This window comes from Oncorhynchus gorbuscha, linkage group LG09 (assembly GCF_021184085.1).
Source record: "Oncorhynchus gorbuscha isolate QuinsamMale2020 ecotype Even-year linkage group LG09, OgorEven_v1.0, whole genome shotgun sequence".
Lineage (NCBI taxonomy): Eukaryota > Metazoa > Chordata > Actinopteri > Salmoniformes > Salmonidae > Oncorhynchus > Oncorhynchus gorbuscha.
Genome location: NC_060181.1, coordinates 16,475,722 through 16,619,100, shown reverse-complemented (window position 1 = coordinate 16,619,100; position 143,379 = coordinate 16,475,722). Strand labels below are relative to the sequence as shown.

Genomic DNA, 143,379 nt, shown 5'->3' with positions numbered 1-143,379 from the left:
TGATACAGTATGTATTTTAACCAATTAATAACTGACCTGTTGCAAAAGAATACGAAATACACATATTAGATTCTTTGAGTAATTTGATTGGATGAGAGAAAATACGTGTTGTTTGTGCATTGCATCATCCATATCTTAATCAGTCATGTCATGTTTAGTGTGTGTGTGCACACGCATTTGTGTGTTATACAGGTGTGCTGAATGCTTCTCTGACACTGAGTGAGTGTAACTCCACAGGATGCAAATATAGAGAGAGAGGATGGAGGGAAGAGATGGAGAGAACAGCAGATGGTCTCATGCATCCTCCCTATGGAGCAATCACTCTCTCTGCCCCTCTCTATCCCTCTTTCTCTCTCCATCTCTCTATCTTCCTCCCCCTCTTTCTCTCCCCCTTTATCTCTTCATCTCTCTATCTTTCTCCCCCTCTCTCTCCCTCTTTCTCTCTACCTCTTTCTCTCTCCCTTTCTCTCTTCATCTCTCTATCTTTCTCCCCCTCTCTCTCCCTCTTTCTCTCTCCCTTTCTCTCTTCATCTCTCTATCTTTCTCCCCCTCTCTCTCCCTCTTTCTCTCTTCATCTCTATCTTTCTCCCCCTCTCTCTCCCGATCTTTCTCTCCCTCTTTCTCTCTCTCGTTATCTCACTATCTCACCATCTCTCTCTATTTTACTCCCCCTCTCTCTGCCTGTTCATTTGCACAAATCTGCACAGCACAGTGCATATGTAGGTGTGCTTACAGAGACTCACACACAGTGCATATGTAGGTGTGCTTACAGAGACTCACACACAGTGCATATGTAGGTGTACTTACAGAGACTCACACACAGTGCATATGTAGGTGTGCTTACAGACTCACACACAGTGCATATGTAGGTGTGCTTACAGAGACTCACACACAGTGCATATGTAGGTGTGCTTACATAGACTCACACACAGTGCATATGTAGGTGTGCTTACAGAGACTCACACACAGTGCATATGTAGGTGTGCTTACAGAGACTCACACACAGTGCATATGTAGGTGTGCTTACAGAGACTCGCACACAGTGCATATGTAGGTGTGCTTACAGAGACTCGCACACAGTGCATATGTAGGTGTGCTTACAGAGACTCGCACACAGTGCATATGTAGGTGTGCTTACAGAGACTCACACACAGTGCATATGTAGGTGTGCTTACAGAGACTCGCACACAGTGCATTCGGAAAGTATTCAGACCCCTTAAATTTTTCCACATTGTTAGTTTACAGCCTAATTCTAAAATTGATTAAATCTTTATTTTTTTCCTCATCAATCTAATCACAATATCCCATAATGACAAAGTCAAAACATATTTTTAGAAGAAAACCCCCCTGAAATAACTTATTAAGTATTCAGACCCTTTGCTATGAGACTCAGGAGCTCAGGTGCATCCTGTTTCCATTGATCATCCTTGAGATGTTTCTACAACTTGATTGGAGTCCACCTGTGGTATATTAAATTGATTGGACATGATTTGGAAAGACACACGCCTGTCTAAAGAACATCAGTTGACAGTGCATATCAGAGCAAAGACCAAGTCATGAGGTCAAATTATTTGTCTGTAGAGCTCCAAGACAGGATTGTGTCGAGGCATAGATCTGGGGAAGGGTACCAAGACATGTCTGCAGCATTGAAGGTCCCCCAAAACACAGTGGCCTCCATCATTCTTAAATGGAAGACGTTTGGAATCATCAAGACTCTTCCTAGATCTGGTCGCCCAGCCAAACAAGCAATCGGGGGAGAAGGGCCTTGGTCAGGGAGGTGACCCAATCCCATTTCCTCTGTGGAAATGGGAGAACCTTCCAGAAGGACATCCATCTCCGCAGCACTCCACCAATCAGGCGCTTATGGTAGAGTGGCCAGACTGAAGCCACTCCTCAGTAAGAGGCACATGACAGCCTGCTTGGAATTTGACAGATGGCATCTAAAGGACTCCCAGACCATGAGAAACAAGATTATCCGGTCTGATGAAACCACGATTGAACTATTTGGCCTTAATACCAAGAGCATCCCAGAGTCACCTCTTCACTATTGCCGTTGATACTGGTGTTTTGCAGGTACTATTTAATGAAGCTGCCAGTTGAGGACTTGTGAGGCGTCTGTTTCTCAAACTAAACACTCTAATGTACTTGTCCTCTTGCTCAGTTGTGCACCGGGGCCTCCCACTCCTCTTTCTATTCTGGTTAGAGCCAGTTTGCTCGGTTCTGTGAAGGGAGTAGTACACAGCGTTGTACAAGATATTCAGTTTCGTGGCAATTTCTCACATGGAATAGCCTTCATTTCTCAGAACAAGAATAGACTGACGAGTTTCAGTAGAAAGTGCTTTGTTTCTGGCCATTTTGAGCCTGTAATCGAACACACAGATGCTGATGCTCCAGACACTCAATTAGTTTTATTGCTTCTTTAATCATAATAACAGTTTTCAGCTGTGCTAACATAATTGCAAAGATGGTTTTCTAAGGATCAATTAGCCTTTTAAAATTATAAACTTGGATTAGCTAACCCAACGTGCCATTGGAACACAGGAGAAATGGTTGCTGATAATGGGCCTCTGTACGCCTATGTAGATATTCCATAAAAAATCAGCCATATCCAGCTACAATAATTATTTACAACATTAACAATATCGACACTGTATTTCTGATCGATTTGATGTTACTTTAATGGCCAAGAAATGTGCTTTTCTTTCAAAAACAAGGACATTTCTAAGTGACCACAAACTTCTGAACGGTAGTGTATGTAAATGTGATATTTCAGTTTTTGCTTTGTCATTATGGAGTATTGTGTGTAGATTGATGATTAATAAACAAATACAAATTAGAATAAGGCTGTAACGTAACCAAATGTGGAAAAAGTACATGGGTCTGAATACTTTCCGAAAGCATTGTATCTGTGGGTTGTGAAGAGCATTGTATCTGTGGGTTGTGAAGAGCATTGTATCTGTGGGTTGTGAAGAGCTAACAATCTGATCAGATTCACTCAGATTCACTTCTGTCGCTATTAGGAAAAAACCAAGGTGACAGTAATATTAAAAACCAAGATGACAGTAATATTAAAAACCAAGGTGACAGTAATATTAAAAACCAAGATGACAGTAATATTAAAAACCAAGGTGACAGTAATATTAAAAACCAAGATGACAGTAATATTAAAAACCAAGGTGACAGTAATATTAAAAACCAAGATGACAGTAATATTAAAAACCAAGGTGACAGTAATATTAAAAACCAAGATGACAGTAATATTAAAAACCAAGGTGACAGTAATATTAATTAAAAGTCAAGATGACACTAATATTAAAAACCAAGGTGACAGTAATATTAAAAACCAAGGTGACAGTAATATTAAAAACCAAGATGACAGTAATATTAAAAACCAAGGTGACAGTAATATTAAAAACCAAGATGATAGTAATATTAAAAACCAAGGTGACAGTAATATTAAAAACCAAGATGACAGTAATATTAAAAACCAAGGTGACAGTAATATTAAAAACCAAGATGACAGTAATATTAAAAACCAAGGTGACAGTAATATTAATTAAAAGTCAAGATGACACTAATATTAAAAACCAAGGTGACAGTAATATTAAAAACCAAGATGACAGTAATATTAATTAAAAGTCAAGGTGACAGTAATATTAATTAAAAGTCAAGGTGACAGTAATATTAAAAACCAAGGTGACTGTAATATTAATTAAAAGTCAAGGTGACAGTAATATTAAAAACCAAGATGACAGTAATATTAAAAACCATGGTGACAGTAATATTAAAAACCAAGGTGACAGTAATATTAAAAACCAAGATGACACTAATATTAAAAACAAGGTGACAGTAATATTAAAAACCATGGTGACAGTAATATTAATTAAAAGTCAAGGTGACAGTAATATTAAAAACCAAGATGACAGTAATATTAAAAACCAAGGTGACAGTAATATTAAAAACCAAGATGACAGTAATATTAAAAACCAAGATGACAGTAATATTAAAAACCAAGGTGACAGTAATATTAAAAACCAAGATGACAGTAATATTAAAAACCAAGATGACAGTAATATTAAAAACCAAGGTGACAGTAATATTAAAAACCAAGATGACAGTAATATTAAAAACCAAGATGACAGTAATATTAAAAACCAAGATGACAGTAATATTAAAAACCAAGATGACAGTAATATTAAAAACCAAGATGACAGTAATATTAAAAACCAAGATGACAGTAATATTAAAAACCAAGGTGACAGTAATATTAAAAACCAAGGTGACAGTAATATTAAAAACCAAGATGACAGTAATATTAAAAACCAAGATGACAGTAATATTAAAAACCAAGGTGACAGTAATATTAAAAACCAAGATGACAGTAATATTAAAAACCAAGATGACAGTAATATTAAAAACCAAGATGACAGTAATATTAAAAACCAAGATGACAGTAATATTAAAAACCAAGATGACAGTAATATTAAAAGTCAAGGTGACAGTAATATTAAAAACCAAGGTGACAGTAATATTAAAAACCAAGATGACAGTAATATTAAAAACCAAGGTGACAGTAATATTAAAAACCAAGATGACAGTAATATTAAAAACCAAGGTGACAGTAATATTAATTAAAAGTCAAGATGACACTAATATTAAAAACCAAGGTGACAGTAATATTAAAAACCAAGATGACAGTAATATTAATTAAAAGTCAAGGTGACAGTAATATTAATTAAAAGTCAAGGTGACAGTAATATTAAAAACCAAGGTGACTGTAATATTAATTAAAAGTCAAGGTGACAGTAATATTAAAAACCAAGATGACAGTAATATTAAAAACCATGGTGACAGTAATATTAAAAACCAAGGTGACAGTAATATTAAAAACCAAGATGACACTAATATTAAAAACAAGGTGACAGTAATATTAAAAACCAAGATGACAGTAATATTAAAAACCAAGGTGACAGTAATATTAAAAACCAAGATGACAGTAATATTAAAAACCAAGGTGACAGTAATATTAAAAACCAAGATGACAGTAATATTAATTAAAAGTCAAGGTGACAGTAATATTAATTAAAAGTCAAGGTGACAGTAATATTAAAAACCAAGGTGACTGTAATATTAATTAAAAGTCAAGGTGACAGTAATATTAAAAACCAATATGACAGTAATATTAAAAACCATGGTGACAGTAATATTAAAAACCAAGGTGACAGTAATATTAAAAACCATGGTGACAGTAATATTAAAAACCAAGGTGACAGTAATATTAAAAACCATGGTGACAGTAATATTAAAAACCAAGGTGACAGTAATATTAAAAACCAAGATGACAGTAATATTAAAAACCAAGATGACAGTAATATTAAAAACCAAGATGACAGTAATATTAAAAACCAAGATGACAGTAATATTAAAAACCAAGATGACAGTAATATTAAAAGTCAAGGTGACAGTAATATTAAAAACCAAGGTGACAGTAATATTAAAAACCAAGATGACAGTAATATTAAAAACCAAGGTGACAGTAATATTAAAAACCAAGATGACAGTAATATTAAAAACCAAGGTGACAGTAATATTAATTAAAAGTCAAGATGACACTAATATTAAAAACCAAGGTGACAGTAATATTAAAAACCAAGATGACAGTAATATTAATTAAAAGTCAAGGTGACAGTAATATTAATTAAAAGTCAAGGTGACAGTAATATTAAAAACCAAGGTGACTGTAATATTAATTAAAAGTCAAGGTGACAGTAATATTAAAAACCAAGATGACAGTAATATTAAAAACCATGGTGACAGTAATATTAAAAACCAAGGTGACAGTAATATTAAAAACCAAGATGACACTAATATTAAAAACAAGGTGACAGTAATATTAAAAACCAAGATGACAGTAATATTAAAAACCAAGGTGACAGTAATATTAAAAACCAAGATGACAGTAATATTAAAAACCAAGGTGACAGTAATATTAAAAACCAAGATGACAGTAATATTAATTAAAAGTCAAGGTGACAGTAATATTAATTAAAAGTCAAGGTGACAGTAATATTAAAAACCAAGGTGACTGTAATATTAATTAAAAGTCAAGGTGACAGTAATATTAAAAACCAATATGACAGTAATATTAAAAACCATGGTGACAGTAATATTAAAAACCAAGGTGACAGTAATATTAAAAACCATGGTGACAGTAATATTAAAAACCAAGGTGACAGTAATATTAAAAACCATGGTGACAGTAATATTAAAAACCAAGGTGACAGTAATATTAAAAACCAAGATGACAGTAATATTAAAAACCAAGATGACAGTAATATTAAAAACCAAGGTGACAGTAATATTAAAAACCATGGTGACAGTAATATTAAAAACCATGGTGACAGTAATATTAAAAACCAAGATGACAGTAATATTAAAAACCAAGATGACAGTAATATTAAAAACCAAGGTGACAGTAATATTAAAAACCATGGTGACAGTAATATTAAAAACCAAGGTGACAGTAATATTAAAAACCATGGTGACAGTAATATTAAAAACCAAGGTGACAGTAATATTAAAAACCATGGTGACAGTAATATTAAAAACCAAGGTGACAGTAATATTAAAAACCAAGATGACACTAATATTAAAAACAAGGTGACAGTAATATTAAAAACCAAGGTGACAGTAATATTAATTAAAAGTCAAGGTGACAGTAATATTAAAAACCAAGGTGACTGTAATATTAATTAAAAGTCAAGGTAACAGTAATATTAAAAACCAAGATGACAGTAATATTAAAAACCATGGTGACAGTAATATTAAAAACCAAGGTGACAGTAATATTAAAAACCAAGGTGACAGTAATATTAAAAACCAAGGTGACAGTAATATTAAAAACCAAGATGACAGTAATATTAAAAACCATGGTGACAGTAATATTAAAAACCAAGGTGACAGTAATATTAAAAACCAAGATGACACTAATATTAAAAACCAAGATGACAGTAATATTAAAAACCAAGGTGACAGTAATATTAAAAACCAAGATGACAGTAATATTAAAAACCATGGTGACAGTAATATTAAAAACCAAGGTGACAGTAATATTAAAAACCAAGATGACACTAATATTAAAAACAAGGTGACAGTAATATTAAAAACCAAGATGACAGTAATATTAAAAACCAAGGTGACAGTAATATTAATTAAAAGTCAAGATGACACTAATATTAAAAACCAAGGTGACAGTAATATTAAAAACCAAGATGACAGTAATATTAATTAAAAGTCAAGGTGACAGTAATATTAATTAAAAGTCAAGGTGACAGTAATATTAAAAACCAAGGTGACTGTAATATTAATTAAAAGTCAAGGTGACAGTAATATTAAAAACCAAGATGACAGTAATATTAAAAACCATGGTGACAGTAATATTAAAAACCAAGGTGACAGTAATATTAAAAACCATGGTGACAGTAATATTAAAAACCAAGGTGACAGTAATATTAAAAACCATGGTGACAGTAATATTAAAAACCAAGGTGACAGTAATATTAAAAACCAAGATGACAGTAATATTAAAAACCAAGATGACAGTAATATTAAAAACCAAGGTGACAGTAATATTAAAAACCATGGTGACAGTAATATTAAAAACCATGGTGACAGTAATATTAAAAACCAAGATGACAGTAATATTAAAAACCAAGATGACAGTAATATTAAAAGCCAAGGTGACAGTAATATTAAAAACCATGGTGACAGTAATATTAAAAACCAAGGTGACAGTAATATTAAAAACCATGGTGACAGTAATATTAAAAACCAAGGTGACAGTAATATTAAAAACCATGGTGACAGTAATATTAAAAACCAAGGTGACAGTAATATTAAAAACCAAGATGACACTAATATTAAAAACAAGGTGACAGTAATATTAAAAACCAAGGTGACAGTAATATTAATTAAAAGTCAAGGTGACAGTAATATTAAAAACCAAGGTGACTGTAATATTAATTAAAAGTCAAGGTGACAGTAATATTAAAAACCAAGATGACAGTAATATTAAAAACCATGGTGACAGTAATATTAAAAACCAAGGTGACAGTAATATTAAAAAACAAGGTGACAGTAATATTAAAAACCAAGGTGACAGTAATATTAAAAACCAAGATGACAGTAATATTAAAAACCATGGTGACAGTAATATTAAAAACCAAGGTGACAGTAATATTAAAAACCAAGATGACACTAATATTAAAAACAAGGTGACAGTAATATTAAAAACCAAGGTGACAGTAATATTAAAAACAAGGTGACAGTAATATTAAAAACCAAGGTGACAGTAATATTAATTAAAAGTCAAGGTGACAGTAATATTAAAAACCAAGGTGACAGTAATATTAAAAACCAAGATGACAGTAATATTAAAACCAAGGTGACAGTAATATTAAAAACCAAGGTGACAGTAATATTAAAAACCAAGATGACAGTAATATTAAAACCAAGATGACAGTAATATTAAAAGCCAAGGTGATAGTAATATTAAAAACCAAGATGACACTAATATTAAAAACCAAGATGACAGTAATATTAAAAGCCAAGGTGATAGTAATATTAAAAACCAAGATGACAGTAATATTAAAAACCAAGGCGACAGTAATATTACTTAAAAGTCAAGGTGACAGTAATATTAAAAACCAAGGTGACAGTAATATTTGTCTGTTTGCTTTTGGTGTGTTGGTATATGCAGCAGTGGTGGTTGGTTGAACTGCATGATGGTAGTATCCTTAAGACCTGAAGACTTGTTTTTGCTAACAGAGCTGAAGCCTAGTTGAAGCCCTATCATACTGGCTGAGGGGATCTATACACTCAATATGTTATCACACAGGCCCTAAGCTCATTTTAACGGTGTGTGAGTGTTTTGTGTGTTTGTGTGTGTGCATGCATACGTACGTGTACAGTGGGGCAAAAAAGTATTTAGTCAGCCACCAATTGTGCAAGGTCTCCCACTTAAAAATATGAGAGAGGCCTGTAATTTTCATCATAGGTACACTTCAACTATGACAGACAAAATGAGAAAATAAAATCCAGAAAATCACATTGTAGTATTTTTAATGAATTTATTTGCAAATTATGGTGGAAAATAAGTATTTGGTCAATAACAAAAGTTTATCTCAATAATTTGTTATATACCCTTTGTTGGCAATGACAGAGGTCAAACGTTTTCTGTAAGTCTTCACAAGGTTTTCACATGCAGATCTCCTCTAGAGCAGTGATGTTTTGGGGCTGTTGCTGGGCAACACAGACTTTCAACTCCCTCCAAAGATTTTCTATGGGGTTGAGATCTGGAGACTGGCTAGGCCACTCCAGGACCTTGAAATGCTTCTTACAAAGCCACTGCTTCGTTGCCCGGGCGTTGTGTTTGGGATCATTGTCATGCTGAAAGACCCAGCCACGTTTCATCTTCAATGCCCTTGCTGATGGAAGGAGGTTTTCACTCAAAATCCCACAATACATGGCCTCATTCATTCTTTCCTTTACACGGATCAGTCGTCCTGGTCCCTTTGCAGAAAAACAGCCCCAAAGCATGATATTTCCACCCCCATGCTTCACAGTAGGTATGGTGTTCTTTGGATGCAACTCAGCATTCTTTGTCCTCCAAACACGACGAGTTGAGTTTTTACCAAAAAGTTATATTTTGGTTTCATCTGACCATATGACATTCTCCCAATCTTCTTCTGGATCATCCAAATGCTCTCTAGCAAACTTCAGATGGGCCTGGATATGTACTGGCTTAAGCAGGGTGCACTGCAGGATTTGAGTCCCTGGCGGCGTAGTGTGTCACTGATGGTAGGCTTTGTTACTTTGGTCCCAGCTCTTTGCAGGTCATTCACTAGGTCCCCCCGTGTGGTTCTGGGATTTTTGCTCACCGTTCTTGTGATCATTTTGACCCCACGGGGTGAGATCTTGCGTGGAGCCCCAGATCGAGGGAGATTATCAGTGGTCTTGTATGTCTTCCATTTCCTAATAATTGCTCCCATAGTTGATTTCTTCAAACCAAGCTGCTTACCTATTGCAGATTCAGTCTTCCCAGCCTGGTGCAGGTCTACAATTTTGTTTCTGGTGTCCTTTGACAGCTCTTTGGTCTTGGCCATAGTGGAGTTTGGAGTGTGACTGTTTGAGGTTGTGGACAGGTGTCTTTTATACTGATAACAAGTTCAAACAGGTGCCATTAATACAGGTAATGAGTGGAGGACAGAGGAGCCTCTTAAAGAAGAAGTTACAAGTCTGTGAGAGCCAGAAATCTTGCATGTTTGTAGGTGACCAAATACTTATTTTCCACCATAATTTGCACATAAATTCATTTTAAAAAATCATACAATGTGATTTTCTGGATTTTTTTCTCTCATTTTGTCTGTCATAGTTGAAGTGTACCTATGATGAAAATTACAGGCCTCTCTCATCTTTTTAAGTGGGAGAACTTGCACAATTGGTGGCTGACTACATACTTTTTTGCCCCACTGTATATGCACGTTCATGTGTACTTGCATGCACTTGTAGGTGTGTGTATGTGCGTGTGCGTGTGCGTGTGCGTGTGCGTGTGCGTGTGCGTGTGCGTGTGGAACAACTTGCTGGTTTCGTCTGACTTCATCTCCCGACGTTATGTGACAAACGTTACATTTAGGCACACAGAATCAACTCTAAGCTAAGTTTAGACATTCATTCCAAATGGCTTAAGTTAAAGGGTTGGGATAGTGTTAAAACAGAAAACTAATTCCACGGTTAAGTTTAGGCATTGATTTTGACTGGGCTAAATAACTGTGGACAGATGGAGGAGTGGACTAAGATTAAGAAACAAGCTCCTGCTCTGTGGACTGCTGGTTCTCTCCCAGGCACTTTGTTGTTGCCTAAAGTTGCCAGTTTGGACGGCGTCTCTCGACGTCCTGGGGACCTGAACAAATGTGGAATTTGGCCTGGGATCTGGGGTGATCCCACTGGGTTTTAATGGGAAAATAATGTCAGAGCCAGTGGGACGTTTAATCCATCTGGGCTGATTCTGTTTCCATCACAGTTATTGATCACTAGTCAGGTGACAAATCAAACAGGACGTCGCTCTGCTCTGCTCGCTGGCAGGGTCTGGTGTGTGTGAGTGTGTGATTGAGTGTGTGAAAGAGTGTGTGTGGGGCATGTCAGACACAGCATGTTAGTGTGTCTCCATGCATTACAGCATCAATAACAACAGAAACAACTGCTGTTAGAAAGTGTTTTGGGACAGCATCAGGTTGGATAAAAGGCCTCTGTCAGTGATGCCTGGGACAGCATCAGGTTGGATAAAAGGCCTCTGTCAGTGATGCCTGGGACAGCATCAGGTTGGATAAAAGGCCTCTGTCAGTGATGCCAGGGACAGCATCAGGTTGGATAAAAGGCCTCTGTCAGTGATGCCAGGGACAGCATCAGGTTGGATAAAAGGCCTCTGTCAGTGATGCATGGGACAGCATCAGGTTGGATAAAAGGCCTCTGTCAGTGATGCCTGGGACAGCATCAGGTTGGATAAAAGGCCTCTGTCAGTGATGCCTGGGACAGCATCAGGTTGGATAAAAGGCCTCTGTCAGTGATGCCTGGTTACAAATAATTGTAGCAGTAGGTTGTCTACCTCTGATTCTATATTCATTGATAACAGTGAACTAATGCTTTAATGCAACCATCTTTCTCTGTGTTTAATCTCTGTATCTCCTCTCTAACCTTACCAATACCACCTCTATAACACTCCTTCTCCCCTCTCCTCCCCTCCTCACTCTTTCTTTCTCTCTCCATCTCCTCATCCCCCCTCTCCTACTCGCTTTCCCTCCCTCCCTCATCGCCTTCACTGTCAATGCTATTGGCTTTAAAGGGGCAGCAGATCAGCTGCTGATTAATGCTGCATTTTGGGGGCCATTTGTCTGCTCTGCTGCTCCTGTCTCTGATTACCCCTCCCACCACCTCACCCTTCGTCCCATCCTGCCCTCTGCTGCCCCTGTCTATGACAGCCCCCCACCACCACCTCAACGGAGATGAATGACCCGCCCTGTTGCTGGGGGATTAAAGTAGTCCTGGTTACCTGACTGGACAAAGTGGTTGTGATTGGTGACCAATGCACCTGAGAGCTGGGTGATCTCTCTCTCTCTCTCTCTCTCTCTCTCTCTCTCTCTCTCTCTCTCTCTCTCTCTCTCTCTCTCTCTCTCTCTCTCTCTCTCTCTCTCTCTCTCTCTCTCTCTCTCTCTCTCTCTCTCTCTCTCTCTCTCTCTCTCTCTCTCTCTCTCTGTGTGTGTGTGTGCTTTAAAAAAAGAGCAGGTTTTGTCAGTGTGTCAGCAGGTTATTTGTGTGTGTGTTTCTATCAGGGCAGTGTAAGGTCCCAGCTGTGTGACACTGATCATGGCAGACAGAGATTGGCGAGGGCCAAATAGGGAAGAGACTGGAGAAACCATTTACCGGCCACCGCTGGACACTGATGAATGGACACGGGCCGTTATCGAGCACTACCCTCATCAGCCCAACGATCCACTAGCAACAACATCAGTTTTGTCCCAGCTCATAAGGGGCGGGACATCAGCCACGTCAGGTCCCATTGGCCCAGCCCTCTGTCACTTGGAACAGACCATGATTAGGTACATTGCCCGATTATCAAATAGGAGCTTGGGGGGGGTTCAGGTATGGAGGAAGGGGTGTGTGTGTGTGGGGTTTGTTGTGGAGGCAGGGTTATGTGTGTATGGGGGGTGTTTATTAGTGATACATTGGGCATTATATGATTTTAAATCAGAAAAGTAAATCGTTTTAAGAATTAACAAAAATTCAGGAGAGGATCATAGCACTTTAACTAGTTGCAAGAGGCTTGAATGTATCTCACCAGAGAATGAATCCTAGCGAGCGAAACAGCACCCCTCTGTCTCTGTCTGTGTAGCCCATCTATATGATCCTGTCTGGTCCAAACGAGTATTACATTGTTGCCGCCCATAGGATTGAACGCAAGGAAAGCCAGCGAGCATTTGGCCTTTCTTGATAAAAATACAATAAAAAAATAATAGCCAATCAGCTTTGAGCTAAACTGAGTGAGCTCAACAATGAATGATCCTGGCGTACCAAAAAAAAAGTGTCAATAGGAGCCAGCTTGGATTTGGCTTCACTCCAATCACATCGCATTGAGAGCATACGTCATTGACAGAAACGCGTTTGCATCTCGTTGTATTGATGTCCTTAGATGGCTGGCTACCTAGCTAGCTAGCTCAAATTGGCCCTTTCCTAAATTAGCCAAGAATGGAGATAGGGATTTGGACTTGTGGTTGTACTGTCAAATGATTATGAAGGCGATTCTGATCCAACCATACATTCATACATTGTGCCCCTGGCCTGAGAGGATGGAAGTTCAATATGTAGCAGGCTAATTTTAAACTACCTAATGTTGCCCATGAATCAACAGCCTGATCAAATGGAGATGGCAGAATGAAGACAGCGGTGCAGAATGCCTGAAGATAAAAACAAAATATTAATTATCTGTAAATATGAATAAATATTAGCACTCCACATACTGGTGGGCAATACCATTCAATCTGGATAAAAACATATCATAAGGCTAGAGAAATGTATCAACCAATATTATCAACACAGTCAACACCAAAACTTGTCGGAGAGTAAGCTTGGAGAACCATCCCTCAAAGGAAAAGAGACTCCTCGACTGACACAGTCAACACCAAAACGTATCGGAGAGTAAGCTTGGAGAACCAATCCCTAAAAGGAAACGAGACTCCTCGACTGACACAGTCAACACCAAAACGTATCGGAGAGTAAGCTTGGAGAACCAATCCCTAAAAGGAAACGAGACTCCTCGACTGACACAGTCAACACCAAAACGTGTTGGAGAGTAAGCTTGGAGAACCAATCCCTAAAAGGAAACGAGACACCTCGACTGACACAGTCAACACCAAAACGTGTTGGAGAGTAAGCTTGGAGAACCAATCCCTAAAAGGAAACGAGACACCTCGACTGACACAGTCAACATCAAAACGTATCGGAGAGTAAGCTTGGAGAACCAATCCCTAAAAGGAAACGAGACTCCTCGACTGACACAGTCAACACCAAAACGTGTTGGAGAGTAAGCTTGGAGAACCAATCCCTAAAAGGAAACGAGACTCCTCGACTGACACAGTCAACACCAAAACGTGTCGGAGAGTAAGCTTGGAGAACCAATCCCTAAAAGAAAAAGAGACTCCTCGACTGACACAGTCGATTTATGCATTTCACCACCTGGAAAGGTAAGTGTAGAAACCGACTTGATAAATTATCAATTGTACATACTAGAACTAGGAGTGAAGGAAAAGAAGCCAACAAGTACTCAGCAAATGTTGTAACTCCTTCAAGACTGTTGGAAAAGCATTCCAGGTGAAGCTGGTTGAGAGAATGCCAAGAGTGTTCAAAGCTGTCATCAAGTCAAAGGTAGCTATTTGAAGAATCTCAAGTATGAAATATATTTTGATTTGTTTAACCCTTTTTTTGTTACTACATGATTCCATATAATGTTATTTCATAGTTTTGATATGTAGAAAATAGTAAAAATAAAGAAAAACCCTAGTAGGTGTTATTAGTAGGTGTTCTAAAATGTTTGACTGGTAGTGTAGGTATTACAGAATCGGTCAGGGAGAGATTGAAAACGTGAGTGAAGACACTTACCAGTTGGTGAGAGCATGCTCGGAGAACAAGTCCTGGTGATCCGTCTGGCCCCGCGGCCTTGTGAATGTTGACCTGTTTAAAGGTCTTGTTCACATCGGCTACGGAGAGCGTGATCACACAGTCGTCCTGAACAGCTGGTGCTCTCATGCATGCCTCATTGTCGCTTGCCTCGAAGCGAGCATAAAAGGCATTTAGCTCGTCCGGTAGGCTCGCGTCACTGGGCAGCTCGCGACTGGGTTTCCCTTTGTAGTCCATAATAGTTTACAAGCCCTGCCACATCCGACGAGAGTCAGAGCCGGTGTAGTAGGATTCCATCTTAGTGCTGTATTGACGCTTTGCCTGTTTGATGATTCGTCTGAGGGCATAGCGAGTTTTCTTATAAGCGTCCGGATTAGTGTCCCGCTCCTTAAAAGCGGCAGCTCTAGCCTTTAGTTCGGTGCCATGTAATCCATGGCTTCTGGTTGGGATATGTACTTGCGGTCACTGTGGGGACGACATCGTCCGATGCACTTATTGATGAGGCCGATGACTGAGCTGGTATACTCCTCAATGCCATTGGATGAATCCCGGAACATATTCTAGTCTGTGCTAGAAAAACTGTAGTGTAGCATCCCTATCATCTGACCCCTTCCGTATTAAGCGAGTCAATGGTACTTCCTGCTTTAGTTTTTGCTTGTAAGCAGGGATCAGGAGGATAGATTTATGGTCAGATTTGCCAAATGGATGGTGAGGGACAGCTTTGTATGCATCTCTGTATGTGGAGTAAAGGTGGTCTAGAGTTTTTTTCCCTCTGGTTGCACATGTGACATGCTGGTAGATATTAGGCAAGCTGATGGAAAAGATGATTGTCAATAGATTGTCCTATTTCCTGGAGCACAGAGGTTTATTGAGTCAATGTCAAAGTGGATTCTGTAAAGGTAGATCTACCTTGGATGCATTAGTAAAGGTGAGCAATGAAATGGAAAAAAATGGTAATGAAAGAAGTTATGACATAGAAAATGACTACGATACTATTGGGGCTTCCTTGTATGCTGACGATGGAGCGATTTGGAAGAGGGGAAGGAATGTCTCTCGTGATCAAATCTATTCCACAAGCTATATTGGCAGTTGAAAGATGGTCGACTGACTGTATGTTCTTCTCAAAGAAGAATGTTGCTGATAATAAGCAGTTTTGCATGGAAAGCATGTGGGTAGGGTTTCTATGTTCAAATATTTAAGTTTATGGTTCAATGAGAGATATAAATGGAAATATCATGTAATTAGAGTTGAAACAAAGTGTAACAAGGTGGTGAATCTCATGCTCGGTGGTTATGAATGGGGTGCTGACAGACAATCACTTATAGACAGCTATAGAGCTCTGATCAGAACAGCAATTGTTAATGGGCGAGAAGTTTATGGAACAGTTGCTTCAGAGGCTGGCCAGAATACAGTGTAGAGCTTTAAGGTTATGTATTTGTGCATTTAAATCAATACCTGTAAGTGTATTATTAGAAGAGGCAGGGGAGATGCCTTTGGACATTCACCAACAGAAATTGTTGTTAGCTTATTGTCTTAGACTGAAAAGTTGTGAGGCTGGTCATCCCACTGCTACTGTTCTAGATGACTGTCAGGAATATACTAGTAGACAAGGCAGTGGTTTTGGTTGGACAGTTGGAAAGCTTGCTGATGAGAGTGGTCTGACGGTGTTGGATGTTTACCCCTCTGTGGTGACGGGGGATGTTCCTCATTGGTTACTACCAGATCCTGTTGTTGATTTAACCTTGTTAGAGAAAATAAAAGATTGGTCAGAAGTGAGTGATATATATAGGGGAACTGGTTGACAATTATATTGGTAGAATCGAAAGATAGGGTGTAGTAGTGAGATTCCGCTGGGTCCCAGTGTGAATGAAATAGTAGATCAGGTGGCCAAAAGGCCTTTAAGACGAGATATCATTTATATTTGTGCTCCTTTGGGTAGAGGCGAGGCCAAATGTAAGATTAGAGCCATTATGATAGATGTTTGGCAGAAGATGTGGGACAGCGAACCCAAGGGCCGGCATTTGTAAGACATTGTACATTGAACTCGTCATTATATCTGGTTGGCAAGCATGTGAATGCTTTGTGTTCAGAGTGCATGGTTGATGAAACAGTGAAACATGTTGATGTATTGTTGTAAGTACCAGTATGTGGAAGAGTGGGAAAGATTGATGTGAATGGTTATTGAGGATGGACAGTGATGGACAGGGATGGGGGGGGGTGTGGGGGATGGGTGAGGGTTTGATAGTAGTTAGTAGGGCTTTTCTTATTAGTACAGGATTAGATAGGAGGGTTGAAAGTAACATATGGAATTGTAATAAAATGGTCATACATGGACCATTTAGCTATTTTATTTAGAATTTTAAAACCCCTTCAGGTATATATTTTTTTTATATTACTAGATGAAATATTGAATTTGGTTTTTACTACTAAAAGCCCATAGAAACACATTGAATAACATATTCATAAATGGAAAAAAAGACAGTCAAAAAATGTATCATAAGGAAGAAGGTTTGAAGTGTCTGTCCATTATCTAGGAGATCTAAGAAAACTCAGGAAATATTTGTGTTGGCACAAAAACACTTCCTCCATACTACCATTCGTTTGTATAGGCAACCTTCAGACCAGTCCTGGGACTCTTATCGGGGTTGGACGCTACAGATGTTTTTGGGATGTCCTTGTGGTCTGAAAAACATTGCTGTAGCTCCACCACCTTCCACCGCAGAGGCAGAAGGCCGACTGTCGCAGAGAGTAGGCCAGAAGGCTAAACTAAAAAAACGTAAATGGAATGTAGGCCTACTGAAACAAAATATCCGATGGCTGAGCCGCAAAAGCACATTTGTGCAGGGTGTTTACTTACATAGTGATTCCCCAAAAAACAGTACTGCCCCAAAAGTATAGACATAAATGACGGGGCCGGGTAGTGCTTCCTCGTCAATGTATCAATGGAAAAATCCCCCTTTTAGAACTGATAGAGGGGCTCCTTATGTATGGGGGAAGCGCCTCCCATCAGAACAATTCATCAAACTCATTATAGCACTTCATATAACACATTTACACAACCCCACCGCACCGACACACATTCACATGGACTTGCAATTCAGGACATGCACTACAAAGCCAGCCTGATTGCAGTAGCTCGGGTCCTTATTCTAGCATACCCGGATGCTACACAGACGGAGACAGAGGGACAGAAACAAACAGACAGAGAGTTCATCCAAAACATTGTACAATAAACGTCGCTTAAATTAAACATGAAAGCTTGTCTGCATATTCTTTATACCATACCAACCTGTTAATGAAGGTAGGAATGAATACTGTGTATGAGCTGAGATGGCGAGGTTAACTTGTGTCGTCCCACATTGCTAACGTAGCTGAACATGGAGCAAAGAGGGGTAGATGAGTGTGTGTGTGTGTGTGTGTGTGTGTGTGTGTGTGTGTGTGTGTGTGTGTGTGTGTGTGTGTGTGTGTGTGTGTGTGTGTGTGTGTGTGTGTGTGTGTGTGTGTGTGTGTGTGTGTGTGTGTGTGTGTTAGCGTACCAGATGCTGCTTGTGGCCAGTGACGGACTTCTCCGTCACACCGTCGTCGACTGATGCGGGGGATTGAGATGCAGCCCATGCAAAACAACTGATATCTCCAGTTTAAATTGATGGATTATGTTTGGGCTTTTTAAACTTATGTTACTTAGATTGACGCACGGGTACTTCAATAGACTTTTAAGGGATGACTATTTGCCTTGAAAGCAGCTCCTCAACAAGCATCAGCTGCTACTCAGAGGTGTAAAGTACATAAGTAAAAATACTTTAAAGCACTTTTTTTGTTATTTGTACTTTATTTAACTATTTATATTTTTGACTACTTTTACTCCACTACATTCCTATAGAAAATGTCATTTTTACTCCCATACATTTGACCTGACAACCAAAAGTACCTACATTTTGAATGCTCAGGAAGGACAGAATTCTGGTCCATGCCCCTATCAATACAACATGTTACCATCCCTACTGCCTCTGATTTGGCGGACTCGCTGGACACAAATACTGTGTTTGTAAATTATTACTGAGTGTTGGAGTGCGCCAGTTTATCCGTAATTATTATTATTTTAACTAGAAAATTGTGCCGTTTGGTTGGCTAAATATAAGGAATTTGATGTATAGCATTTACTTTAACTCAAGTATGACAATTGAGTACACTTTCCACCACTGTATGCAAGTACATTTAAAACCAGATACTTTTAGACTTTACTCAAGTAGTATTTTACTAGGTGAGTTTTACTTGAGTAATTTTCTATTGAAGTACCCTTACTTTTACTCAAATATGACAATTTAGTACTTTTTCCACCATTGCTGCTACTCAGTGCTAATCAGCGTCCAGACCTGTCCTCACTCCAAACCTGACCAAACAAACATACTTCCTCTTTGTTCTGCAGTGCATGTTGCATTGCACGTCACAGTGCGTTACTAGCCTTAAGTTTGCATCCCTCTGCCTCCTCTTCTATCTAGTATCTCTTAGGTTCTTCCAAGGATCTGTTGGGGGGGATTGCATTCACCACAGCAGCCTAACTCCCATGGCCTGAGGATGATGTCTACCAGCCTAACTCCCACAGCCTGAGGATGATGTCTACCAGCCTGAGGATGATGTCTACCAGCCTGAGGATGATGTCTACAAGCCTGAGGATGATGTCTACAATCCTAACTCCCACGGCCTGAGGATGATGTCTACCAGCCTGAGGATGATGTCTACCAGCCTGAGGATGATGTCTACCAGCCTGAGGATGATGTCTACAAACCTAACTCTATAGAGTCCACGCCCGGCATCCGGTTCACTCTCCTCTTCCTGAATCCTCATTCTCACGTTCCCTCAATAAATATTCTAAACCCATTTTAATGTCTGGTCCGTAAACTTGTGAAAAAATGAATATTGGGGATATTTGATATTCATAGTTGAACATTTCATTTCTGTAGGGTTCTCAACAGATTAGAATGGTTCAAAATGTAAAACAAGTTGTTTTGTCTCCCTCCATTACACACATACAGATGTAACACAGACACAGGGTACAGGACTCCCCCATCCGAACGTACAATATCAACTGTGAAATGCCAGTCACCTGCCCAGAGTCTTGACTGATAAACAATTAAATATCACACCAGCCTGGCAATTCGGGCGACGTAGTGCAACACATTCACAATTCACTAGACACCCTAATTGCTTTGTAGAACAATTGAACAAATAAATACAAGATTCTGTAGGAATATTTTAAACACTAATAGCATCAATCCAACAAAAATATATATTACAAATTCTTATTTTACATTGTGCAATAAAAACAATAACAAATTAAAGAACAAGTATCATATTGATTATCTTCAAATGGTTTGGAGTTTTGTGTTTTGGATGTAAGGAGTGCCTCGATGCACACTGAAAATTGAGTTATAAATTACTGTTTTTGAAATACTTACCATGAATACTCAATATCTGAACTGCGCACACACACACACACGGAAATAAACACACCCTTCCCTTGAGGACTTTGCAGCAGCATTTCATTTGATCAGAAAATGTACTATAAGCCCTGGAGGGGAAAAAAATCTGTTTGTGTGCGTCTGTGTGTTCCTGTGTGTGTGCAAACACTTGTGCATTTGCCCCTATTCAGATGTTACCCTGCATACTGTTGAGGGTGTCAACATTGATAAAGGTCAAACAAAACTGTACTAAGTTTGAATCACTCTTTCTGTACAAGTGTACATTGTATATTATTATTATATATTATTATTACATTGTGCATGTATGCACGTTTGCATGTGTGTGTGTGACAGAGCGAGTCCTATGAATATCAGTAGAGTAGTGGCTCCTCTGACAGTGTCATCACAGGTTATAGGCTTGAGGGAGGAGAGAGGAGACAGATACAGGCTGAGGGAGGAGAGAAGAGACAGATACAGGCTGAGGGAGGAGAGAGGAGACAGATACAGGCTGAGGGAGGAGAGAGGAGACAGATACAGGCTTGAGGGAGGAGAGAGGAGACAGATACAGGCTGAGGGAGGAGAGAGGAGACAGATACAGGCTGAGGGAGGAGAGAGGAGACAGATACAGGCTGAGGCTGAGGGGGAGGAGAGAGCTGAGGGAGGAGAGAGACAGATACAGGCTGAGGGAGGAGAGAGGAGACAGATACAGGCTGAGGGAGGAGAGAGGAGACAGATACAGGCTGAGGGAGGAGAGAGGAGACAGATACAGGCTGAGGGAGGAGAGAGGAGACAGATACAGGCTGAGGGAGGAGAGAGGAGACAGATACAGGCTGAGGGAGGAGAGAGGAGACAGATACAGGCTGAGGGAGGAGAGAGGAGACAGATACAGGCTGAGGGAGGAGAGAGGAGACAGATACAGGCTGAGGGAGGAGAGAGGAGACAGATACAGGCTGAGGGAGGAGAGAGGAGACAGATACAGGCTGAGGGAGGAGAGAGGAGACAGATACAGGCTGAGGGCGGAGAGAGGAGACAGATACAGGCTGAGGGAGGAGAGAGGAGACAGATACAGGCTGAGGGAGGAGAGAGGAGACAGATACAGGCTGAGGGAGGAGAGAGGAGACAGATACAGGCTGAGGGAGGAGAGAGGAGACAGATACAGGCTGAGGGAGGAGAGAGGAGACAGATACAGGCTGAGGGAGGAGAGAGGAGACAGATACAGGCTGAGGGAGGAGAGAGGAGACAGATACAGGCTGAGGGAGGAGAGAGGAGACAGATACAGGCTGAGGGAGGAGAGAGGAGACAGATACAGGCTGAGGGAGGAGAGAGGAGACAGATACAGGCTGAGGGAGGAGAGACAGATACAGGCTGAGGGACAGATACAGATGCACTATTGTAAAGTGACTGTTCCAGGCTGAGGGAGGAGAGAGGAGACAGATACAGGCTGAGGGAGGAGAGAGGAGACAGATACAGGCTGAGGGAGGAGAGAGGAGACAGATACAGGCTGAGGGAGGAGAGAGGAGACAGATACAGGCTGAGGGAGGAGAGAGGAGACAGATACAGGCAGATACAGGCTGAGGGAGGAGAGAGGAGACAGATACAGGCTGAGGGAGGAGAGAGGAGACAGATACAGGCTGAGGGAGGAGAGAGGAGACAGATACAGGCTGAGGGAGGAGAGAGGAGACAGATACAGGCTGAGGGAGGGAGAGAGACAGATACAGGCTGAGGGAGGAGAGAGGAGACAGATACAGGCTGAGGGGAGAGAGAGAGAGAGGAGAGACAGATACAGATACAGGCTGAGGGAGGAGAGAGGAGACAGATACAGGCTGAGGGAGGAGAGAGGAGACAGATACAGGCTGAGGGAGGAGAGAGGAGACAGATACAGGCTGAGGGAGGAGAGAGGAGACAGATACAGGCTGAGGGAGGAGAGAGGAGACAGATACAGGCTGAGGGAGGAGAGAGGAGACAGATACAGGCTGAGGGAGGAGAGAGGAGACAGATACAGGCTGAGGGAGGAGGAGAGGAGACAGATACAGGCTGAGGGAGGAGAGAGGAGACAGATACAGGCTGAGGGAGGAGAGAGGAGACAGATACAGGCTGAGGGAGGAGAGAGGAGACAGATACAGGCTGAGGGAGGAGAGAGGAGACAGATACAGGCTGAGGGAGGAGAGAGGAGACAGATACAGGCTGAGGGAGGAGAGAGGAGACAGATACAGGCTGAGGAGACAGATACAGGCTGAGGGCGGAGAGAGGAGACAGATACAGGCTGAGGGAGGAGAGAGGAGACAGATACAGGCTGAGGGAGGAGAGAGGAGACAGATACAGGCTTGAGGGAGGAGAGAGGAGACAGATACAGGCTGAGGGAGGAGAGAGGAGACAGATACAGGCTGAGGGAGGAGAGAGGAGACAGATACAGGCTTGAGGGAGGAGAGAGGAGACAGATACAGGCTGAGGGAGGAGAGAGGAGACAGATACAGGCTGAGGGAGGAGAGAGGAGACAGATACAGGCTGAGGGAGGAGAGAGGAGACAGATACAGGCTGAGGGAGGAGAGAGGAGACAGATACAGGCTGAGGGAGAGAGAGACAGAGACAGATACAGGCTGAGGGAGGAGAGAGGAGACAGATACAGGCTGAGGGCGGAGAGAGGAGACAGATACAGGCTGAGGGAGGAGAGAGGAGACAGATACAGGCTGAGGGAGGAGAGAGGAGACAGATACAGGCTGAGGGAGGAGAGAGGAGACAGATACAGGCTTGAGGGAGGAGAGAGGAGACAGATACAGGCTGAGGGCGCTGGCCAGGTTTTTGGTTAAAGTGGACAGCGTTGTCAGGACACAGGACAGGAGAAGAGGGAGGGTGACAGATGCCGTCTTATTTAATGAGCCTTCACCCGATTCCCCCACTTTCAATTTACGTGCTGTCCGATATTCCTACAATCCCCAAATAGATCCTCAAACACACATACAGAGGCGTGCACGCACACACACGTACGTCCCCCCTTCCCCCATGTCTTGCTGCTGGCAGGTTAATCCTTGGACCGTTTAATAATTAATTCATTAATGAATTTCCCTCCTTGAATTAGTACAGCTCGCCTGGTAGACCTGACGGGGTGCTGCTGTTGACCAGCTCTAGTACAGTAGAAAGAACACACACAGAGGTAGGTGTGTGTGTGTTTAGTCTGCTGGCCTGTCTTTGTGAGAGGGGAAGTGACATAAGCCAGCAGCCATGAAACACATCCTGTCAGCACGCCCCAATCACAGTACTGGGCTCTGCCAGACCTGACACACACACAACCACCCGGGAAGTCCACGCACACACCTTCCATAAGATAAGGAGACAACACACCCACACCACTCTGGTACATCCTCCCACCATATGTTGCCCCCTTCTCTGTATTTCTCCCCTGACAGAAGGCCTACATCTTACGAGTTCCATCCCAACTTTGCTATTTAGTGACTTCTCTCATGATGATCTTACCTTTTGTTGTGCAGAAAGTTCATAATATTATCTTGTGTATTTTATTCATCCTGTCCGTGTATTTTCTTCCTACTCTGCATAGTTGGGAAGGGCTCATAAGCAAGCATTCACATTAGTCTACACTCGTTGTATTCAGCGCATGTGAAAAATGCCATTTCATTTTGATTTGATCTCTATGCAACATGTGTGAGAGAACAAGATACAGCTAGAGGAGAACAGTCGGCAAGGAGATGTATTATAGAACACAATCCCTCCTTACCACAGCGGACCCAGGAAGAAAATCCCTAACACAGCGGACCCAGGAAGAAAATCCCTACCACAGCGGACCCAGGAAGAAAATCCCTAACACAGCGGACCCAGGAAGAAAATCCCTACCACAGCGGACCCCGGAAGAAAATCCCTAACACAGCGGACCCAGGAAGAAAATCCCTACCACAGCGGACCCCAGAAGCAGTCACCACCATAATACCAGTCACCCAGAAAACATCCGTCTATACAACATAGTTTCAGGATTCTTTTGAACTCACCATTAACAGATCAGACATTGTGAAGATGTAAAGGGGATGAATCCACTGAACTGGTTTAATCTCCTATGAAGTTCATTTTAGATGTTAAAATGCCCTCTACTGGGCTGATAACACAGTACATCTAGTGTGGCATCCAAAACCCAACTCGATATAACTACATACTCATACATACCTAAACACACACACGTATACATACACAATACCAGTCAAAAGTTTGGAGACACCTACTCATTCAATGTTTTTTTCCTTTATTTGGGACTATTTTCTACATTGTATAATAATAGTAAATACATCAAAGCTATGAAATAACACAGAATCACATAGTAACCAAAAACAAGTGTTAAACAACAACTGAAAGTAGCCACCCTTTGCCTTGAGGACAGCTTTGCACACTCGTAAAAGTTCACTTGTGGAATTTATTTCCTTATTGTGTTTGAGCCAATCAGTTGTGGTATACAGAAGATGGTATTTTACCAACTAGGGCTGAGTCCTAGTGGCAAGAATAGCTCAAACAAGCAAACAGAAACAACAGTCCATCATTACTTCAAGATATGGTCAATCCAGAAAATTAAGAACTTTGAAAGTTTCTTCAAGTGCAGTCGCAAAAACCATCAAACACTATGATGAAACTGGCTGTCATGAGGACCGCCACAGGAAATGGAAGACCCAGAGTTAGCTCTGCTGCAGAGGATAAGTTCATTAGTGTTAACAGCCTCAGAATTCCCAGCCCAAATAAATGCTTCACAGAGTTCAAGTAACAGACATCTCAACATCAACTGTTCAGAGGAGACTGTGAATCAGGCCTTCATGGTCGAATTTCTGCAAAGAAACCACTACTAAAAGGTCACCAACAAGAAGACGAGACTTTCTTGGGCCAAGAAATAAGAACAATGGACATTCAATCGGTGGATATCTGATGAGTCTAAATCTGAGATTTTTGGTTCCAACCACCGTGTCCTTGTGAGACACAGAGTAGGTGAACGGATGAGCTCTGCATGTGTGGTTCCCACCAGTGAAGCATGGAGGTGGTGGAGTGATTGTGCTTTGCTGGTGACACTGTCAGTGATTTATTTAGAATTCAAGGCACACTTAACCAGCATGGCTACCACAGCATTCTGCAGCGATACACCATCCCATCTGGTTGTACTTAGTGGGACTATTATTTGTTTTTCAACATGGCAATGACCCAACACACCTCCAGGCTGTGCAAGGGCTATATGACCAAGGAGAGTGGTGGAGTGCTGCATCAGATGACCTGGCCTCAATTCAATTCAAATCAAATTTATTTATTGAGATGGATATTGGGGATGAGCAAACAATGCAGGAGATTGTTAGGGATGAGTTGGACCGCAAAGTGAACGAAAAGCAGCCAACAAGTGCTCAGCATGTGGGAACTCATTTGAGACTGTTGGAAAAGCATTCCAGGTGAAGCTGGTTGAGAGAATACCAAGCGTGTGCAGAGCAGTCATCAAGGCAAAGGGTGGCTACTTTGAAGAATCCAAAATATATTTTGATTTGTTTAACTTTTTGGTTACTACGTGTCATTTCAGTTTGTCTTCACTACTATTCTACAATGTAGAAAATAATCAAAATTAAAATAAACTCCTTGAATGAGTAGGTGTATCCAAACTTTTGACTGGTACTGTATGATATACACACACATACACAGTATTTGGAAAGTATGGAGACCCCTTGACTATTTCCATATTTTGTTACATTACAGCTTTACTCTAAAATTAATGAAATCATTTTTTTACGCTCAATCTGCATACAATACCCCATAATGACAAAGCAAAAACAGGTTTTTAGAAATGTTTGCAAATGTATAAATAACAGAAATACCTTATTTACAGAAGTATTCAGATCCTACTGATGTAAATTAAATTGATTGGGCATGATTTGGAAAGGCACACCTGTCTATTTAAAAAGGTCCCACAGTTGCCAGTGTCAGACCAAAAACCAAGCCATGAGGTCGAAGGAATTGTCTGTATAGCCGAGACAGGATTGTACCGAGGAGTGGTAGGCCACACAAGCTCACAGAACTGGATCGCCGAGTGTTGAAGTGTGTAAAAACAGTCTGTCAGACAACATCTGCCCCAATGCATAGAACCACCTGTAAAGTTTGGTGGAGGAGGGATAGTGGTTGGGGCTAAGCCCGTTAGTTTCAGTGAAGAGAATTCTTAATGCTACAGCATTCAATCAAATTCTAGACGATACTGTGCAACCGTTTGGTGAACGCCCTTTCCTGTTTCAGCATGACAATGCTCCCGTGCACAAAACGAGGTCCATACAGAAGTGGTTTGTCGAGCTCAATGTGGAAGAACTTGACTGGCCTGCACAGAGCCCTGACCTCAACCACATCAAACACTTTAGGGATAAATTGTAACGCTGACTGCAAGCCAGGCCTAATCACCCAACATCAGTACCCGGCCTCACTAAGGCTCATGGCTAAATGGAAGCAAATCCCCGCAGCAATCTTCCAACTTCTAGTGGAAAGCCTTCCCAGAAGAGTGGAGGCTGTTTAGGCAACGAAGGGGGGGACCAACTCCATATTAATGCCCATGATTTTGTAATGAGATGTTTGACGAGCAGGTGTCCACATACCTTAGGTCATGTTGTGTATCTACAGAACTTAACATTGAAGGAAAGCCCATGGATCACTTGGCAGAGACAACAAAACAAAGCACATTTAAACAAAAATTACTTGCTGAACATTCCAGGATTTCACAAAGGACAGACGATGACACCGGCTCCAAAGTAAAACAATTATCAAGTTAGTTCTTCTTCAAAAAAAATATTTATTGATACTTGGAATACTCATTTAAAAATATTTTACATTTTTTTATTTTTTTATGAGCCTATACAACACAGTTTAATAGTGCAAATAAAACATTCATAATTTAAGAATCTTTCCCAGTATCATTGCAGGTTAAGTGATAGAAATCTCTCTTTTCCTCTTTTTTAGAAACAAGTTAGAGTTTAAGACTGAGATACTGCATTAAGACAATGCTACATTTTGGAGAAGAGACTTGCTCAAGTGCCTTGTTCACCAGCAACACCAGTCAGTCCACAATAGTGGGTGTATCAATATAATAACATATTCTTTAAGAAAATATATAGTTCAGACATTTTAAAAGACAGATAGGGAACACAGAATGCCAACGGAGAACCACGTAAAAAAAGGCCTTTCTACTCCGCCTCCTCATCTTCAGAGGTTTGAGAAGCACACCTGGAACAGCAGCAAACAGAGTCTTTGGGGCGGCTTCCCGGACAAAAACTACGCTTAGTCCTGAACTAAAAAGCACTTTCAATCATTTAGCATCATTTTGTGTGCAGGAGTAGGCTGAATATTTGTCTGGGAAACAGCCCCGTTGTGTATGTGTCAGGGCTCTGTGTGTTCCTGGTCACAAGAGGACTCTCTGCTGAAAAATCTTCTGTCCCTGATGGTTAGGCTTCCATCACAGTTTTCACAACTGCTGTCACAGGGTAGGGGGCTGGAGCTCTGGGGGACCCCAGTGTCATGGCTGTGGCCTAGACCTGATGATGTGGTGCTGGAGAGGCAGAGAGAATAGGATGAGAGCACTCAATGAGTAAAAGGTCAGAGGTCATGTGCCCATTTTGGCTTACACAATTTCTCCGTCAACAGTTCAGCAACGTTGTGCATTTATTCCATGGACAATCATCTCTGTTGTGAGTCAATCAACGGATGACATTGAAAAACCATCGCTCAATCCGTACATTTTCAACAAGAAATCACAACGTGCCTGTACGTTTACCTTTCACCGTTCGAGTCGCAGTAGTCCTTACGGCTCTTCTCTACGGGGAAGCGTGTGTGGTGGCAGTCACTACACATCTGGATGGCCTGGGCCACTGTGTAGCGTGTCTGGCCCGAGACACACGCCTCCATCTTGGTCACGCTGAGCTGGGATTGGAGGAAAAGGTGCACTCTGCTGTCAGACAGCAGCAGGGGGTCCTGGAGGACACTGATGAGAAAGATCTACCCAATTAATCATAAAGAACACAATAAAAACTATCAGTAGATACATACAACGATCGAGAACACCATATACAGTTAAAGTCAGAAGTTTACATACAGCTTAGCCAAATACATTTAATCCTAGTAAAAATGACCCGTCTTAGGATCACAAGTTTATTTTAAGAATGTGAAATGTCAGAATAATAGTAGAGAGAATTATTTATTTCATCACATTCTCAGTGGGTCAGAAGTTGCCATACACTCAATTAGTATTTGGTAGCATTGCCTTAAATTGTTTAACTTGGGTCAAACATTCAGGGAGCCTTGCACAAGCTTCCCACAATAAGTTGGGTGAATTTTGGCCCATTCCTCCCGACAGAGCTGGTGTAACTGGGTCAGGTTTGTAGGCCTCCTTGCTCGAACCTGCTTTTTCAGTTCTGCCCGCAAATGTTCTATAGGATTGAGGTCAGGGCTTTGTGATGGCCACTCCAATACCTTGACTTTGTCATCCTTAAGCCATTTTGCCACAACTTTGGAAGGATGCTTGGGGTCATTGTCCATCTGGAAGACCCATTTGCGACCAAGCTTTAACTTCCTGACTGATGTCTTGAGATGTTGCTTCAAAATATCCACAATTTTCCATCCACATGTAGCCATCTATTTTGTGAAGAGCACCAGTCCCTCCTACAGCAAAGCACCCACACAACATGCTGCCACCCTGTGCTTCATGATTGGTATGGTGTGCTTTGGCTTGCAAGCCTCCCACTTTTTCCTCCAAAACAAAATAATGGTCATTATGGCCAAACAGTTCTATTTTTCCAGAGGACATTTCTCCAAAAAGTTATATCCTTGTCCCCATGTGCAGTTGTGAACCGCAGTCTGGCTTTATTATGGCGGTTTTGGAGCAGTGGCTTCTTCCTTACTGAGCGGCGTTTCAGGTTATGTCGATATATGACCCGATTTACTGTGGATATAGATACCTTTGTACCTGTTTCTTCCAGCATCTTCACAAGGTCCTTTGCTGTTGTTCTGGGATTGATTTGCACTTTTCCCACCAAAGTATGTTCATCTCTAGGACACAGAACGAGTCACCTTCCTGAGCGGTATGATGGCTGCGTGGCCCCATGGTGTTATACTTGCGCACTATTGTTTGTACAGATAAACGTGGTACCTTCAGGCGTTTGGAAATTGCTCCCAAGGATGAACCAGACTTGTGGAGGTCTGAATCTTTTTTTCTGAAGTCTTGGCTGATTTCTTTATATTTTCCCATGATGTCAAGCAAAGAGGCACGGAGTTTGAAGGTAGGCCTTGAAATACATCCACAGGTACACCTCCAATTGACTGAAAATATGTAAATTAGCCTATCAGAAGCTTCTAAAGCCATGACATCATTTTCTGGAATTTTCCAAGCGGTGTAAAGGCACAGCCAACTTAGTGTATGTAAACTTCTGACCCACTGGAATTGTGATACAGTGAATGAATCTGTCTGCAAACAATTGTTAGACAAATTACAAAGTAGATGTCCTAACCAACTTGCCAAAACTATAGTTTGTTAACAAGAAATTTGTTGAGTGGTTGAAAAACGAGTTAATGACTCCATCCTAAGTGTATGTAACCTTCAACTGGAAGTCTTAGAGACATTACAACAGTGTGTGTTAGGAGGTTGAATTAATTGTTATTCTGAGCACTCTGGTACCCTATGCCAAAGCACTACAACAGGAGAATTTGATAAGGAGATTGTAGTCTTGTCATCTGATTGTCAGACAAAAGGGTTCCTGTAGGATACCCGCACACGACAGCGGATTGTCATTATCCCTACACTTACTTGTAGCCTGAAGTGATAAGTCTACTGGGGTCTGTGCGTGTCAGTCATCTCTGCCTTGGAGAAATGTCATTGTTTCTACCACAATGCCTTCAATAGCATATAAACCACCTGTTTAAGTCCATTTGTTTATAAGGCTGACTAGAAGAGTGTCTGCTAAATGACTTAAATGTAAATGTAAATGTAGAACTTGGCAATGTGGACAAAATTCCATATTGTGATAAATTGCCTGAATTGATGAAATAAATCAAATAGTACGTTTAAAATCCATTTTTATTCTAATTTAAAACTACTACTTTGGCAATTGTAGCCATCAATTGTCCCTTTAACCCATATCAGAAAATCTTCTAAATTTCAAACGTCACATTTCTCTAGTATAGGCTACTTATCGTAATGAAGGATATCAGCAAAATGCCGGCAATGAGTGGGTGGTCGGTATGGTCAGTGTCGATCATTTTGGGCTTATCGTTTCAGCTCTATGGCTGAGATGATAAATACCCACTGGTTGAACCAACGTGGAAGACAGTTGAACTGATGTTTGCGCCCAGTGGGTAATGTTGTAAAAGCCTACAGTTTTCTTGAAATGTTTTAATTACTGTGACAACGTATTGGACGGGCTTACTTTCACTCCTGGTCATCAGTACATAATGTTTTCTGTTTCAACGCGTTAAAAGTGTGGAGTGGAGGAAATTAACGAAGTAGCCACAAGATGGCGTTTGGTGCCATAAAACCATGGGTATAACTTTTATACAGGGCAAGTAGAGGGTATAACTTTTATACAGGGCAAGTAGAGGGTTTACAAAACAAAATGTCAAAATACCAACAACAATAAACTGAATTAATTAGCAGGTCTCAATTCCAAATAAATGGCTGCAGCAAATGTTTCCTAATGCACACCAGGGGATCTACATCACAGATTGATATGGACTGATACGGACTGATATGGACTGATTACTAGAGGTAGGAAAACATCTGGAAAACGGACTTTGGTTGCATCAGACCCACTGATGGTCTAGATTCTAACTCATCCCTTCAAGCCTTCTGAACATGCACAAACTGGTAGTCATTCACAAGGCTGAGGGTGAGAGGGGAACTGAGGAGAGGAATAGAAGAGGACACTAACGTCTCTAGAAACTCCTGTAGACCCTTCATCCGCTGGTTGACCTGATAGGAGTTGTTCAGACTGAAGAACGGATTCCAGGGAGGTAATTTGGGCAACTCTCTGGAAAGAGACAACACGTTGAACACCTTATTGGATGCACAAAACACTGTAAAAATAATAATAATAATAATAATGCTTTATAATAAACTCAAGTCATAAGTTTGGACTTCATACAGTGTGACTAGTCGACCCCTGGTAAGGATACAGTGCGACTAGTCGACCCCTGGTAAGGATACAGTGTGACTAGTCGACCCCTGGTAAGGATACAGTGCGACTAGTCGACCCCTGGTAAGGATACAGTGCGACTAGTCGACCCCTGGTAAGGATACAGTGCGACTAGTCGACCCCTGGTAAGGATACAGTGCGACTAGTCGACCCCTGGTAAGGATACAGTGCGACTAGTCGACCCCTGGTAAGGATACAGTGCGACTAGTCGACCCCTACAGGAGTACCCCAGTACAGTGCGACTAGTCGACCCCTGGTAAGGATACAGTGCGACTAGTCGACCCCTGGTAAGGATACAGTGCGACTAGTCGACCCCTGGTAAGGATACAGTGGGCCAGTGCCTACCCTGTGTATGAATCATTGCTTTAGGGGCGAACAAATGATGTGAAGAAGGCAATCAGTGAAGTATCCCAGGGTTATACGTACATGAGCATAGCGTTGTCCTGCAGACGCTGCCGGAGCCAAACAAACTCACTGTACTGCCTACGCACACAGGACGTCTTCTTCCTAAAACACATGCTATTGGTCTACACTCAGGAAGCAGGAAGAACAGACAGGAAGGAAGAGGTTGCCAGTAAATCTCCTCAGATTCCTCATTATATCAGAAGCTGAAGATAATGTTTAATGATGATAAGATGATCAAGCTGAGCGTGCCATGCAAGTACAGTACTCACATGTAAACAGATCTCGTAGTCGATGTGCGTGTGCCAGAAGTCATCTTTGTGGAACTGTGGATCCTGGACCCAAACACTGACAAACTCCTTCAAAAGCCCCCAAAACAAAGTGTTGTTCAGAGGTGAAGTGTGCTTCAGATAGAAACCACGCACATCCCTATCTATCTTTTTTTTTCATGAGGCCACAGGATAGGAAACCTTTCAGCAGAAATATCACCCAACCTCCTCAATCATCCACGAAAAAAACTAATATATAGGTCAAATTCACAAAATGAGATTGAGGCTTAATACGGAGAATGAATAAGATCACCAAAAGCTACAGCATGTGAAAGTTTTTGTTCCAGACCAGCATCAAAATACTAACCAAGAATATTAGCTCTGGTTAAATAACATAAGCTCTCCGGGAGCAGGATTAGTGACTACTGCTGTAATAGATTAATGACAGACGGATTGATCACGCACCTGTTTCATTAGACTGTCAATCCTGTCCATTGTAGAATGGAATCTGAGGGGGCAGAGACAATTGGGAAACAGTGAGGCAAGAATGAGATTATAACATGTTGTGTTTTTGTCTAGGAACCAGTGTCTCTATGCAGTTATACGAGTCAGTTATACGAGTCAGTTATATGACACGAAGGGGTTCTTTCTCACAGAAAAACAGATGCACTCAGCAATGTTTAGTCAAACAGTCAAAGTAGACTGTTCTCAACCCAAGATGCACAAAAGAGCACAGGGAGCATATTTTGGCAAAACAGCAAACCTCAACTGCTTAGAGAAGAACAACCTCAACTGCTTAGAGAAGAACAACCTCAACTGCTTAGAGAAGAACAACCTCAACTGCTTAGAGAAGAACAACCTCAACTGCTTAGAGAAGAACAACCTCAACTGCTTAGAGAAGAACAACCTCAACTGCTTAGAGAAGAACAACCTCAACTGCTTAGAGAGGAACAACCTCAACTGCGTGAGCGCTCTAACAACACAAGCCATTGTAAAAAAAAAAAGTAAAAATGTCCTAGGAAGTGGATTTGCTACGAGAAGAGAAATCTGCTTTATCCATAAACAGCTTACCCACTCCGTGATAAAACTGCACAACACAGCCCTGTACACAATACAAAGCCTAGGTAAACATGTGGCAAGCTGCAAAAGAGTAAAGCTACAAGGTATACAGGACTAGGGTAAACACCGACAAATTCCATTCATATAAGTTGAAATACTGGAGAGTCGAGCCCAAATCACGGGCGCTGGACAGAGTGGATTTCAGTTGTAACAAAAGGCACTTTTATTGAGTTAAAAGATATCTTGTCCCGCAGTTTTACGTGCACGGATCTAGTTCATATAACTCTGTAAGGAGTCAGGTGAAAAAGAGACTTAGACATTGGTCACAGCAGATTCTATGCATGGAATATGTAGGTGGAGTCTTGTTGTGTTGGTCTTCTGACTGGTCCCGAAAGGGTTGGAGGCGGACCTGCTCTTGCCAGAGCAGGAGCCTCATTGATGCACATCAGAGTCTTCTTGTTCTAAGCACCCGACCAGTAGAGGGGGGAGTAAGGTGTGTGTGTTCATTCAAGAAGTTATTTGTGTGTCAGGAAATCTGATACAGGAGAGCAGAGGGTGTCAGTTTTATGGCTGGGTGTATGTGTTCTTGCGATGGAAGATCTTTGTTTCCTGGGGTGGTGAGACAACAAAGCTGAGGGGATAGTGTTAGGGGGGTAGTTTTATTGCTGGCTGTGTGAGCTAGTTCCTGTTTTAGCAGGGGTATGTAAGAAGACTTGAGTCAGGCGGATTAGCTTAGCGCTGTATAATATATGAGCTATGTGTATGAATATTTATATAACATTAACTACAATAGGTGGCTAATAGGTTCATGTCAGCTAGCTAGTTACATATAAATATGATAGACAGGCATCCAATATTTGTTTTCAAACGTTAGCTTGATCTGCTAAAAACAATGTTAGCTACCTAGCTAGTGAACAGATTCAGTCCCAAAGAGAGAAATGGGATAATAAAAAAACACAACTGCAGCAGAATATCCAATGGTATACCACCTGAGTATAATGAAGTACGTCCTGGTCTAATTGAGAGGTTTCCTAACCTCGGTTACAGAGACCCGTGAAAGCTGTTACACTCTGTCCTGGAGAGACTAAAGGGTCGCTCTCCAATGGGTTATATATGCTATTGGTTTACTGTTACAGTTGGTTGTAGGACTACGAAAATACTGTTAAAAGTATCAATGCATAGACGTAGAAAATGCATGGCCAACCTTGCTCCCAGAGATCTAGCTGCTGGTTTCTGTTCCGGCCCAACCCTGACATTCTTCTTCTTATTTGTATTAGACACTATTCAATCATCTTGTTTTGGAATAAGATGAACGTCTAAACACACAAAACCATGACCTTTGTTGGGATAGGACAACAGTAGTTCATATCTCAGGGTGGGTGACATCACCCACACCATGGCTACTAGGGCTTGGCTTCACTTTGTCTATCCTTGACTGCTCACATCCTATCCGCCCACCTGTATTGGAGGAGAAGGTACAAGGTCCCTCCCCTCTGATCTTCTCCAATGGGTTTTTTAGAAGGAGAGGAAGGATGATTTGAGAAAGAGCCTAGCACTCACCTGTCAACTAGCTCACGTGCTACACATTCAGCCCTCTGCTAAACCCACTGACCTCCTCAGCAGCCAGCAGAGCCAACTGTGTGAACTAAGTCAATCTAGCACCCATATAATTCATTTTAAAAGGCATTCATTCTGCTAAACTGACTCGGATCACACCGTCGGCAGGTGAGTTCTACTGTCGGTGGCGTAGGAGGTGAAAGGGGTGTGACTGTAGCAGAGGTAAGCTGCAGCTGAGTTCTACTGTCGGTGGCGTAGGAGGTGAAAGGGGTGTGACTGTAGCAGAGGTAAGCTGCAGCTGAGTTCTACTGTCGGTGGCGTAGGAGGTGAAAGGGGTGTGACTGTAGCAGAGGTAAGCTGCAGGTGAGTTCTGCTGTCGGTGGCGTAGGAGGTGAAAGGGGTGTGACTGTAGCAGAGGTAAGCTGCAGCTGAGTTCTACTGTCGGTGGCGTAGGAGGTGAAAGGGGTGTGACTGTAGCAGAGGTAAGCTGCAGCTGAGTTCTACTGTCGGTGGCGTAGGAGGTGAAAGGGGTGTGACTGTAGCAGAGGTAAGCTGCAGCTGAGTTCTACTGTCGGTGGCGTAGGAGGTGAAAGGGGTGTGACTGTAGCAGAGGTAAGCTGCAGGTGAGTTCTACTGTCGGTGGCGTAGGAGGTGAAAGGGGTGTGACTGTAGCAGAGGTAAGCTGCAGGTGAGTTCTAGTAGCCTCCGATGTCATCCCCCCCGAGACTTAGTGTCTCCGGTCTGTCATGACCATCTACAGTATATTTGAATACCGTAAGCATCTCAGCTGCGGGAGGATCTCCTCCTGCGATTTTGTGCTTCAAAATTTGCTTCATTTTACAGTCTTACTTCTACAGTGGTTGGCATGGTAGCGACAAGTGTCATTGGATTAGGGTTTGCACCATACAGGGATGGAACACATACATTACAGGGCTACTCTGCAGTCCACGTAAAAGTGACACACCCTGGAGAGTGACCACAGTGACATCTCTCTCTTGCCTCCACTATCCGTGCTCTACCCTTTCAGTTACAGTGGATGCGAGAGGATTTATGGCATGCATGCCCAATTTAGACATACAGTATGATTGGATTATATTGGCCTAGTGGGCATGCCCAATTTAGACATACAGTATGATTGGATTAGCATTGGCCTAGTGGGCATGCCCAATTTAGACATACAGTATGATTGGATTAGCATTGGCCTAGTGGGCATGCCCAATTTAGACATACAGTATGATTGGATTAGCATTGGCCTAGTGGGCATGCCCAATTTAGACATACAGTATGATTGGATTAGCATTGGCCTAGTGGGCATGCCCAATTTAGACATACAGTATGATTGGATTAGTATTGGCCTAGTGGGCATGCCCAATTTAGACATACAGTATGATTGGATTAGTATTGGCCTAGTGGGCATGCCCAATTTAGACATACAGTATGATTGGATTAGTATTGGCCTAGTGGGCATGCCCAATGAATAGGGATGAAACTGTTATCGGTTTTACGATAAACCACAATAAAATTCCTGATGATTATTATTACCGTTTCAAATTATCATTAAAACTGTGTTTGATTACCACGGTTTGAAAAACTCACGGTAAATACTGTCCAGCATCAACCAAAGTTAGACTGTTGCTGACGCAGGCGCAGCATGCAATGTGGGTTTTGTTTTGGGTGAAAAAACATGGCGGAAGGCAGTGACAGCGCTCTGGAGATTTTTCGGCCTTCGAAGAGGACCACATTTGAAGTGTGGTCGTATTTTGGGTTTTACAAGAGTGCTGAGGGAAACGTAAATCGAAGATGGTCACCCTGTCTGCAGAATATGCTAAATAAAAATAAATAAAACATTTTATTTTTATTTTTGAATATTATTTAAATCGCTGCGAAAAGGGGCAAACCCTTCAAATCTCTTGAGTCATCTTCGTGACCACCACCCACTACTTTATAGCGTATGCAAGGGAAGTTAACTTTTAGCTCAATGCATGATGTGGGGACTTCGGAATGTGGGAAAATGTCATGGTTTGTCTAACTTGCTAATAGCTTGTCTATAATGTAAACTGAAGCTTTCAGTGTTACCTACTGTTGTAAAAACACAACATGTTGTTCTGCTGCTGTATGTGTCGTGTCTGCAGACTCGATTCACCCATTGCACACGATAACACGTTCTGTAGTTTACTCACACAACCAACATATATTGTTCAATTAAAATTCAGCCGATGTTGACTTGGTTGTAAAAGTGTTCCAACAGGAGACTCCTGTACAAGACTCCTATATTTATGTCAATTGTTGGGCTCATTGCAATTACTATCACTGTCTTCTTTAAGACACATTTGTAGTATTTATGTAAATTGTGCATGGGGTTATTGCATATACTCAAGTACAACACAGAACATAGACTGTGTGTGTGTGTGAATAATAATGTAACACTCAAAATAATAATACATTTACTATTCCCTTGTTTAGAATGGGAGTGCAGCAGGCAAACCTAGTGATGCTACTGGTCCCTTGTTTAGAATGGGATTGCAGCAGGCAAACCTAGTGATGCTACTGGTCCCTTGTTTAGAATGGGATTGCAGCAGGCAAACCTAGTGATGCTACTGGTCCCTTGTTTAGAATGGGATTGCAGCAGGCAAACCTAGTGATGCTACTGGTCCCTTGTTTAGAATGAGATTGCAGCAGGCAAACCTAGTGATGCTACTGGTCCCTTGTTTAGAATGGGATTGCAGCAGGCAAACCTAGTGATGCTACTGGTCCCTTGTTTAGAATGGAATTGCAGCAGGCAAACCTAGTGATGCTACTGGTCCCTTGTTTAGAATGAGAGTGCAGCAGGCAAACCTAGTCATGCTACTGGTCCCTCGTCATTGGACACTGTGCTATCTAACCTCCAAACGAGCTTCAATGCCATACAACACTCCTTCCGTGGCCTCCAACTGCTCTTAAACGCCAGTAAAACCAAAATGCATGCTTTTCAACCGTTCGCTGCCTGCCCCCGTCGCTGTTGCAAATGAGAACTTGATCTCAACTAGCCTACCTGGTTAAATAAAGGAGAAAAAAAAGAAAAAAAAATCTACAGTTGTGACATACGCTGAGCAAGCATTTAAAAGGCAGGCTGCTTACGCACGCACATCAAAACATGCTCAAGACCTCACTGTAGCCCTTTCCTATTACATTGCAAAATACATGATGCCATTTCATATTGTTGAGAGGCCTGGCTTTCTGAGGCTAATGAAGGTTGCCGTGCCTCACTACAAAGTGCCATCACAAACATTATTTTCCAAGACTGAAATCCCAAATCTGTACAACCAGGTTAAAGCTGATGTTGGAAAAAGTTTGGCTCAAAGCACATGGTTTGCTGCAACTACTGACCTCTGGAGTAGTCAACCCTACATCACCTTCATTATCCACTACCTCACCCCAGACTGGCAACTAGAATCAAACTGCCTGGAAACACAGTTCTTCCCAGAAGATCAGTCGGCTCACAACATCAGTTGTTTTGAGAATATGCTGGAAGAGTGGTGGTGGGGGGGGGGGTCGACAATGCAACAAACATGATCAAGGCTTTTGAAGGGTTCTGTGGCTTGGGTGCTTTGGCCGTAATTTTAAGCAGGCCATCTCAAGGGCTTTGAAAATTCAGAGAGTTGACACAGCAGTCAAGGCCTGCAATCATCTGGCCCAAGGCTTCTCGTGGAGCTGGAAGAGAAAGAGAGAATTGAGAGAAAAGCAAGCTGCCCTCAAGATGCCACAGAAGGCTCTGATCCATGATGATGTGGTAACCCGATGGGGATCTAAACACAAGAGTCTTGAGTGTTTCCTCAGCCAACAGCAGCCAGTCTGTGTGACACTGGCTGGAGAAAGAGAAACATGGCATCTGATGCCCAAGGATGCCGACATAAGTGTCATGGGAGCAACTGTGCCAGATCCTTGAATCTCTGAAGCAAGTGCATCTGCAAACTTTCTCAGAGACACGAGTGACACCGTCTGCCATCAAGCCTGTCCTGGACCACATCACCCATGCTGTTCTGGTGGAAAAGGATACGGAGCCATCCCTGACCAGGGAGATGATACAGAGCCATCCCTGACCAGGGAGAGGAAAAGGATACGGAGCCATCCCTGACCAGGGAGATGATACAGAGCCATCCCTGACCAGGGAGATGATACGGAGCCATCCCTGACCAGGGAGAGGATACGGAGCCATCCCTGACCAGGGAGAGGATACGGAGCCATCCCTGACCAGGGAGATGATACGGCGCCGTCCCTGACCAGGGAGATGATACGGAGCCATCCCTGACCAGGGAGAGGATACGGCGCCATCCCTGACCAGGGAGAGGATACGGCGCCATCCCTGACCAGGGAGAGGATACGGCGCCATCCCTGACCAGGGAGAGGATACGGCGCCGTCCCTGACCAGGGAGAGGATACGGCGCCGTCCCTGACCAGGGAGAGGATACGGCGCCGTCCCTGACCAGGGAGAGGATACGGCGCCGTCCCTGACCAGGGAGAGGATACGGAGCCGTCCCTGACCAGGGAGAGGATACGGAGCCGTCCCTGACCAGGGAGAGGAAAAGGATACGGAGCCACCCCTGACCAGAGAGAGGAAAAGGATACGGAGCCACCCCTGACCAGGGAGAGGAAAAGGATACGGAGCCACCCCTGACCAGGGAGATGATACGGAGCCATCCCTGACCAGGGAGTTGAAAAGGATACGGAGCCATCCCTGACCAGGGAGATGATATGGAGCCATCCCTGACCAGGGAGAGGAAAAGGATACGGAGCCATCCCTGACCAGGGAGATGATACGGAGCCATCCCTGACTAGGGAGAGGAAAAGGATACAGAGCCATCCCTGACCAGGGAGATGATACGGAGCCATCCCTGACCAGGTAGAGGAAAAGGATACGGAGCCATCCCTGACCAGGTAGATGATACGGAGCCATCCCTGACTAGGGAGATGAAAAGGATACGGAGCCATCCCTGACCAGGTAGATGATACGGAGCCATCCCTGACTAGGGAGATGAAAAGGATACGGAGCCATCCCTGACCAGGGAGAGGAAAAGGATACGGAGCCATCCCTGACCAGGGAGAGGAAAAGGATACGGATCCATCCCTGACCAGGGAGAGGAAAAGGATACGGAGCCATCCCTGACCAGGGAGAGGAAAAGGATACGGATCCATCCCTGACCAGGGAGAGGAAAAGGATACGGATCCATCCCTGACCAGGGAGAGGAAAAGGATACGGAGCCATCCCTGACCAGGGAGAGGAAAAGGATACGGAGCCATCCCTGACCAGGGAGAGGAAAAGGATACGGAGCCATCCCTGACCAGGGAGATGATACGGAGCCATCCCTGACTAGGGAGATGAAAAGGATATGGAGCCATCCCTGACCAGGGAGATGATACGGAGCCATCCCTGACTAGGGAGATGAAAAGGATATGGAGCCATCCCTGACCAGGGAGATGATACGGAGCCATCCCTGACTAGGGAGATGAAAAGGATATGGAGCCATCCCTGACTAGGGAGATGAAAAGGATATGGAGCCATCCCTGACCAGGGAGATGATACGGAGCCATCCCTGACTAGGGAGATGAAAAGGATAGGGAGCCATCCCTGACCAGGGAGAGGAAAAGGATATGGAGCCATCCCTGACCAGGGAGAGGAAAAGGATACGGAGCCACCCCTGACCAGGGAGAGGAAAAGGATATGGAGCCATCCCTGACCAGGGAGAGGAAAAGGATACGGAGCCATCCCTGACCAGGGAGAGGAAAAGGATATGGAGCCATCCCTGACCAGGGAGAGGAAAAGGATATGGAGCCATCCCTGACCAGGGAGAGGAAAAGGATACGGAGCCATCCCTGACCAGGGAGAGGAAAAGGATATGGAGCCATCCCTGACCAGGGAGAGGAAAAGGATATGGAGCCATCCCTGACCAGGGAGAGGAAAAGGATACGGAGCCACCCCTGACCAGGGAGAGGAAAAGTGTAATGAGAGAAGACCTTAACAACAGATACACAGAGAAAGCAAAGAGTCATGCACATGGCTTGTTTCATTGACCCCCGCTTCAAAAGGAGCTTTTTAGATGAGCCTGAGGCTGCAAAAGTTGACACTGACAGCTGTGTCCAGGAGGCCTTGAAGCTGACAGCTGTGTCCAGGAGGCCTTGAAGCTGACAGCTGTGTCCAGGAGGCCTTGAAGCTGACAGCTGTGTCCAGGAGGCCTTGAAGCTGACAGCTGTGTCCAGGAGGCCTTGAAGCTGACAGCTGTGTCCAGGAGGCCTTGAAGCTGACAGCTGTGTCCAGGAGGCCTTGAAGCTGACAGCTGTGTCCAGGAGGCCTTGAAGCTGACAGCTGTGTCCAAGAGGCCTTGAAGCTGACAGCTGTGTCCAGGAGGTCTTGAAGCTGACAGCTGTGTCCAGGAGGCCTTGAAGCTGACAGCTGTGTCCAGGAGGCCTTGAAGCTGGCAGCTGTGTCCAGGAGGCCTTGAAGCTGGCAGCTGTACAAGTCAGGGAAGAACCACAAAGCACCAGCAGCACCTCCACCACCAACACTCCCACAGCGGCATCGGAGGGGAAAGGCCTGGCTGGGTTGCTGAGAAAGATCACCTCTCTGCTGCCTTGTTGACAGAGTGAAAGAAGAGATCAAGGTCTACCTGTCTCTGCCACACATTCCAGCAGAACAGGATCCACTGGTGTGGTGGATGGGCCATGCATCAGAGCTGCCTCAGCAGTACAGGATCCACTGGTGTGGTGGATGGGCCATGCATCAGAGCTGCCTCAGCAGTACAGGATCCACTGGTGTGGTGGAGGGCCATGCATCAGAGCTGCCTCAGCAGTACAGGATCCACTGGTGTGGTGGATGGGCCATGCATCAGAGCTGCCTCAGCAGTACAGGATCCACTGGTGTGGTGGAGGGCCATGCATCAGAGCTGCCTCAGCTGAACAGGATCCACTGGTGTGGTGGAGGGGCCATGCATCAGAGCTGCCTCACCTTGCCAGGAAGCTTTGGTGTATCCTAGCAACCAGTGTGCCATCAGAGAGTGTTCAGTGCCAGCAGGCACATTGTCTCCCCACGCAGATCACTACTTAAACCGGACAAAGTAAATATGCTGACATTTTACATTTCAATCTCAAGTGAACAAAGACATTACAGATGGTTGTGTTGTTCTTACATGCACATGGGATGTGTTTACAGATGGTTGTATTGTTCTTACATGCACATGGGATGTGTTTACAGATGGTTGTATTGTTCTTACATGCACATGGGATGTGTTTACAGATGGTTGTATTGTTCTTACATGCACATGGGATGTGTTTACAGATGGTTGTGTTGTTCTTACATGCACATGGGATGTGTTTACAGATGGTTGTATTGTTCTTACATGCACATGGGATGTGTTTACAGATGGTTGTATTGTTCTTACATGCACATGGGATGTGTTTACAGATGGTTGTGTTGTTCTTACATGCACATGGGATGTGTTTACAGATGGTTGTATTGTTCTTACATGCACATGGGATGTGTTTACAGATGGTTGTATTGTTCTTACATGCACATGGGATGTGTTTACAGATGGTTGTATTGTTCTTACATGCACATGGGATGTGTTTACAGATGGTTGTATTGTTCTTACATGCACATGGGATGTGTTTACAGATGGTTGTGTTGTTCTTACATGCACATGGGATGTGTTTACAGATGGTTGTATTGTTCTTACATGCACATGGGATGTGTTTACAGATGGTTGTATTGTTCTTACATGCACATGGGATGTGTTTACAGATGGTTGTATTGTTCTTACATGCACATGGGATGTGTTTACAGATGGTTGTGTTGTTCTTACATGCACATGGGATGTGTTTACAGATGGTTGTATTGTTCTTACATGCACATGGGATGTGTTTACAGATGGTTGTATTGTTCTTACATGCACATGGGATGTGTTTACAGATGGTTGTATTGTTCTTACATGCACATGGGATGTGTTTACAGATGGTTGTATTGTTCTTACATGCACATGGGATGTGTTTACAGATGGTTGTATTGTTCTTACATTCACATTGCTTTACTTGTGTTGCTTTTATTTGCACATTTGATTTGCTTACTTACAGTTGTGTTCATTAAAACCTGCACTAGGGAAACATTTACCTCATGGCCACATGGTGCAATCTTTAACATTACTGTTATTATTTGAATGTTTATCCACACAAAAAGTGCATAGTGCTGCTAATTTTAGTTGTTTATTGGTTTCAATATAAAACTTGGTGAAATGGTTTCAGTTTAAAAAAAAAGTAAAATCCTGTCTCGGAGTTCTTCAGACAATTGCTTCGACATCATGGCTTGGTTTTCGCTCTGACATGCACTGTCGACTGTGGGACCTTCTATAGACAGGTTGTGTGCCTTTCCAAATCATGTCCAATCACTTGACTTGACCACAGATGGACTCCCGTCTCAAAGATGATCAACTGGAGGCACCTGAGCTAAATTTAGAGTGTCATAGCAAATGGTCTGAATATTTATGTACATTTTTAATACATTTGCAAAAATTTCTAAAACCTGTTTTTGCTTTGTCATTATTGAGTATTGTGTGTAGGTTGATATTTTTTTCTTCTATTTAATCCATTTTAGAATAAGGCTGTCACATAACAAAATGTGGAAAAAGGGAAGGTCTGAATACTCCAAGTGCACCGTATACACAAAAGTATGTGGACACCCCTTCGAATTAGTGGATTCGGCTATTTCAACCACTGTATAGTGTATCATAGAATGCCTCCTTTCCAACAAGGGAGTTTGTCAAATTTCTGCCCTGCTAGAGCTGCTCCGGTCAACTGTAAGTGTCGTTATTGTAAAGTGGAAACGTCTAGGAGCAACACCGGCTCAGCCGCGAAGTGGTAGGCCACACAAGCTCACAGAACAGGATCGCAGAGTGCTGAAGCACGTAAAAATCTGTCGAACGCCATCTGCCCCAATGCATTTTGCCAACTGTAAAGTTTGGTGGAGGAATAATGGTCTGGGGCTGTTATTCCATGTGAAGGGAATTCTTAACGCGATAGCATACAATGACATTCTAGACAATTCTGTGCTTCCAACTTTGTGGAAAGCCCTTTCCTGTTTCAGCATGACAATGTTCCCTTGCACAAAATGAAGTCCATACAGAAATGGTTTGTCGAGATCAGTGTGGAAGAACTTGACTGGCCTGCGCAAAGCACTGACCTCAACCCCAACGAACATTTGAATGAATTGGAACACAGACTACGAACCAGGCCTAATCTCCCAACCTCACGAATGCTCGTGGCTAAATGGAAGCAATTCCTGCAGCTAGCTGACTTATGTAAACAATGTGGCTGTCAAACATTGGAATCGTATGCTCGCTACATTTAGTTTAGTTATATTTTTGGCTGTCGTGTTAGAAATTCATCTAGCTGGCTAACAAGGTAAGCTGATTTCTCTCTACCTTTACATCATGCCAGCTAGCTCTGTGGTTACTTGCTGTGCTAGCCAAATGTAACACCACCAGAGCAAAGAGGATAATTAAACAGGAAATGAACTGTCTGATTATGTTGTTTAGTGGATCTGGTAGCAACAAGTCAATGTTTTTTTTATAACTATTTTCTTCTGTTTTAGTTTTTTGGGGATCAAGAAACACGAACTTGTGATTGCTAGCCAACTAGCTAGCTATAAGTGCTGGATGTGTACTGGTGAACCTCTTGGTTGCGTGTGTATTATAGAACGTGCTATTGTTTTGACAATTGAAAGGGTCTATTAAAGACAGACCATTGAAGTAGAACTGGGCAAAAGACATGCTACAATAGGCAAATGTTAATTGGACATCAATGGATATTGGTTTGTTGAGAAAATAAATCAAGAACTGCTAAAACATTTCCCACTTCTAATGAAATAACACTGAACATATGAATTAATAATGAGATTTATAGAACCTGGGAGACTATTTCTTTATCCATGTGGCCCCGGGCCCTAGGGGACATCTGTTTTTGGAGAGCCAATCTTTCAGGGTACAGTGGAGACTCATTTTTCCTTACAACAAGAGCTATTCACATTTCAGAGAGACTCATGTTTCCTCCACTCACTGCCACTTCCAAGAACTGAGGACAGGGATAATTAACCTACTCAAGCAGAGCCCTGTGCAGAGAGTCTAATGCCAACCTCTCACCAGAAAAGGCTATCAACTAACCCAATCCTACTAAACATCACATGATATTATTCGTGCCACTATTGGCCAGTTAACAGCACCACAGATCATCTAATTTACTGAGATTGAGTTAAACTCCCTATGCATGGCTAACTTTGCACAGCATGACTGACTGATAACATGTAGATATGCATCAACAAATCTGACAAATCAGTTATATGCCACAGAATTGAATACATTGCGTATAATTCTATGGTAACCTATTAATAATAATCCAATAGTCATTGTACCAGGAATGCAGAGCTGTGTCTGCAGTTTGAAGTGACTCAAATCAACAACAACAAAAATTGCATATACAATATTCATTTTCTTCCCCCTGCAGTCTGATATGCCAAGCCACATTTCAAACTCCCTTCGTTGGTGGTTTGAAGTCAGACAAATCTTATTCCTGCCCATGCGACTTGGTCAAATCTGATTGACTTGCCCTCAACTGTTTTTTAGACTTATTTGGCATATCTTGATAATTACTCTGTTGGCAGTTTTCCAAGAAAATGTGGTAGCTAACGCGCTTGTTATTTGTTTAAAAAACAAATTAGTGAATGTGCTAGAAAACTAAACAGCCATCTAGCTGCTGTGGCTAGCTAAAAAAAGGCCTTGTTTTGAAAGAAAGATCATCTCATCCTTTGAGGCTTTAAGTGTTCTTACACTTTGATTTTAAACATTCAAAGCCACTGGGAAATGTCCATGGCAGACTTTGTTGTCACCTTATCTTGCTACATATTTGAGTGATAGGCAGCATGAGCACCACCAATCCGGCTACACCACCGTGCACACACCTGTCGTTACTATGACAACTAGTGTAGCCATGTCAGCAAATGACTGCCATCTAAAAACACACACACACACACACACCCGATTTGGTTACTTGCTGTTTGGACAGTCAGTATTCCAAAACGGATTTTAAAAAACAAAACTGATTTGAGCATTAAGGCAGTGTGAACAATGCTTGATAGCATCAAGCAGCTTAGGGCTGTTTACAACCAGAGTTCAATCAAAATAGAAAAAATGTTTCTAGGATGTGCAAATTAAAGTATAAATTACGGGAAATCCACCATAACGGAATTACGACTCCGATTTTTCACTTTAAAATGTATGCCAACCAAAAAAACATTGATTTCAAAGTTTAACAATTCATGCAACTTTATGCACAATGACTGCTTTGAACAATTTACACAGTAAAAAAAAACGTACTGGAAAAAATACAGATGCAAAGTTTGGTAACAGAATTACGGTAAAAATCTCCCTCAATTCTCCCTGTATATGCAGTTCTTCCTGTAAATGTGTTTTTGTAAAAATGTCGCTAGACATTGTTAAAAGTAGTCTGATTTGTTCAACCTTGAAATTAATGGTTTTTGGAATTGCCCTTATACAACTACTTGAACAACATCCTAATGTTTGAAAAGAGACAGCCTTTCTTCATTATGTTGAGTTATATTTTACAGTTACAAAAATGTATTTGTTGCGAGTTTTAATAATGCGAGTTTGCTTGGAAGCAATTGGCGAAAGTGTGACAGACAGGTATGTTCGCCTGCAATAAGGTTCAATTCTGCACATAGATAGGCTAAGCAGCAATAACATAAATCATGCTGCAAATTCTGTTGAATTACAAAACAACTGAGAAATTGTGATTGCCTTCGAGGTAGCCTAAATTTGATTGGCATTTGAACCGTTGCAAACGCACGAGCCACACATTTGAAACACACCAATTGGATAACTTCTCACCAAATGAAAAGCATGCTTATCTCTGGTAATATAGCACTACGCTTCTTACCCTTTCTTCTTGCCCTTCAGCTGGCAATTCGTTCGATAGGACTTGGTGCCGCTGGGGCGGACTTGATTTATTCGCTGCTTGCTCTGTTCACGGTTAAACCGACTGTAGTTGTTGTCTGAAGAACTTGAGGATGACGCGCCCGCTCTGTTCCTTCATTTTGCTCGTGCACGTTCCTGGTCTGAAATCAGGGAGTATTTTAACCAAAACTTCAGTGCACAACAACGCATTTAAAAACAAATCAAACAATCCTTTGACTGAGCTACAGGAGAGGATACATCTCTCTTTGCTGAATAAGGCAGTACGTAGCCTCACACCGGAAATCCATCCAGCACATTGGGGGCGACGAAATAAGGGAGCCCATTCATTTTCAATGAAGGGAAACAAAGTTGGCTGGGAAGCAAAGTGGGCGGGGGCCGTGACCAGGTTAGGACCAACATTTGAAAGCCTAATTTTTGTTCAATACATACATCGTGTACTCCGCGACATCGCCGTGCTATTGCCGAATCGTAGCTCACTATAGCTTCCAGTCCCGCATTTAGCCGGCGGCAGGTAACCTAGTGGTCAGAGCTGTTGGACCAGTAAACGAAAGGTTTCTAGATCAAATCCCCGAGCTGACGAGGTACAAATCTGTTGTTCTGCCCCTGAACAAGGCAGTTAACCTACTGTTCCAGGGCCATCATTGTAAATAAGAATTTGTTCTTAACTGACTTGCCTGTTTAAATAAATAAAAAATAGACTCCTAGCACTATGTAGCCTGCTTCCTAGCACCAAGATGAGGGCAAAGCAAGCTTAGCTATCTGCATTGATTGAATTTGGCCTTTACTATTGTAGCACATAGAAACGCATTGAATAACACGTTCTGAAATGTAAAAAATAAATCATGAGGAATAAGGTTTTGAAGTGTCTGTCCTATATCTAGGATATATAAGAAAGTTCAGGAAATAAATATATTTTTTGGCACACAAATGGTCCTGGGTTACCTTCAGATGAGTGGGGTCGTAGAGCAGAACGGTGTGAGAGTGGGGTCATAGTTACTAGGCAAAAGCTTTCGGACGCTACGTAAGTTTTTGTGAGAAGACCGACGGGAATGCCGGCATCTGCGGATGTTCTGGATTGAGACGCAGCCCATGCAGACGTCTCTATTTTAAACTGACGGATTTTGATGGACATTTTTTGTATTATGTTCATTAGATTGACGCATGCGTGCATCAATAGACTCTTAAGTATTTTAAGGACAACTTCCTTATTATGATAATGACTTATCAACCATCATATGCAGAAACAAAGAAGAAGAAAATGGATGGATGGATGAGAGCAAATCCCTTAATATGCTTCTGTCATGTCTTTTCAGATCAGTGCAGTTGAAGAAAAGGAGTCAAGGAGAGGAGCCAGGAAGAGGAAGACACTTAAGTCTATAGAGGCTTCTTAGGACAACCACTGGACTTGGACATAACAGACCATGTTGATTCTTATCCATATAACTTCATCTATGGCTGTCCTTACAAACCTAGAAGAGTATGATGCACTAAATGTGATGGTAGAATACAAAGTGCTGCCAAAGACAATTACATTGATACAGCTGGGATTATCAATAAATCCTAAATATCCTGTGAGCAACCAGTTGGTCAAAAGTCAAAATATCCATGACACACAATCAGATTTAGGTTGTTATAGGAGTTTTTCAATCTTTATTTATACGTTTTCACCTTCATCGTGTTTTGTGGGTTAACCCTATAGCTGATCAAAGGTTGTGCAATAGATGTAGGTCAACATATAAGCATCTACTACTGTAGGATTTCTACATCTCTGGTTTGTCAGCTACTGTCTAGTTCTAGACCTAGGCTCTGTCCCAAATGGACCATATCCCCTATGAAGTGCACTACTTTTGACCTGGGCCCATAGTGCACATGGGCCTCTGTAAAATGTAGTGCATTATATAGGTAATAGGGTGAAATTTGGGATGAATCCCTAGTCTGTCCATCTACAAGTACTTAACTAGATTTGCCTGATGTGGAGCTGCTGCCAGGAAGCCTGGATGCCATTGTGATGCTGCAACACAATGTCAACATTCTAACCCTAGCCCAGACGGAATGCACTTATCCTGTCTAAACGTCTGCCTCTCATAACATTTAGAAAGTACTGTATGTTGTGGACGTATGCCTAACTTGTCGAACGTAAAAAATACATTTAAAAAAGTGCCCGTAAGGAATGTTCTTAATGATTTTAGTGAATCACTCTTTCCTTGTTTTCACTCAAGAGATTCACTAGTTTGAGGGATAGAATAACTCATTGCAAAATGGAATAGAATCAAATCAAATCAAGTTTGATTTGTCACATGCGCCAAATACAACAGTAAAATGCTTACTTACAAGCCCTTAACCAACGATGCAGTTTTAAGAAAAAAATACAAAAAAAAGTAACAAATAATAAACAGACAGAAGTACAATAACAATAGCAAGACTATATACAAGGGGTACCGGTACAGAGTCAATGTGGGGGGCACCGGTTAGTCGAGGTAATTGAGGTAATATGTACATGTACGTAGAGTTATTAAAGTGACTATGCATAGATAATAACAGAGTAGCAACAGCATAAATTATAAAATGACTAGCGTGGCTGGAGTCTTTGAGAATTTTCAGGGCCTTCCTCTGACACCGCCTGGTATAGAGGTCCTGGATGGCAGGAAGCTTGGCCCCAGTGATGTACTGGGCCTTACGCACTACCCTCTGTAGTGCCTTGCGGTGGGAGGCCGAGCAGTTGCCATACCAGGCAGTGATGGAACCAGTGCTCTCAATGGTGCAGCTGTAGAACCTTTTAAGGATCTGAGGACCCATGCCAAATCTTTTCAGTCTCCTGAGGGGGAATAGGTTTTGCCTTGCCCTCTTCACAACTGTCTTGGTGTGCTTGGACCATGTTAGTTTGTTGGTGATGTGGACACCAAGGAACTTGAAGCTCTCGACCTGCTCCACTACAGCCCCGTCGATGAGAATGGGGGCGTGCTCAGCCCTCCTTTTCCTGTAGTCTACGATCATCTCCGTTGTCTTGATCACGTTGATGGAGAGGTTGTTGTCCCGGCACCACACGGACATGTCTATGACCTCCACCCTATATGCTGTCTCGTCGTTGTTGGTGATCAGGCCTACCACTGTTGTGTCATCAGCAAACCTTCTGATGGTGTTGGAGTTGTACCTGGCCGTGAGTGAACAGAGAGTACAGGAGGGGGCTGAGCACGCACCCCTGAGGGAGCACCCCTTGAGCATGCCCCTGTGTTGAGGATCAGCGTGACGGATGTGTTGCTACCTATCCTCACCACCTGGGTGCGGCCCGTCAGGAAGTCCAGGATCCAGTTGCAGAGGGAGGTGTTTAGTCCCAGGGTCCTTAGTGATGAGCTTTGAGGGCACTATGGTGTTGAACGCTGAGCTGTAGTCAATGAAGAGCATTCTCACGTAGGTGTTCCTTTTCGCCAAGTGTGAAAGGGCAGTGTGGACTGAGAATCTAGAAAAGTCTTGTGTGGTTAACCTGTCAGATGTTAATACGTTCCCTATATGGGGGACTTTGAGCGGTTCTGGACCGGTTCCCGACTGACATTGTGGTGAACAAAGAGCTCTGTGAACACCATATGGTCCTGTGCCTTATAGTGGCAGACAGCTCCATCTGTTTTCTCTCTCCTAGGCTAGTGGCAACACTTCCACATTCATTACATATCCAGAGAAATTTGATGAACTGACTTGTTGGAAAGGTGGCATCCTATGACAGTGCCACGTTGAAAGTCACTGAGCTCTTCAGTAAGGCCATTCTACTGCCAATGTTTGTCTATGGAGATTGCATGACTGTGTGCTCGATTTTATACACCTGTCATCAACGGGTGTGACAGAAATAGCCGAATCCACTAATTGAAAGGGTGTCCACATACCTTTGTATATATGGTGCACAATGAAGCAACAAATTCCTACTTAATAAAAAAATATTATTTTTAAATTAAATCAAATAACCTTAAAAAAATTACATTCTGTAGGGCCTCTAGAGTGGCACAACAGTCTGAGGCACTGCATTGCAGTGCTTGAAGTGTCACTACAGACCTGGGTTTGATCTCAGGCTGTGTCACAGCTGACTGAGAGACCCATGGATCTCTAGCAACTCCTTGTATTGGGTCGGTCGCCAGCTGGAGGGTTTTTCTCTCTGACACATTGGTGTGGCTGGATTCCAGGTTAAGCGATCAGTGTGTCAAGAAGCAGTGCAGTTTGGCAGGGTCGTGTTTCGGAGGATGCGTGCCCCTCCCGAGTCCGTAGGGGAGTTGCACTGAGGAGACAAGACAGTAACTACCAATTGGGGAGAGAAAAGGGGTAGAAGTAGAAAAAATAATAATCATAATTTTTGCACACCCGCATGATAGTGCTATTTGCTAAAAAAAAATGTCCCTCTTGTGCATTTCATCATTAAGGCCTACCTTCGTTACAAGGGTAGGGCTTGCACTAATACAATTCATGACGGCATGTAGCTGTAGAAGTCAGATCTGGAATCCTTCAACATGGTTAGCTTCATTAACTGTATAATAAAAAGAGAAATCCACAAACTGATATTGCCACTATCAACCTTTTTATTTTCTTTCAATTTATTAGCAAATTATTACCACACGCAGGTTATCTCAGATGTGAGTGATTTTCCTATTTCTAATAGTATTGTGTATGTCATACAGCATCTTTGTTTAAATTTGAACACCCTAAAGGGCCTCTTGTTGGCCGTAGATGGCATTATGTCATTCATTATAGGGATATTGGGATTACAGTTTCCCAGCCCAATGCAGAGGTCTACAGTGCATTTTGGTCGCATATACTACTAAATATTACGCTATGCGACTTCAAATTTGAATGTGGCAGCACCAGTACGCCTAGAAAAAAATCACCGAGATAATAATTGTTGTAATTATTACTTCACTGTTCCACAGCCTCTGAGTGCCATAAGGAAGAAAATCACGCAAATTCGTGACGTCATGCGTTCACCATTACTACAGCGAAACGGCTTCCTTCTAGCCCAAACCGTTCACATCTTATGACCCACAATACCAGCACAGCGTTACTTTCTTCCTATCGCAGGTTGGTTTCTTCCTATCGCAGGCGTGTAGCGGGCCGTTCTTAAACTACTCACCAGCCGCTAACCATGTTCTGTCATGTTACAGCAATAGCTAGCGCAACCTGGTAACCACGGATGATAGTTATCATTATCTTTGTTGTAATTTTACCAGTAGTATGCATGCAACACTTGGTGGCATAGAAAGAAAGGGAGAGTTTCTTTGAGAGATGCATATAGGCCGAATGTAGGCTATATCTCAATCTTACAAATATTTTTTTCTGGTGCTCGTGAACCCTGTATATTGGAATTGCTGGCAATTCTTATATTTTATACCTCAAATATTTTTCATTGTGCTCCTTAGAAGAACATGTGCTCCTTGAAACAAATGTCAGCATAGAGCCCTGCATTGCATTAGTCCCCACAGCATGAGAGCTCATTCTTCACAAGCAGCCCAGGTGACAAGTGGGCTGGCCAGCCATGGGGTGGTAGCAAAATAGGTACATATGATAAGAGGGCAATGCACGCCAGCAATTTCCAGGTGGGATTTTAGCTGTTGAATGGCCTCCGGACATGTGGCAGTCCAGTGGAGGACTGATGGTGGAGTGGACCTATCGAGGACAGTTCTGGGAGATTCAGGATGGCATTGACATTAGAGGTGTGTTGGTTCAATGTGGTGAACACTTGCCTTATGATTTTGTCATCATCTGTAGTTGCATCCTCCCCACACAACAAGTCAACATGTACGGCAACTCCAGGGCAGACAGCCAGGATAATAAATACTCCTATTGATATTTCAGCCTATTGTATATCTGTGTTTACAGGTCCTTATTTACAGGAGGCATTAATATATCCCATTGCTGTTTGTTTGTGTATGTAGGGTAGGTAACTGACTACTAGTATTCTTGAATTCTAGCAATAGCAGAGCTTTGCAATAATGATTGTTTTATCTTTATTTAACTAGGAAAGTCAGTTAAGAATAAATTCTCATTTACAGCGATGGTTTACCCCGGCCAAACCCTAACCCGGACAACACTGAGCAAATTGTGCGCAACCCTATGGGACTCCCAATCATGGCCGGTTGTGATACAGCCTGGAATCAAACCAGGGTCTGTAGTGACGCCTTTAGCACTGAGATGTAGTGCCTTAGACCGCTGCGCCACTCAGGAGCCCAAGTTGCCAGTTGCCTGAGGGAAGCCACAGTTTTGACGAGCTGTCATTGTGGAAACATCCCAGAGGCCAGAGGATGTTGCTATGAAAACTCCTTGTATTGTATCATTGAGGTCTAAAGTCCATCTCTGGCCCCCTAATGCCAGTCATGGGACCTCTGTTCCCGCAGCTGCCATGCTATCCATGCCAGCTGGGCAGCAGAGACGTAACCCTAAGTTCCCCATTTATTTTGTCCAAACTGTCCCGAAGTTGTCTGTAAACACAGACCTAGGACCAGTGTCTAAAGGCAGCTTTCTACTCCTTCCAAATCCTGACTCCTAAGCAAAATAATAATGGTCTTTCCTGCAAAAAAGCCTCCCTGTGTTGCCTCCTCCAAAATACAAAAATGTAATTTGATGAAGGTAACCACTCAAACAAACTTTGTAAACTCTATGATCCATACCTCCCAGAGAGACAACTGGTTCCTGACCTTTGGGATCAGGTCATAGTGACATTATCAACATTAGTGATCAGTGGGAGCAGAAAGGGAAATGGAATTCTGTCAGTCTTTCATTCTTGTGGGACTTTCCCTATCTAATTTGACTTTGGGGTTCAATGAATTGTCATATCTGTCTGATCTTCTCTTCCAGGGAATTAGTGACTGCTGTCACTCACCGAAGACTATTAAGAAAGTCTGCGAAGAGTAGGCTGTCTTCCATGGCCTTTACAGATTCATTCAGTGTATTCTACTGTGTTCAAGGACTCAAATGCATTGCATTATGCAGAATAAAAGTGAATACAACAGCACAAAGCAGATGTTAAGCCTGATTTATGATGACCCTACTAAACATTCCTTAGAGGAAATAAGAATTATGGTGGGCCCATGATGTTTACATTTTTATTTGAGTATCGATAGTTAAAATAATGAGGTTTGATGAACCACAGAATGGAGTGGGTCTGAACAGATAAGGGAAACGACTTTTGTATGTCCACAGACAGATTTGACAAACATTTAATAATGTATATATTTATTTTGTCCTTTTTTGGGGTCTCTCAACTTACCGCTGAGAGTTGGAATAATAGAACACACAAGGTGCCATTCTGAAACTTGGTTGTGCATCAGCTGTCACTCAATTAGCCCATGTCAGCTGGACATACATTTGTAAAATTAGTAAACGTAAATTAGTCTTGTGGCCAGCTATCTAAACTTTGAGATAGAGCATTGTTCACCAGTTATCATATTAAAAACAGTAAACATTTGCCTCCATTCTATGGCAAAATGTGTAGAATTGCAGGAAATGAGCTGAAAAAATAGAGGCAGGTAAGGGTCATTTAAAGGTGTTTTTTCTCAGGTAAAGGTTAACCTCATCATTTAGGTGACAGTGTCAAAGGTCAACGTATATCAGCTACAGGTTAGTGGTTGTCCCAAACCATTGATCTAAGGTTGACATTTTCACATCCATTTTTATATAATGGTTTTAGGCTAGGATTGAGTTAGGGTAGGATAAGCTGATCCTACATCTGTAGTTGGGAGCTTGGTGTTACATCTAAACTCTAGTAATTGAGGAGATTTTCAGAATGTTTCTTTGTTTGAACAAATTAGAAATGCATTAACCAGTGTTGCAATCAGTAATCCTGTTTATTTCAGGAAAATTAGAGTCAACCTGGCTGGAAAATGCTGCATAGTCAGAAGTTTGGCACATCTGAGAAATGTGACTAAAACATGTGCTTAGAGCGGGTGAGCTATTCAGTATTATAAACTGGGTGGTTCAGGCCCTGAATGCGGATTGGCTGACAGCCGTGTTATATCAGTGCTGATGATGATGTTGATGAAGATAATGATGTTTCTTACAGGGTGGTCGATGTAAGTCGCTCTAGATAAGAGCGTCTGCTAAATGACTTAAATGTAAAATGTAAATGTATCAATGGCCCACAGGGAGCCATTGGCAAGAAGGGAGAGAACGTGAGAGAAAAAAATAACTTCACCCTTGTATTTCACACTATGGTCTGTTTTCTGCTATTATTACAATTTATAAACTGGGTGGTTTGAGCCCTGAATGCTGATTGGCTGACAGCTGTGGTATATCAGACCATATACCACGGGTATGACAAATCTGTTATTTTTACTGCTCTAATTACTTTGGTAACCAGTTTATGATAGCAATAAGGCACCTCGGGGTTTGTGGTATATGGCCAATATACCACAGCTAAGGGCTGTGTCCAGGCATTGCGTTGTGCATAAGAACAGCCCTTAGATGTGGTATATTGGCCATATACTTGGGCCTTATTGCTTGAATGTAAAACTGTTTCCCCAAATGGTAGCTGCTGTCAAAAGACTGATAGCCGGCGTCTGCTGCATGTGTTTTGAATGTGATAGCAAACAAGCAAAACAGGACAGTAACATTCCCCACAGAACAATGAAAAGAGTGATTAAAACATGTGCTGTTAAATGGAAATGTTATAAACAAGAGAGCCCATTGTTTTTATCATTAGACATTGTTTTGATAAACATTCTGGAATATCCTCAGCCTCTACGAGCCGAAGGTATGTTGGCCCTTGCCAAACTGAAGAAACAAAATAGCAAGCATATTTCCCCATTCCAGGGAGGTACATCACATAACAGGATCACCAACTTAAATAGCTCAGTTTCCTGGATGTCACTAAGCCACCTTTGTCACATGTAGGCTACATTATAGATACAATTCATTACCTGCTTTTATACAATGGGAAATGGGGGTATAGGAAACACTGGAGATATTTGGCACACCATCACTATTAGGGACCAACATGTAAGTCTATTGTCTGGGTAGGTCAATAGTCTTTCAACAAATCACCTCAGTAATTCATAATTTCAGGTGTTCTGTAATTTTGCTATTCAGACTCGTCTATTTTTATGTAAACACCATCCAACAATAAAGACTTGAGGTCACTATTTCCTAAATCAGCTTCCCTGGTGTCAATGACAGACTGCCGTCACCTACTGGTAGAATTTTACAATGCACAAAACAGATAAGCAATTCACTGCCTCCTTTCGTGTCAGGGACTATGGGTCAGACAATGACGGGTTAAAGCAACAACAACAAATACTTTTTTTTAAATGAATTTTTATGTAGAAGGACCCCCCCCCATTATATTTTTGTTCCGTGTATTATTCACTCCAAACATTTGAATTTGTTTCTACGAAAAAGTATGTCATTGCCCTTTGAAGACGACGTTGCCACTTTAAGAGCTCTGTTGCTCTTGAAGATCAGGTTGTAAAACGATGCCATACGCGCAACTGAAGGAGTAGAGAAATAAACGTATTAGCCATGTAAAACTGGGAGCCCCCTCTTTAACAAAGGCGAAACTGCTTTCAAACGTGTTTTCCCGCGACTGCATTAAGAATTGTTGTGCGTTAACTGTTAACCTCCAATGGCTCTTGCAACTTGAATGCGTCCGAGAGGAATATTTATCTCGCATAGAACAAACAAGCCGACTATGTAAATGATTCCACTATGGGGTTGTCCGAGGATGTAACACGGATGTCACTTGTAACTTGGAAGTTTTTTCTTTTTGATTTATTTCACCTTTATTTAACCAGGTAGGCTAGTTGAGAACAAGTTCTCATTTGCAACTGCGACCTGGCCAAGATAAAGCATAGCAGTGTGAACAGACAACACAGAGTTACACATGGAGTAAACAATTAACAAGTCAATAACACAGTAGACAAAAAAGGGGAGTCTATATACATTGTGTGCAAAAGGCATGAGGAGGTAGGCGAATAATTACAATTTTGCAGATTAACACTGGAGTGATAAATGATCAGATGGTCATGTACAGGTAGAGATATTGGTGTGCAAAAGAGCAGAAAAGTAAATAAATAAAAACAGTATGGGGATGAGGTAGGTGAAAATGGGTGGGCTATTTACCAATAGACTATGTACAGCTGCAGCGATCGGTTAGCTGCTCAGATAGCAGATGTTTGAAGTTGGTGAGGGAGATAAAAGTCTCCAACTTCAGCGATTTTTGCAATTCGTTCCAGTCACAGGCAGCAGAGAACTTGAACGAAAGGTGACCAAATGAGGTGTTGGCTTTAGGGATGATCAGTGAGATACACCTGCTGGAGCGCGTGCTACGGATGGGTGTTGCCATCGTGACCAGTGAACTGAGATAAGGCAGAGCTTTACCTAGCATGGACTTGTAGATGACCTGGAGCCAGTGGGTCTGGCGACGAATAGGTAGCGAGGGCCAGCCGACTAGAGCATACAAGTCGCAGTGGTGGGTGGTATAAGGTGCTTTAGTCACAAAACGGATGGCACTGTGATAAACTGCATCCAGTTTGCTGAGTAGAGTGTTGGAAGCAATTTTGTAGATGACATCGCCGAAGTCGAGGATCTGTAGGATAGTCAGTTTTACTAGGGTAAGTTTGGCGGCGTGAGTGAAGGAGGCTTTGTTGCGGAATAGAAAGCCGACTCTTGATTTGATTTTCGATTGGAGATGTTTGATATGAGTCTGGAAGGAGAGTTTACAGTCTAGCCAAACACCTAGGTACTTATAGATGTCCACATATTTAAGGTCGGAACCATCCAGGGTGGTGATGATGGTCAGGCGTGCGGGTGCAGGCAGTGAACGGTTGAAAAGCATGCATTTGGTTTTACTAGCGTTTAAGAGCAGTTGGTGAACCAGGCAAGGCAGTCATCCGAAAAACCGAGGCTACTGAGTCTGCCGATAAGAATATGGTGATTGACAGAGTCGAAAGCCTTGGCAAGGTCGGTGAAGACGGCTGCACAGTACTGTCTTTTATCGATGGCGGTTATGATATCGTTTAGTACCTTGAGCGTGGCTGAGGTGCACCCGTGACCGGCTCGGAAACCAGATTGCACAGCGGAGAAGGTACGGTGGGATTCGAGATGGTCAGTGACCTGTTTGTTGACTTGGCTTTCAAAGACCTTAGATAGGCAGGGCAGGATGGATATAGGTCTGTAACACTTGGGTCCAGGGTGTCTCCCCCTTTGAAGAGGGGGATGACTGCGGCAGCTTTCCAATCCTTGGGGATCTCAGACGATATGAAAGAGAGGTTGAACAGGCTGGTAATAGGGGTTGCGACAATGGCGGCGGATAGTTTCAGAAATAGAGGGTCCAGATTGTCAAGCCCAGCTGATTTGTACGGGTCCAGGTTTTGCAGCTCTTTCAGAACATCTGCTATCTGGATTTGGGTAAAGGAGAACCTGGAGAGGCTTGGGCGAGTAGCTGTGGGGGGGGGGGGGGGGCGGAGCTGTTGGCCGAGGTTGGAGTAGCCAGGCGGAAGGCATGGCCAGCCGTTGAGAAATGCTTGTTGAAGTTTTCGATAATCATGGATTTATCGGTGGTGACTGTGTTACCTAGCCTCAGTGCAGTGGGCAGCTCCATGGACTTCACAGTGTCCCAGAACTTTTTGGAGTTGGAGCTACAGGATGCAAACTTCTGCCTGAAGAAGCTGGCCTTAGCTTTCCTGACTGACTGCGTGTATTGGTTCCTGACTTCCCTGAACAGTTGCATATCGCGGGGACTATTTGATGCTATTGCAGTCCTGAGTGGTACAGTACAGTCTTTGAATTATTTTGCCAGTAGCTAAAGTCTCCTCTGCTCTCATCCTTCTAGACCTATCGGCTGCCTTCGATACTGTGAACCATCAGATACTCCTCTCCACCCTCTCCGAGTTGGGCATCTCCGGCGTGGCCCACGCTTGGATTGCGTCCTACCTGACAGGTCGCTCCTACCAGGTGGCGTGGCGAGAATCTGTCTCCTCACCATGCGCTCTCACCACTGGTGTCCCCCAGGGCTCTGTTCTAGGCCCTCTCCTATTCTCGCTATACACCAAGTCACTTGGCTCTGTCATAACCTCACATGGTCTCTCCTATCATTGCTATGCAGACGACACACAATTAATCTTCTCCTTTCCCCCTTCTGATGACCAGGTGGCGAATCGCATCTCTGCATGTCTGGCAGGCATATCAGTGTGGATGACGGATCACCACCTCAAGCTGAAGTGACTGGCAAGACGGAGCTGCTCTTCCTCCCGGGGAAGGACTGCCCGTTCCATGATCTCGCCATCACGGTTGACAACTCCATTGTGTCCTCCTCCCAGAGCGCTAAGAACCTTGGCGTGATCCTGGACAACACCCTGTCGTTCTCAACTAACATCAAGGCGGTGGCCCGTTCCTGTAGGTTCATGCTCTACAACATCCGCAGAGTACGACCCTGCCTCACACAGGAAGCGGCACAGGTCCTAATCCAGGCACTTGTCATCTCCCGTCTGGATTACTGCAACTCGCTGTTGGCTGGGCTCCCTGCCTGTGCCATTAAACCCCTACAACTCATCCAGAACGCCGCAGCCCGTCTGGTGTTCAACCTTCCCAAGTTCTCTCACGTCACCCCGCTCCTCCGCTCTCTCCACTGGCTTCCAGTTGAAGCTCGCATCCGCTACAAGACCATGGTGCTTGCCTACGGAGCTGTGAACAAACGGCACCTCAGTACCTCCAGGCTCTGATCAGGCCCTACACCCAAATAAGGCACTACGTTCATCCACCTCTGGCCTGCTCGCCTCCCTACCATTGAGGAAGTACAGTTCCCGCTCAGCCCAGTCAAAACTGTTGCTGCTCTGGCTCCCCAATGGTGGAACAAACTCCCTCACGACGCCAGGACAGCGGAGTCAATCACCACCTTCCGGAGACACCTGAAACCCCACCTCTTTAAGGAATACCTAGGATAGGATAAAGTAATCCTTCTCACCCCCCTTAAAATATGTAGATGCACTATTGTAAAGTGGCTGTTCCACTGGATGTCATAAGGTGAATGCACCAATTTGTAAGTCGCTCTGGATAAGAGCGTCTGCTAAATGACTTAAATGTTAATGTTAAATGTTAAATGTTAAAGTAGCTGTATTTTATTTTTTAATTAACCTTTATATAACTAGGCAAGTCAGTTAAGAACAAATTGTTATTTACAATGACGGGCTACCAAAAGACAAAAGGCCTTGTGCGGGACGGGCCTGGGTCATAAAAAAATATATATACAGGTCAAAACACAGGTCACGACAAGAGAGAAAACACAACACTACACTACATAAAGAGAGACCTAAGATAACAACACAGCAAGGCAGCAACACAACATGGTAGCAGCACAAAACATAGTACAAACATTATTGGGCAAAGACAACAGCACAAAGGGCAAGAAGGTAGAAACAACAATACATCACACAAAGCAGATACAACTGTCAGTAAGTGTCCATGATTGAGATAAAACTGTCCAGTTTGAGTGTTTTATGCAGCTTGTTCCAGTCGCTAGCTGCAGTGAACTGAAAAGAGGAGCGACCCAGGGATGTGTGTGCTTTGGGAACCTGTAACAGCTTTAACAGAATGTGACTGGCAGAACGGGTGTTGAATGTGGAGGATGAGGGCTGCAGTAAATATCTAAGATAAGGGGGAGTGAGGCCTAAGAGGGTTTCATAAATAAGCATCAACCAGTGGGTCTTGCGACGGGTATACAGAGATGACCAGTTTACAGAGGAGTATAGAGTACAGTAATGTGTCCTATAAGGAGCATTGAGGGCAAATCTGATGGCCGAATGGTAAAGAACATCTAGCTGCTCGAGAGCACCCTTACCTGCCGATCTCAAAATTATGTCTCCGTAATCTAGCATGGGTAGGATGGTCATCTGAATCAGGGTTAGTTTGGCAACTGGGGTGAAAAAGGCGCGATTACAATATTTATTTAAAAAAATATATTTCACCTTTATTTAACCAGGTAGGCTAGTTGAGAACAAGTTCTCATTTGCAACTGCGACCTGGCCAAGATAAAGCAAAGCAGTTCAACACATACAACAACACAGAGTTACACATGGAACAAACAAAACATACAGTCAATAATACAGTAGAATACAAAGAAAACAAAAAGTCTATATACAGTGAGCGCAAATGAGGTAAGTTATGGAAATAAATAGGCCATGGTGGCGAAGTAATTACAATATAGCAATTAAACACTGGAATGGTAGATCGGCAGAAGATGAATGTGCAGGTAGAGATACTGGGGTGCAAAGGAGCAAAATAAATAAGTAAATAAATACCAGTATGGGGATGAGGTAGGTAGATAGATGGGCTGTTTACAGATAGGCTAAGTACAGGTGCAGTGATCTGTAAACTGCTCTGACAGCTGGTGCTTAAAGCTAGTGAGGGAGATTTTTGCAATTTGTTCCAGTCATGGGCAGCAGAGAGCTGGAAGGAAAGACAACCAAAGGAGGAATTGGCTTTGGGGGGTGACCAGTGAGATATACCTGCTGGAGCGCGTGCTACGAGTGGGTGCTGCTATGGTGACCAGTGAGCTGAGATAAGGCGGGGCTTTAGATAACCTGTAGCCATTGGGTTTGGCGACGAGTATGAAGCGAGGGCCAGCCAACGGGAGCGTACAGGTCGCAATGGTGGGTAGTGTATGGGGCTTTGGTGACAAAACGGATGGCACTGTGATAGACTGCATCCAGTTTTGTTGAGTAGAGTGTTGGAGGCTATTTTATAGATGACATCACCAAAGTCGAGGATCGGTAGGATGGTCAGTTTTACGAGGGTATGTTTGGCAGCATGAGTGAAGGAAGCTTTGTTGCGATATAGGAAGCCGATTCTAGATTTAATTTTGGATTGGAGATGCTTAATGTGAGTCTGGAAGGAGAGTTTGCAGTCTAACCAGACACCCAGGTATTTGTAGTTGTCCACGTATTCTAAGTCAGAGCCGTCCAGAGTAGTGATGCTGGACAAGCGGGCAGGTGCGGGCAGCGATCGATTGAAAAGCATGCATTTAGTTTTACTTGCGTTTAAGAGCAGTTGGAGGCCACGGAAGGAGAGTTATATGGCATTGAAGCTCGTCTGGAGGTTAGTTAACACAGTGTCCAAGGAGGGGCCAGAAGTATACAGAATGGTGTCGTCTGTGTAGAGGTGGATCAAAGAATCACCAGCAGCAAGACCAACCTCATTGATGTATGCAGAAAAGCGAGTCGGCCCAAGAATTGAACCCTGTGGCACTGTCAGAGGTCCAGACAATAGAGGAAACCAAGTCTAGATTTAATTTTAGGCTGCAGCTTTTATATGTGCTGAGAGAAGGACAGTGCACCGTCTAGCCATACTCCCAAGTACTTGCATGAGGTGACTACTTCAAGCTCTAAACCCTCAGAGGTGGTAATCATACCTGTGGGGAGAGGGGCATTATTCTTACCAAACCACTTGACCTTTGTTGAGAAAGCTTGTTGGACACTAAAAAATCTTTGTTGTAGAGCATTTAACACAAAATCCGGGGAGAGCCCAGCTGAGTGTAAGACTGTATCATCTGCATATAAATGGATGAGAAAGCTTCCTACTGCCTGAGCTATGTTGTTGATGTACATTGAGAAGCCTTGGGGTACTCCCTTGGTGACAGGCAGTGGCTGAGCAGATTTTCTGACTTTATACACTGCACTCTTTGAGAGAGGTAATTAGCTAACCAGGCCAAAGACACCAATACTCCTTAGCCAGTCCACAATAATGGAATGGTCTACTGTATCAAAAGCCTTGGCCAAGTCAATAGAAATAGCAGCGCAACATTGCTTAGAATCAAGGGCAATGGTGACATCATTGAGGACCTTTAAGGTTGCAGTGACACATCCATAACCTGAGTGGAAGCCAGATTGCATACCAGAGAGTACACTATAGGCATCAAGAAAGCCAGTCAAATGATTATCGACAAGTTTTTCCAACACTTTTGATAAACAGGGCAAAATAGAAATAGGCCTATAACAGTTAGGATCAGCTTGAACTCCCCTCTAAATAAAGGACCAACCTTGGCTGCCTTTCAAGCAATGGGAACATCCCCAGAAAGGAGAGACAGCTTGGCAATGATAGGGGCAGCAACCTTAAAGATGAAAGGGTCTAAACCATCTGACCCAGATGTTTTTTGGGGTCAAGTATAAGGAGCTCCTTTAGCACCTCGGACACTTTAAGCGGGGCAGGGGAAAAAGAGGGAGAAGCATCGGGGAGAGTCGCATTAGAAGGGGTGGGAGATGAGGAAATATTGGATGGGTAAGGAGGCATGGCTGAGTCAAATAGGAGTCCTGACTTAATGAAGTGGTGATTAAAGAGCTCAGCCATGTGCTTCTTGTCAGTAACAACCACATCAACATTAAGGGACATGAGCCGCTGTGAGGAGGATTTCATCTCCAGGTCTTTAACCATTTTCCAGAACTTCTCGAGGTTAGACCCACAGAGAGAGAACTGCTCCTTCAAGTAACTAATAAGTAACAGGATAGCCTGAGTGCACTTATTTCTCATTTTCCTGAACGAGAGCCAGTCAGCCTGAGTGTGAGTGTGCCGAGCCTTTCGCCAAATGCATTTATTGACGTGGAGTAACTCTGCAAGATCGCGGTCGAATCTCATTCTCATTTTCTTTATGGGGGCGGGTTAACAATACCACTGAAAATATCAAAAAATAAGTTCCAAGCGTCTTCGACAGAGGGGATCAAGCTTATTCTATACCATTTTACAGAGGGCAGTTCAATGAAGAATCATTCAAGTTTTTTTATCGAGCGACTATGACAAATCAGGACAGGTCGTTTCACTGTGCTGCGATTACGAACACAGGCTGTAAAACAATGATCAGTGAGGTCATTACAGAAAACACCAGACTGATACTAACAGTTGAAGACGGAAGTTTACATACACTTAGGTTGGTGTCATTAAAACTCATTTTTCAACCACTCCACAAATTTCTTGTTACAAACCATAGTTTTGGCAAGTCAGTTAGGACATCTACTTTGTGCATGAAACAAGTCATATTTCAACAATTGTTTACAGACAGATTATTTCACTTATCATTCACTATAACACAATTCCAGTGGGTCAGAAGTTTACAAACACTAAGTTGACTGTGCCTTTAAACAGCTTGGAACATTCCAGAGAATGATGTCATGGCTTTAGAAGCTTCTGATAGGCTATTTGACATAATTTGAGTCAATTTGAGGTGTACCTGTGGATGTATTTCAAGGCCTACCTTCAAACTCAGTGCCTCTTTGCTTGACATCATGGGAAAATCAAAAGAAATCAGCCAAGACCTCAGAATTTTTTTTGTAGACCTCCGCAAGTCTGGTTCAACCTTGGGAGCAATTTCCAAACCACGTTCATTACAGAAAACACCAGACTGATACTGACAGTTGAAGTCTGAAGTTTACATACACTTCGGTTGGAGTCATTAAAACTCGTTTTTCAACCACTCCACAAATTTCTTGTTAACAAACTATAGTTTTGGCAAGTCGGTTAGGACATCTACTTTGTGCATGACACAAATACTTTTCCAAACAATTGTTTACAGACCGATTATTTCACCTTTAAGTCACTGTATCACAATTCAGTCTGGTTCATCCTTGGGAGCAATTGCCAAACCACGTTCATCTGTACAAACATAGTATGCAAGTACAAACACTATGGAACCACCCAGCCGTCATACCGCTCAGGAAGGAGAAGCCTTCTCTGTCCTGGAGATGAACGTACTTTGGTGTGAAAAGTACAAATCAATCCCAGAACGACAGCAAAGGACCTGAAGATGCTGGAGGAAACAGGTACAAAAGTGTCTATATCCACAGTAAAATGAGTCCTATATTGACATAACCTGAAAGGCTGCTCAGCAAGGAAGAAGCCACTGCTCCAAAAGCACCATAAAAAATCCAGACTATGGTTTCCTACTGCACATGGGGACAAAGATCATACTTTTTGAGTGTATGTAAACTTCTGACCCACTGGGAATGTGATGAAAGAAATAAAAGCTGAAATAAATCATTCTCTCTACTATTATTCTGACATTTCATATTCTTAAAATAAAGTGGTGATCCTAACTGACCTAAACCATGGAAGTTTTACTAAGATTAAATATCAGGACTTGTGAAAAACTGAGTTTAAATGTATTTGGCTGAGGTGTATGTAAACTTCCGACTTCAACTGTATAAGGATTATTTGTGAGGATAACAAAGAGAGTAGCCTTTTCTGGGTGTTTGGAGTCATACCTTGTGGGACTGGTAATAATCTGAGAAAGATTTAGGAAGTCCCATTGCTTTAGGACCTGGTCAGGTGGTTTAAGCATTTCCCAGTTTAGGTCACCGAGCAGGACAAATTCCTACTTAGTGTAAGGGGCCAGGAGAGAGTTTAGGGCAGGTAGGGTACAGGCCGGTGCTGATGGAGGACGATAGCACCCAGAAACAGTCAAAGAGCTATTTGAAAGTTTAAAGCTTAAAACCAGCAAATCAAATAGTTTGGGGACAGATTTGGAGACAATCGAGCAGTGAAGGTGATCCTTGGTAAAGATTGCCACTCCCCCACCTTTGGAAAATATGTCTTGCCGAAAAAGGTTATAACCAGAAAGGTTAATATCAGTATTCAAAACACTCTTCTTTAACCATATCTAAGTAATGCATGTCAGTTCAGTGCACACATCATAACAGAAAATTACAAATCTTTTTGTAGAACAGACACACGCCTGTCTGTATTGGCCTAAAGCCCTATTCACACAGAAGAAGTTTGGTTATGTATTTATTACCCAAGCATGCCCGTTTTCCCAGCGGACTATTTGGCCGGGGTTAGTTTTACCAAAACATAATTATTTTTTTCCCCCTCACTCAAAATGGACTGTTATGACGGAAGCCTGGAGGCTCTTCTAGGAGTGAAGATATTTAAAATGTCTAGGGAGAGAATAACATTGGCCGTCAGTTTGGAGAAAGTCAAAATAATGCATATCAACAAGACCCATGAACTGTAACCTGTGCAGACAATTAAATGACAGTATTTGGCAATTTATCAAGTCGTTGGCACAATATCGACCGTTTTCTCTTTTCAAAGAAATGTATGGCACTGGAAAGGTTGTTCTGTCATTTGCACAGATAAGTATTATCAGAGGACCTGGGAGTTCGAAAAACATGTTATTAAGGACTGGGATAATAAACTTGGCATGGCAGTCGAACAGGATTAAAATTGCAGATGTGATTTGTGATAATTTCCTTAACTCTGCCAGTGAAATTTCTCTCGCCCCAATAGGGCTAAAATATATATATATATATATATATATATATATATATATATATATATATATATTCAGTTGAAGTCCGGAAGTTTACATACATCTTAGCCAAATACATTTCAACTCAGTTTTTCACAATTCCTGACATTTAATCCTAGTAAAAATTCCTTGTTTTAGGTCAGGTAAGATCACTATTTTAAGAATGTGAAATGTCAGAATAAAATGAGAATTATTTATTTCAGATTTGATTTATTTCACATTCCCAGTGGGTCAGAAGTTTACATGCTACCAAATACTAATTGAGTGTATTGCCTTTAAAATGTTGAACTTGGGTCAAACGTTTCAGGGAGCCTTGTACACATCAAATCAAATCAAATGTATTTATATAGCCCTTCGTACATCAGCTGATATCTCAATGTGCTGTACAGAAACCCAGCCTAAAACCCCAAACAGCAAGCAATGCAGGTGTAGAAGCACGGTGGCTAGGAAAAACTCCCTAGAAAGGACAAAACCTAGGAAGAAACCTAGAGAGGAACCAGGCTATGTGGGGTGGCCAGTCCTCTTCTGGCTGTGCCGGGTGGAGATTATAACAGAACATGGCCAAGATGTTTAAATGTTCATAAATGACCAGCATGGTCGAATAATAAGGCAGAACAGTTGAAACTGGAGCAGCAGCACAGTCAGGTGGACGGACTGGGGACAGTAAGGAGTCATGTCAGGTCGTCCTGGGGCACGGTCCTTGGGCTCAGGTCCTCCGAGAGAGAATTAGAGAGAGCTTCCCCCAATAAGTTGGGTGAATTTTGGCCCATTCCTTCTGACAGAGCTGGTGTAACTGAGTCAGGTTTGTAGGCCGCCTTGCTCACACACTTTGAGTTCTGCCCACAAATTTTCTATAGGATTGAGGTCAGGGCTTTGTGTACCTTGACTTTGTTTTCCTTAAGCCATTTAGCCACATCTTTGGAAGTATACTTGGGGTCGCTGTCCATTTGGAAGACCCATTTGCGACCAAGCTTTAACTTCCTGATTGATGTCTTGAGATGTTGCTTCAATATATCCACAATTTTCCTACCTCATGATGCCATCCATTTTGTGAAGTGCACCAGTCCCTCCTGCAGCAAAGGACCCCCACAACACGCTGCCACCGTGCTTCACGGTTGGGATGGTGTTATTCAGCTTGCAAGCCTCCTTTCCTCCAAACATAATGGTCATTATGGCCAAACAGTTCTATTTTTGTTTCATCAGACCAGAGGACATTTAACCAAAAAGTACAATCTTTGTCCCCATGTGCAGTAGGAAACTGTAGTCTGGATTTTTTTTAAATGGTGCTTTTGGAGCAGTGTCTTCTTCCTTGCTGAGCAGCCTTTCAGGTTGTCAATATAGGACTCGTTTTACTGTGGATATAGATACTTTTGTACCCGTTTCCTCCAGCATCTTCAAGTCCTTTGCTGTCGTTCTGGGATTGATTTGTACTTTTCACACCAAAGTACATTCATCTCTAGGACACAGGCTTTTCCTTCTGGAGCGGTATGACATCTGCGTAGTCCCATGGTGTTTATACTTGAGTACTATTGTTTGTACAGATGAACGTGGTACCTTCAGGCATCTGGAAATTGGTCCCAAGAATTAACCAGACTTATGGTCTACACCCCCCCCCCCACGAGGTCTTGGCTGATTTTTGGTTTTCCCATGTCAAGCAAAGGGGCACGGAGTTTGAAGGTAGGCCTCAAAATACATCCACAGGTACACCTCCAATTGAGTCAATGTTAATTAGCCTATCGGAAGCTTCTAAAGCCACAACAATTTTCTGGAACTTTCCAAGCTGTTTTAAAAGGCAGTCAAATGAGTGTATGTTAACTTCTGACCCACTGGAATTGTGAATTTTAGTTGAGAGTTTGACTCCAACCGAAGGGTATGTAAAAACCAGCCTCCTGTCTTCCCTCTGGAAACTTCTATTGCTGATCTACACTGATTTCAAAAACTTCTCCAGAATCAGAATGGAAATCCGGCACTTTGACAGAACTTTAACCCCAGAACAATTATCTTCTGGCAGAGTTGTAGTCTATGGTTACTAGTCATGAGCCATAACAGTTACAACTACACTAGTGTTAGGTCATTGCTTTGTAACAAAACTCAGCCCAGGCAGAGGGGGTGGTAAAATGAAGCATATAAACCTTTATTGAACAGCTTCTTGAAAAAAATATTTACAAAGTGAATATACAGCAAAAGACATACTGTTCAAGGGATTCAAGTATGCAACCATGGGGGGGGGGGGGACTAGTTTCATGGGAGGGAGAAGAGGGGAAAGGGGCTAGACAGTGAACAGAACAGCCATGCACCACCTTGAAAATACATGTCTGACAAATGATTATATGGGTGGGGGGAGAAATAAATCAAGATTTCATATGATCCACGGTGTTAATTTTCAAACAACTATATATTGACTGAGGAACTAGTCCCTGACAGTTTTGGATGAGGAATAGGTCCATGAAAAGAGACAAATCACCCATCCCCTTATTTCCACATCCTACCCATTTCTCCACATCCTCCTCAGTCCCTTTCCCAGTAAACAATGTTGTCCTATCACTAAAATATGTACCAAAGCACAGGCTTTCACCTGACTGCTTTGCACTAAACACTATGGCTAAACATATTGTAAAAGTCAAAAAAAAATACAGAGGGGCGAGAGAAGAGACACAGAGAACAGTCCCGAGAGACAGGATCAGGGACAGGATGGAGGTCAAGGTCAGGGGGGCCCACAGGGGACATCAGCTGGGCAAGGAAGGGGTGCTACTGCGCCTCATCCTCAGGACAGGAGTGCCAGGTCAGCCTCTCCTCGTAGAAGGAGATGACCACCTGAGGGCAGCGAGTGTTGGCCTCCCGGGCCGGGACAAGGTCTGCCTCATCCGAGTCTTTCCTGAAGAGCCAAGGGACAGTGGTTGGTGTTTACTTGTGGCTACTGAGCCGAATAATAAGGTTGACCTATTCAGCTAGTAGCTCTATTCAGCATAATGAAGTGCAGGTGCACATGATAAAAATAGAATGTGAAGTTCCCAAAGGCAGTTATTTTAAGAGGTGAATATTGTTATACAGGAAAGATAAATTACATGAGGAATGGCTTAGGCTGTGCAACACTGAAAAGGGATTGATATTAAAGAGGAACAGCACAAGCTAGGAGGTCGTTTTACAATTTGAGACTCACCACTTCATCAAGAACATAAGTTCTCCACTACTGTCAGTTGCACCGATGATCCTCTCTGGGTCCAGGCTCCTGGCAAAGCCCCGTGGCTTGTCACTCTGAAACACACAGTACAGAAATAAACTACAGCTTCCATGCAACCCATCTGGCAAATCGGAACATACTGATACAATAACCATTGCACACAGACTAGCTGACAACACCAGCCTACATTGATTTTAAACACCCACCACATCCTTCTTCTTCTTGGCTTTGTTTTCCTCTGTCTCTGGCTCATCTGTTGAGGACTTCCTCTTGTTGGAGTCAGGCTTTTCTACCACGTTCTTCTGGGCTTCGAGGAAGGCCGAGATCAGCTCGGGACAGTCCAGGTTATCCTCTGGCTCCCAAGTGTTATCCGCTCTGAAAGGAAAGAGTACTTAGTGGATATTTCTACAAATGACCATCAGCATGCTGGTAAGAAGAGTAACACATGCTCTAGAAATGCAGCAGAGTATTAACATTTTTCACGTGAGCTATACCTGTAACTAAAATGGCAATCAAGTTCAATTCACAACTCAGATTATTTAAACAAGCTAGGTTCTGCAAGATAAGCATGCCACAGACAAGCATGACCCCATATCAGGGAAGCACTTCCAGACCTGGGTCCCCGGAACTGTGCACTCACTCTGTAAATCCTTTCCACTTGAGGAAAAATTCCACCTTCCCATTGACGATGCGCTGGTCCATCACCTTCTCCACAACATACTCCTCCGGCGGCTCTGTCTCCAGCACCTCCTTCTTGCCTTTGCCATTCTGCTTCTTACCCATGTTAGGCTGCGAAACAAGAGGGGAGGTTTTCATCTTTTTAAAGAGACGAATTTGGGTTTTAATAACATGAGATCACCTGACACAATGTTTACACAGGTTATTGTCCAGAACAGGGTTTCCTTAACTCAAACCCCCGTCCGTCCCCATGCATGCTTCGTTTTACCCTCTAGCACTACACCGCTGATTTAAATAGCCAACTCATTCAAGCTTTGATTTTAGTCAGCTGTGTAGTGTTGGGGCAAAAACCAAAATGTGCACTCAGGGGCCACCCCCAGGACTGAGTTTGGGACAGAATATCAATACAATAATTAAAAACACTTGTAGTTTGCTGTACGCACACAAACTGGCCAGTGAAAACCTCTAACTTAAAACTGGGGGGGGGGGGGGGGGGGGTTCAATTTATCATAGGAATGTGATACAAAATGAGGCAAGAGTGTGTCGGCTGTTGAGTGTTTACCCAACTGGATAATACACTACGTTCAAAAGTTTGGGGTCACTTAGAAATGTCCCTGTTTTTGAAAGAAATCTCTTTTTGTCCATAAAAAAAAGATTAATACTGTATTTCTGATCAGACACCATTTATGTTGTAAATGACTATTGTAGCTGGAAACGGCAGATTTTTTAAATGGAATGTCTACATAGGCCCATTTTCAGCAACCATCACTCCTGTGTTCCAATGGCATGTTGTGTTACCTAACCCAAGTTAATAATTCAAAAATAGCTAATTGATCATTAGAAAACCCCTTTGCAATTATGTTAGCGCATCTGAAAACTGTTGTTCTGATTAAATAAGCAATAAAAATGTCCTTCACTCGTTGAGTATCTGGAGCATCAGCATTTGTGGGTTCGATTACAGGCTCAAAATGGCCAGAAACAAAGATCTTTCTTCTGAAACTTGTCAGTCTATTCTTGTTCTGAGAAATTAAGGCTATTCAATGCACGAAATTGAAGATCTCATACAACGCAGTGCACTACACCCTTTACAGAACAGTGCATACAGGCTCAAACCAGAATAGAAAGAGGAGTGGGAGGCCCCAGTGCACAACTGAGCAAGAGGACAAGTACATTAGAGGGTCTAGTTTGAGAAACAGACGCCCCACATGTCCTCAACTGGCAGCTTCATTAAATAGTACCCGCAAGATACCAGTCTCAACATCAACAGTGCAGAGGTGACTGCGGGATGCTGGCCTTCTAGGCAGAGTTCCTCTGTCCCGCGTGATTTATTTGGGCTTTTTCTTTGCAACCCTTTTACTTCTTTGCTTATTTTAGCAGTTCTTGCCATAATACGGACTTGGTCTTCAACCAAATAGGGCTCTTTGTATTAGAGGTCGACCGATTGATCGGAATGGCCGATTATTCATAACAATCGGCATTTTTGGACGCCGATTACATTGCACTCCATGAGGAGACTGCGTGGCAGGCTGACTACCTATTATGCGAGTGCAGCAAGGAGCCATGGTAAGGTGCTAGCAAGCATTAAACTTATCTTATAAAAAACAATCACTACTTACCTACACATGGTTGATGACATTAGTTTATCTAGCTTGTCCTGAATTGCATATAATCGATGCGGTGCCTGTTCATTTATCATTGAATCATAGCCTAATTCGCCAAACGGGTGATTTAACAAGCGCATTTGCAAAAAAGCATAATCGTTGCGCGAATGTACCTAACCATAACCATCAACGCCTTAAAATCAATACACAGAAGTATATTTTTAAACAAGCATATTCATTTAAGAAATTCATGTTAGCAGACAATATTAAACTAGGGAAATTGTGGCTCGTTGGGAACTAATTTGCCAGAATTTTACGTAATTAGGACATTTAAGTTTGTGCAATGTAACAGGAATATCTAGACTTACGGAACAGTTTCGTAATTTCACTGAAAGAATAAACGTTTTATTTTCGAAATGATAGTTTCCGTATTTGATCATATTAATGACCTATGGCTCGTATTTCTGTGTGTTATAATTAAGTCTGATTAGATATGGCAGCAGCAGGCTCGTAAACATTCATTCAAACAGCACTTTCGTGCTATTGCCAGCAGCTCTTCGGAATGCCCCAAGCATTGCGCCGTTTATGACTTCAAGCCTATCAACTCTCGGGATTAGGCTGGTGTAAAAAGGCTAGCTAGTTAGCAGGGTGCGCGCTAATAGCGTTTCAAACTTCACTCGCTCTGAGACTTGGAGTAGTTGTTCCCCTTGCTCTGCAAGGGCCATGGCTTTTGTGGAGCATTGGGTAACGATGCTTCGAGGGTGGCTGTCGATGTGTTCCTGGTTCGAGCCCAGGTAGGGGCGAAGAAAGGGACGGAAGCTATACTCACACTCACAATACTAAAGTGCCTATAAGAACATCCAATAGTCAAAGGTATATGAAATACAAATGGTAGAGAAATAGTCCTATAATAACCTCAATCTAAAACTTCTTACCAGGGAATATTGAAGACTCATGTTAAAAGGAACCACCAGGTTTCATATGTTCTGAGCAAGGAACTTAACTTTTTATGGCTGTAGGGGCAGTATTGAGTAGCTTGGATGAAAAGGTAACCATTGTAAACGGCCAGCTCCTCAGTCTCAGTTGCTAATATATGCATACTATTATTAGTATTGGATAGAAAAATTAATGATGCCTGAGTATAACAGAACTCATATTGCAGGCAAAACCCTGAGAAGTTCCACTTCCTGTTTGTATTTTTTCTCGGGGTGGCAGATTTCAACCAAGCTCTCATTGAAATTACTGGGGGGGGGGGTAATGACACAAGGAACGTCACCACTGCCACGAGTTGACCATGCATTCACTATGCGCGTCCACAGGGGAAGGACCTGCGTTCCACCGGTCATCTGAAGTCATTCTAATTCTCTGGTTGGAACGTTATTCAAGATATGTAAACAACATTCTAAAGATTGATTCAGTACATCGTTTGACATGTTTCTACTGACTATTACGGAACTTTTGGACATTGTCACGTTATAGTGGACGCGCTTTGTGCCTTTGGAATTGTTTACCAAACGTGCTAACCAAAGTAGCCAAGTGGACATAACAGATATTTTCAAACAAATCAAGCATTTATTGTAGACCTGGGATTCCTAGGACTGCATTCTGATGAAGTTCAAAGGTTAGGAAACATTTATCATGTATCTTCTGGTTTCTGTTGACTCCAACATGGCGGCTAATTTGGCCACTGTTCTGAACTCAGTCTCAGATTATTGCATGGGTTGCTCATTCCGTAAACTAAAAAATACACAGCGGTTGCATTAACCTGTTGCGACTCTAGGGGCAGTATTTTCAATTTGAAAAAATAAAAACGATCCTGTTTTAAACAGGATATTTTGTCAGGAAAAGATGCTAGAATATGCATATAATTGACAGCTTTCGATAGAAAACAGTAACGTTTCCAAAACTGTAAAGATCTTGTCTATGAGTATAACAACTGATGTTGCAAGCGAAAGCCTGAGAAATCCAATCCGGAAGTGCCCCAGGTTTTGAAAGCGATGCGTTCCAATGACTCCCCATTTGGTTGTGAATGTACCATCAACGAGCTTACACTTTCTACGTATTCCCCAAGGTGTCTATAGCATTGTGACGTAGTTTTACCCATTCCTGTTGAAAAAATAGCCGTAGGCGAGCACATTGCGTAAGTGGTCACATGGTGGCTCCGAGAGAGATTCTCGCGTAAAGTACAGAGGTAGCCATTACTCCAATCGGCCCTAGAGAAAAACGAATGGTCCCGACGGATATATTATCGAATAGATATTAGAAAAACACAGCGAGGATGGATTCTAAACAACGTTTGCCGATATTATGGTGCCAATTTGGAATATATTTCGGTGTTGTGGTGACCGCAATTTCCGGGCGATTTCTCAACCAAACGTGAAGAACAAACTGAGCTGTTTCACCTACAAAAATTGTATTTGGGGAAAAAAATGAAGCTTGGCTATCTACCTGGGAGTCTCGTGAGTGAAAACATCCGAAGTTCAAAGGTAAACGATTTAATTTGATTGCTTTTCTGATTTCCGTGATAAGGTTGCCTGCTGCTAGCAAGGCATAATGCTATGCTATTATAAACGTACACAAATGCTTGTCTAGCGTTGGCTGTAAAGCATATTTTGAAAATCTGAGATGACAGGGTGATTAACAGAAGGCTAAGCTGTGTCTCAATATATTTAATTTGTGACTTTGATGAATAGGAACATTTTCTAGGGATATTTAAGTCCGCTGCGTTATGCTAATTAGTGTCAGGCGATGATTATGCTCCCGCATGCGGGTTTGGGAGTCACCAGAGGTTAATAGGGATAGGGGGCAGCATTTTCACTTTTGGATAAATAGCGTGCACAATTTCAACTTCCTGCTACTCATGCCAGGAATATATTATACGCCTATGATTAGTAGGTGTGGATAGAAAACACTGAAGTTTCTAAAACGGTTTCAATCATGTCTGACTATAACAGAACTTATGTAGCATCTGACCATTCCCTCAGTTGTCTTTGCCAAGGGATATTCGATAGCGACCATTTTACAGTTCCTACAATTTCCACGGGATGTCACCAGTCTTTGGAATTTGGTTGAAGTTAATCATTGGTGCAACAAAGAAGAAGCACATCCTGGAACAACGTTACACTGTTGAGAGTTACGCAAGATGAAAAAAGGTGCATGGTTTATTTAATTGCTCTATTGAATACAGATTGCCCCATCTACAATTTGATCGATTAATTAACGTTTAAAATACCTAAAGTTGTATTACAAAAGACGTTTTGAAATATTTTGACAAAGTTCATAGGCAACTTTGAAATGTTTTTAGTGACTGTGTTTTGGCAAGCTGTTTTTCCCAGATTAAACGTGCTTTATAAATGGACATTTTAGGTATACATGGATTGAATTAAATCGGGAAAAAAGGACCAATTGTGATGTTTATGGGACATATTGGAGTGCCAACAAAGAAGCTCGTCAAAGGTAATGCATGTTTTATATTTTATTCCATGAGCTCAGTCTCTCGCGCGCCTGTGCGAGTTCGTTGCGTTCCATTGCATTTCCAAAGGAATTCTCCGATTTAAACATGATTGAAGATATGTTAAAAACATCCTAAAGATTGATTCTATACATCGTTTGACATGTTTCTACGAACTGTAACGGAACTTTTTTGACTTTGTCTGGACCTAGTGCTCGCGCCTCATGAACTTGGATTTGTGAACTAAACAAGCAAACACAAGGGAGGTATTTGGACATAAATGGACTTTATCGAACAAAACAAACATTTATTGTGGAACTGGGATTCCTGGGAGTGCATTCTGATGAAGAGCAAAGTTAAGTGAATATTTATAATGCTATTTCTGACTTCTGTTGACTCCACAACATGGCACGTATCTGTATGGCTTGTTTTGGTGGCTGAGCACTGTACTCAGATTGCATGATGTGCTTTTTCCGTAAAGCTTTTTTGAAATCTGACACGGCAGTTGCATTGAGAAGTATATCTTTAACCTCTTCAACCTATGGGGGCACAATGTCATTATTGGATAAAAAGACGTGCCCGTTTTAAGCGCATTATTTTGTCACGAAAAGATGCTCGACTATGCATGGAAATGACAGCCTTGGAAAGACAAAACTCTGACGTTTCCAAAACGACAAAGATATTATCTGTGAGTGCCCCAGAACTAATGCTACAGGCGAAACCAAGATGAAACTTCAAACAGGAAATGAACAGGATTTTTGACGCTGTGTTTACTAACGTCTCCTTATATGGCTGTGAATATGCTGTGAACGAGCTTATGCGCTCTGCCGTTCATCCAAGATGTCTGCAGCATTGTGGCGTATTTGTAGGCATATCATTGGAAGATTGGCCATAAGAAACTACATTTGCCAGGGGGCCGTCCGGTGCCCTTTGTCTAAATCGGTGCGTAATTCCCAGTGGCAACCATTGTACCTTGCGTTACAGAAGGAGACTCATACTTCCAGGAACGATACATCATTGAAGAGATATGTGAAAAACACCTTGAGGACTGGTTCTAAACAACGTTTGCCATGTTTCAGTCGATATTATGGAGATAATTTGGGAAAAAGTTTGGCGTTTGGATAACTGATTATTATTTTTTTTTTGTAGCCAAACGTGACGCACCAAACGGACCGATTTCTCCGGCACAAAAAAAGTATTTCAGGAAAAACTGAACATTTGCTATCTAACAGAGTCTCCTCATTGAAAACATCTGTTGATGTTCCGGAGTTCTAAATTGAGCAGCTGCTGAAAAATGAGCTCCTGTATATATTGAGATTTAAATGTTTTTTTTAGAGTGAAGTACATCGAAAAAATCAAGAGAAAACTGCAAGACTCAATAGAAGACAAAACAAGGAACAAACCAAAAAAGACAGGCTTTTGAAAAATTAACTATTTTTCATAAAATTGTACAGTTATCTTAGCTAGCTGAATTGCTAGCAGAATTGTTTACTTGTTGCTAAGCAGTTGCTAGGGACTCTCCTGTTAGAAGCTAGCTAGCTTACAAAGAACAACAAAAAAAATCTAGTTAACAGAAGAAAGGAAGACAAAATAAGGACAAAAGGACAGAAGAAAAAGGAAAAGAAAGAGGACAACAAAGTGAAACAGTCAGCACTTCTATTGCAACTTCGTATTTCGTCGTCCTAACGTAGTCTACACTGCTATCTGCCCAGCAGCTAGCCAGCTAGCAAACGTCCACCGTTTACCGAATAGCAGCACTGTAGAAACTATTACACTCAACTGAACGACTTGATTAGTGTAGTGTTAGCTAGCTACATAGTTGTCTTTGCTGTCTTCGTATCCAAGATAATTGTGTAGTTTAGAGCGTGTAGTCTTAGAGTGATTATCTTAATTTACAGAGGTTAGCTAGCCAGCTATTTGTCGTCCTTAACGTAGGAGACTCTGCTAGCTAGCCAACAGCTAGCCAACGTCTACTGAATAGAACTTCCGCACTCAACAACCCGGTCGCATTCCGCTTCGCTCCACAGGTAGTATCACATTTTTCATTTCATTTCTTTACAGCACAACGGTTTGATTTGTTTGATCGTAGCTAGCTACATAGCTAGCTACACAGCCGTCTGTGTATCAAAGATAATTGTGTAGTCTAGAGCGATTTTCTAGGTTAGCTAGCCAGCTATTGTCGTTCTTTTAACGCAACGTAACGTAATCAACACTGCTAGCTAGCCAGCTAGCCCCCGAATAGCAGCACTGTAGAAACTATTACACTCAACGGAACGACTTGATTAGTGTAGTGTCAACAACGCAGCCACTGCCAGCTAGCCTATAAAGTCAACAACGCAGCCACTGCCAGCTAGCCTACTTCAGCAGTACTGTATCATTTTAATCATTTTAGTCAATAAGATTCTTGCTACGTAAGCTTAACTTTCTGAACATTCAAGACGTGTAGTCCACTTGTCATTCCAATCTCCTTGCATTAGCGTAGCCTCTTCTGTAGCCTGTCAACTATGTGTCTGTCTATCCCTGTTCTCTCCTCTCTGCAGACCATACAAACGCTCCACACCGCGTGGCCGCTGCCACCCTAATCTGGTGGTCCCAGCGCGCACGACCCACGTGGAGTTCCAGGTCTCCGGTAGCCTCTGGAACTGCCGATCTGCGGCCAACAAGGCAGAGTTCATCTCAGCCTATGCCTCCCTCCAGTCCCTCGACTTCTTGGCACTGACAGAAACATGGATCACCACAGACAACACTGCTACTCCTACTGCTCTCTCTTCGTCCGCCCACGTGTTCTCGCACACCCCGAGAGCTTCTGGTCAGCGGGGTGGTGGCATCGGGATCCTTATCTCTCCCAAGTGGTCATTCTCTCTTTCTCCCCTTACCTATCTGTCTATCGCCTCCTTTGAATTTCATGCTGTCACAGTTACCAGCCCTTTCAAGCTTAACATCCTTATAATTTATCGTCCTCCAGGTCCCCTCGGAGAGTTCATCAATGAGCTTGATGCATTGATAAGCTCCTTTCCTGAGGACGGCTCACCTCTCACAGTTCTGGGCGACTTTAACCTCCCCACGTCTACCTTTGACTCATTCCTCTCTGCCTCCTTTCCACTCCTCTCCTCTTTTGACCTCACCCTCTCACCTTCCCCCCCTACTCACAAGGCAGGCAATACGCTCGACCTCATCTTTACTAGATGCTGTTCTTCCACTAACCTCATTGCAACTCCCCTCCAAGTCTCCGACCACTACCTTGTATCCTTTTCCCTCTCTCTCTCATCCAACACTTCCCACACTGCCCCTACTCGGATGGTATCGCGCCGTCCCAACCTTCGCTCCCTCTCCCCCGCTACTCTCTCCTCTTCCATCCTATCATCTCTTCCCTCTGCTCAAACCTTCTCCAACCTATCTCCTGATTCTGCCTCCTCAACCCTCCTCTCCTCCCTTTCTGCATCCTTTGACTCTCTATGTCCCCTATCTTCCAGGCCGGCTCGGTCCTCCCCTCCCGCTCAGTGGCTTGACGACTCATTGAGAGCTCACAGAACAGGGCTCCGGGCAGCCGAGCGGAAATGAAGGAAAACTCGCCTCCCTGCGGACCTGGCATCCTTTCGCTCCCTCCTCTCTACATTTTCCTCCTCTGTCTCTGCTGCTAAAGCCACTTTCTACCACTCTAAATTACAAGCATCTGCCTCTAACCCTAGGAAGCTCTTTGCCACCTTCTCCTCCCTCCTGAATCCTCCTCCCCCTCCCTGCAGATGACTTCGTCAACCATTTTGAAAAGGTCGACGACATCCGATCCTCGTTTGGTAAGTCAAACGACACCGCTGGTTCTGCTCACACTGCCCTACCCTGTGCTCTGACCTCTTTCTCCTCTCTCTCTCCAGATGAAATCTCGCGTCTTGTGACGGCCGGCCGCCCAACAACCTGCCCGCTTGACCCTATCCCCTCCTCTCTTCTCCAGGCCATTTCCGGAGACCTTCTCCCTTACCTCACCTCGCTCATCAACTTATCCCTGACCGCTGGCTACGTCCCTTCCGTCTTCAAGAGAGCGAGAGTTGCACCCCTTCTGAAAAAACCTACACTCGATCCCTCCGATGTCAACAACTACAGACTAGTATCCCTTCTTTCTTTTCTCTCCAAAACTCTTGAACGTGCCGTCCTTGGTCAGCTCTCCCGCCATCTCTCTCAGAATGACCTTCTTGATCCAAATCAGCCAGGTTTCAAGACTAGTCATTCAACTGAGACTGCTCTTCTCTGTATCACGGAGGCGCTCCGCACCGCTAAAGCTAACTCTCTCTCCTCTGCTCTCATCCTTCTAGACCTATCGGCTGCCTTCGATACTGTGAACCATCAGATCCTCCTCTCCACCCTCTCCGAGTTGGGCATCTCCGGCGCGGCCCACGCTTGGATTGCGTCCTACCTGACAGGTCGCTCCTACCAGGTGGCGTGGCGAGAATCTGTCTCCTCACCACGCGCTCTCACCACTGGTGTCCCCCAGGGCTCTGTTCTAGGCCCTCCTATTCTCGCTATACACCAAGTCACTTGGCTCTGTCATAACCTCACATGGTCTCTCCTATCATTGCTATGCAGACGACACACAATTAATCTTCTCCTTTCCCCCTTCTGATGACCAGGTGGCGAATCGCATCTCTGCATGTCTGGCAGACATATCAGTGTGGATGACGGATCACCACCTCAAGCTGAACTTCGGCAAGACGGAGCTGCTCTTCCTCCCGTTCCATGATCTCGCCATCACGGTTGACAACTCCATTGTGTCCTCCTCCCAGAGCGCTAAGAACCTTGGCGTGATCCTGGACAACACCCTGTCGTTCTCAACTAACATCAAGGCGGTGGCCCGTTCCTGTAGGTTCATGCTCTACAACATCCGCAGAGTAAGACCCTGCCTCACACAGGAAGCGGCGCAGGTCCTAATCCAGGCACTTGTCATCTCCCGTCTGGATTACTGCAACTCGCTGTTGGCTGGGCTCCCTGCCTGTGCCATTAAACCCCTACAACTCATCCAGAACGCCGCAGCCCGTCTAGTGTTCAACCTTCCCAAGTTCTCACGTCACCCCGCTCCTCCGCTCTCTCCACTGGCTTCCAGTTGAAGCTCGCATCCGCTACAAGACCATGGTGCTTGCCTACGGAGCTGTGAGGGGAACGGCACCTCAGTACCTCCAGGCTCTGATCAGGCCCTACACCCAAATAAGGGCACTGCGTTCATCCACCTCTGGCCTGCTCGCCTCCCTACCACTGAGGAAGTACAGTTCCCGCTCAGCTCAGTCAAAACTGTTCGCTGCTCTGGCTCCCCAATGGTGGAACAAACTCCCTCACGATGCCAGGACAGCGGAGTCAATCACCACCTTCCGGAGACACCTGAAACCCCACCTCTTTAAGGAATACTTAGGATAGGATAAAGTAATCCTTCTCACCCCCCCCCCTTAAAAGATTTAGATGCACTATTGTAAAGTGGCTGTTCCACTGGATGTCATAAGGTGAATGCACCAATTTGTAAGTCGCTCTGGATAAGAGCGTCTGCTAAATGACTTAAATGTAAATGTATCTGAAGTTCTTCAAAGGTAAATGATTTATTGAATGTTTTTGCGAAAATGTGGCCTGCTAATGCTAACGCTAAATGCTAGTTTGCTATGGTAGAGAAGCATATTTTTGAAAATCTGGCTCGGCGCAAGAAGTTAATTCCATGCATAACACTTGTATTTAACAACATTTATGATGCTTATTTCTTTAAATTGATGTAGCTCTGCAAAATCACTGGATGTTTTGGTAGCAAAACATTACTGAACATAATGCCAATGTAAACAGACTTTTGGATACAAATATGAACGTTAACAAAATATACATAGTGTATCATGAAGTCCTATGAGTGTCATCTGAAGATCAAAGGTTGGTGATTAATTCTCTCTATTTCCGCTTTTTGTGACTCCTGTCTTTGGCTGGAAAAATGGCTGTGTTTTTCTGTGACTAGGTAACCTAACAATCATATGGTGTGCTTTCGCAGTAAAGCCTTTTTGAAATCGGACACTGTGGTGGGATTAACAAGTTTCTTTAAAGCTGGTTGAGAGAATTCCAAGACTGTGCAAAGCGGTCAAGACCAAAGGGTGGCTACATAATCTCAACTATATCTATTTGTTCAACACTTTGTTACTACATGTTTCCGAATGTGTAATTTCTTAGTTGACATCTTCACTATTATTCTACAATATAGAACATAATATAAATTAAGAACCCTTGAGTAGGTGCCCAAACTTTTACTGGCCTACATATTGACCCCCCCCCAACCAAACTTGCCTAAATTGGAGAAAAACTACCTAAAACGTGAAAAAAATGTTTGCTATTTCCCCAGAGGATGTCCAATAAGATGTGCAATTACATTACAGTACCACACCATGCTGTCGGGGTACTCACAAACCATTCCAACACAGAAAAGCTGCTTTAAAAAAAATAATGGTTAAGTAATTACCATATTTTGGAGGGGGAAAAAGAGACTTCGCTCGTACCACAAATTACTGGTAATATTTCATAGAAATCTGGAAACACTGGACAGTTACTAAAAGTAGTAATACCTCTGTCCCAAATATTGCATTTCCCATCGTTCTGTTATCCTCCTTATTGAGCTTTGAACACGGTCTCTTCAAGTCGGTAGTTGCCAAGCAACATTAGATCGTTCGATCAAAATGCTGAAAGTGGAGGGAATCACAGAGCTCGTGCGTCTTGCACTTCACCAATATCCTCGCTAACAAACTAACTACTAGCTAAACAAAGGGCACACAGGTTGTCATTTTATTATCGCTAACGTTTGCTAGCTATATGAAATTATAGGACGTTGAAGCGCACAAAAGTTAACGTTATGCACAATCCGTTGAGCCCCCCTCCCCCAAAGCCATTTTACAGGCCTAGTCTAATGCCTGTATTGATTTTGCTAGCAAAGTTAAATAGCTACTCAATTTAATATGGATGTTAAACTAACTTTCACTAGAAAATAAACGTTACTTTCTAAGCCATATTGTAGCGATTGGCTAAACTCTTAATTTTACTCATTACGATCTATCCAGATGCCTAGTCACTTTACCATGCCTTCACATACACCTCAAAAACCTAGTACCTCTGCACATTGATTTGGTACCCCTGTATATACAGTAATACATTATTGTATTGTATTCCTCGTGTTACCATTCATATTTTGCATTGTAGGGAAGAGCAAGAATTTCACCGTAATTCGACACCAGCGCATGTGACCAAATTTGATACGAAACAACCGGCGGGAGCTTAGCCAACTAGGTAGTGTGCCAACAATAACTAGCTAAATAAACGTGTGTTATCCAGTTATGGTAGATTGCTAGTTAAGTGGAATTTAACCATGTTCCCTACAAGCTTCCAGGGGCTTATCAGACGTTAGGTTAACAAAGGCCGGGCAAATTGTGATTGCCAGGCCCAAAACCTGCAACGTGAATTTAGTTACACTAAAGTTACCTGGTTGATTGGTCAGTGAGAATTAGACCTTCCTTTCCTAAAATGGCAGCTAGCTGACAAGTTACATAAGCTTCCTAGCAAACACAATGGAATCACTTTGTCAGTGTAGCTAGCTAAACTGTAGCAAGTTGGCTACTGGTGGCTAGCATGACCGTGCGCTAAAGCAAAAATAAAGACGACACATATGCATCACATCAATTATAAATGTACAGCCTATAATTTACATAATCATTTGACGTTGGATCTTGAGGGACTCACCTTGAAAATCAAGAAAAAGCTGATGCAGAATGTACGACGGAAAAAGAACAAGCGGCTTCGTCCTTACCCGCGTGCGGTGCAGAATATAAGTTGCTGCTGCGCGCGCGCCAAAAATAAACCTCCCTTTTCTACGGGTGCCGCAAGGGTAACTAACCTTCCTTATGTGGTTTCAAAATAAATGTTCATGGATGGATCCAAACCCCAGAACGGAGCTTTAAATCCACAGTGTGTAAAATGCACCCTCGGGAAACGTAATGCGATTACAACGTAATCGTTTTACCTTTAAGTCAAATAATCTAAATCAATCAAATGTTATTAATCACATACACATGTTTAGCAGATGTTATTGTGTAGCGAAATGCTTGGGGTTTCTAGCTCCAACAGTGCAGTAATATCTAACAAGTAATATCTAACAATTTCACAACAATACCATTTGTTCTGGACCTGGTTTCCCAAAAGCATCTTAAAAAAACTCCACCCCAAAACTGTCTTTTGGTATTTATTTCATTACTCCATTGTTGACATAGTCCCAAAACGTTTTATTTGTCAGCAATCAAGTTTTCAAACTACACTACAGTGCATTCGGAAAGTATTCAGACACCTTTATCTTTTCCAAATTTTGTTACAATACAAGCCTTACTAGTTAAATATATACATTAAAAAAAATCATTCTAAAATTTAGTAAATAGAGTAAATAAAAGTAATATTTAGTCATAAATACAATACCCCAATCAAATTGAAGAAACATCTCAAGGATGATCAATGGAAACAGGATACACCTGAGCTCAATTTCAAGTCTCATAGCAAAGGGTCTGAATGCTTATACTTAAGTTATTATTTTTTATTCTAAAAACCTGTTTTTCGCTTGGTCATTATGGGGTGTGTGTAGATGAATTTCATGAATAATTTTTACTCAATTTTAAAATAAGGCTGTAACATAACAAAATGTGGAAAAAGGGAAGGGAACTAAATACTTTCTGATTGAAATGTATATATACACAAAAGTATGTGGACACCCTTTCAAATTAGTGGATTCGGCTCTTTCAGCCACACCGTTGCTGACAGGTGTATAAAGTCAAGCATTCAGCCATGAAATCGCCATAGACAAACATTTTCGCAGTAGAATGGTCTTACTGAAGAGCTCAGTGACTTTCAATGTGGCACTGTCATTGGATACCACCTTTCCAACAAGTCAGTTTGTCAAATCTCCAGAGTAGTGCAGCGGTCTAAGGCAGTGCATCGCAGTGCTAGAGGCGTCACTACAGACCCTGGTTCGATTCCAGGCTGTATCACAACCAACCGTGATCGGGAGTCCCATAGGGAGGCGCACAATTAGCCCAGAGTCGTCTGGGCTGGGTTTGGCCGGGGTAGGCCGTCATTGTAAAAAAAAGGATTTGTTCTTAACTGACTTGCCTAGTTAAATAAGGTTAAATTAAAAAGAGTAGGCCACACAAGCTCACAGAATGGGACCGCCAAGTGCTGAAGTGCATAGCGTGTAAAAATGGTCTGTCCTCGGTTGCAACACTCACTGAGTTCCAAACTGCCGCTGGAAGCAACGTCAACACAAGAAATGCTAGTTGGAAGTTTCATGGGTCTCCAGGGCCGAGCAGCCGCACACAAGCCTAAGACCACCAAGCGCAATGGCACGCGTCGACTGGAGTGGTGTAAAGCTCACCGCCATTGGACTCTGGAGCAGTGAAACGTGTTCTGTGGAGTGATAAATCACTTTTCACCATCTGGCAGTCTGACGGACGAATCTGGATTTGGCGGATGCCAGAAGAACGCTACCTGCCAATATGGAAGTGCCAACTAAAGTTTAGTGGAGGTGGAATAATGGTCTGGGGCTGTTTTATAAGGATAGGGCCCCTTAGTTCCAGTGAACTGTCATTGTTTAACGCAACAGCATACAATGACATTCTAGACAATTCTGCTTCCAACTTTGTGGCAACAGTCTTGGTAAGGCCCTTTCTCGTTTCAGCATGAAAATGCCCCCGTGCACAAAGCGAGGTCTGTACAGAAGTGGTTTGTCGAGATCTGTGTGGAAGAACTTGACTGGCCTGCACAGAGCCCTGACCTCAATCGCATTGAACACCTTTGGGAGGAATTGAAACGCTGACTGTGGGCCAGGCCTAATCACCTAACATCAGTGCCCAACCTCACGAATGCTCGTGGCTGAGTGGAATCAATGTTCCAACATCTACTGGAAAGCATTCCCAGAAGAGTGGAGGCTGTTTAAAGTGGTAAAGGGGTCCCCATGATTGCCCATGATTTTGGAATGAGACTTTCGACGATTAATTGTCCACATACTTTGTCATGTAGTATTTGTAACTTTCAAAATCATCCCTGTATGATGCATTTTCCATCATATGATGCAATATGTATCATACAGAGATTATTTCTGTATTTTGAGAGTTACATATCTTTTAAACTTGATTGCTGACAAGCAAAACATTTTGGGACCATGTCAGCATTGGAATAATGAACCAAATACCAAAAGATAGTTTTTCGGTGCAGTTTTCCTTTAAGGTTAAGTTCTTCAATAGAACCATGAAACCAGGCCCTGCCCCAGTAGAGTATATTGAGAGTGAGTCTTGAGGTGGGCTAAACATGCTGTCGATAGGATTCCACGTAGAAGTGTTCAGACCAAAGATAGACAACTTAGTTTTGTTAAACATTTAATTGTTTTTCTTAGGAAAGAACCATATCACCAAGAACATCATTAGTGCTCTTAGAAAAAGGAGATGAGTCACGAACTGAGTTAACATCCTGCCCTGTACAGCTTTAACACAAATCAATCCCAGTCGAGCAAAGCCATGTTTATATATAAAACAAGAAAAAAAACTTAATGGATTTGTAAAAAATAATTCAGCCTTATTTACTCAAACACACATGGCGATCAGAAAACACACAAAACTAAAAAAGTGCCAAAAAAAAATAAAAAATACAATTCGAAAATTAAAAGATCTGTTCAACCTGGGAATCGGATTGGTTTTGTCCAAGGCAAAACTAACTTCTGAGACGTAAAGACATTTTTCAATATTTATTGAAATAAAGACCACATTTTCACTTGCTTGATGTAGGTAATATACAGCCTACCTCAGACTTTCTTGTATAACTCTGCACAGTATACTTTTTTCTGGTTTTATCTCTCAGTACACATTTTCTTCAATCTCTGTGAGCATTTCTCAAATAATACACACACACACACACACACACACACACACACACACACACACACACACACACACACACACACACACACACACACTTTACTTCGGAACACAACAGTGGGTGAAGGCATTGTTTCAAGAAGTTAAGGAGGGTTAGGTCAGTTGTATCACAAACCTTGACCTACAGTGAAGCATTTGCAGTGACTTGAGTGCACTTGTGTTCCCCAAACAACCCATCTCCCCATAGAATAAAAAAATGGCCTCCCAAAATCAGCCCAAACCATCCATATAAATCCATTGTAGTTGTGAGGTAGAATGAAAACCATCAAACTCAAAGCCCTGTTTCAAAATATCAGAGGGAGGAAACATACAGTGCTTAAAAATACAAATGGAATAAAAACGTAGAAAAAGTGATCATACATAAAGCAATATGTACATCTATGCATCACTTTTTTATTTTATTTTTAAATGTAATGTCTCAAATGTCATATTTCAAATGACATGTCTAACATATCACCAGTTAGATTCAGTTTTGAAAGAATTTCAACTTAAAACTCCAGAACTAGGATCTATGGAGGAACATTGGTCTTTAGAACTTTTCAGAACGTTAGAAATCTTTATCAATAGATGCCAAAAAACTACTATCAATTTCCAGTTGAGGTTAAAGGCCCAGTGCAGTCAACATTCTGTTTTTTCAACACTATAAAAGGGTGAAAAAATGTGATCAGTTTTATTTTCTCATAGATGCTGGTTGAAAATCTACACAGGACCTTCTACATCAGCAGGTTTTTGCATGGGTGGAGTTTCAACTTGCCTGGTGATATCACCAGGTGTTAAATTAGTTAATAGACCAACAAATTGAGTTCCAAACCGCTCTGCCAATAACAGCTAGTTTTCAGCCCCCCCCCCCACTCAGACCACACCCAGATTCTTGCCAGCATTTTAATGGAAAACTATTACAGTAAGGTACTTCATTGTCACGCAGAAATTATTTGATATGAAAAAAAGGTCTGCATTAAGCCTTTAAGCTATATAATTGAAATTCCCTTTTGTTTTAAATAGCCTAAAATTTATTTAGTTGGAAATATTACAATTCTCCTTGTAAGAAATGCTTTAAAATGATACAACCCTTTCATTTATATAGCAAGAAACCATTAGAGTCCAGTGTTTGAGCTACGTTACTTTTTCCAGAAAAAAATCTCCATCACACGTTGTAACATTTGTATTTACATGCAAGTTTTTGGGTTTACATTTTTTCTGCGTTTCTGTCCTTTTAGGCTCCCAAGGTCAGAGAGTCCAGACAAGAAGGAAGAGAAAGATCCAGAAACACAGTCACATGACCAGAATCTGGCCCATAAGTTCAAAGAAAACAATAGCACATCCTTAAAACTTCAAGTCCCAGCATCAAGGCTTCTTCTCCTTCTTCCTCTTGTCCGTTTTACCTCCAGCTGTCGTCGAGGAAACACCAGGTCGCCTGATCTGCTGCACCACGACCCTCCCATTGGCCCCACACTGCAGGGTGTATCTCTCTGGGGTCAGGGGTCTTCCGGAGTCGTCCCTCAGCCTGGAAAGGACATCCCTGGAGAGGTGCTCCATGCGATGGCCTGCAGCTCCCAGAGCCTTGGCCGTGTGCTGCCTCTCCCTGAGCAGCCGGTTCCTCTGGGCCTGCAGCCTCTCCACCTCCTCCTGGAGCCCTGTGATGGCATCCAGCTTGCGCTTACGGCAGTTTTGTGCCGCCAGCTTGTTCTTCCCTCGCCTCCGGATATCCCTCAGGAGGGTGACCTGGGCTGCAGATAGGCCACGCCCCTCCAGCAGTTCCAGGAATTCCTCCACAGGCATGCTGACGATCTCCGTTGCCGAGAGCGGGACTTGTAACGCCCGGGCGCGGAGTTCGTCGCGGCCAAGCTCTCGATCTTCGTAATCTTCCAGGTCATCGTCTTCGTCGCTGAAAGGCTCCTGTTTGATGGTTTTGTGGGGGAATGTGGTGGCTGATGGGTGGGAGAAGGCTGGGGTGGAGTAGCTGTGGTCGTGCCACACACTCTCACTGAGGTCCACAGGTGACCATGTTGTGTCGTAGTCGGAAATGTCCTTGGAGGGGAGGGAGTCCGCCTCGCTGCTGTAGCCCGTAGCTCCGCCCTCGTCCTCACAGAACGAACTGGAAGACGCTGACGACACCTCCGACGCACCTGGGAGTCAAATGTACATAGGAATATGTAAGCTACTTTAGAATGGAGATGTAGTATGCTTAACTAGCTATTCAGAAGTGTGCAATGTTTAGAATGCAGACAAATAATACATACACATATACAGTTCCAGTCAAAAGTTGATACTATTTTCTACAATGTAGAATAATAGTGAAGACAAACTATGAAATAACACATAAGAAATCATGTAGTAACCAAAAAAAGCGTAAAACAAATCAAAATATGACATTCTTCAATGTGGCAACCATTTGCCTTGATGACAGCTTTGCACACCCTTGACATTCTCTCAACTAGCTCTTCCAACAGTCTTGAAGGAGTACCCACATTAGATTTGGGGGTCATTTTAGGTGAAAATTGAAGGAAAAAAAAGTTTGGATCCTTCGCCTTGATAGCAGTTTTTCACACGCTTGGCATTCTCTCATCCAGCTCCACCTGGGATATTTTTCCAACAGTCTTGAAGGAGTTCCCACATATGCACTTGTTGGCTGCTTTTCCTTCACTATGCGGTCCAACTCATCCCAAACCATCTCAATTTGGTTGAGGTAGGGTGATTTGAGGACAGGTCATCTTATACAGTACTCCATCTCTCCATTATTGGTCAAATATCCCATAGACAGCCAGGAGGCATGTTTGGGTCATTGTCCTGTTGAAAAACAAATGATAGCGGGACTAAGTGCAAACCAGATGGGATGGCGTATCACTGTAGAATGCTGTGGTAGCCATGCTAGCTAGATAAGTGTGCCTTGAATTCTAAATAAATCAGCGCCACCAGCAAAGCAACCCCACACCTCATCCTCCATGCTTCACAGTGGGAACTACACATGCTAATATTTTAGTTGAAATCTTTATTTAACTTGGCAAGTCAGTAAAGAACAAATTCTTATTTACAATGGCGGCTTACCCCGGCCGAACCCTAAACCTGATGATGCTGGGCCAATTGTGTGCCGTCCTATGGGACTGCCAATCACGGCCAGTTGTGATACAGCCTGGAATCAAACCAGGGTCTGTAGTGACGCCTCTAGTACTGAGATGCACCGCCTTAGACCGCTGCGCCACTCGGGAGCCATCATCTGTTCAGCTATTCTGTGTCTCACAAAAACACTGCGGTTGGAACCAAAAATCTCAAATTTGGACTCTGACCAAAAGGACAAATTTCCACCTGTCTAAGTGTCCATTGCTCATATTTCTTGGCCCAAGCAAGTCTCTTCTTCTTATTGTGTCCTTTAGTAGTGGTTTCTTTGCAGCATTTCGACCATGAAGGTCTGATTCACGCAGTCTCCTCTGAACAGTTTATGTTGAGATGTTTCTTACTTGAACTCTGAAGCATTTATTTTTGGCTGCAATTTCTGAGGCTGGTAACTCTAACAAACTTATCCTCTGCAGCAGAGGTAACTCAAGGTCTTCATTTCCTGTGGCGGTCCTCATGAGAGCCAGTTTTGCAACTGCGCTTGAAGAAACTTTCAGTTCTTGAAATTTTCCAGATTGACTGACCTTCATGTCTTAAATTAATGACGGACTGTAATTTCTCTTTGCTTATTTGAGCTGTTCTTGCCATAATATTTTGGTCTTTTACCAAATAGGGCCATCTTCTGTATACCACCACTACCTTGTCACAACACAACTGATTGGCTCAAACACATTGAGGAAAGAAATTCCACAAATTAACTTTGAACAAGGCACACCTGTTAATTTAAATGCATTCCAGGTGACTACCTCATGAAGCTGATTGAGAAAATGCCTACAATGCGCAAAGCTGTCATATCAAGGCAAAGGGTGGCTACTTTGAAGAATCTAAAATATATTTTAATTTGTTTAACACTTTTTAAGTTACTACATGATTCCACATGTGTTATTTCACAGTTTTGATTTCTACACTATTATTCTACAATGTAGAAAATAGTAAAAATAAAGAAAAACCCTCGTATGAGTCCAAACTTTTGACTGGTAATGTATGTGGGTAATCTATAGTCTAAGGTTGAGGAGATTCCTTCTCTTCCAAATCAGAGGATCATCATGTCCCCTGTCTGAACATTGCACCTTTCTAAAGCAGCCCCAGAAGTCTTCCAACTCACCTGGGGAGGTCGGCCCTCGAGAGCTGCTCTCCAGAGAGAGGCCGGAGTCTGAGTCAAGGTCCTCCAGGATCTGAGGGTCGATGCCCTCTTGATTCCCCAGCAGCTGGGCATCCATATTGTCCAGGCAGCCCTCCAGCCCCAGTAGGTTGATCTGGTCAAACACTGCCTCATCCAGACAGCCACCTAGTGCACCATGGGACAACGTCCCGTTACTCGTTCCGTTGACCACCGTGGTGAACGGTAGTGCGGCCAGCCCCGTGGTCGTCCCTGGTGATGAGTCAGAGGAGTTTGTGGACTCTAGTTGGAAAAGGGGCCCTCTTGGTTGCCGGGCGACCAGGGTCCTGACTCCACCCCTTGGTGGGATCATATCATAGGTGGAACCTGTTACCATGGCGTCACGGAGACTGACGTCCTGGCTGATGGCGCTGGAGATGTCGGCGTCGAGGTCAGACAGCTGCTGAGGAACCAGTGGGTCTAAATCCTGGATAACACAACACACACATATTATAAAAAGCACAGACATACACACCCCGACGGGCCTGAAATACAAAGAGCAGAACACACCATCTCCCAGGTAAGTCACACCCTCTCCCAGGTAAGTCACACCCTCTCCCAGGTAAGTCACACCCTCTCCCAGGTAAGTCACACCCTCTCCCAGGTAAGTCACACCCTCTCCCAGGTAAGTCACACCCTCTCCCAGGTAAGTCACACCCTCTCCCAGGTAAGTCACACCCTCTCCCAGGTAAGTCACACCCTCTCCCAGGTAAGTCACACCCTCTCCCAGGTAAGTCACACCATCTCCCAGGTCAGTCACAGCAACTCCCAGGTCAGTCACAGCAACTCCCAGGTCAGTCACAGCAACTCCCAGGTCAGTCACAGCAACTCCCAGGTCAATCACAGCAACTCCCAGGTCAATCACAGCAACTCCCAGGTCAATCACAGCAACTCCCAGGTCAATCACAGCAACTCCCAGGTCAATCACAGCAACTCCCAGGTAAATCACAGCAACTCCCAGGTAAATCACAGCAACTCCCAGGTAAATCACAGCAACTCCCAGGTAAATCACAGCAACTCCCAGGTAAATCACAGCAACTCCCAGGTAAATCACAGCAACTCCTAGGTAAAAACCTAACATATTTGGGGTATGAAACAGTAATGACTATAACTACAGTTCCCTGAAGGAGGAAAATTAGGTACAACATACTATGGGGGAGTCTCACGACTTCAGTTGAAGGGATTGTAGATCCACCTGAAAAGGCCAATAAAATCAGACCTCGCTGGAGGCCCGGCCTTCCACAGGTGATAAGCTCGAGGTTCGAAATCATTCCTTCGATTTAATACCACTCTTCACCGTGTCCAGGAACAGGCAGTACGGAGACAAATAGGTGTTGTACCTTGTTTCCCTCCTTTAGGGAACAGTAGTAATAGTGATAATATTGAGAGCAGTGACTATATACAGGGAGCAGTAACATCCAAGCAATAAAACCTCCCAAAAGTGTATGGTGATCCACTGACTCCAGAGCCTCCATAAGGGGGCCTCACACAGTGCCTCAAAAACCATTGCCAAGGTTTAGAGACCGGTCTAAGATTGACGTACACCTTTCACAAAATGCACTACTAGGGGATGAGCCCCTGCTGTGGTTCCGTCAATTCCCACATGACACGCTGAGACCGCTTTTACATTACATTTTTTAACACTGGTCCAATTGTGTGCCGCCCTGTGGGACTCCCAATCACGGCCGGATGTGATGCAGCCTGGATGCGAACCAGGGACCGCAGTGACGCCTCTTGCACTGAGATGCAGTGCTTTGGGCTCCCGAGTGGCGCAGCGGTCTAAGTGGAGAATGCTTGAAAAGCTCCTGTAAGAACATAATTATGTCCCTCACAGAGCACTGAAAAGTCCTTTATATTGGGACCAGAGCTCAAACGCTTTCCACTTCTACACATACAGCCCTTGCAGACAATGGTACAAATAACTTTTAGAGGTAAACCTCTAACCATCAGATCAGCCCTCTCAGGGGCCAAACCAGTGGGAAACCAAATCTCTGGCCTCGATTGCCGAACCTGCCTGTGTGCCAAGGACAACAGGAGTTTCCACAGATCCCTGCCTAAAGGGCGAATGATCTCCGCGAACCAAGGCTGCCTGGGCCAATGGGGAGCCACAAGACTCAATGGTAAACCCTAGCTGCATACCCCCTCCAACGTGGGCTGAATTAGAACCACTGGCGGAAACGTGGAAAGGAGGGTCTGAGGGGCCCTCAACGTGCAATCTCGTCTTGAGTCCGACCCATACTTTTTGGATCCGATACCTATTCTGATTTTAGAGTGGAATATTAACCTATAACATATCTGCCAATATTTTTATAGTTGGAGTGGAAAAATATATATTTTTCTGTAGGGATTGTGCTTAATTCCTTAGAGTCTAAGACGTTGGGGGGGTGCTAATGTGACATCTGGAATTGTTTTAAGATAGTAGTAATGGTATGACCAAAGCCCATAGAAACAAATTGAATAACACACACGGCAAACAGAAACAAGGTTGAATTATCTGTCCTATTTCTAGGAGATACAAAAAACAACTCAGGAAATATATATACTTCCTGAGTTTATATATACAGTACCAGTCACAAGTCTGAACACACCGACTAAATCAAGGGTTTTTCTTTATTTGGACTATTTTTGACATTATAGAGTAATAGCGAAGACATCAAAACTATGAAATAACACATATGGAATTGTGTAGTAACCAAATAGCATTAAAGAAATCAAAATAGTTTCTTCAAAGTAGCCTCCCTTTGCCTTGATGACAGCTTTGCACAAAAGTTATTTTGTGGACTTTCTTCACTTTGGGTTACTACATAATTCCATGTGTTATTTCATAGTTTGATGTCACTATTATCCTACAATGTAGAAAATAGTAAAAATAAATAAAAACCCTTGAATGAGTAGGTGCGTACAAACTTTTGACTGGTACTGCATAAATACATCGTACGTGTGTGTGTGTAATATATACACACACATAGTTGAAGTCGGAAGTTTACATACACCTCAGCCAAATACATTTAAACTCAGTTTCTCACAATTCCTGACATTTAATCCTAGTAAAAAGTCCCTGTCTTAGGTCAGTTAGGATCACTGTTTAATTAAGAAAATGAAATGTCAGAATAATAGTTGAGAGAATGATTTATTTCAGCTTTTATTTATTTCATCACATTCCCAGTGGGTCAGAAGTTTACATACACTCAATTAGTATTTGGTAGCACTGTCTTTAAATGGTTTAACTTGAGTCAAATTTTTCAGGTAGCCTTCCACAAGATAATTTGGGTGAATTTTGGCCCATTCCTCCTGACAGAACTGGTGTAACTGGTGTAACTGGTTTGTAGGTCTCCTGGCCCACGCATGCGTTTTCAGTTCTGCCCACAAATTTTCTATGGGATTGAGGTCAGAGCTTTGTGATGGCCACTCCAATACCTTGACTTTGTTGTCCTTAAGCCATTTTGCCACAACTTTGGAAGTATACTTGGGGTCATTGTCCATTTGGAAGACCCATTTGTGACCAAGCTTTAACTTCCTGACTGATGTCTTGAGATGTTGCTTCAATATATTTACAGAATTTTCCATCCTCATAATGCCATCTATTTTGTGAAGTGCACCAGTCCCTCCTGCAGCAAAGCACCCACACAACATGATGCTGCCACCCCCGTGCTTCACGGTTGGGATGGTGTTCTTCAGTTTGCAAGCATCCCCCTTTTTCCTCCAAACAGTTCTATTTTTTTCTCCTCAGACCAGAGGACATTTCTCCAAAAAGTATGATCTTTGTCCCCATGTGCAGTTGCAAACCGTAGTCTGGATTTTTTTATGGCAGTTTTGGAGCATTGGCTTCTTCCTTGCTGAGCTGCAGGTTAATAATATAATAATATATGCCATTTAGCAGACGCTTTTATCCAAAGCGACTTACAGTCATGTGTGCATACATTTTATGTCGATATAGGACTCGTTTTACTGTGGATATAGATACTTTTGTACCCATTCCCTCCAGCAACTTCACAAGGTCCTTCGCTGTTGTTCTGGGATTGATTTGCACTTTTCCCACCAAAGTATGTTAATCTCTAGGAGACAGTATGCGCCTTCTTCCTGGGCTGTATGACAGCTGCGTGGTCCTATGGGGTTTATACTTGCCTACTATTGTTGGTACAGATGAATGTGGTACATTTAGGCATTTGGAAATTGCTCCCAAGGATGAACCAGACTTGGAGGTCTACAATTTTTTTTCAGTGGTCTTGGCTGATTTCCTTTGATTTCCCATGATGTCAAGAAAAAGAGGCACTGAGATTGAAGTTAGGCCTTGAAATACATCCACAGGTACACCTCAAATTGACTCAAATGATGTCAATTAACCTATCAAATCAAATTTATTTGTCACATACACATGGTTAGCAGATGTTAATGCGAGTGTAGCGAAATGCCTGTGCTTCTAGTTCCGACCATGCAGTAATATCTAACAAGTAATATAACCTAACAATTTCACAACAACTACCTTACACACACACACAAGTGTAAAGGAATGAATACGAATATGTACATAAAAATATCAGTGATGCCCGAATGGCATAGGCAAGACGCAGTAGATTGTATAGAGTACAGTATATACATATGAGATGAGTAATGTAGGGTATGAAAACATTATATAAAGTGGCAAAGCTTCTAAAGCCATGACATCATTCTCTAGGAATGTTCCAAGCTGTTTAAAGGCACAGTCAACTTAGTGTTTGTAAACTTCTGACCCACTGGAATTGTGATACAGGTGAAATAATCTGTCTGTAAACAACTGTTGGGAAAATGACTTGGGTCATGCACAAAGTAGATGTCCTTACCGACTTCCCAAAACTATATTTTATTGACAAGAAATTTGTGGAGTGGTTGAAAAACAAGTTTTAATGAGTCCAACCTAAGTGTATGTAAACTTCCGACTTCAACTGTGTGTGTATATTAACATATACATATATATTTTTTTACCCATATTTAACCCCTTTTTCTGGGTAGGCACAAAACTACCTTAATACTTCAGTTTTTTAAAAACTGGTACTGGTTACCTTCAGACAAGTACCGTGACACTGGTGGATGAGCAAAACAGAACACCATCATGTCCATGAGGGTTCATAGGTCAAACCTTTCAGATGCTACAGATGTTTTCACGAGCAGACCAATTTTCAGAATGTGTCATGGTCTGACAAACATGGCTCCAGCTCTGCCACCTTTCAGATGGGGAAATACGCCAACGGTGGATTGAGATGCATCCAATGCAACAAAAAACATCCCTAGCTAAACTGAATGACTTCCATCACAGAAGGCATCGTCCCCAGTAGGCATAGGCACTGGCGAAAACACAGTGACCCCGCTGAAATTTGGTTAAGCAGAGCCGGAACTCCCTTAAAACTGTTGCTGAGGCCTGGGGAACAGTCGACGTGATGATACTGCAGAAGTGTGGGGTATGCACAACAAATTGTAACCTATACCCTGACGTCACTGGTCACATGATCCAGGGCAACACTTCGCATGCGAGCCATTGGACAGAGCATCTGAGCAGAGTTGGGCAGTGGGAAATCCCGCTCATGGAGCGAAGCTTGGCGCTCCACGTCCTTTCCAAATAAAAATAGTGCCGCTACAAATTCGCTCCATTAATTGAAAAATTGATCACAATTGAACAAACATTGATCTATTTGTGTGACTATCTGGACCTTCCATTTGGTTGAAAACAAATCATATGATTTGAATGAAAAGTATTACAAACAAACTAGAAGAAGCGCTCACCATTTGAAATAGGCTACATGTCGTATTTTATGGAATATAGACACTAAATTGTTCAGGAGCCAGACAGGTAGCCGAAGGAACAAACATTTAATTATTTAGGCTATGATTTAAATTATTTCAAGGTTATAGCCTACAAAGAAATACATTGTGAAGCATCTGCGAGTTCGACACTAGGCTGGCATATTACAAAGAGCTCAGCATTTAACATTTTTGTTGTAATAAATCATTATAGTCAATCAATTTCGCATATAGGCTGTGACTTAGAATGAAATACAAATGAAATTAAACAATTCAGTGCCTTTGAATTAATTTTTAGAAAAAGGAGTTTGGCTAGAGTGTGGCTTCAGGCTCGTGCGATAGTGCCTGGAGAGCCAGCCAGCATCTGAGAATATCCTTTCAGCGCTTGCATCCCACTGGGGATGTTAAACAGCCTTCAGCCCACCAGTCAGGCTGTTTGTTGTTTAAAACAAATGTTCTATAGGTAGGCCTAAAGGTTTAGGGTCATTTTGAGATATATATATATATATATATATCAGGCCTATTGGGCCAAAATCAATTATAGCCTATTGAATACATTTACATTACATTTAAGTCTTATCCAGAGCGACTTACATAGATAATAACTTAAGAGATCTGATTCTTAGTTTATAAATACTTTGCTACAATGACACACTCAGCTATCTACCCACCTCGTTCCTTTCTGTTAGCATGTGCACGTACTAGTAAGTACCCCATCATGCTTTCAGGATAGGTGTCTTTTCAGATTCCACAATGATTCATTAGTTGTGGACACTACATCACAGCACTCCCCGTCTTCCTCTTGGTCCTCCTCATCTTCGTAAGTCACCTTGATTTTGCACCTTTTAAAAAATCCGTTTCATTATAAAAATATTTAGTGAATCCATGACAGTAGTTAAACGCTCCGCTCATCACTCACAAACTCCGGTTGGAGCACACAACGAGACTCCCATGAAGTGTCCTCTGACGGGGCGGGACCTTGTGGACTGGGAAAGATTGGTTGTTCATCCATTTCCACCACTCTTGACAACCGTGTATCTGAACATAGAGAAGGAACACTTCATCGAACTCGCATACGGGAGACAACGATTATCACCCGTGAACACTGTGGAACTTGGTTGAAAAAAAAAAATGTGCCAAGATTTGCCTAAAGCCTGGCCCACTCTGGGTACACGGGCTCCGGCGATCAGTGATGTGCCCCGATTGGCCGTGCCACCTGGGGGTACTGTTGTCACAATGAGCTTCACTCGGTTTAGACGGTAAGATGAGGTCTGGTAACTTGTCTGGCACCCATCTCTGGACCACACGCATTAAATATAAACCCAAAGAAAAAGTATTTTATCATGAAGGTTACCCGACCGACCAGTCATAGGTACTGGCGACAAAGCGTGTCGTAACCTAGCTGGGAATGGGACCGACAGCTCAGAAAAACTGACCCCTTCTGTTGTAACAGACAGGGACGATTCTAAAATGGATCTAATTACTAGGAGTGTGGGATAATAGCGGGCACCTGTAGAGCCCATAAACTGTATCCCTAGACACCTCATAGGGACGGCAGGTTGCCTAGTGATTAGAGCGTTGGGCCAATAACCGAAAAGGTTGCTGGATCGAATCCCAAAGCCGACAAGGAAAAAAAATCTGTCGTTCTGCCCCTGGACAAGGCAGTTAACCCACTGTTCCCCAGCAGGCTGTCATTGTAAATAAGAATTTGTTCTTAAACTGACTGACCTAGTTAAATATTTTGTTTTACAAAATAAAAACTAGTGAGCTATATGTAAGAATCAGCAAGGAATCCCAGTAATGAGCCAATTATGGGAGAGGGGCGCCCCATTGTGGACGGTGACCCAACTCATCACTCATAGTGGGGAGATTGATATAGACCTTGAACCCTGTGAACACCGTGGAACACGGGATAACAGAGGGGACAGCATTAAACATGGACAAGCTTCCAACATACGTTGTGCTTCCGTGAGACAGTATAGCCTGCATGAAGCCTGGCCCCTTTAAGTGCTCAGGGGGCTCTGGCAATTGCTGACGTAGTACCCATTGTAGTACCCAATTGTGGGGGCACAGTTGTCACAGTAATGTTTTTTATGGAGGGGCACACTGGTCACTCAGACCCGTGCCAAAGCCCCTCGCTTCAGGGGGCTGCTTCTTCATCTGAGGTGCACGCAAACCCTGAAAATAGGAATGTGGTTGCCATAACGCTGAAGGAGAGCAAGTAAGTTACACTCGCCAGAAGCATGCTAGCTGACACTAGCCAGGAGACTTTTTAGCATAAGCTAGGCTCACTAGCCTGACTGCAGCATGGTCCATTTAGAATGTCCAAGTGACATAACGCTACACATACTAAACAAGAGAGCTGCCCCAGCAACTCTACTATGAGGAGGCAGGAATAGATAGTAATACAGTAGCTAGCTCACCTCTGCGAGTTAGCCAACCTGGCTAGCACGCTACGCAGCGCTCGTTTAGCTAGCCTGATCTCGAAAGTCCACGGACGACCGGATCACTGAAGTGGGACTGGACCCTTCATCAACAAGTCTGAGAAGAGGGGCAAGTGGTGTTTGACCGAGGCAGACACAGGTGGCGGGGGTAACCACGGAACCTGGCCACCCTCTTTCTTTGAGTAGCCTCCCGTAATTGGTGACAACCCAGGAGCTGGGTTGGGCCCAGGCAGCCACCGCATTACCCAGGCAGCCACCGCATTACCCAGGCAGCCACCGCATTACCCAGGCAGCCACCGCATTACCCAGGCAGCCACCGCATTACCCAGGCAGCCAGCATTACCCAGGCAGCCACAGCATTACCCAGGCAGCCACCGCATAACCCAGGCAGCCACCGCATAACCCAGGCAGCCACCGCATAACCCAGGCAGCCACCGCATAACCCAGGCAGCCACCGCATAACCCAGGCAGCCACCGCATAACCCAGGCAGCCACCGCATAACCCAGGCAGCCACAGCATAACCCAGGCAGCCACAGCATAACCCAGGCAGCCACAGCATAACCCAGGCAGCCACAGCATAACCCAGGCAGCCACAGCATAACCCAGGCAGCCACAGCATATGCTCTGACCACCCTATCCTTTTCTGCTTCCTGCTTGTCGGTCACAGCCGAGGTACCAGCATCCAAGAAAGGAAAGCAGCAAGCTTCCTCAAGAAGGCTACATGTGTTTCCGGAGAGTTTGTACGCAGTGTGTGACAATGCACACATGGACTGTTTTGAGCGAGGGCTGCCTGAGCGTGCTCTAAGCCGAGACAAACTACACAGAGCGTAAATACCTTTCAGAGAAATGCTATAACCGCCTGACTGGGCCATGATCTCCACCCAGATTCCAGCGTAGCCATCGTTGTCTCAGTTGTTTTCTTAGCCATCTTACTCAGTGCGCCAGGAAATTAATGAATAACTCATTGTTTGTGATTCGAAAACATATGATAACAACTACAACATTCCGCACACAACTCCCAGGGCGTGAGCACGCTCTACTATGGGACAGTTTAGTTGGCGCAACGCAAGACAGTCTCGTTTTCCAATTGTTTGTTTTAGTAGCGTGAATCATTCCTGTTCACACGAGGTGAAGAGCAGAATAATTCAAAAAATGAATCCGAGCCTCACGTTTATCATCTGTGGAAGAAGGTGGGGCTTCCAGCGAGACGTGAGCTGAATTTCATTGGCCTTGTCAGGCATGACTGTAGATCCCTCAAAACGGAGTCGTAAGAATGCGACTCCCCCGTAGTATGTACCGAAAACTGACTGACAAAGGGAACCATATTACCTGACTAACACATTTCAAATGGCCTTCTCTATTGCCAAATATCACAATGACATCATCAAGGTAACCACTTACGTCAAATTCAGAGACTGGTAGAGACAGGAAGTGGCTCCAGTGCTGGTGGATGTCGATGGCAGGGGGACGGGGGTCCTCAGGACAAGCGAGAGAAGCTCCACTAGTGAACAAACCCTGGAATCAACAACACACAGTCAACAAACACAGTAAAATCTGTGATGAAAAACATGCAACATGCACACAACGAAAACATGGGACAAGGCAAGCAAAGGACATACTGCACACACACAAAACATGAGGGTCATCACAGACTGAGCTAATAGTATGATAAATGAAGACATGCCTACCTGTTCTCTAGCTAGCCTACATTCCAAGACACATTTATTTTAATTCTGTCTCGTCGCTGTATGTACCTCTTGTTCTAGTGCTGAACTGAGAGCCAGCTGAGTCATGGAAACCAGTTCCTCTCTGGCTTCATCACCATCGATCTGCCCATTCAGTAACTCAACCTCCTGATAACATGAAAAGAAAGATGGGAAAGGAACCAGCAGAATAAATTGAGGAAGTGAGAAGTAGAGAGAAAGATGTGGGGTGGATACTGAGAGTACAGAGGAAAATGGAAGAAAGAGGACAGACGGTGGTGGGAGAAAGAGACCAGGACAAAGAAAGACATTTGTTAGCCATTCGTGTTGCACGGTAGATACCGAAACTTCTGATATTCCGATACTAGAACATGAAAAACAGTTTGGTACTAGAATTGGTTACTTTCGGTGCTTCTGTTAAATGTGTCTTACGTCATACAAGGACTGAGAGGATCGAGTCTGACAGAAGTAATCTCCTCAAGGGGGCAGTAACGAGGCAGGCTGCACTTGTGCATGCAGCAGACACAGTGCGAGCCACTTTTGAGAAGCAAGCGAGAGAGAAAATGCCGACAGCATGGCTTCTTCTAACTCCACACCTGCAGCTTGTTGACAAAACTGGCTGTGGAAGCAAACTATGGGAACACCGATTACCGAGCAGACGAGGGCCAGCCCACCGAAACAACTAAGCAAAATATGTTACAAAGCAGTGCAGCCAAGGGAGGTTTAATAACAAAATGTCCAAATATTTTGCACTTCTTCATTTTTTGTGTTACATTTCCATTGTAACGTTGTCGTTATTCTACTGATTATACAAAACAGTAAAGATGCACTATGCAAAAATTTCCTGGTGGCTAAAATTCAAACAATCCTCCTCTTTTCAGGTCCCTGTCTTTCAAAGATAATTCGTAAAAATCCAAATAACTTCACAAATCTTAATTATAAAGGGTTTAAACACTGTTTCCCATGCTTGTTCAATGAACCATAAACAATTAAGGAACATGCATTTGTGGAACAGTCGTTAACTTCTTTGGGGTACCTCCCTTCTCAATTTCCGCCTGAAGACATACCCTAATCTAACTGCCTGTAGCTCAGGCCCAGAGGCAAGGATATGCATATTCTTGGTATCATTTGAAAGGAAACACTCTGAATTTTGTGGAAATGTGAATTGAATGTAGGAGAATATAACACAATAGATCTGGTAGAAGAAAATACAAGGAAATAAACATTCGTTTTCTGTTTTTTATTGTTGCTGCATCATCTTTCAAATGACCAAGAACAGCCAAACATACAGATAGGATGCTGTGGATCATTTGAATGAAGAACATAAGATGGCAACAATAGCTGAGCAAAATTTTGGACAGATAACTTCAAAAATGAGCGAGCTACATGACATTGAGCATGAAGTCACCCAGGTGTCCCACACAAATGTACCCAAGTGGCCGAATTGATAAAGTGATACATTTTGAAGGAAAGAGCAATATTTAACCCCCCCAAAAAAATAATAATATATAAATAAAATAAATAATAAAACAAACAATTAACAAGGGTAACTATTAACATATTTTATATTTACAATATTGTGAAGATCCTCAGTCCTCTACACAATATTGTGCTGCTGGTGCCATGGCCCATAGCAGTCTCTTTCTGCTGTAAAGCAGAGGCTTACTGAACAGGTGGTGCAGGTGATGGGGAATTTCCTGTGACAAAGGGCACAACGACATCTCCCTACTGTGCCCCTTTTGCCCTGAGGCACATTCATGCCTGACCGGCAAAAAGTGCTCTTCCCTAACGAGTCGTGGTTTTGTCTCAGAGGTGATGGTCAGATACGCGTTTAATCGCCAAAGGAATGAGCGTTACACTGAGGCCTGGAGGGTCCGTCATGGTCTGGGGCTGTGTGTCACACCATCATCGGACTGAGCTTGTTGACATTGCAGGCAATCTCAACACTGGGTTACAGGGAAGACATCCTCCTCCCTCATGTGGTACCCTTCTTGCAGGCTCATCCTGACATGATCCTCCAGCATGACAATTCCACCAGCCACACTCCTCATTCTGTGCGTGATTTCCTGCAAGACAGGAATGTCAGTGTTCTGCCATGGCCAGCAAAGAGCCCAGATCTCAATTCCATTGAGCATGTCTGGGATCTGTTGGATCGGATGGTGAGGGCTAGGGCCTTTCCCCCCAGAAATATCCTGGAACTTGCAGGTGCCTTGGTGGAAGAGTGGGGTAACATCGCACAGCAAGAACTGGCAAATATAGTGCAGTCCATGAGGAGATGCACTGCAGTACTTAATGCATCTGGCGGCCACACCAGATACTGACTGTTACTTTTGACTTTGACCCCCCCTTTGTTCAGGGACATATTATTCATTTTGTTAGTCACATGTCTGTGGAACTTGTTCAGTTTATGTATCAGTTGTTGAATCTTATGTTCATACAAATACTTACACGTTAAGTTTGCTGAAAATAAACACAGTTGACAGTGAGTTTAGAATATAATGTCAGTACGTTACAGACCCAACAGCATATTGTAGTATGCCCTTCTCCTAACCATGTTTTCCAGTGACAGTCTCTTCCCATTCAAATATTTTTGTTCAAAACACAGTTCAGTAATAGACCCATGTAATTCTAGTTCATATTGAGATGGTTGTTTTGTTTGAAATGTGCTGTCAGTGTGTCTGTATATTGTCTATAAAAGTGGATTGTCCTTCCTTTTAAGACCACATAGGCCTAATAAAATAGTTCAAATGGTAGTAGGCTAACCGCAGAGTCAGGGTCTACCTCATCGCAGCTTGTTTGCTTGCACTTGCTTATACTTCAAGCTAAGTGTTAATTATATAAGAACAAACATGAATTTACTGAACATAAATGTAATGTTTGTGTATGGTTCAAAACTCGTCGACATTCATTATTATTCAAGGCGGTTCTTATCGAGTTACACAAATCCACAAGGAGTCAGCAGAAACCACATTTATTTAAGCAAGTCAGACATAAGCTCCACTCTTGGGACAGCTTGGTGTAGACCAAAAGTGTGTGGGCAGCGTTTATCGCTGTTACAGTTCATGTAATGTTTAGAGTGTCGCGGCTTCGCTCACATGCATCTAAAAACAGATGGGTTGTTGGCCAAGATTGACATGTTCAAATCGCCACGGATAATAACAGGAGGATAATTTACAAGGTTGATGCTAGGCTTCGATGGTACACTGTATACCGGGGATATTTGGAAATAGCCAAGGATGGTTTTCAATACTGTTTTAAACTATTTATTTGACCTTTTTCAATAAATATTATGTGTAGCTCCTGCCTGCAGTCAACTGTACAATACATTAGGAGATAAGGCAGATTGCGTACCTCATTTCACCAGTCACATTATGAAGCTTACAGTAGCTCCCCAGAACATTTGAGCCAGTCATGAGTGTTTGTAAATAGCACAATGGGAGAGAGCGGGAGCAGGTGAGTACAGCTGTGTACTGACAGGGGTCGCGTTTTTATCAGTGACGTGCAAATACAGTTTTCCTTAACAGAAAATACATTAGTGCAACATATTCAGAAGAAGATGGCTTCATTTTCATCAGATGACAGGATATGTGCAATGCTATTTGGCCGGCAGCCACACAAGTAAATGAGCTACAATGAAAAAGCTAAGTAAAAACGATGCATGGCCATAATATTTCCAATGTTTAGCATAGAAAGAATGTTGCCAGCTACATTTCCTAGGGTTTTGCTTAAATCTTGTGGAGAACGTTCTGCTGCCTGCAACATCCTTGTGGGTAGCCTAAACTAGTAATATCAACCATGTGTAGTTAACTAGTGATTATGATTGATTGTTTTATGGAAGATAAGTTTAATGCTAGCTAGCAACTTACATGGAGTGCAACGAGAGGCAGGTGGTCATAGCATTGGACCAGTTAACTGTAAGGCTGCAAGATTGAATCCTGCTGACAAGGTGAAAATCTGTCGTTCTGCCCCTGAACGAGGCAGTTAAACCCACTGTTGTCATCATGTTTGACAGTCTCCTGGAGGGGAAAGAGTCTCTCAAAAAAATGGCCATATCACAGTCTGCCGATATGGACAGCCCCATCAAGAGGATCCTCCTAGATGTATTTTGGGAGGGAGTAGTAAGCAGCCTGAAACCAAAAGTAGTAGCCATTGCACGGATTGGTGGAAACAATGCCATCCTGTCTGATGTTCAGACTCTGCTTGCAGAAGTAAGAGAAGATATCCGTACTGCCCTGCCCACTTCACTGTTGCTCCAAGCAGAAGAAACTACAGTTCTGAAATACATCAAAAAGCGCAAAGACTTATGCCTAAAGCCCAAACACACCGCAGCGTACATGTTGGACCCCCAGTATGCTGGCAAGAGCATCCTGTCAGATGCAGAGATCAACCAGGCCTATGGTGTCATCACTACCGTGTCTCACCACCTTGGCCTGGATGAGGGCAAGGTTCTTGGCAGTCTGGAACAGTACACTTCCAAGCAAGGGCTTTGGGATGGAGATGCAGTATGGCAATTGTGCCAACATATCTCATCAGCCACCTGGTGGAAAGGACTTTGTGGATCTGAGGTTCTTTCCCCCTGTTGCCTCCATCATACTCCAAATCCCACCAACATCAGCCATCTCAGAGCGCAATTGGTCCTTGTTTGGGAACACACACACGCGTGCAAGCAACAGGCTGACCAATACAAGGGTTGAAAAATTGGTGGCTATCCGGGCAAATTTGAGGCTTTTGAGCCTGAGAATGAGCCATCCTCAATTAGGTTGGAAAGTGACGATGAAGCCACAGAGTCTGATGTTCAAGAGGTGGACATTGAGGAGGTCCAGGGAGAAGACATGGAAGACAACCAAAGCTTTTTCTCCCCCGATTGCTGAGGTTGGCCGGGCAGCCAGATCTAAGTAGAGCCTTGGTGGTTACAAACTTCTTCCATTTAAAAATGGAGGCCACCGTGTTCTTGGGGACCTTCAATGCTGGAGACATTTTTTGGTACCTTTCCCCAGATCTGTGCCTCCACACAATCCTGTCTAGGAGCTCTACAAACAATTCCATCGACCTCCTGGCTTAGTTTTTGCTCTGACATGCACTGTCAACTGTAGGACCTTATATAGACAGGTGTGTGCCTTTCCAAAACATGTGCAATCAATTGAATTTACCACAGGTGGACTCCAAGTTGTAGAAACATGTCAAAGATGATAAATGGAAACAGGATGCCCCGGAGCTCAATTTCGAGTCTCATAGCAAAGGTCTGAATAGTTATGTAAATAAATTTGCAAAAAATTCTAAAAACCTGTTTTTGCTTTGTCATTATGGGGTATTATGCATAGATTGATGAGGGGGGGAAATGTAAATGGACAGTACTTTCTAAGGAATATCCCTGTCATGCTCCTCAAACATTAACTTTTGTTACAACGCTCACTGTGTGTTATGTAGCCTAAGCATAGGTCTATATAAAAATGGGGTGTTACTAGGTTTGTTATTACAGCCACACTGGCCATCATGAGTCTTGACCGCAGTAAACATGCTATTGATGATCAGGTCCTAATGGCCTGGTACTCAGGGCTCCATTTTCCCTCTAACCACTGACAGTGCAAATGCAATCCAAAGAACACATCATCAAAACAGTATCCTGATTTTAAAATTCACCTCACTGTGATGATCAATTTGAAGGAAGTTGAACAGCAGGTCTAAACAGTGTAAAACATGGTCGCTGTGGATGTTGTTTCAAAGCCTAACACAGCCAAATGGACAGCGCTTTCTAAGGTGATGATTCATTGAAAACACCATTTGGTTCATTGATTGTGCAGGGTGGCTTACAGGTAGCCTACAATTATAGTACATTTGTATTTGATTTTGAATAGGCTAGTAACAGGGAATTGTTTGTATTTTCACAATTAATTGGGTGACACATTACCTTTAGCTATAGAGAATATCTCCTGCTGCCTCTCCTTTATGCCCTTCTCCAGCATGCAGAGGGGCTGTCAACAGTTTAGTGAAATATGTTTTGTTGCGAAAACATGTTACTATCAATGTTACTGAACAGATTTCACTTGTTTTCCCAAAATAAGCACTGGGAAACAGCAGATGAACAGGGTTGAAGAGCCCATGGCATGCAGAGTTTGGGGAGAATATCACATGTCACGCAGTGAGAGCATGCGCCTCAAACAGTGGTTGATACTGTAGTAAAAGAAATCAGCCAAGACCTCAAAGAAATGTGTAGACCTCCACAAGTCTGGTTCATCCTTGGGAGCAATTTGCAAACACCTGAAGGTACCACATTCATCTGTACAAACAATAGTACACAAGTATAAACACCATGGGACCACCATGGGACCACCATGGGACCATGCAGCAGTCATACAGAGACTCATTTTGTCTCCTAGAGATGAACGTACTTTGCTGCGGAAAGTGCAAATCAATCCCAGAACAACAGTAAAGGACCTTGTGAAGATGCTGGAGGAAACAGGCACAAAAGTATCTATATTCACAGTAAAACGAGTCCTATATCGACACAACCAGAAAGACTGCTCAGCAAAGAAGAAGCCCCTGCTCCAAAACAACCATAAAAAGCCAGACTACGGTTTGCAACTGCACATGGGGACAGAGATCATACTTTTTGGAGAAATGTCCTCTGGTCTGATGAAACAAAAAAATAACTGTTTGGCCATAATGACCATCGCTATGTTTGGAGGAAAGAAGGGGGATGCTTGCAAGCCGAAGAACACCATCCCAACCTTGAAGCACGAGGGTGGCAGAATCATGTTTTGTGGGTGCTTTACTACAGGAGGGGCACTTCACAAAATAGATGGCATCATGAGGAAAGGAAATTATATGGATATATTGAAACAGCATCTCAAGACATCAGTCAGGAAGTTAAAGATTGGTTGCAAATGAGTCTTCCAAATGGACAATGACCCCAAGCATCCTTCCACTGCTGTAGCAAAGGCTTAAGAACAACAAAGTCAAGGTATTGGAGTGCCTATCAAAGCCCTGACCTCAATCCCATAGAAATTGTGTGGGCAGAACTGAAAAATCATGTGTGAGCAAGGAGGCCTACAAACCTGACTCAGTTACTCCAGCTATGTCAGGAGGAATGGTCCAAAATTCACCCAACTGTGGGAAGCTTGTGGAAGGCTACCTGAAACATTTGACCCAAGTTAAATAATTTAAAGGCAATGCTAGTAGTCTGGTCCTTCTGTAGCTCAGTTGGTAGAGCATGGCGCTTGTAACGCCAGGGTAGTGGGTTCGATTCCCGGGACCACCCATACGTAGAATGTATGCACACATGACTGTAAGTCGCTTTGGATAAAAGCGTCTGCTAAATGGCATATATTATTATTATTATTATTAGTAATTGAGTATACAGTGGGACAAAAAAGTATTTAGTCAGCCACCAATTGTGCAAGTTCTGATGAGAGAGGCCTGTAATTTTCATCATAGGTACACTTCAACTATGACAGACAAAATGAGAAAAAAAAAGAAATCCAGAAAATCACATAGTAGGATTTTGAATGAATTGATTTGCAAATTATGGTGGAAAATAAGTATTTGGTCAATAGCAAACGTTTCTCAAAACTTTGTTATATACCCTTTGTTGGCAATGACAGAGGTCAAACGTTTTCTGTAAGTCTTCACAAGGTTTTCACACACTGTTGCTGGTATTTTGGACAATTCCTCCATGCAGATCTCCTCTAGAGCAGTGATGTTTTGGGGCTGTTGCTGGGCAACACGGACTTTCAACTCTCTCCAAAGATTTTCTATGGGGTTGAGATCTGGAGACTGGCTCGGCCACTCCAGTACCTTGAAATGCTTCTTACGGAGCCACTCCTTCCTTGCCCGGGCGGTGTGTTTGGGATCATTGTCATACTGAAAGACGCAGCCACGTTTCATCTTCAATGCATCTTCAATGCCCTTCCTGATGGGAGGTTTTCACTCAAAATCTCACGATACATGGCCCCATTCATTCTTTCCTTTACACGGATCAGTCGTCCTGGTCCCTTTGCAGAAAAACAGCCCCAAAGCATGATGTTTCCACCCCCATGCTTCACAGTAGGTATGGTGTTCTTTGGATGCAACTCAGCATTCTTTGTCCTCCAAACACAATGAGTTGAGTTTTTACCAAAAAGTTATATTTTGGTTTGATCTGACCATATGACATTCTCCCAATCTTCTTCTGGATCATCCAAATGCTCTCTAGCAAACTTCAGACGGGCCTGGACATGTACTGGCTTAAGCAGGGGGACACGTCTGGCACTGCAGGATTTGAGTCCCTGGCGGCATAGTGTGTCACTGATGGTGAGCTTTGTTACTTTGGTCCCAGCTCTCTGCAGGTCATTCACTAGGTCCCCCCGTGTGGTTCTGGGATTTTTGCTCACCGTTCTTGTGATCATTTTGACCCCACGGGGTGAGATCTTGCGTGGAGCCCCAGATCGAGGGAGATTATCAGTGGTCATGTATGTCTTCCATTTCCTAATAATTGCTACCACGGTTGATTTCTTCAAACCAAGCTGCTTACCTATTGCAGATTCAGTCTTCCCAGCCTGGTGCAGATCTACAATTTTGTTTCTGGTGTCCTTTGACAGCTTTTTGGTCTTGGCCATAGTGGAGTTTGGAGTGTGACTGTTTGAGGTTGTGGACAGGTGTCTTTTATACTGATAACAAGTTCAAACAGGTGCCATTAATACAGGTAACGAGTGGAGGACAGAGGAGCCTCTTACAGGTCTGTGAGAGCCAGAAATCTTGCTTGTTTGTAGGTGACCAAATACTTATTTTCCACCATAATTTGCAAATAAACTCATTTAAAATCCTTGTGTGATTTTCTGGATTTTTTTTCTCATTTTGTCTGTCATAGTTGAAGTGTACCTATGATTAAAATTACAGGCCTCATCTTTTTAAGTGGGAGAACTTGCACAATTGGTGGCTGACTAAATACTTTTTTGCCTCACTGTATGTAAACTTCTGACCCACTGGGAATGTGATGAAAGTAATAAGAGCTGAAATAAATAATTCTCTCTACTATTATTCTGACATTTCACATTCTTAAAATAAAGTGGTGATCCTAACTGACCTAAAACAGGACACTTTTACTTAGATTAAATGCCAGGAATTGTGAAAAACTGAGTTTAAATGTAATTGGCTAAGGTGTATGTAAACTTCTGACTTCAACTAAGTTTTCTTATGCTTATTTCTCAGCTGCTCATATTAAGTACAGCTCCGCTGTAAAAACGAAGTAGTCTACCAGGCTTCGTTGAAAAATGGGACTGGCAAGAAAGTGTGCTGCCTCCATTCGCTCTTCCTGCCCATTGGATAATGGTCCATTTAAATTTAAACTAATTTTACATATAAAGACAAGATTCAATTTTGAATAGTCTGATGTGTGAAAATACTTGCTGAGAGAACAGCTGTGCAGCCTGAGGAAAGGAACATTACACAAGCTTTTTTTACTACTTTCTCAAATCAATAGTCTATAGTCACATCATGCAGCCCATATTACGCATTCATTTCTAAGACATTAAGGTTTGTATCATTCACAACTAAAGTTGCCAAACAACTCTAAATCTAGCATATAGGACCCATTTCAAATTATCCCTTTAACGATCAACGTGGCAACCTCACTAGGCACACCCGCTCTGGAAAGGGAAAAATATCCTTTCTATTTTAGTCAATTATATTCAAAGGTTAAATTATATTCTTCATACTGTAAAATCATATAAAATAATGGAATGGGACTTAAGCATATCTGGCCTTCTAAATGAACCAGCCTACAGCCTATGACATGTAGCATAGCCAGGACAACTCATTCTGTTCTTAGGACTCAACTCACATAAATAATGGACTTATTGTGATGTACAGTATATTAAATTGATTTATTATACTTTTTAAATGTAAATGTTCCGAAGGCGGGCATCAGTAGCTTGTATGCATGGAAATGCTAAATGTTAATTAACAGTCAATTACTGTGACATCAGCATGCTTTTGCATGACATTAACCGGCTGACAAAATGTCATGACCGCCACAGACCTAGGTTACACAATACAAATCTCCTAACAGCTGCAAGTGAAGTCGTGGGGGATAAGATAACCCCGGTCTTTGACATTGGACACTCCCAAGCCACAGCAGTGTTTTTCACTAAAGTGAGTGTGGGCCTTTGTCCCTACAAAAACACACACCCAAGGCCCAAAGAGTGTGTAACCCTATGGGTGGAGAGAATAAGTCATTCAAACCCACAAATGACATAACAGGGTTCATCATGTTTTACCACAGGGCTGGATGAGAACACAGCAAGAGTAGAGCATTTGCATATATGTTAATGCCAGAGGCAAAGGGGATGACTAACATTGAACTGAATCCCAGTCCTCTTCTGACTAGCTCTGTCTGGACTTGTAGATTGTGAAAGTGGAACTTCTTTAACTATAAGAAACAAGGTTCTGTAGCCTAAATCCATCTGTCATTGTTGTAAGAATGTAGAACTTCCTTCACCTTCTTTGGAAAGTATTAGTGCGTGATCTTCTGAACAGAAAAAGTGAAACCTAAAACAAGGTTAGTAGTAAATTAAATTCCCAGACAAAAAAAAAATCAAAGTAAATTGATGTCATCCAAATCATCTTAAAGAGTTGTCTTGGGCCTGCTGTATTTGAGGACAAATGCTTTTACAAAGAGGGGGTAGGTACTAGGCCCTTACTTCTCCGCCTAGTCTCCTCACCCACAGCTGGTGAACAAGGGTAAAGTGCAAAGAAATAACAGATTCAACAACTAACTAGCCTCAGGGAATCACATCCATTGATCCAGCATCTGTTCTGTCTCACTCCTCCTCAACCATAAAAACTGCAACCCTGGAGATTAATTAAGAGTGATGGGAAACAGGCTCTCTCAAACATTTGGGTCCTTCACCAACATTTTCCCGAAAATGTCATTACGTTAAGGTTAAGTAAAGATAAGGGGAAAATGAACTTGTTGTTTTATGCAACAGGGCCCTGGCCCTTTAATTGCGCATCTAGCACGTGATGAATGTGCCAGTCCAGCAATGGTTCTGCACTGCTGCTGCCCATTTCCATGTCAATGTTTGAAAATAACAAATATATACAAATTATATACTTCTGCCAGATTAGCCTACTTTGCTGTTAACATTTAATTGACAAGGGTTTGGGGAAAGTATTTCTGTCAACCCACAAGATGATTACTGGCCACACACGGGAGTGATAGATGAAGAACAGGGAAAGACGAAAATGTGAAAAAAATAATTGGAAATTAATTGGCAGACAGTGTTAGGTTTGAGTATGTAAGCCAATAGTGGCTAACCAGGGGTGTGATAATGTCAATTTTGATTAGATAGTAGCTTTTGTTCGTGGCTGTTTGCGGTGGAACACTTAAATTGCATGTGCTTTCAGAATTGTTTGGTGGGCTGCGCTGGTAGCTCGCTACCGACCTATTTGTTACGTTGTGCTTAGTCAGGAGATACCACTCAAGGTAATCTAGCTTTAAAAAAACATTCAAAGTGAAAGTGAATGTAAAAGTTCAGCATGCCATGTGCATAGAACCTTATCAGTTGGTGTCATAACAGCAAGTTAGCAACGTTATTGGCCTAACGTTGGCTGTTTAGCTGGCTATCACAATACACTTGTCATTCCCATTGTCAGCTACAGCTAAAGGCCTAGTTCGCATTTCATCACAATAACTTCATGGGCGACACATTAGAGTAGATGAAGTTTGAAACCAGATAGCTAGCTGGCTGCAGTACTCGCCTGTTTGGGTATCTCGCAGGCTCCGGTGCTGGGATAAGGCCCCGGCTCAGTGCTTAGTTGGGTGGCAGTCTGGCACTCCTCCTGCCGGCCTCTCAACCTAGCGCTAACAGTAGAACAGCTCTCGTCCTCGGCGAGAAGGTCAGAGTCGTTGGTCTCTTCCCCGGTGCTGTCTGACGACAGCCCCGCGTTACCATTACTGCTACCCGTGCTGTTCGGTGGCTCTCCGAATTCCGATCTGTCAGGTACTTGGTGCACGAGCCACGCGCTCAACTGCGTAGGGAACCGGGCGGGCGACCCAAGCGCCCTCACCTCGTCCAGAAGCCGACGGCTGGCGAAGAAATAGTCCAACTCCGGACATTTGGGGTGCACGCTGTACCCGTCCCAATTGTCCCTCAAACTGTGAAACGGTGTCTGGATAAAGGCTGAGCTGGGACCATCGTTAATCTCTAGCGGTGAGTAGTAGCCGTTCCAATAGCTGTCGACATCCACGCGAACTCCGATCAAACTGAGTAAGATCGTAAACTGGATTAGTCCCTCTGTGAAGTATTTCTTCACGTTTTGCATCTTTTTATTTTTGGGGGGAGAACGTCAATAAAGAGAAACGCTGGTCCCAGAGTTCCCTTTAGCCAACTAAACAAAGACAATGCAAAACAAAAGAGCACGAGTTCCTTTCCCCTGTCAGACAAAGAGGTCCGCCCGTCCCCGGCGAAAATGTTAGCTAGCTACTGCACTACCGGCTTCTGATAACTTCCTGACAGAAACATGCTCTTAAACGAACAACTGTACCACGATCACATATAATTAACAATTTAATCATAGATGAAACTATAATTCACTGGAATATCCCTTGTTTATTTGTCTTCCTTGTTTTAATCTAATTATAATATAAAATACATATTCCGAATCGGTTCCCTCATGGGTTTAATGTGTATGGCTCTCAGTCCCTACCGGCCGCGTGGAGGAGTCTTGGGGAAGGATTTGCATAATTTACACAAACTAGGCCCATAACTCATCGCAACAGGCTTCGATTGGCTGAAAATATATTCTGTCATATAGTGAGCCAATTGTAGCATCCCAACGCTCTTAGTTAAATTAAAAAATAACGCCCCCTTCGTTGGATTTCTGGCCCAAACAAGACATACAGCCTTATGAACATACATTTATACTTAGCAATGTGTTTGAAAGTATTTTTGATTTAATCTTGCAATATCTGAAACGGTTTACAATGTGTATCACAAAAACATTACCGTTATTTTGGAATGCTACTTTGCCCTTTAGTGTCAGGGGCGGGACCTCGACAGTACTTCCGGTGACATTTTCTTTACGACGTTTGGCCCACTGACCTGCTTTCAACACTACACAATATGTTCACAACCATGTACCAACAGGTCATGTTGTTCTTGAGAACTCAGCAATTAATTCAAACATGTTTCTATAAAGTCTTTAGTTATGAATGATAGTTACTTAATCCTCTTCTTACCTATATGAAACATAAGGCTTCCACGAGAGAGTGCTGCTGTTGCCAATCTATTGCCTGTCTGGAGATTGTGTTCCATGACAGAACACAGTCCTTCATCTCCTTCTCCCACCCTCAATAATGTCATATATTGGTACATTTGATTTGTATTTTCTCTCATACAATAAAAACTATTGATGCCTAGAAAAATAAAAATGTAAAGACACAAATGGTTAGACTTCTATAAAATGTTGAACAAGTGCATGACACTTTCTTCAGTAGAGGTAGAGCTAGTGGCCCTAACTAAGTAGAATGATCAAATGTTTGATTTGAAAGTACAACACTGCCATCCTCTCTTGCTTGGCCAGCCAGACCCTGACAACAGATGATCAAATGGCGATGCATGTTCTGTGAACTTTTGGGAAACCATAACGCCCCCTAGAGGCATAGTTGAAACAAAGCGCGTAATACAAATGCCACTTCAGCAAAACGATGACCATATTCTGTGAATGTTGTAGGGGATTAATGTAGTATTTATCCGGCTATGTTTGTGTCACAGAACATATAACTGACTTCCTTTCCATTCCTCCATGACCACAGATGGAGAGAACAGTGTCAGGCAACACTTACTCCCACTAGGAGTAACGATAGTTCAACCCTCCAAATACTTTTAAATTCATGGGTGTGAAGGAGCACAATAAGGAAGGGAATCTTTACTACAGCATTGGACCAGAGAGCACCATTCAAATCATGATGAATCAGTGAGTTGTAATGTGCACTTTTATCTAATTCACATGCAATGTAGACCTACTCTGTAACCATATAGGACTTGGGACAAAAAGTGGTTTGTATGATTAGACATAGGCTTGTTATAAGTTATCAATGAAACAAAGGCCAACTATCCGCTGTGGTGGGGTGTGAGGTATGTGGTGGTGGTGGTGGATGGTGGTACTGGTGATAATGATAATGATTCAGAAAAAAAGCAGTAGGGTACTTTTGGTCAAATATGGCTCCTATACACCCCCTGCTGGTGGTTAATGGAACATTCTATGGAAATCAGACATTGGAAGTGCCTTGCATGGGGGTTTGCACCAGCCATTACCTACTGTATGTATACAGGTGAACAACATGCTTATTTGCAGCACATTATGATACAGCATTATTTCCTCACAAAAAAATACCCCACTTTTCCATTCAATGCAGCAAGTATTTCTACAGGCCTACTCTGTTTATCACCTCTTTTGATTCCATTGATTTCATTTTGTGCCATTGATAAATGTAGCTGTTTACTAATTGCTCCAATGGTCTATTTCACCCTTTAGTCATTAGGATGAGCTTCTTCAGTTTGGTCTTCCTTAGAATACATTTTCCTTTTCTAATGTAGTTTACAATAGTTCAATTTGAATTGCTCATCACTTTTACATTTATCTAGTAAGCACAATATAATTCACTTCCTGTCTCACAGGCATAGCAGGTGTAAATATGGTAGCTTTTATAATGTTACCTCATTAGCAGAGCAGGTATTTATATGGTAGCATAGGGCAATCTGTCATCAGCATCTGTCTGGAACTATCATGGTCCACACACATCAACACAAGTCATGAAGAGGGTATGATGCCTCTTCCCCATTTACATTACATTTAAGTCATTTAGCAGACGCTCTTATCCAGAGCGACTTACAAATTGGTGCATTCACCCTATGACACCCTTAGGAGGCTGTAAAGATTCGGCATGGACCCTCAGATCCTCTAAAGGTTCTACAGCTGCACTATTGAGAGCAACTTGACTGGTTGCATCACTGCTTAGTATGGCATCTGTTTGGCATCTGACCGCAAGGCACTACAGAGGGTAGTGCGTATGGCCCAGTACATTACTGGAGCTGAGCTCCCTGCCATCCAGGACCTTTATACCAGGCGGTGACAGAGGAAGGCCCTAAAAATGGTCAAAGACTCCAGCCACCTAAGTCATAGACTGTTCTCACTCTCTGCTACCACACGACAAGTTGTACCGATGCACCAAGTCTGGAACCAACAGAACCCTGAACAGCTATAAGACTGCTAAATAGTTAGTTAAATAGTTGACCAATAACTACCCAGAATACCCTTTTTGCACTAATCTCTTTTGACTCATCACATTTGCTGCTGTTACTGTTTATTATCTATCCGGTTGCCTTGTCACTTTATCCCTACCTATATGTACATATCTACCTCATATACCTTGTACCCCTGCTCATCAACTTGGTACTGGTACCCCATGTACAGTGCCTTTAGAAACTATTTATACCCCTTGACTTATTCTGACATTTGTTGTGTTACAGTGTGAATTCAAAATGGATTAAAACATGTTTTTCTCACCCATCTACACACACCATAATGACACAGTGAAAACATGTTTTTAGATTTTTTTCCTAATAAAAAAAAAATGAAATACAGAAATATCTCATTTACGTAAGTATTAACACCCCTCACTCAATACTTTGAAGAAGCACCTTTGGCGTCGATTACAGCTGTGAGTCTTTCTGGGTAAGTCTATAAGAGCTTTATACACCTGAAATGTGCAACATTTTCCCATTATTCTTTTCAAAATTCTTCAAGCTCTCTCAAACTGGTAGCAGATCATTGCTATACAACCACTTTCAGACCTTGCCGTAGATTTTCATATAGATTTAAGTCAAAACTGTAACTCGGCCACTCAGGAACGTGCACTGCCTTCTTGGTAAGCAACTCCAGTTTAGATTTGGCATTGTATTTTAGGTTATTGTCCTGCTGAAAGGTGAATTCATCTACTAGTGTCTGGTGGAAAGCATTCTAAACCAGGGTTTCCTCTAAGAAATTGCCTGTGCTTAGCTCCATTCCGTTTATTTTTTATCCTGAAAAACACCCCGGTCGTTAATGATTACAGGCATACCCATAACATGATGCAGCCACCACTATGCTAAATATGGAAAGTGCTACTCAGTAATGTGTTGTGTTGAATTTGCCCCAAACATAACACTTTGTATTCAGAGCAAAAAGTGAATTTCTTTACCAACTGTTTTGCAGTTTTACTTTAGTGCCTTGTTGCAGACAGAATGTATGTTTTGGAATATTTTTTATATTTGATCCATCCTCAATTTTTATCATGGTTGTTAAACTCTGTAACTGTTTTAAAGTCACCATTGGCCTCATGGTGAAATCCCTGAACAGTTTCCTTCCTCACCAGCAACGACGTTAGAAAAGACGCCTGTATCTTTGTAATGCATGGGTGTATTGATACACCATCCAAAGTGTAATAAATAACTTCTCCATGCTCAAAGGGATATTCAATGTCTGATATTCCATTTTAAATGTAGGCTTCACTGTTAGTCTACACCTGTCCTCAAGGATCATTCCTTGGAGATGAGGCCTACCCCAAACTATTCAATAAAATTCCATGTTCTATTCTGTCTCTGTTGTCATTCAGTTAAGACTGTACTTGATTGAACTCATTTAGCTTATTTTATGGGGTTTATAAAAAAATATTATTCAAGCATTTCGTAATCAATTTGCAATCATATATAGTGAAATTTGATTGGCTATTGATTTGGAGCCACGTTGTAGAAGACTTCTCAACATTTATCTGAAATTATGCATTTCTGTCTCTAGAATAATCACTTATCATTTCAAGTAATTGATCAATATAAAGATATAAATAACATTTCATTTGGCAATAATTATCTGTATATGTTTATTGCATAAAACCATAGGATCATAAAGATTCCAAGACATTCCTTCAAATCACTAACGTTATGTAGAAAAATGACATGCCTTTTTCATGACGGCAGTATTTGAGGCAGAGATGACCAAATAGGGCAGGAGAGCGCGTCCCCAGTATGCTTCTTCGATTTTTCATTGGGTCAATTTAGTTCTGACCTCGACCAGGGGTTGGAGAATATTATTAAAACCACTCCCACATCTCCCTCTGATTGGCTTAACTGTGTACTAGGAACGCCCAGCTGTTGAATACTACGTTACCTACTTAACCGCTTCGACGCTGGCGTCATCATGTCCAACAATTCATAAAGCACATGAATTCGCATATTTCCGTTCGTTAGCTCAATATTAAATACATTTAGTTGCATGTGCAATTACAATTTTATTTCCTGAAAAGGTCTACAATTTATTTCTGATGTTTTTGTAGCCTAGACATATACTACACAGCACTATTTTTTTTATAGCAGAATTATATACCAAAAATGTTCAGGCAAAAATGCATGCGTAAAAAAATGCAATATTATTACACATTAATTTCTACACAATACAGACTACACGTTTGTAAAATTGTATTTTTTAGCCCATGTCTGGTACTAAAAATGTTTTCAAAGTGTAAAAGTGATTATAAGACAATGGTGGCCTACACTTTTAATAAAGCATGCAGCGCAAGCTATATGCCTAAATTGACCTTATTTTATAAGAATTACCTGGAATTAAATTACTTTTAGTCCTAAGACTATTAATCAAATCGAAGCAAATAATTTTGTAACTTTTTTTATGAACACTTTAATTTGATTAATCTGTTAGAATTGACTTCAGGGCGACTGGATAACCAACACAAATAAAACAAGAATGCATTCAGCATTTTAAGTTTGATAGTGAAGAAAACGAATTCTTTAGACTCAAACTACTTCAATGAGTTGCCCTGGTATAATAACTCAACTACAACAGTTTGGCAAAGCAGGGTGGCATTTAAGATCTGTCGATAGAGAACATGCCAGCTTTTCAGATCCACTGGTTAGTGACGGTGCGACAATCCCAAATGCATGAGGGCACGATCAAGTTTGAAGTCCTCAAGTTGTGGTGTTTAGCTTTGATATCCATAAATAATGATCAAGCTCGTTGATCTAACGCCAGCATCCACGGCTTGATTAATCCACAAGTATTTTCATAACGAGGTGGAACACAGTTAAATCAACTTTGAGACGTTCTGGACAGATTTATTGTGGAAAGCTCTTAAATCACAGGGTGAGCTGCTGTAGAGAGAAGGGGATTGGACGGAAAGCAAGTGACGTCTTGAAGAGTGACATGAAACCAGAGAGATTGCGCAGAAGTTGTATATTGCCGCAAGGAATCCTGGGATCTCAAGGGTAACAAATTGTAGAGAGGAAGAATTCGCTGCTCCTTTGCACTTCTCTTCGGCTATTCAATGAACTTCCCAAATGTTTTTATACCAAATGTTGGACACTGAGCTGTAAAAATACACTTTTTTGTAAAATTCTGGAATAAAAGACTGAGGCTGTCTTGATTTGCTCATACATCAGTTCTAATAGGGTAATAGCTAGGTCTATAATACTTCTTGGCTTATTTCAGTTGGAGGGAATAATGAATGCTCAAATACCCATGACAGTGAGAGAAACATAAATCATGAATAGACTATAAAATATTATGAAAGTATAGAAAAGTGAAAAAAAAGTGAAACAGCAAAACTTAGACATTTTACCACTTTATAATAGCCTACTAATTATTTAAGCTCATTGCCCAAATAAAGTAACCTATTATACTAAACAAGTCATGTAGCCTATGCTGATTGTGATGACAATGTGATGATTTTATGATAACATAAACTAAAAAAGTTGTATTAAATTACATATACGTTGCATTAATTCCAATAAATATGAATAAGTATCGTGATTTATTTAATTTGTTTCCAAAATCTATTTCAGATTGTATTTGATCCCAATATGTAAAAACAATGGATTTTAGGCTATAGGTTCTCTCTCATGGACATGATTTTACTTTTTGTGATAATTTTAGTTTAAATAGACCAGTGGCAAATATTCGTGTCATCATTTGGCGCAATTGTATTTATTTCTAACTAATCAATTAACTAAGTTTAGATCAATATAAAATGTTAATAAGTAGCAACCCTTGTCTATTAAATATTAATTAAAGTGTATGCATGCAGCTTCAAATATGGTTAATGAACAACAATTAAACAAAAATTCATAACTAATCTATTCTTGATGTTATTTGTATCCCATACAACGTAAGTTCTCCCATTGCTCTGCAGTGCTCAGAGCTCCGTCGCCCAACGCTTCAAACATTCAACTGGCGTCTCTCTCCCTCAAGAACCACAGCTGCTGCTTGATTGACAGCAAGCGCAATCCAATAAAATGACTGTGATTTAAATACAGTTTTTCTATTGGATAAATATTTCTATCGTCAGAGGTGAACTAAGCCAACCACAGAGTGTATATTACCATAGTTTCAAGGCTACATTTCTGACAAGCTCTGTGGCGCCTCGCCGTGGACAGATATAGTCCATTTTTAAGGGGTGTTCTTTTTTTGCAGAATGAGTAATAAAGAAAAATTAAAATGGTCAGCAGTTTTCTTTCTTTTTTTCCCCATTCCCTTTCAATACTGGTCTTTGTTTTATGTTGATGGAAGAAGCAGCCCTCTTTAACTTAATATTTCCCAACGGTCTCTAGGAAATTGAATGAACATGTTTTTGGTTTCTTTCGATAGGATAAAATGGAGAGAATACAGTGCTTTTGCTATAATGCCAGGGTACTTTTGATGCAGTCATTGAAGCAAATGGAGGTTCAATTTTCATTAGCCTGTCTCTCATGGTTTTTGATAAACGCTTGCTACATATTGACAAATTCAAATATCTAACGCGGTATTATGCTTGTCGGCAGCTACTGTGTGGAGCCCATCACTTTCCCCAACGGGTGCATTCTTTATCATACCACAAGAGGCCGCTACAAACCCATATAATAGACCCAAAAACTAAGCATGACCACACATTTGCCAACCACATTCAACTATTTGAATGAATTCAACTAATAAACTATGCATCGATGTACTTGTACTGTATCTATGGAGTTAAAATTGAGGGAATGAGAAATACTCCACAATTAATAAGGCCTATATGGGCCTGTAGGTGACAGCAATGAATGGAAAAGCTAAACTGGTCGAATTCATCATTAAGCCCCCCCCCCCCACCCTCTCTCTCTCCCCCCTTCCTCCCCATTGTGGGCCTCTAGAAGTTGTGGAGGCCAGCACTCAGGCCAGGCGTTAACAGAAGGTTTCTCAGCCTGGGCAGCAGCTGCGGATTAGATGTGGGACCGTGAGATGGCTGCCTTGATTAAGCTTGCTTGGCTCACAGAGATTGGCAGTTTTCTCCCCTGGAAAAGAAAAACCTCTTATGCAAACAGCAGAAAATGGCCAATAGCCGCGCAGGAAAACAGCCCTGTGACGTGACCTGTGGAGCTGCGGAATTATATCAGCTATATACTTTACCAGTCAAAAGGACACACCTACTCATTCCAGGGTTTTTCTTTATTTTTTAATATTTTCCACATTAATAGTGAATAATAGTGAAGACATGAAAATGATGAAATAACACACATGGAATCATGTAGTAACCAAAAAAGTGTTAAACAAATCAAATCAATTTTAGGTTCTTCAAAGTATCTTTTGCCTTTGCCTTGATGACAGCTTTGCACACGCTTGGCATTCTCTCAACCAGCTTCACTTGGAATGCTTTTCCAACAGTCTTGAAGGAGTTCCTACATATGCTGAGCACTTGTTGGCTGCTTTTCCTTCACTCTGCAGTCCAACTCACCCCAAACCATCTCAACTGGGTTGAGGTCGGGTGATTGTGGAGGCCAGGTCATCTGATGCAGCACTCCATCACGCTCCTCCTTGGTCAAATAGCCCTAAAACAGCCTGGAGGTGTGTTGGTCATTGTCCTGTTGAAAATGAAATGATAGTCCCACTAACTGCAAACCAGGTGGGATGGTGTATTGCTACAGAATGCTGTGGTAGAAATGCTGGTTAAGTGCCTTGAATTCTAAATAAATCACTGACAGTGTCACCAGCAAAGCATCTCCACACCATCACACCTCCATGCTACACGGTGGGAACCACACATGAGGAGATCATCCGTTCACCTACACACACACACACACGCACGCACGCACGCGCACGCGCACGCACGCACGCACGCACGCACGCACGCACGCACGCACGCACGCACGCACACACACACACACACACACACACACACACACACACACACACACACACACACACACACACACACTGTTCATGAGGTGGAATCTGACTTCAGTGCTGTCTAGATTTAGGTGAAGGGTCAGTGAAGCAGATGCCAGCTGTATCACTATCAAATGCTACTAGAATACAGAACATCAGACACCTTAGAGTGTTCTGGAATACAAAACATCAGACACCTCAGAGTGATTTAGAATACAGAACATCAGACACCTCAGAGTGATTTAGAATACAGAACATCAGACACCTCAGAGTGATTTAGAATACAGAACATCAGACACCTCAGAGTGATCTAGAATACAGAACATCAGACACCTCAGAGTGATTTAGAATATAGAATATCAGACACAGAGTGATCTAGAATACAGAACATCAGACACCTCAGAGTGATTTAGAATACAGAATATCAGACACCTCAGAGTGATCTAGAATACAGAACATCAGACACATCAGAGTGATTTAGAATACAGAACATCAGACACCTCAGAGTGATTTAGAATACAGAACATCAGACACCTCAGAGTGATCTAGAATACAGAATATCAGACACATCAGAGTGATCTAGAATACAGAACATCAGACACATCAGAGTGATTTAGAATACAGAACATCAGACACCTCAGAGTGATCTAGAATACAGAACATCAGACACCTCAGAGTGATTTAGAATACAGAACATCAGACACCTCAGAGTGATCTAGAATACAGAACATCAGACACATCAGAGTGATCTAGAATACAGAACATCAGACACATCAGAGTGATCTAGAATACAGAACATCAGACACATCAGAGTGATTTAGAATACAGAATATCAGACACCTCAGAGTGATCTAGAATACAGAACATCAGACACCTCAGAGTGATTTAGAATACAGAATATCAGACACCTCAGAGCGATCTAGAATACAGAACATCAGACACCTCAGAGTGATCTAGAATAAAGAACATCAGACACATCAGAGTGATTTAGAATACAGAACATCAGACACCTCAGAGTGATTTAGAATACAGAACATCAGACAACTCAGAGTAATTTAGAATACAGAATATCAGACACCTCAGAGTGATCTAGAATACAGAACATCAGACACCTCAGAGTGATCTAGAATACAGAACATCAGACACCTCAGAGTGATTTAGAATACAGAACATCAGACACCTCAGAGTGATCTAGAATACAGAACATCAGACACATCAGAGTGATCTAGAATACAGAACATCAGGCACATCAGAGTGATCTAGAATACAGAACATCAGACACAACAGAGTGATTTAGAATACAGAACATCAGACACCTCAGAGCGATCTAGAATACAGAACATCAGACACATCAGAGTGATCTAGAATACAGAACATCAGACACATCAGAGTGATTTAGAATACAGAACATCAGACACCTCAGAGTGATTTAGAATACAGAATATCAGACACCTCAGAGTGATCTAGAATACAGAACATCAGACACCCCAGAGTGATTTAGAATACAGAATATCAGACACCTCAGAGTGATCTAGAATACAGAACATCAGACACATCAGAGTGATTTAGAATACAGAACATCAGACACATCAGAGTGATTTAGAATACAGAACATCAGACACCTCAGAGTGATCTAGAATACAGAACATCAGACACATCAGAGTGATCTAGAATACAGAACATCAGACACCTCAGAGTGATTTAGAATACAGAATATCAGACACCTCAGAGTGATCTAGAATACAGAACATCAGACACCTCAGAGTGATTTAGAATACAGAATATCAGACACCTCAGAGTGATCTAGAATACAGAACATCAGACACATCAGAGTGATTTAGAATACAGAACATCAGACACATCAGAGTGATTTAGAATACAGAACATCAGACACCTCAGAGTGATTTAGAATGCAGAACATCAGACACATCAGAGTGATCTAGAATACAGAACATCAGACACCTCAGTGTTCTAGAATACAGAACATCAGACACATCACAGTGATTTAGAATACAGAACATCAGACACCTCAGTGTTCTAGAATACAGAACATCAGACACATCAGAGTGATCTAGAATACAGAACATCAGACACCGCAGTGTTCTAGAATACAGAACATCAGACACATCAGAGTGATCTAGAATACAGAACATCAGACACCTCAGAGTGATCTAGAATACAGAACATCAGACACATCAGAGTGATTTAGAATACAGAACATCAGACACATCAGAGTGATTTAGAATACAGAACATCAGACACCTCAGAGTGATTTAGAATACAGAATATCAGACACCTCAGAGTGATCTAGAATACAGAACATCAGACACCCCAGAGTGATTTAGAATACAGAATATCAGACACCTCAGAGTGATCTAGAATACAGAACATCAGACACATCAGAGTGATTTAGAATACAGAACATCAGACACATCAGAGTGATTTAGAATACAGAACATCAGACACATTAGAGTGATTTAGAATACAGAACATCAGACACCTCAGAGTGATCTAGAATACAGAACATCAGACACATCAGAGTGATCTAGAATACAGAACATCAGACACCTCAGAGTGATTTAGAATACAGAATATCAGACACCTCAGAGTGATCTAGAATACAGAACATCAGACACCTCAGAGTGATTTAGAATACAGAATATCAGACACCTCAGAGTGATCTAGAATACAGAACATCAGACACATCAGAGTGATTTAGAATACAGAACATCAGACACATCAGAGTGATTTAGAATACAGAACATCAGACACCTCAGAGTGATTTAGAATACAGAACATCAGACACATCAGAGTGATCTAGAATACAGAACATCAGACACCTCAGTGTTCTAGAATACAGAACATCAGACACATCACAGTGATTTAGAATACAGAACATCAGACACCTCAGTGTTCTAGAATACAGAACATCAGACACATCAGAGTGATCTAGAATACAGAACATCAGACACCGCAGTGTTCTAGAATACAGAACATCAGACACATCAGAGTGATCTAGAATACAGAACATCAGACACCTCAGAGTGATCTAGAATACAGAACATCAGACACATCAGAGTGATTTAGAATACAGAACATCAGACACATCAGAGTGATTTAGAATACAGAACATCAGACACATCAGAGTGATCTAGAAAACAGAACATCAGACACCTCAGTGTTCTAGAATACAGAACATCAGACACATCAGAGTGATCTAGAATACAGAATATCAGACACCTCAGAGTGATCTAGAACACAGAACATCAGACACCTCAGAATTTTCTGGAAGCACAAGGAGCCTTTCTTCCCCTTGACCTGAATAGTACATGTTTAATGCATGTCTGTTTAAAATGTGTGCTTATTGATGTAACAGTGCCTATATGGAATGACTGTCTATGTCTGTGATGTGTTTAGCTACTGTGTTTGTTCCACTAATGGACCCTAAGCCCGCCCCTCTTATCATATCCATGTACTCTCATGGGATCTGATTAAAAGGATTTCCAGCCAGAGAGAGAAGAGGAGAGGGGATATGGGACAGTGATCCTCATTACCCCTGGCTGCATCCCAAATGGCATCCTATTCCCTATATAGTGCACTACTTTTGACAGGATCCCTGTGGGCCCAGTTCAAAATTGGTGCAGTACATAGGGAATAGGGTGCCATTTGATACACACACCCTATGTAAGGGATGAGGGTAACAGGGATGGGATGGGTGCTCTCCTTCTTCTTCCTAATCAATACAGATAGCCCCCCCCTCCCCAGGTCTGCTCTCTCACACTAGACTAATGTGTCTGGCATTGACAGAGCCAAGTTATAAGACAAGGCTACAGTATTACACAGTGAATCCATATCAGCGCAGACAGATTGGGTCGATTTTCCAGAATCAGATGGAGAATGTCTGGTCTACAGCAGTGCACTTTAAAGATAGTAGAGTACGTTGTAAACATTGATAGGGCGCATTCGATTGCATTCTAGCTTCAGTCAGTATTATTCCATTGTTGACCTGTAGGAAGGTGTTACCACCATTTCCAATGGAACCAAAAGCTCCAAGACCAAGAGCCGGAAACTTCTGAGGGATGCCCGGGGTGTTGTGGAGGATGACCTCTGACCCCTGTGACCTCCTGACCTCACGACCTGGGGTCAGAGAGGGAGTGGCATCGGGGAAGGGAGGGGGTGGGCTGTGGAGGAGACAGGGTAATTGATGGAGTGATGGAGGGAGGCCTGGGGGTATGGGAGAGAAGGGGAGGGCTGGAGATATGGGTGAGGAAGAGAGGGCTGGAGATATGGGTGAGGAAGGGAGGGCTGGAGATATGGGTGAGGAAGAGAGGGCTGGAGATATGGGTGAGGAAGAGAGGGCTGGAGATATGGGTGAGGAAGGGAGGGCTGGAGATATGGGTGAGGAAGGGAGGGCTGGAGATATGGGTGAGGAAGGGAGGGCTGGAGATATGGGTGAGGAAGGGAGGGCTGGAGATATGGGTGAGGAAGGGAGGGCTGGGGCACGAACACCAGTGATGGGAGTGGTGTGTGTATATCTGTATGTATGTGTGTGTGTGTGTGTGTGTGTGTGTGTATGTGTGTGTGTGTGTGTGTGTCTCAATTGAAAGAAGGTCCAGTTCCATGGCCAGTCTCTGATCGGTGTGTACATATGACATAGACGTGTCTCCCAGGATAAAATATATATTCGGTGCAAATCAATGAATATTAGAATTGTTCTTGAGTAACTTGTTAGAATCAGATAAGCCACTCAGTATAGCTCTTTCAAAAATGCAGAGTTGCATTTTTTTCTGTTTGAGGTCAAAGGGCAGGCTGAATTGCTGGAGTCATAGAGAGGGGAGGGTGGATGATTGGGGAGAGAAAACGAGAAAGGGGGAGGGACACGGGGAGAGTCTGTAATGGCTGACAGATGTTTACAGGGGCCTGATGGCACTTCTATGATTGGGGGAAGAGGTGAGATAGGTTGTGTGTGTGTGTGTTTGTGTATGTTTTGTGTATGTGTGTTTGTGTGTGGGTGGATGTTTATGTGTGTATTTGTGTGTGGGTGTGTGTGCTGGTGTGTGGGTGGGTGTGAGGGTTAATCATAACCCCCCAAAATGACCCCCTTCCCCCACCCGTCAGCCATGGGGACAGACCGTGAAAGTCCCTCTTTTCTGCATCCCAAACACCCAAATCACCCAAACACTGTCCTCCCCTGTCAGTCTCTCTGGCCCAACTTTGTTCAGAAGGCCCAGGTCTAGCTAGCTCGGGGCCCAGGGCCCGGTGGTACTGTGTGGGCCTCGTATCCCCCAGGCTCTGGTCAGAACCACCACTCTGACTGGGCTCTTTCACACAGACAGGATTCCAGGATTCCTCTGAGCTCCGTATTCTAACCTGGCCCAGTGTGGATTGTGCCAAAACTGTTATTTTAGAGAGTTCTACCTGGAGAGAGTTGTGTGTGTGTGTGTGTGTGTGTGTGTGTGTGTGTGTGTGTGTGTGTGTGTGTGTGATTGACCATCATCAGTGCCTCTCAGTCTTGTCTGTCCACATCCCAGTAATCCACAAGGTTCTGATAACCACATACAGGCTCTGTCTGTCACACCAGGGAACATGTACACGCTCTGCCCAAATAAGAATAGCCGATTCACTGTTCAGAGAAGTGGATGATTCTATCCATAATGCAAAGCTTCCTTATGTGATTATTTGAAAAGAACCAACCAACAGGAAAAGTGAATACATACATATATTTTAACCAGGTTGTCAGAGTTTTAACAGCAACATTCTTTAGGAACTATGTCACAGTTACAATACTTGGCTTGTGAATGAAGAACTTTCTCATCTGATTCCCCTCTACATCAACCATGCTATAGGAATAGGCTTATGGGTCTCAGTTGGTCCATCTGTCAACCCTGAAAAAGGCACAAGAGGCACTGTGTGCCTGAGTGTTGGTGCTTTATTACCCATTAACATTGGGAACATACAAGGAGTGTTAAACTTTCTTTTTTTCCATCTGTCAAACTGAAAAGAATATATTCCTCCTCACCTCAATGTTTTCTCTTTGTAGTCTGTTTGAAATTCCCAATCATCACGGCCTCTTTTTCCTATTTACCCAAATCAGACAGGGGATTGACATAATGACGTACTGGAATTTTAACCTCCATTTCCAAATAAAACATTGAAGTTTTGCCGTTTTACATAAACCCTTAATGCATGTTGAATAAAAGTGTTATGAATGTTGTTATAAATGATACTGCAACATTCATGAAGGTGCGATAAGTGGTTTCATAAAAGTGTTATGAATGTATTACCTATATTCCCTTCAAGTAAATTGCTACCTTTTAAGAAATCATCACAATGTCAACATGAGACTTATGGGTATTTCCATGTGGTCGAGGGGGAACGGGATTTTAGCAAACAGGCATATTAATGCTGATGACCCTTGATTTGCCACGCTCGGCTGAAAGAAAACAGACTTGGTTGAGAGAAAGAGTCTGGCGCATAGATCTGTTCCCCCCTTCCAGGACTAACAGGAAGTCAAACCACGGAGCGAGAAGGGATTCAGTTTACACACCTTTTAATCCCTGAACTCCTGTGTGAATCATAAACACAAACAAACAGAAACTCATTTCGAAACGCGGATGGCATCCTCATCCCTTTATAGTGCTGAACTTTTCACCAGCGCCCCAAAGGGATCTGCTCCAGGGTAGTGCACTATATAGGGAATAGGGTGCCAGCCCTGGTTAAAAGTAGTGCTATATATAGGGAATAGGGTGCCAGCCCTGGTTAAAAGTAGTGCTATATATAGGGAATAGGGTGCCAGCCCTGGTTAAAAGTAGTGCTATATATAGGGAATAGGGTGCCATTTGGGACACATTCAGGGTTCCCTCACCAGCATCCTCCATTTAGGGAAATATTAATGTGAGAAACACAAGTTACTCAAATCCATAATACTAATGTGTTTAGATCACTCATTTATAATAATAGTTATTTTTTTCCCCTTATTTGAATGATCATTTTTTGAGGTCATATACCCTTTGTTGAAAGTGTGTGTTATAATATGGTAATGATGCCTTTTCAATGCAGTAGAAGTGATTTAACCCATTCTCATACTGTATATAATATATGTTTATACTCAAAATATCCATCTGATACTGTAATGCCACTACCAGGGGTTGGAACCACAATTATTTTCCAATCATTTCGTGCTGAACAGAACCATATATCTTTTTGTTCCGCTGTTTCAACCAGCAAAATAACGTTCTGAAATGGTTCGAACACAAAACGTTACGGTTTATATTGTTCCTTTCTGTTCCTTTTTAAACCTCTGAAAATAGCAGTTTTGTACCGGAACAGTATAGGTCACTTTTGTTCCCAGTTCTGATTCTGTTCATCGAAAAATGTAGTTATTTTTCAGTTTTTGGATCTGTTCCCTGAACCGGTTCAAACCTCTGGTTACTGCACGCAGGCCCTCCTCCACCCCTCTCTCTGTCCAGAGGGCCCTCCTCCACCCCTCTCTCTCTGTCCAGAAGGCCCTCCTCCACCCCTCTCTCTCTGTCCAGAAGGCCCAGGTCTAGCCCAGGTCTAACTTTGTCCAGAGGGCCCAGGTCTAGCTAGCTCGGGACCCAGGGCCCGGTAATACTGTGTGGGCCTCGTGTCCCCCAGGCTCTCGTCAGAACCACCACTCTGACTGGGCTCTTTCACGCAGACAGAATTCCAGGATTCCTCTGAGCTCCTTTTTCTAAACGGGCCCAGTGTGGATTGTGCCAAAGCTGTTATTTTAGAGAGTTATACCTGGAGAGAGTTGTGTGTGTGTGTGTGTGTGTGTGTGTGTGTGTGTGTGTTTGACCATCATCAGTGCCTCTCAGTCTTGTCTGTCCACATCCCAGTAATCCACAAGGTTCTGATAACCACATACAGGCTCTGTCTGTCACACCAGGGAACATGTACACGCTCTGCCCAAATAAGAATAGCCGATTCACTGTTCAGAGAAGTGAATGATTCTATCCATAATGCAAAGCTTCCTTATGTGAATATTTGAAAATAACCAACCAACAGGAAAAGTGAATAAATAAATATACATGCTCTGCCCAAAAAAACAAGGCAGAATATATATATTTTTCAATATTCAAAATAGTTGATTCGCTGTTCAGGGAAGTGGATGATTCTATCTATAATGCAAAGCTCCCCTATGTGCATGGGGTTGTATTCACAGGGGAATGACTGGCGGACTGTAATGAGGATGAAGACTTAATCCACTCTGACATGACACCAGAGAGACTAACCCAATCCTTTGTCAATCATGTGCATCTATCTCTTTTTTTGAGAGGGGAATTTGCAACCAACTCTCACAGTCCCAAATCAGAATTAGACATTCATCTATTTTTCTCAAATGTCAAATTTCAAAGTTTATGCAAACATCACATTTCAAAGTGTTTAAAGTTAACTTTAGGCATTAACTCCACATTTTTAAGGTTAGGGTTTAGGTCTGGGATAGGCTTACAACTAAAATATTAAAAACAACTTTGTATCACTGGTGTTAAACTTGCAACCTTTAGAATCAGAGGCAGATGCTTCACACCCATCTGCCATCCCCGTCTAAAATACCTTCGCAAAACCCAAACCTTCCTGAAGGTAACAGCTCTCACTGTTGCCCCTAGTGGCCGGTCTCCACATCATCTCCCAACGTCCTCAGACATGGAAGGACGTTGAATACTGACTTGTGTCACAGGAGACCTGGCTGCGATTTTGGGGGTTGTGAAACGGTGCATTAGAATGACTTGTGATTGGGAGTTGTAACTATAAAAGCTAACGGCCAGGCCACATTCATGTTTTAGTGTGTTGGCTCAGTGGCAGACAGTGTGTGTGTTTAGGGTGTTTTAGTGTGTTTCTGGACAATGCAGCAGGGTGATTTAGAGGGAGTTGTATACACACTCATGGAAACTTCTTACTTTGCATTTCTTCACCCACTTGAATTATATCAAACAGTAGATACAAAACATATATCCGACTAGTTCCCTGATGTTTTTTTGCTGAGTGATGTGCCAAGTTGTAGATAAGATTTGTCATGCCTTATTTTTAGGACTGAGAGAGGCACACACACACACACACACACACACACACACACACACACACACACACACACACACACACACACACACACACACACACACACACACACACACACACACACACACACACACACACACACACACACACACACACACACACACACACACACACACACACACACACACACACACACACACACACACACACACACACACACACACGTACGAACACATGCACGCATACACGCACAGGTTCAATGACTCTCTCCCATGGTCACAAGCACGCACACTCTCCTTCTCTCTTTCATACACACAGTGCTGATATAGTTCCGTATTGTAAACTAAGTTTCCCACCTGTCTGCTTTCCTTATATTAGAAGCACCCTACAGGGAGAGGTCTGGATGTTGAATAGTCTGGAAAAAGCAGCTAAATCCAAACTGACAGTTCCGAGAAGGGAAAACAGATGAGAGAAAGTAAATATAATAAAGATTGAAAAGAAAAGAACAAGTAGTGGAAGCTACCAGAGAAAGAAGCAAGGCCTTCTCTTCCCAGCTCCAGTTTGGATTGTACCATCGCCAGTTTCTCCCAGGAAGCCGTTGGTTTGGTCCATTGGTCTTTGACTGATGCTGAACAGACTCCACAATGATGATGATGGTTTGTGTGTGTGTGTGTGTCTCGCATTCTAAGAATGTCCTTGTCCTCTTAGCTGTTTTCCGCCAATGGGCAAAGCTGTCAGCATGAAAAACATGGAGAGCTATTGTAGAATCCCCTGAGTGGCACAGCAGTCTAAGGCACTGCAGTGCAGTGCTAGAGGCATCACTACAGACCCGGTATCGATCCCGGGCTGTATCACAACCAGGGTTAGGGTTGGGCGGCCCAGCGTTGTCCGGGTTAGGGGAGGGTTTGGCCGGGGTAGGTCGTTATTTTGAAGATTAATTTGGTCTTTCCTGACTTGCCTAGTTAAATAAAGGTAAAAATATATAATAATAAAGACACAGTTACAACCAGAAAGACATCAAGCTACTGAATGCAGTACTGGGTATTACTTCCTTTGCCTGCTGATCTTTGATTTGTGTTTAGGGTCACTAGCTTCCTGGATGTCTTGCAGATTCAGTGCCTTCAGAAAAGTATTCATACCCCTTGACTTATTCCACATTTTATTGTGTCACAACCTTAATTGACAATGAACTAAATATATACTTTTCTCACCTATTTACACACACTACCCCATAATATTTGGAAATTCAATGAAAATTAAATGCAAAAATATTTATTGACATAAGTATTCACACCCCTTTACTATGACTCTCCACATTGAGCTCAGGTGCATCCAATTTCCTTTCATCATCGTTGAGACGTCCCTACAACTTGATTGGAGTCCAACTGTGGCCAATTAAATTATTTGGACATGATTTAGAAAGAAACACACCTGTCTATATAAGGTCCCACAGTTCACAGTGCATGTCAGAGCAGAAACTATACCATGAAGTCAAAGGAACTGTCTGTAGATCTCCGACCAAACTGAGCAAACGGTCAAGAAGGACCTTGGTCAGGGAGATGACCAAGAACCCAATGACCACTGACAGAACTAAAGAGTTCCTTGGCTGAGATTGGAGAACCTGCCAGAAGGACAACAGTCTCTACAGCACTTCACCAATCTGGGTTTTATGGGAGAGTGGCCAGATAGAAGCCACTCCTGAGAAAAAGGCACACCTGTAGTTTGTAAAAAGGCGTGTGAAAGACTCTGAGACCATAAGGCAAAATATTCTGTGGTCTGGTTAGACAAGAATGTTACTCTTTGGACTGAATGCAAAGCGCTATACAGTATCTGGAGAAAAGCAGGCACATGACCCATCTAACACCATCCCTACCATGAAGAATGGTTGTGGCAGCATCATGCTATGGGGATGCTTTTTAGTAGCAGGGACTGTAAGACTGGTAAGCATAGATGAATCAATGAATGGAGCCAAATACAGGCAAATCCTTGATGAGAACCTGCTTCAGAGTGCAAACGACCTCAGACTGGGGGGTTCAAGTTTCACGTACCAACAGGACAACGACCTCAAGTATACAGCCAAAGCAACGCTGCAATGGCTTCAGAGCAAGAATGTGAAAGTCTGTGAGTGGGCCAGCCAAAGCAACGCTGCAATGGCTTCAGAGCAAGAATGTGAAAGTCCGTGAGTGGCCCAGCCAAAGCAACGCTGTAATGGCTTCAGAACAAGAATGTGAAAGTCTGTGAGTGGCCCAGCCAAAGCCCAGACTTGAATCCCATTGAAAATCTGTGGAAAGACTTGAAGATTGCTGTTCATCGCCGCTCCCTACCTCACTTAACAGAGCTTGAGAAAATCTGCAAGGAAGAATGGGAGAAAATCCTCAAGTCCACATGTGGAAAGCTGATACAAACATACCCAAGACAAGTCAAAGCTGTAATTGCTGCAAAAGGTGCTTCTACATAGTATTGACTCAGGGGTGTGAATAATTATGTAAATTAAATATTTCTGTATTTAATTTTCAATAAATTTGCAAACATTTCTAAATGTGTTTACACTTTGTCATTATGGGGTATTGTGTGTAGATGGGTGAGAGAAAAAACCATTTAATCCACAAAAAATTCAGACTGTAAGACAACAAAATGTGGAATAAGTCAATAAGTCTTCTGATACTCTCTGAAGGCTCTGTATGTGTTTTCAACCCTTCTTTGTTATCCAGCCAAGTGACTTTCGCTTCCATATGATGGTGTGCATGCTTACCTGGACCCACTTAAAAACTGGCCACTAAGGGCAATGGTGAGTGCTATTACCATGAAGAAGGCCTGGGGATTGCTAGGGCGGTGTGAACGGGGATGGTTGATGGACATCAGCCGCGAGCTCCGGCTCCAAGGGTCTCGTGTTCAATCCCAGTGCTAGGCACAATTTGTTTTTTAAAGAATCATTTAGTTGCTAATGGCAGCCTGCAGTACCCCAGTCGGCTTTCAACTTGAGTTACTCAATGAAAGGGGGCAGCACTGAGCTAGTCTGTAACTTCACTTCCTGGAATAGCAAAAATTGCAAATGTTGTGTCTCCATGAGACGCCATCTTAACCGACTTCATTTACTTGTAATGCGCTTTTGAGTCTTCACATAGGAATGAATGGTTGAATGGTGTCAGGTGATCGATGGCTTTGTCCATTCATATATACAATCATTGCCTTGACCATTCAGAATTAATCACTAAACTTAACCATGCAGTTGTTTTTGGTTTAACCCTCTCCCAAACCTTAACCCTTAACTTAACCATGCAGTTGTTTTTGGTTTAACCCTCTCCCAAACCTCTCTAACCATGCGTAATTCATGCCTAAACGTAACCATAGAAATGTGACTTTGTGTGTTGGTGTGTAGTCAAAACTCTCTTCACTTAAACCGCTTCCAAACCCCACTTATGACCCTAGCTGACGCAGCAGGTCAAGAACACTGGTAAAAATATGGAGAGATGGGGGTGCGGGGTGAGGAGAGAGATGGGGCGGCTCGGGGAGAAGGGAGGAGGGGAAGAGAGTGATGGGAAGAAGCGAGGGGGCCCCCCCTCTCTCTATGATGACACAGTCATCCGTCATGACAGTTGTCAAAAGGATATGGATCAACGGCTCCCATTTCCCCCGCTCTGGTGTGTGTGTGTGACTGTGTGTATGTGTGTGCAACTGTGTATATGTGCATGTGTGTGTCATTTCTTGTTTGCACATCACTGAACCAAGACATTTACATATAACATCACTGTGGCACCAAGCTGTCTAAACCAGTATGTAAAATGGATTTATGATGAGGAAACCAACAAAAAAAACACATTTTCCTTTTCCGTTTATCTCAATTGTCTATTCATAATGAAGCCACGTAAACACATGACCGTAGAAACGCACCCTTGACAGTGTCTTGCTTCATCATTATTATTCAACAAGAGTTCTCTCCTATTTGATTCACAGACCATGTTAAATTAGCTCCAACCAGATGGAGCCTGTCTCCCTGCCAAGCATGTTCATTCCGTTCGTTCCTTAGTTACTCTCTCTGTGTGTGTGTGTGTGTGTGTGTGTGTGTGTGTGTGTGTGTGTGTGTGTGTTTGCACGCAGGTGTTTGTGTGTGTGTGTTTGCATGCAGGTGTTTGTGTGTGTGTGTGTGTTTGCACGCAGGTGTTTGTGTGTGTGTTTGCATGCAGGTGTTTGTGTGTGTGTGTGTGTGTGTGTGTGTGTGTGTGTGTGTGTGTGTGTGTGTGTGTGTGTGTGTGTGTTTGCATGCAGGTGTTTGTATGTGTGTTGCAATATATGAAGCTGACTTCATTCTTTGCTTTCTTATTGTCCAGTTGCTGTGTTGTAGTTTAATCTCTTTGCTCCACACATGTCCTGTCTGTCCTGCCAGAAACAAGGCCTTTTGTGTGTGTGTGTGTGTGTGTATCCTGTCAGTAACAAGGACAGGCTTTTGGAGAGCGAGCAAAGTGGAGGGGCGGAGAGGCAGGGGGTTGGCAGGAGCATGTGGTGCTATCCACTGTGTGTGTGTGAGCAGTACCAGGCCAGGAGTTGACGGGATCTTTAGGGGAGGCATGAGGGTCCATGGGTCAGCCGGTTGAGCTCCAAACTCAATGGTCCTGTGTGTGTCCCTCTATGTGTGTGTGTGTGTTCGTGTGTGTGTGTGTTCCAATCCCTATCGCTGGGTGATGTCATCACAGCTGCCGGGCGGCTGACAGACAGTTTCCGCACCGCAACATGAGGCCCTATGGTTCGCCTGTCAGCCTGATTGACAGGTGAATGAGACCAACCAGGGCCTGCCATCCCTTCCCCTCGGGGACTGGGACTGAATGACAGCCAGTGAGCAGCCAGAACAAGCTTCTATGAACCTTAAAGTAATCTCTTTAACTCTCTCTTTCTCTCTCTCTCTGCTTCACTCTCTCTTTAACTCTCTCTTTCTCTCTCTCTGCTTCACTCTCTCTTTAACTCTCTCTGCTTCACTCTCTCTTTAACTCTCTCTTTCTCTCTCTCTGCTTCACTCTCTCTTTAACTCTCTCTGCTTCACTCTCTCTTTAACTCTCTCTTTCTCTCTCTCTGCTTCACTCTCTCTTTAACTCTCTCTGCTTCACTCTTTAATTCTCTTTCTCTCTCTCTGCTTTACTCTCTCTGCTTAACTCTCTCTGCTTCACTCTCTCTTTAACTCTCTCTTTAACTCTCTCTGCTTCACGCTCTCTTTAACTCTCTCTTTGCTTCAGTCTCTCTTTAACTCTCTCTTTCTCTCTCTTTAACTCTCTCTGCTTCAGTCTCTCTTTAACTCTCTCTTTAACTCTCTCTGCTTCACTCTCTCTTTAACTCTCTCTTTCTCTCTTTCTGCTTCACTCTCTCTGCTTCACTCTCTCTTTAACTCTCTCTGCTTCACTCTCTCTTTCTCTCTTTCTGCTTCACTCTCTCTTTAAGTCTCTCTTTAACTCTCTCTGCTTCACTCTCTCTGCTTCACTCTCTCTGCTTCACTCTCTCTTTAACTCTCTCTTTCTCTCTCTCTGCTTCACTCTCTCTTTCTCTCTGCTTCACTCTCTCTGCTTCACTCTCTCTTTCTCTCTCTCTGCTTCACTCTCTCTTCTCTCTCTGCTTCACTCTCTCTGCTTCACTCTCTCTTTCTCTCTCTCTGCTTCAATCTCTCTTTTCAAGCATATTTTTATTTTTATTTCTCTCTCTTTTCAAGCATCTCTCACTTCTTTCTCTCCTGGACTTTTCTGTCCCTTTCTATAATTTCTTTCTCTGGCCTCTCTCTTTTCTTTTTCACTCCTCCTCCATCTTTCTCTCTCTTTCATTCAGTGTGTCTGTCACTACTTTGTCCTGTTCTGTGTCACTGTATCATAGAGCCCTGTGAGGCAGCTTGACTTGACCTCTTCTATGCCTTTTCGTTAAAGTCGGACAAGTAGTGGGTAAACTTCATCAGGCCCGAGGACCCCAGCAAAACTTTCATCCAGCCCTTATATTCAGCCTCCCAATGAGGTGTTTCACCATTTTATTTTCAGGACAACCAGGGCTACAAGTACAACACAAAACTATTTGAAATGAACTGTTGCATTCATGAGTTTTATTGTTTGGTGGGAGTGGTAGGATTTCTGACGCTGTGACACTCAAATATTATGGATGATTTACAATTCTGTTTCCGGGTTGTCCTCTCTCTCTCTCTCTCTCTCTCTCTCTCTCTCTCTCTCTCTCTCTCTCTCTCTCTCTCTCTCTCTCTCTCTCTCTCTCTCTCTCTCTCTCTCTCTCTCTCTCTCTCTCTCTCTCTCTCTCTCTCTCTCTCTCTCTCTCTCTCTCTCTCTCTCTCTCTCTCTCTCTCTCTCTCTCTCTCTCTCTCTCTCTTTCTTTTCTACACTCTGTCAATCTCTCTCTTCCAATCCTTTACACTGACAAACTGTCTCTCCCACTCTCTCCATCTTTATCTTTGTCTGTCTATCCAACTCTGACTAGGTCCATCACTCTTTCAATCTGTCTTGGTCTCACTCTCTCAGCCACTCTACACTCTATATAAAAAAGTATGTGGACACCCCTTCAAATGGCTGGATTTGTCTATTTTAGCCACATCTGTTGCTGACAGGTGTATAAAATCAAGCACACAGCCATGCGATCTCCATAGCTAAACATTGGCAGTAGAATGGCCTTACTGAAGAGCTCAGTGATTGACAACGTGGTACCGTGATTGACTTATCTTCATCTGTTGGCCGGGACAGGAGTTTGAGGAGTTTGAGGAGTTTGAGGAGTTTGAGGAGTGTGTGTGTGTGTGTGTGTGTGTGTGTGTGTGTGTGTGTGTGTGTGTGTGTGTGTGTGTGTGTGTGTGTGTGTGTGTGTGTGTGTGTGTGTGTGTGTGTGTGTGTGTGTGTGTGTGTGTGTGTGTGAGGGAGGGAGGGAGGGAGTGTATGTCCTACGTGTGTGCCTTTGTTTGGATGTGTGTGTGCATAATATGCACGCATAAGCCTACTGGAATGTGTGTGTATGTGTGAGTGCTCCTCAGTGGATTCATTTGTCTTGTTGAGGGATACTGTGATGTTTATCTCAGTGACATGGACAAATAATCTAAAGCAGGACCAATCTGAACTGGACAACCAGTATCTGGACTTTTATGGTACTGCTGGTGTGTTTGTTTAATTTTGGGCTTTCCTTTCAATCTGTCCGTGCTTGTGTAACAACCAAATCTCACTTAAGGCCCCCAAAAGGCAAGAGACCTTGTGGAAACAACTGGAAAAATATAGCGTTTCGTAGACACCTTTCTTGCAGTCCAATGACCAAAGCGCCCTCTAGTGGCCTCATGGGTGGAACGTTATTATTTTTCACAATTTCATAATAAATTAACATGATTTATTTTTTATTTTCAGAAAATATAGTATTTCTATTTCAAATGCTTTTGATATATTTCAGTCTTCTGTGATGTATATAAAGTGTAATATTGGGATACAATCTCAAAATGGAATACATTTAAACTCTATATCTGACATGGTACAGGTGTCTTCTTTTTTTAAGCCCATAACCATGTGTGTGAGGTGTATACTTTTGTTTAAGACTACCAAGAAACCCTCTGTGTGACCCTGATTCAGCCCACTGCAGTAAAATGATACTATTATAAATCTAGATGACAAATTTAGCACAGCTAGATAAGCATTAGCAGTTAGCTGTTGTGGCTTAAGCGCCTGCTATTTTAGCAGTGGTCAGCTCCATCACTCTCCTGAACTAGAGAAATACGCATCTGAGTTCTTTGAAATTTGAACGTTTGATGTGAATCAGAAGGAAACTTTTACGTGAAATTTGTGCTGCAATTATTGAAATCTTGTATCTCGAAAATCTCCAAAAGACTGCACTCTGGTCTTTATTTTGGCTTTACTTCTTGAATGTAGAGCAATGTTTTCTCTGTGAGCCATGAAAGAGCGAACTTTCTGAGCACTGATTCCAATCGAAATGATAACAAAGTTACGTCTCACACTGGAATGGAAAATATAATTGCTGCAATAAGAGGTTTAAGCCAACAACCTATCATGGAGATTTGAATGGCGACATGGGGTGGGACAGGTGGTCAGAGATTGACCTTTTGACTAATGTGAGTCATGTGGTTTGACAAATAACCAGACAACCAACTGGAGAATGTCAGTTTGAATTTAAACTGAAACACCCCCCTTTTCAATCTTGGAGTGTCTGTGGAGTGTCTGTGTAGTGTCTGTGTAGTGTCTGTGTAGTGTCTCCGCAGTGAAAATATGTGTATGTAAACTCCAAATCAACCCAACTCAAAATCCACTTACCTACTGACCCCCCCCCAAAAAAAAAAAACCCGGATGATATAAATGTATAGGACACATAACTCTGCAAAGCTTTAGGCTGCTCTCAACGTGCCTCTAGTGTATATGAGGATATCTATGTTTTGTCTCTATGGATGAGTTATACGACATTAAAAAGTCAATTAAAACCGTTTTCTTTCACTTTGCTTTCAATGGAAATTGAGTCATTTTACAATGTAAGACGGTCACAATCAATTGAGCAATTCACCTGTAAAACTGAAGACTTTACTTTCATATTTAGTTCAAAACTGATTTGAGTTATTAGAGGGCAACAGCCAGCAGACCAGGGTTTAAACCAGCCACCCTGGCAGTTATGCCATCACACCGCCGGTGCCATTAAGGCCCAGACCTTAAAGCAGAGGCTAAATTAAAGGTTACATTAGTACTGCCAATGTGAGACTTCTGGTTGATAAAAAACAATCAGACTTTGCATCTGTAAATGTTGTTTGCAGCACTTTTAAAACAAAACTGAATTATGGTGTAAAAACCATGGAAATTAAAAACATAAAAATACATTTTTAAGTAAGTGGTCATTGGTCTGAAGCCAAAAAAAAAGAAAGAAATTCACTTGAGCACCACAATACCTACTTCCCTCGTGCTCTAGCAAGGTTTCCAGCACACAGCTTTGACCTACTACAGTAACTATGTTGGTCTGTTGTACTTCAACAATGTGTAACGGAGAACCTGGGAAAGTAACACTTGGATTTTCATCCTATTTACTCAGAGATTGATAGAGTTACAGACACCATATTTAATGACAAAACATTTATATATGATAATGGTGCCGGAGGGGAAGGTAGCCGTTTTAGGGGCTCCTAACGTCCTAACGGGCTCCTAACGTGCTATTCTGTGTGTTTTTTTTGTACATAATGTTTCTCCCACTGTCTCTTATGACCAAAAAGAGCTTCTGGACATCAGATCAGCGATTACTCCCCTCGAACTGGACAAAGATTTTAATTTAACGAATCGGAGACAAAAGATTTATGGCTCCTCCCGGGCGAGGCCCAAATCCCTGTAATTTGCATGAAGAGGAAATGCCAATTCATTGGCGAGTGGATAATTCGCCTTTGCCATCCGTCCTACTAGTGTCACGCCCTGGTCGAGGTATTTTGTGTTTATCTTCATTTATTTGGTCAGGCCAGGGTGTGGCATGGGGTTTTTGTATGTGGTTTGTTGGTATTGGGATTGTAGCTTAGAGGGGTGTTCTAGTTAAGTCTATGGCTGTCTGAAGTGGTCTCAATCAGAGGCAGGTGTTTATCGTTGTCTCTGATTGGGAACCATATTTAGGCAGCCATATTCTTTGTGTGTTTCGTGGGTGATTGTCCTTAGTGTCTTGATGTCCTTATTCTGTGTTAGTTTACACTAGTATTAGGCTGTTTCGGTTTTCATTACGTTTATTGTTTTGTAGTGTTTGTATTTAGATTCGTGTTACGTTTGTTCATTAAACATGGATCGCAATCTACACGCTGCATTTTGGTCCGACTCTCCTTCACCACATGAGAACCGTTACAGAATCACCCACCACAAACGGACCAAGTATCGTGTCAACAGGCAGGAGCAGCCCAAAGAGGAGATGCGTAAGAAGGATTTCTGGACATGGGAGGAAATCCTTGACGGGAGAGGACCCTGGGCTAAACCAGGAGAGTGTAGCCGCCCAAAGGTGCAGCAGGAGAAGAGGAAACAGGAGCAGCCCAAAGAGGAGGACAGTATGGACTATACTTCTTGGGAGGAGATAGACAGGTGGGCGGTCGACCCAGGGAGAGTGCCGGAGCCCGCCTGGGATTCGATGGAGCAGTGTGCAGAAGGTTACGAGAGAATGAGGTTGGCGAAGCAAGCACGGCGGCACGGAAGGAAGCCCGAGAGTCAGCCCCAAAAATGTATTGGGGGGGCTCAGGGAGAGTGTGGCAGAGTCAGGAGTCAGACCTGAGCCAACTCTCCCTGTTTATCGTGAGGAGCCAGGCTTCCTGTGCGTGTCCTCGGCTCAGTACCACCAGTGCCAGCACCACGCATCAGGCCTACAGTGCGCCTCGCCTCTCCAGCGCTGCCGGAGCCTTTCTCCTCTCCTGCGCCGCCGGAGTCTCCCGCCTGTTCAGCGCTGCCGGAGCCTTTCTCCTCTCCTGCGCTGCCGGAGTCTCCCGCCTGTTCAGCGCAGCCAGAGCCTTTCTCCTCTCCTGCGCTGCCGGAGTCTCCCGCCTGTTCAGCGCAGCCGGAGCCTTTCTCCTCTCCTGCGCTGCCGGAGTCTCCCGCCTGTTCAGCGCAGCCAGAGCCTTCCTCCTCTACAGTGCTGCTGGAGTCTCCCGCCTGTTCAGCGCTGCCAGAGCCTTCCTCCTCTACAGCGCTGCTGGAGTCTCCTGTCTGTTCAGCACAGCCAGAGCTGCCAGCCTGCATGGAGCAGCCAGAGCTGCCAGTCTGCAAGGAGCTGCCAGTCTGCAAAGAGCTGCCAGCCTGCATGGAGCAGCCAGAGCTGCCAGTCTGCATGGAGCAGCCAGAGCTGCCAGTCTGCATGGAGCAGCCAGAGCTGTCAGTCTGCATGGAGCAGCTAGAGCTACCAGTCTGCATGGAGCAGTCAGAGCTGCCAGTCTGTAAGGAGCTGCCAGTCTGCAAAGAGCTGCCAGTCTGCAAGGAGCTGCCAGTCTGCAAGGAGCTGCCAGTCTGCAAGGAGCTGCCAGTCTGCACGGAGCTGCCAGTCTGCACGGAGCCGCCAGAGCTGCCAGTCTGCCACCAGAGCTGTCAGCCAGAGCTGCCAGTCTGTAAGAAGCCACCAGAGCTGTCAGCCTACATGGAGCAGCCAGAGCCGTCAGTCTGCCAGGATCCGCCAGTCAGCCAGACTCTTCCAGATCTGCCAGTCAGCCAGACTCTTCCAGATTCGCGAGTCAGTCAGACTCTTCCAGATCCGCCAGTCAGCCAGACTCTTCCAGATCTGCCAGTCAACCAGACTCTTCCAGATCTGCCAGTCAACCAGACTCTTCCAGATCTGCCAGTCAACCAGACTCTTCCAGATCCGCCAGTCAACCAGACTCTTCCAGATCCGCCAGCCAGCCAGGATCTGCCGGAGCCAACTACCTGCCTGAGCTTCCTCTCAGTGCTGAGCTTCCTTTCAGTGCTAAGCTTCCTCTCAGTGCTGAGCTTCCCCTCAGTGCTGAGCTTCCCCTCAGTGCTGAGCTTCCCCTCAGTCCCGAGCTTCCCCTCAGTCCCGAGCTTCCCCTCAGTCCCGAGCTTACCCTCAGTCCTGAGCTTCCCCTCAGTCCCGAGCTTCCCCTCAGTCCCGAGCTGCCCCTCAGTCCCGAGCTGACCCTCAGTCCCGATCTGCTCCTCAGTCCAGTGGGGGTCTGGGTGAGGACTACTAGGCCATGGTCGGCGGCGAGGGTGGACTATCCAAGGACGCGAGGAGGAGGGACTAAGACGGTGATTGAGTGGGGTCCACGTCCCGCGCCGGAGCCGCCACCATGGACAGACGCCCACCCGGACCCTCCCTATTGTTTTGAGGTTGCGTCCGGGAGTCCGCACCTTAGGGGCGTGGTTCTGTCATGCCCTGGTCAAGGTATTTTGTGTTTATCTTCATTTATTTGGTCAGGCCAGGGTGTGGCATGGGGTTTTTGTATGTGGCGTGTTGGTATTGGGATTGTAGCTTAGTGGGGTGTTCTAGTTAAGTCTATGGCTGTCTGAAGTGGTTCTCAATCAGAGGCAGGTGTTTATCGTTGTCTCTCTGATTGGGAACCATATTTAGGCAGCCATATTCTTTGTGTGTTTCATGGGTGATTGTCCTTAGTGTCTTGATGTCCTTATTCTGTGTTAGTTTACACTAATATAGGCTGTTTCGGTTTTCGTTACGTTTATTGTTTTGTAGTGTTTGTATTTAGATTCGTGTTACGTTTGTTCATTAAACATGGCTCGCAATCTACACGCTGCGTTTTGGTCCGACTCTCCTTCACCACATGAGAACCGTTACAGAATCACCCACCACAAACAGCAGCCTGCCTGTTGGCGAACCTGCAATCACTGGAGAATAAACTGGATGAGCTCCGTTCGAGACTATCCTACCAACGGGACATTCAAAACTGAAAGATATCTTATGTTTCACCAAATTGCGGCTGAACTAGGACATGGATAATATACAGTTGGCTTTCCCTCTGGTAAGATGAGGGGTGGTGGTCTGTGTCTATTTGTCAACACTTGCTGGTGCGCGATCTCTAATGTAAAGGCAGTCTCAAGGTTTTGCTCGCCTGAGGTAGAGTACCTCATGATAAACTGTAGACCACACTATTTACCAATATTTTTCATAGCCGTCTATTTACCACCACAAACCCATAGTGGCACTAAAACTGCACTCAACGAGCTGTATAAGGCCATAAGCAAACAAGAAAATTCTCATCTAGAGTTAGCGCTCCCAGTGGCCGGGGACTTTAATGTAGGTAAACTTAAATCCGATTTACCTCATTTCTACCAGCATGTCACATGTGGAGGAAAACCAAATCTAGACCACCTTTATTTCACACACAGAGATGCGTACAAAGCTCTCCCCCGTCCTCCATTTGGCACATCTGACCATAATTCTATTCTCATGATTCCTGCTTACAAGCAAAAACTCAAGCAGGAAGTACCTGTGACTCGCTCAATATGGAAGTGGTGGAAGTGGTCGGAGATGATGCGGATGCTAAGCTACATGACTGTCATATGTTCCCGGGTTTCATCCGATGGCATTGAAGAGTATACCACATCAGTCAGCAACTTCATCAACAAGTGCATCGATGATTAGCATGAGGCTGTATGTAGTTTTATATAGGCCTATTGTAAATGTGTGTTATTGTAGCTTCACCATCTTTATTTGCGACAAGAA

The 143,379-nt window shown here is 42.8% G+C and overlaps 3 protein-coding genes across 5 annotated transcripts; all 3 read right to left on the bottom strand.

Annotated features, from left to right (window-relative positions):
- Window positions 1-26,963: 26,963 nt before the first annotated feature.
- LOC124042700 (sorting nexin-10A-like) lies at window positions 26,964-47,229 on the bottom strand. 2 transcript variants are annotated; one of them, XM_046360790.1, is made up of 8 exons: window positions 47,094-47,229; window positions 46,627-46,804; window positions 32,506-32,548; window positions 32,044-32,130; window positions 31,796-31,896; window positions 31,106-31,204; window positions 27,961-28,167; window positions 26,964-27,735 (listed from the first exon to the last, which is right to left on the bottom strand). In XM_046360790.1, exons 3-8 carry the CDS (start codon window positions 32,533-32,535, stop codon window positions 27,567-27,569), a joined length of 693 nt encoding a protein of 230 aa, XP_046216746.1. In that variant the 5' UTR covers window positions 32,536-32,548; window positions 46,627-46,804; window positions 47,094-47,229; the 3' UTR covers window positions 26,964-27,566. The 2 variants fall into 2 exon arrangements, with proteins under 2 accessions (XP_046216746.1, XP_046216744.1); XM_046360788.1 differs by lacking the exon at window positions 47,094-47,229 and having other exon boundaries at window positions 46,627-46,985.
- A 20,798-nt stretch (window positions 47,230-68,027) lies between these two features.
- LOC124043198 (chromobox protein homolog 3-like) lies at window positions 68,028-82,724 on the bottom strand. Of its 2 annotated transcripts, none has more exons than XM_046361497.1 (5): window positions 82,568-82,724; window positions 69,741-69,889; window positions 69,307-69,475; window positions 69,080-69,174; window positions 68,028-68,794 (listed from the first exon to the last, which is right to left on the bottom strand). In XM_046361497.1, the coding sequence occupies exons 2-5, from the start codon at window positions 69,881-69,883 to the stop codon at window positions 68,668-68,670; spliced, it is 534 nt and encodes a 177-aa protein (XP_046217453.1). In that variant the 5' UTR covers window positions 69,884-69,889; window positions 82,568-82,724; the 3' UTR covers window positions 68,028-68,667. The 2 variants fall into 2 exon arrangements, with proteins under 2 accessions (XP_046217453.1, XP_046217452.1); XM_046361496.1 differs by having other exon boundaries at window positions 69,741-69,916; window positions 82,568-82,716.
- Window positions 82,725-85,229: 2,505 nt separating this feature from the next.
- LOC124043197 (endoplasmic reticulum membrane sensor NFE2L1-like) lies at window positions 85,230-112,692 on the bottom strand. Its single transcript, XM_046361495.1, has 5 exons — window positions 111,727-112,692; window positions 100,042-100,140; window positions 99,689-99,802; window positions 90,014-90,494; window positions 85,230-87,923 (listed from the first exon to the last, which is right to left on the bottom strand). Exons 1-5 carry the CDS (start codon window positions 112,288-112,290, stop codon window positions 87,142-87,144), a joined length of 2,040 nt encoding a protein of 679 aa, XP_046217451.1. The 5' UTR covers window positions 112,291-112,692; the 3' UTR covers window positions 85,230-87,141.
- Between the last annotated feature and the right edge of the window lie 30,687 nt (window positions 112,693-143,379).

Bases quoted from the DNA above. Each gene is read 5' to 3' on its own strand.
- LOC124042700 (XM_046360790.1), bottom strand. From the start codon at position 32,535: ATGGACAGGATTGACAGTCTAATGAAACAG. The intron at 31,897-32,043 runs GTGAGTACTGTA...TCCTGAGTGTAG, and splicing joins ACTACGAGATCTGTTTACAT to ACCAATAGCATGTGTTTTAG. The intron at 27,736-27,960 runs GTAAACGTACAG...CTGCCTCTCCAG, and splicing joins TGCGACTCGAACGGTGAAAG to CACCACATCATCAGGTCTAG.
- LOC124043198 (XM_046361496.1), bottom strand. From the start codon at position 69,916: ATGAAAACCTCCCCTCTTGTTTCGCAGCCTAACATGGGTAAGAAGCAG. The intron at 69,175-69,306 runs GTGGGTGTTTAA...TGTGTGTTTCAG, and splicing joins CCAAGAAGAAGAAGGATGTG to AGTGACAAGCCACGGGGCTT. The intron at 68,795-69,079 runs GTGAGTCTCAAA...TTGGCTCTTCAG, and splicing joins CTTATGTTCTTGATGAAGTG to GAAAGACTCGGATGAGGCAG.
- LOC124043197 (XM_046361495.1), bottom strand. From the start codon at position 112,290: ATGCAAAACGTGAAGAAATACTTCACAGAGGGACTAATCCAGTTTACG. The intron at 100,141-111,726 runs GCGAGTACTGCA...TCATGTTATCAG, and splicing joins CCTGCGAGATACCCAAACAG to GAGGTTGAGTTACTGAATGG. The intron at 87,924-90,013 runs GTGAGTTGGAAG...TTTGACTCCCAG, and splicing joins TCGAGGGCCGACCTCCCCAG to GTGCGTCGGAGGTGTCGTCA.